Genomic DNA, 144,179 nt, shown 5'->3' with positions numbered 1-144,179 from the left:
TCACTTGCATTACTCACTCAGTCTGATGAAGTGATTTATTTATGGCATTAGCAGTTTGGCCACTTGAACTACATCAACATGATATGGTTATAGGGTTGCCTTCTATTCAATTTTCTAATGGATTTTGTCAAGGATGCATTCTTGGAAAGCATCCTAAAGAAAATTTTGATAAAGGCAAAGCATGGAGAGCTACACAACTTATGGAGCTCGTACATAGTGATTTGGAAAGACCATTTCCACATTCTTCTTTCAACAAAGCCAAATATCTTTTAACATTCATTAATGATATTTCCCAATACACATTCATATATTTTATCAAATAGAAGTCTAGATTATTTGATTATTTCCAAGAATTCAAAGCTTTTGTAGAGAAAAATATCGTGAAGTTCATTAAGGTCTTGCACATAGATAATAGGGTGAATATGTCAACAAAAGGTTTTAGAAATTGTGTATCTTAGAAGGAATTTATCTTCAACACACACTTCCCTATAGTCCACAATATAATGGAGTTATAGAAAGGAATAATAGGTCCTTAAAGGAAATAGCCAATAGTATGATCCACTCAAAATCATTAGCACCTCAATATTGGGCAGAGGCCATCAACTATGCATGTTACATTCAAAATCAAGTTCATCATTGAGTTGTAAAGAGGGTAACTCCATTTGAAGTTTTGACTAGTTCAAAAGCTATAGTCAAACACTTTTGATTCTTTGGGTTTCCTGCATGGGCCCATATTCCAATAGAGAAACACAAGTCAATGGATCCACAAAGAAGGCCATATATATATATATATATATATATATATATATATATATGTAGATTGGGTATCCAAATGGTTTCAAAGGTTATAGGATTATTTATCCCACTACACATAAGATTTTCATTTAGAGGAGTGTTCTCATTAAGGAAGATATCTCCATTTCTTCTTCTATCACTTCTTTGTCATTCATTCCTCATGGAGACATAACACCTACATGATGATAGTTCTTTAGAAGTTCTGGATCCTCATGATCTAGATGAGGATTATTCTTCTACTCCCAATGATGATGATGAGGATCCATCTTCCTCTAGTTAGCATTGAGAGAATGATTCTCCTTTGAATTCTCCATATGCTCCAAATATTGGGCCTTGTTGGGTTCAATAGACATCAAAATTACTAGGTAGTTAGGTTGGCGATCCTTCAAATGAGAGAAGAACAAGGTCTTAGTTCAATAAAGCTAAAAATACATTTATTTCTATAGCTTATTATCAAAAAATATTTTGAGAAGCTTCAAGTTTTCTTGAGTGGGATACTTCTATGCAAGAAGAGTTTAGTTCCTTAGAGAAGAATCATACTTGGGATTTAGTCCCACTTCCTAAGGGAAGAAAACTTGTTTTGTCCAAGTAGATCTATCAAAAAAAAATTGTAGAAGATGGGTTAATTAATATGTATAAGGCTTGCCTAGTTGCTGAAGGATACTCCCAAGTACCTGGAATTGATTTTTAAGAGACCTTTGTACTAGTTACAAACTTGAACTCTATTTGAATTATCCTTTCTATTGTTTTATCCCATTCTTGGGAAGTTCATCAGATGGATGTGAAAAGTGCATTTCTTCATGGTAACCTTTAGGAAGATATCTATATGGAGTAGTCACAAGGGTTCAATGAGGATCCTACACTTGTCTATCACCTTCAAAAGTCCTTATATGGCCTTAAACAAGCTCTACAAGCTTGGTATTCCAAGATGGACTCCTTCCTTCTATTAGTCAGGTTCACTCAATACCATTTTGTTCCAAATTTCCACATCTTAAAGAAATATGATACTCCTTGTCCTCTATGTTGATGATTTGTTGATCACATGGAGTCACTTGTCTTAAATCATGGCAGTCAAAACTACCCTTCCTAATTGATTCTTAATGTTTAACTCATGCATTATTCACTAATCCATCCTAATTTTTAAGGATTGAGATCACTCAATTACCTTTTTGTATATTTATAGGCCATCCTAATTATGCTCTTGATATCCTCTCTAAATTTCACATGGCTGATTGCAAGTCTACACTGAATCCATTTTTATCAGGGGTCAAACTTGAGGCTTCTCATTGTTCACCATTTGTTGATGCTACCTTGTATCATCAACTAGGTGGTAGTCTCATATACTTGACTCATATAAGGCTTGATATTGCTTATGTTTTGGGCATGGTTTCTATGTTTATGTAGGAAATACATGAGTTGCATTAGAAAGTAGCAAAGAGGACTCTTCATTACATATAATGTACTCACACTTATGGGATTTATTATGTAACAAGTGTGAATATTTACTTGAAGGGATATAAAAGATTTATATTGGGCAAGTGACTCTCAAGATCATAAGTCTATTTCTAGGTATTGCTTTTATGTTAGTTCTGGTCTATTTTCTTGGTTAGGCAAGAATCAATATGCTATTTCTCTTTCATCCACTGAAGTTGAGTATCAAGGAGAAATCAATGTAGCCACTAAGGCTATTTGGCTTCAACATATCCTTACTAAGTTTGGCATTACTTTACAAACCCAACTATCATCATCTATCATAATCAGAGTGATATTCAGAGTGTTATTTGAATTTCTCACAATCTTGTCTATCATTAAGGGACCAAGCACATTGAGATTCACATGCACTATATCTAAGAGCTTATTTATGAGAAGTTCCTTGACCTTCAATATTGCCAAGTATCTGATCAAACTACAAACATCTTCACTAAAACCTTCACTGAGAGAATTTTAATTCACTTATGTGTCTTGCTTAGGGTGTAGCAAGTGTCTTCTCCTAGAGATTTTTAACTTCATTTTTACTCTCTTTTGGTGAGGATTTATGTCCTAGTGGGTTTTCTCCCTTTTCTCTAGTTATGAGAAGATTATTTTTAGTTTTACATGGGTACCTAACATGTCTTTGATGCCAAGACCCATCAGCTATATATTTCATTATAGTAATCCCTAAGTTGCACTTAAGGGTGGTGTTAGATTTAGTAGATCTTTTATATTTCAATCTTATATTAAGTTTACTTAGGTGATCTCATAAATTAGGAAGGATTATATATTCTTGGATATTATTATTAGGAGGATATTGTGATTCATCCTTTTGTCTCCAACTACTCCTAAGATATCACATGTGTTTAATTCCAATTTGGACACCACCCTTCTAGATTGTACATTGATGGTAAATGGTTGATTCCATCAAGACTCTACTTCCTCCAAGTTGAAACACTTGTCTCAATCTTGTCCAAGTATCCTCCCAAATCTTGCCTATACAAATAGGCTAGCTCTTATATATTAAATATTAGGAAATATTGCTTTTATTATTCATTTGAGCATTTACATCATAGATTGTTCTTGTGTTGTTATTCTGAAAATTTTATTTCCTCTTGATTAATCTGTCTTTCATTAGATTCTAGTTTTTTATTTATTTTATACAAATTCTAACACAATTCACATTAATATAATTAGTATTTTATATATTAATCTTAGAACCTCAATTGGATCAAGAACCATCCTTAATCATTTAGTCTAATAGTTTTCTTGTTAAGAAGTTATATATTGGGGACCATCCTCAATCTTTTGGATATGTGTTTTCTTTGTTAAGAAGTCATATTCCCTCACATTTTGTAAGAGCTTTGTGAAGCTAGAAGCAATTATTTTTCCTATCATTTTGTAAGACCGATGTTAAGTTGGAACTATTTTATATGCACCCCCTTTATTCTGTAAGTTATTTTTTCATTAGCTTTTCCATTATTAGTTGAAGCCACTAATTTTTATTTATAATTTTCTAGAATTCATTTGCAATATTTTATTTGTAAAAGTAATTTTTAAATTTGAAATAAAAAACAAGAAGAAATCTTGAATGCCATGATTCATTTTCCTTCATCTTTATTTATTTTATTCTACTCTACATTCCTAGTGTCTTTGTCCTTGTTTCAATTAATTTTATTCTACTCTAAACTCCATGTGAATAGGAAACAAATTTGTAGTAATAGCCTATATTTCTACACTTTGTATTTTACCATTTTAAAGTTTTTATAGCCTTAATATTTTATACACTCATATATATCCTCTATAGATTGTCAAGTCTTCAAATTATATTTCTAAATCAATGTAACTAAACATTTCAATAGATAAAAAAACTACTTGTATAAGGGATATTCAACATGACTCGATTAATTTGTGAGTCAAGTTTTGTATGAACATTTTTGTTTCCAAGTTAAATTTTAGGATTGATATGGAGAGGTTATTCTTTTTTGGATTTAACTAGTTAAAGGATATAATTTGGTGTGGATAAAGGCCATGTAATCAAAAGAAAACATTTTTTTATGAGAAAAGATGTTGAAGCATTTAACTTGTCTTTATGTAGCATTAAGCATATTTCTTGTAAGTGTATATGTATGGTTGTAGGTTAGTAAGGTTCAATGCATTAGTATTGGACAAATCATCTTATAATACTTTCACCCTTCTTTAAATATTCTTTTTCAAATCACTTTGATTTCTCATTGAGATCTATTTCCAACTCAAGAGTGTCACTAAGTTTGCAACATAATCATTACTCACCATTAAGGAAAGGTACAATTACCTAGGTTTTGCAGAGCCTAAAGTGTGGAGGTTGAACAAGCAAGGTTCCATCCTTCTTGTTGAAAATAATTGATTAATTGTGTATTGCCTTTGATGTTACACAAAATGTCATGTCATTGGTAGTTAGTATATGTTGATCTCACTCAAGTGATGAAGATAATTTCTTGTGCCTACCAACCATTCCAGTGTTTGCCAAGTTTAGAAGACAATGTATACCAAGTTCACTCAAGGGTTAAAGGAAAGTTTTCAAAAGTTGAGTGTTAACTGAGCTCACTCGATTAATAAAATAAATGTTGGATGGAACTAGTGTTAACTGAGCTCACTTGGTTACCAAAGGAACTTTGTGAATATGCAATGTTAACCCAGTTCACTTGGTTAATACAGAAAAATCATTTTTAAGTTAGTGTCTACGAAACAGGGTTAGCTAATGAGGGATTTCCTTATTTTGGAATATTGAGTTCAATTTATTTCATTATTGGTTCTAACCGACTAAGAAGATTAACATTAATTATTCTAAGTTGTATTCAAGCTAACTTGGCAATATGTAAGTGTTGATCTCATATTGGTTTTGAAAAGTGAGAGTCAAAACCCTTAAGTTATTTACTTAGTTCATGTTGAGCACAACATGTTTATATTAGACCATGCTAAGTCATAGTGAGTGTTGACCCACTCATGTGTAGAGTCACTTGAGTGCCGAGCAGACAGTATATGCCTAGTGAAATATGAGCTAAGTAAATAGTAGATGAAAAGAAATACAAATGATGAGTCACAATAGAGAGATTAGTTTATGCCAAGTAAGATAGTTTTGACATATTTGTTTATAAAGGCACAAACAATTATGTAAACCATTTTTGAGTTGACTTAAGATTGAATTTCAATATTTTGGAGATAAGCATGAATCTTTAGTTGGATTCCCTATGAAATTACATGCAGCCAATCAGAAAATGGGAAGGACTAAGTGGAACAAAGGATGAGTCTCAACCATAGATTCATACCTAATCCTAAGTCTCAAAGTCTTCTAAAGGAGGAAAAACCCTAAAATCTCTATGAGAAAGTGTGTAAGGAATTAAATGAGTGAAGAGAGAAGTTTTCATGCACAAATAGACCATTTATGGTGGCTTAGAAATTATGAAGTGAAACAAAATTTAAGAATAAGTTAGAGAAGAATAGAGGAAAGGAAAAGGATACAACAAAGAGATAATTTATCAAGAAGGATCAAGAAGACATTAGTTTAGAGGTGATCTATTATGAAGCAAGAAAGTACTAACTATAGGATCAAAGTTGAGGCATTATAATAGGTGATTTCAGTCAAAATCTCTTTAAAAAGTAGTCCTAATAGGTTATATGAAATCTTTTAATAGGGTGCTTACTTAATTGCAATTTTAAGTCCTTTAACAAGGCACACTTCTAATAGGGTGTTGAAATCCACTAACAAGGTGAGACCAAATAGTCTTTGTAAGCCTTTAGCAAGGTAGACCTTTCATAAGGTAGATCATGTTTCATGGTCAAAACATTGTAACTTTCATTGGATACACTTTTATTACTACAGTAGTGAAGATTTTTTGGTGTCATCCCCACCCTAGTTTTACCTTCTCATTGGAGGGTTTCTAGGTAATCATATATGGTCTTATATGTGTATGATTACTTATGTGTTTACATGATTTAGATGTATATGCTTTACATGTTATTTCAATTTACTCATGGAATGTATGAGATGGATGTGTGGTGAAATTTTTTATGGGTCCAAGTTTAAAATACTAATTTAGTCCCCCTCTCAAAATTTTACCTTTCTTATTATAGTTCCAACAATTGGTTTCAGAGCTTTGTTCTCTAAAAGAGAAAATTTGAGGATTTGAGAAAAGATCTTGAAATGGAAATCTACAAGTTGAGAAAAACTATTGACAATCAAATATTTGAAATACAACTCATTCTACACCGACTGGATAGAGAAAGAGAAGAACTAAAGAAATATTTGAAGAGAAGGAAAGAAATTGCTATCGTAGAGAATGACACACAATACAAAGAGATAGACACTACTAAGTTATTTTTAGATGGAGACTCAAATGAATTTAATGTAGTAGTTGTGGATCTGATAGAAAAGAATAGAACCTAAGCTAAGGAAATCAGAAATCTCAAGTTAGAGAAAGAATCACAAGCTATACTATTATGTGAGGTGGGTGAATAGAGGAAGAAAGCTATGGATAACAAAGCTATGATTGAAGAAGATAAGAGTTTTGGCCATAAAATTGGAAGAAAAATCATCAAAACTAACCAAGATTTCCAACATGCAATTGGATACTCTAAGTCAAATGATAAATGCTAACTATGAATTGAATGTCAAGGACATTGAGATAAGTACATTGAAATTGTAGAATGAAGAATTGTAGAGTGGCCTAAAAGGAGAAAAGAATTTTTTTGAAACTTACAATAAGCCTTGGAATGAAGTCATCAAATTCTTTAAGCAACTATTAAGATTTCCTACATCCAATAATGATACATCTCAACTAGGATACACAAGCACTAAAGAAGGAGAGGCATCCAAATGTGTAGAAGAAAGGAACAAAAAAGTTAAGAACTCCAAATTTAGTTTGCATAATTGTGGTAAGAAAGGACATACTACTAATGTGTGCAAGGGAAAGACTATAAATTAGAATGTCAAGCCTAAGAGAATGGTTCGCATCCATAAGTGCAAGAAACAAGGTCATTAGGCACATGAATGTAGAACCAAGACCATGTAAACACAATGATTTGAAGGATATTGCTAAAGTTTCCATAAGTATGGGCATAGAGATTTTGAATGTAGATCAAAACCCATGTGGTCATTAAATAGGGAAACAAAGGTAAGGAACAATGGCAACTCTTATAATCGGGATTATAATACAAGATATAGTTGTCATTATTGTCAAGAATATGGACATGTTCCTAAGAATTGTATTAGGACACACTTTAGTGGTAGCTACAAAAGGTGGTTGAGCCAAATGACATGTTTTAGCTATTTTAAGATGGGTCACATCAATAGATATTGTCCAACTAGGTCAAAAGCACCAACTTTTAAGTTTGATAAAGGCAAAGGAAAGGTAGATGTTGAACACATTAGAGATGAAATGAATAAGACATGGAAGAGAAATGATGTTTGCACTACATTAAATGGAGAAGGGATCACTTCACCAATGGGTCATGTGATCACACCTCATCAAACTAGGAAATCAATAGGTATGTGGGACTAATACTTAAAGGTTATATCATACATTAGTTCGAAAATGACTTAGCACTAAAATAATTACATTAGCATGAACAAAGATGCAAAATGTTATTATAAATCCAAGATAAATTTTTATTTTTTTCATGTTGTTATCGAGCATGAAATATTTCCTATGTATCAAGTGAAATGCTAGAAGATGCTAGGCTCATAGTGGTTACCGAGTGATTGAAATGGTAATGAATGCTAAGTGAGCCTAAAATTGGTTGATGCCAAGCTTATAGCTATGTAAGAACTCAACATTAATTGCAAGGTTTTCAAAGGTTATTTGATCAATTTTATCTCATTTGTCATCATTTCAAATTTGAGAAAGAGTGAGTAGAGTAGAAGGCGATCTAGAAATCCATTCCAAGTAGTTACAGAAGATTTGAACAGTGATTCTACACTAGTTCATCAAATTTCATAAGGTATTTATCAAGAGTCGAGCTATGCAATTTAAATTTTGTAAACCCTAGTTTCACATTATGGCAACTAGTTTTAAGAATGTAGAGGGGAAAAAAGTTTTGAATGTTCAATTAGTGAGGAATGAGTTCAACCAACCCATTTGCAAATCTATTCCTAATATTGTATACAACCAAGACACTTCTAGTGCATTGTCCATGATTCCACCGAGTGTGGTAATGGTACAAGATGTAAGAAAATGTTATAAATGTAAAATTGGTAGTATTGATGATATGGAGATTATAGAAGCATACAAAAAACTTGATGATAATGGTGTTTTGAAGGAAGAGTTCAAAATTTTTGAGAGGAAGGGATTAACATGAGCCCAAGATTTTTTGAATGTATTCATGATAGAGTGGATAAGGATAGTGCTTAGCCAAATCCATGATGGTTCATTATGATTGGACCATGGATGTATCAAAATTACTAAGAGAATAATTTTGTCACTTAGGTTTTCGCCCTTGTCCAAAGTCTATGCATGAGGACAACCTAGTGAAATATGAAAACAGCCTCCAAGCTATGGGACCTAAACTATGAGGTTGAGTCTCTGGAGAAGGTTGGCTTCCTCTTACTATCAAGATGCACCTAACTACTCTTGGAGAGGAAAAGGGAGAAGGAGAGCATGAAAGAAAATATACCTAAACTAATCTAAAGAGGTGATGGACCAAAATAGAGTGTTCAGACCAACTTTGCCCATATATGCACTATTGAACCAAAATGAAACTAAGGATATACACATTCAGACTTGGTTTAATCTAATAATCACATGTAGATCAGAAGACCAAGATGAATAACACAAGGAGACAGAGATTCACTTATATTATCATTCATAGGACAAGGAGATGTAGTCATGCGGATCATAGATCTCTACAAAACACCAGTAAGAGGCAAAGAATTCTTGCACTTTCATACCAATGGCTGAAAGATATAAGACAAAAAATCATGTAGTTCAGAGGCACAGGGGAATTTACACTGAGAATCTGTAGAGCAATAATAGAGAAATTAGAGAAAGGTTGACCCTTACAAAATTCACAAAAATTGTCTTTATAGTTAAGGCATAACTAAGATTTTCCCTCCAAAACTATCCTGCAACCACTTCCATCAAGGCTGTACCAAGAACAATCATGGGGATCTGAAGAAATCTAATCTAAGTATAGCTTTAGGTACAAAAAAATTTGACTATTAACTAAAACAAAGCCTTGAGAAGATAGAGGCGGCACCATAACTATGCTCTGACCAAGTAGATAGATTAGATCGGGGTGGTAGAGTGTCTCTGCATGCTTCACATTCACTTCTGGTGGTTGGAATCGATCATAAGATTGGATGCATGTAAAACCTTGATTTCTTATCATTTTTGGTGCATGAATCAGCAGAGTCAGCAAGTCAGTCAAACACTATAAGTGAAATAGGCCATGTGGACCAATAACCTCCTTTTATCTTGCCACCTCGTAGGAGTCTTACATGGTTGACCATCTCTTTTCATTACTAACTGTGCCACCTTGCAACCTTGACCTCGACAGTCACATTAACTATTGACCGCTAATAGTTACTACCTCCATCAGACCCATTGGAACATGTGTCACTGAGGTGCTATGTCACTATGCGTATCCTTTGAGAAATTTACCATAGCGAGATAACAACAACTGCTGATCCAAACTGATTTGACAATCATGAAGACTCATCGTAGTACTATGCTCTGCCCTTAAAACTTCTGGTCCCACAAACCAACTCAACACACCTAGCATCTAACTCAGCCCAAACTAGTACCATCCCTATAGTTTCATAACACTCAACCCCACCTTGCTACATGTCGTTGAGGTGTTATTTTGCTATGGGTAATATTCTCACAGCTTTCCATAGTGAGATAGCACCCACCATTGATTTCTACGAGATCAACGATTGTGGAAGATCCTCATAATATTGTGCTTGCCTCCATAAAGTTTTTGGTCCATGAATCCACTTGGCAACCACCTAGCACAACCTAGTGTCCTCATCTTGGCGAGATCTGACCCCACTAATCCACATGGCACAATGGTGCTATGTCGCTATGGATAATATCCTCATAGCTTTCCATAGTGAGATAGCACCCATAGTTGAGTTTTTGAGATTTGGCGGCGAGCAAGATTGATCTGACCTATTAGTATGCCAACCAATAGAAACTAGCCATGTGCCACCTGTCTGAAAAATCCTTGTTAATGATATCCAACAGGGCATACTTGGGACCCACCTTCCTTCTAATGTTGTCGTAGTATCACTTTTCGTCTAGGCCCTATGTCACTAATGGCGAGGAACACAGATTTTTTGATAGTGCCATAGCACCCACTGTGGATCTAACAAAATGTAGTGCTAGAGAAACAATAAGGAAAGGGAGGACCCACCTGACATACAACTAAAAGGCACTAAGTTGCTATGGCAAAACAACGTGCAACTTCCCATAGCGAGATAGCGCCACCCATTGATTTAGATTGATCCAATGATGGGGACTTGCAGGCCCGTATAAAGCTAAGAAATAAGGAATATTATAAAGTTTGACCATTTAATTTTTTTGATATTCTTGGGATGTTTAAAATAACATTAAATTAGGAAGTGACCATTGGGCGAGCAAGTATTTAAAATTCAAATATTTGGTGGAGGGCTCAATATGTAACATTTCTAGAGACTCATAGGGGATGCTAGCCTGCTATGCATAAGACCAGTGGCTTGAAGAATCCATTAGACTATAGGATCATAAAAAATATGTAGATCCTATGTACACTGTGAAACCCTAACCCTACCTTTGAGAAGAAAAAACTTGAAACCCCTATCTCTGCAACCTTCAAAATTTCAAAACTTGCTACCTGATGGAGACAATCCTATGCTTATACACTTCTTGGAAAAGTAGGGAACAAACTGGAAATGAAACTAAGCTAACTATGTACATGAAATCTCAAACCCTCAAAAACATCGCTTGAGATGGATCTCATTGACTGGGATGGGAAAAATTTCACAACTAGGCCTACTTAACTGGAAAGCATTGGCCTTCTTGCAACTGACAATCAGATAGGGACCACTCCACAATGCATCCAACTTTGAGTGTCTTCTTGGTTTTGCCCTATCTGCATCCCATTTCAGAACCAAATCTCCCTCCCTGAAGATTTTGACCCTAGCCTTCCTGTCAAAACTCTTTTTTACTTGCTGTTGGTGTGTCTCTAGGGTCTACATGGCTTCACTTATCTTCTCTTCTAGCTCCATTAGCTCTGCCATTCTTACTATCATGGCATCATCTTCAATCAACTCCAACTAATGAGTTTGCTCTAGGGATGGGAACCCCAATGAAATTGGAAGCCTTGCTTCTCTGCCATAGACTAACACAAATGGTGAATTCCCTATTGAGCTTTTAGGTGTTATTCTGTTAGCCCATAGTGAAATCTTTAGTTTTTTATGCCAACACCTCTGGTTATCTTCTATTGTCCTTTCATGGTCCTGATCAAGTTCTTGTTGGAAGACTTAGCCAAACCATTACCCTGAGGATAGTAATTTGAGGATGTGTTGAAATAGATATTATGATACATTGCCCATGCACAAATATAAGCTCCTACAAATGAATTTGCATTATCTAAAATAATGGTTGAAGGGGCACCAAACCTAGTCATAATTCCATCAAGGAACTCAACAACTAAAGATTCAGTGGCATCATTCAATGCAACTGCCTCTGTCCATCTGGTGAAGTAATCTATAGTAGCTAAAATCCATTTGTAACCAAAACTAGAAGAAGGATTTATAGGGCCTATGAAATCCAATTCCCATTGAGAAAAAGGTTGGTCCACCTGAATAGGATGAAGGGGAAGAGCTACAAGTCTTTGTTTGCCAGAGAAGAAGGCACATTTTTCACACTTCCTCACATACTTATGACAATCATGAAATAGAGATGGCCAGTAATAACTAGCCCTCATGATCCTCATTGTAGTTTTCCTTGTTGAGAAATGACCACCATCAAGACCATCATGAATTTCTTTGATCATTCTTTCAGCTTGGTCTATATCAAGGCATCTTAATAGGGCTCCATTAAAATCTTTTCTAAAAGGGATACCATCAACTATGACATAAGGAATTGACTATAATCTATACTGTCTCCTTTTAGTTCTATCTAATCCTTGAGGGTATCCATTGCCTAATAAGAAATTTCTCATATCATCCATCCAACTCCTTGGGTCTCTATTTTTTACCTCTTGTTTCTTTGTCAGTATCATAGTAGCTTCCTCATCAAGTTCTTGAGATGATAACATCTGCTTGCACAACCCCTCCTCTTACCAGCTTGATAATCTGAATGTCAATATCATATTCCATCACTTTAGTAATCCAGCTAGCTCTTTTCTCACTAATATCTTTTCTCAAAAGGAAATCCTTCACATTGGCATGGGGTACTAACAAATGAATCTTATTATGAGATAGGAGGTGTCTAAATTTCTTTAAAGCTCTAATGACTGCAAGGGTTTGCTTCTCTACAGAGATGTATTTATCTTCATACTCTTTAAGCCCTTCACTAAAGAAACTTATGGGCTGCTCGTCACCTTTATCATTTCTTTGAGTCAGGATAGTAGAAATGCTTGACTCACCACCTAGGGTATAAAGGATGAAATATTTCTCAAAATTTGGATTCATGAGAGTAGGGGCTAAGGATATGGCTGTCTTGATCTCTTCAAAACTTTCCTTCCCTTCCTTGGTCCATGCAAAGACCATACCTTTCTTGAGCATAGTTGTAAGAGGTTTCACCATGGTAGCAAGATTAGGGATACATCTTCTCACAAAATTTATCCTACCTAAGAAACTTTGCAGCCCTTTCTTCTATTTAGGAAGAAGGAGGGCAAGTATTGCTTTTGTCCTCTCTAGATCAATGGTTAAGCCATCCTCAGATACAATATGTCCAAATAATTTTCCTTGGTTAGTAGTAAAGACACACTTGCTTGGGTTAAGGGAAACCCCAAACTCTCTGCATCTTAAGAATACCTATCTTAGATGATCAAAATGATCTTTTACATCCTCTGAATACACGGTGATATCATCAAGGTAAACTAAGACAAACTTATCAATCAATCCTTTGAAGGCCATCTCCATTGCCTTCTAAAATGTAGTACCTGCGTTGGTTAGCCCAAATGGCATCTTACAATAAGCATAGGTAACCCATTTAGTGTTAAATGCAATCTTGTACCTATCAGACTCTTTAACCAGCACTTGATTGTAGCCAAAAAATCCATCAAGAAATGAAAATCTCTTTGAACCATTGACCTTGGAAAAAATTTGCTGCATAGAAGGGAGAGGATGGTGATCTTTAAGGGAAGCTTGGTTAAGGTCCCTAAAGTCTAGACACAATCAAATTTCTTCATTCTTCTTCCTAATAGGGACAAGGTTTGCTACCCATGATGAGTGCTTGATAGGGAAAATTATATTGGCCTCAATCAATTTGGATAGCTCTTTTCTCATTAGGGGTTCAATCTTGGGATTCATTGGCCTTTATTTTTGTCTTACTAGTTTTACATCATTAATTAAATCTATGGTATGCTAAAACAACCTTGGGTCAAAGCCCTTTAAGTCATCATATGTCTAAGAAAATACATCATTAAATTCTTGAAATAGCTGAATAAAATTTTCTTGTTCAATTTCAGAACATACCTTCCCCATGTTCAAGGATTTTCCATTAGCAACCATGATTGGAGTGTAGTCACTTTCATCAGTAGCTATGTTCATGGCCCTACCCCTTGTTTGGTCATCAGGATTAAAAACACTCTCTAGAGTAATGAGAATTTAGGTAGCTTGTTAGAACTGAGATGAATGATTTGGTCACCATACTCATCCTGCAGTCTTGACTGATTTCTCGCTAAAAATTATGCCTCATTCTACAAGAAGCTCACAATTTTTTCATCAAACTCAAACACTTGCCAATGTATGTTGTTATTAGGGATGGAAAGCCTTACTAACACTCTAATTTGTTGCTTCCTCTCATCCTCAAGATTCCCTGGCACATCATAAGATGCACCTATTGCTGCAAGTCTATCAGCATGTCTGTTTTCATTTCTAGGGATGATTTGAATATTAAATACATTGAAACCTTCAAGAAAATCCCATACCCTATTTTTATAAGACTTGAGGAAACCATTATTGATGGTATTCTGATTTCTCACTTGATGAACCACCAACTCACTATCTCCATACACCCTTAAGGCTTGGATTCCTCTTTTTTGAGCAAGTAGGAGACCTTGAATCAAGGATTCATACTCGGCCACATTATTAGTGCAACTAAATTGGAGCCTAAAGGAGAAGTAGTACCTTACTTGTGTAGGAGAAATCAACATCACACCAGCTCCTATCCCATTCTTATTCCTTGAGCCATCAAAGTACATACTCCATATCCCACTCATATCTTTTTTAGTACCCACAAATTTGGGAACTAGAGCATCTTTCTCCAATATACAGTATTTACTGAGGCCTACCTCAAGAGTTTCTGATGTAGAATCAAATTGATATGCATCAGCCCATTCATCCAAGAAAAAATTAGGTATCTCTGCTAGGGGAGTGGTGGGCTCATTCACTATGTCACTCTCATTCATCTCTAGGATAGGGCAATTCATGTTGATGAAATTAGGGGTGTAAGATTCAGTATGATGGAGGGCTTGAGGCTCTACTCTAATTGAAGGATTGGCTCCATATCTCATCTTGAAAACATATATGACCAATGAAAAGATATGAAACCACCTATTTGGGTAGTGAAGTCTCTTGATAGACAGATGGAAAAATATGGCTTGACCTTAGCAACAGAGATATCTTGGGTTACAGTACAACCAGAGCATGTGTATAAGGCCATCTCCATATTCCTAAGGATCCCTACAATCTTGATAGTACTACCATCCAACTATAATACATCCCTAACAATGGTCTCATATTTCATCCCAAAGCATCAGCAACACACCTAGGCATCACTGAACTACTAACCCCTGAATCAATCATGAAACTATGGACTAGTTTGCCCCCTATAATTAGAGAAACATAGAATGGAGTAGGTCTAACCCTTTTACTTGTTTCTACCTCCCTTGATGGTTGCACTAGGCTTGTGGCACTTTCCATGTTGAGTGTTTGATCATTTGGTTCAATTCTTTCTAATTCTTGCTATAGCAACCTCTTTTGTGTGGGTATAGTAGCAACAACATCCCACATGGAGATATTCACATTTCTCTTCATTTTCTCTACCACACTGAATGGCATAGCAGGTATTTTGGTAGAACCTTTGGGAGTTGAAATTGTATGAGGTTGAGATGGAATAACCTGAGGATCACTTGCATCCTTTCTGCCATGATTTTTCCTTTGCTACTAAAAGGTACTTGATTGATTATTTGCTGCTTGCTCATGAGATATAACATTTGAAGTTGAGGCCTACTTGGGAGGAGGGATAGTGTCTTCCATAGTTCTTCTTTTTCTTCTAGTGTTATGAGCAATGTAATCCTAGTTTAAATTACAATGCTCCTCCATTTGATGATTCATAAAAGAGCAATCACCCTGTCTTTGCATATCTGAGGCATCTTTGAATTGGTCCTCCTTGTATGATTGTTTTGCTACAAGTTTTTGGACTGTCAAAGCCATAAAAGATTCAAGCTTCTGACACATACAATAGGCATATGAGTAGTTACAGGAGGGACAAAAATCTTGATCTTGAGCCATATTATTTTGAGGGACTATAGCCCTACTTTGGTTTACATTTGAGGTTGAAGCATGGCCATCCTACCTACTCTGATCAAAAGAATTGTTCCAATGATTAGGATTTGGAGGCCTACCACTACTTGGGGTTTGATATTGCAATTAATGAGGCTTACTACCTTGAGCTTTCTATCTTTCTAAAGTCATCACCTTGTTTCTTACTTTCTACATCATAGAGGAGTTATCCTCCAACTTCTTCCCATAATCTTGCAATCTTTTCTCTAGGTTCTTTTCTCTTTTATCCATGTTCTGCATCAAAGATTGCATCATCTCTTTGATTTCATCTATCCCACTTGAAGATGTGAAAGCTCGAGGGATTTGGACAAGGGATTGTGATGTAGAAGTTGTGATAAGAGGAGCCATTACTGGTTGATGATTTGGAACATCAGGGAAGAAAGGCATAGGAGGCCTTGGAGCTAGCTTACCTCCTTGTATTAGGATGTTCTTTGATTTTATTTCTATGTCATAAATATTAGGCAAGGTATCTCCTCCCATAGTTTGGATTATAGTGGCAATATCACTGTTAAAAGCTCTAAGGTAATGCAAAAAGTCATTCCTAGGGGTAGGCTTCACTGAAGTAGGTATTCTATCCCATGTCTTTTGAAATCTATAGTTAAAATTAGTCATATATTCATGAGGGGCTCTTTTTATAGTAGTTAACTACTCTAAAAGTGATAAATAGTCACTTTTATCCTCAAAATGTTTGCACAATCTTGCTCCTAATCCATCTCAATCTGTTATAGAACCATGAGCTAAACCTCTATACCATTTTAGTGCTTTTCCTTTCAAGGATGAGGCTAGGAGCCTAACTACAACATCATCCTCTATAATACCATGGATATTGCAGACATTTGCAACCTCTTGAATGTGTTCTAAGGGAGAGATAGAAGTTTCACCGGTAAACTTTGGTATACTTTTGAGGGTAGCTACTAGTATGTCATGTCTTTGGGCTAATAAGAGAGGGCTCCAGCATTAAAGGTGGCAAAATTATGAGCTCTAGGCAACGCCATATAGACAAGTGATCTATTGATATGTATTGATGGCCGTGTAGGCTAAGATCTAATAGCAGGAGGAGTAGAGATAGATCTTGTAGGTGTATTTAATACTATTGCACTCCTAATCGATGACAAAGATATTGTAATCTTCCTTCTTATAGGGTTTGAAAATGAAAGCTCTTGATACTAAAACTTACTTCTATAAGATGCCCTTGTTTCAGCTCTCAACATGAATTGCTGCAACTTTGGTCTAGAACTAGATATGTATTTGAAGCTCAAAGTCACCAAGTACTTTGAAGAATGAGCCTCTTAAAGGCTTAAACACTGAAGCCAATACTATCTCCTCAATATTGATCTTGAAATCTTTCTTTTTGACACCAGTAGGCTTGAAATTTTTTGAAAAAGTTGTCCCACCAGGCATGCCAAAAACTGTTGTCACTTAGGTTTGCACCCTTCTCCAAAGCCTATGCATGAGGAAAACCTAGTAAAACATGGAAACAACCTCCAAGCTATGGGACTTGAATTGTGAGGTTGAGTCTCAAGAGAAGGTCGGCTTCCTCTTACTATCAGGATGCACCTACCTACTCTTGAAGAGGAAAAGGGAGAAGGAGAGCATGAAAGAAAATCTACCTAATCTAATCTAAAGAGGTGATGCAACAAAATAGAGTGTTCAGACCAAACTCTACCCATATATGCACTATTAAACCAAAATAAAACTAAGGATATACACATTTAGACTTGCTTTAATCTAATAATCACATGTAGATCAGAAGACCAAGATGAATAACACGAGGAAAGAGAGATTCACTTATATTATCATTCATAGGCCAAGGAGATGTAGTCATGTAGATCATAGATCTCTACAAAACACCAGTAAGAGGCAAATAAATCATGCACTTTCATACCAATGGTTGAAAGAGATAAGATAGAAAATCATGTAGTTTAGAGGCATAGGGGAATTTACACTGAAAATTTGCAGAGCAGTAACAAAGAAATGAGAGAAAGGTTGACCCTTACAAAATTCACAAAAATTGCCTTTATAGTTCAAGCATAACTGAGATTTTCCCTCCAAAACTATCCTACAACCACTTCCATCAAGGCTCTGCCAAGAACAATCATGGGGATCTAAAGAAATCTGATCTAAGTATGGCTTTAGGTACCCTGAAATCTAATTGTTAACTAAAATAAGGCCTTGAGAAGATAGAGGCGACGCCATAACTATGCTCTGACCGAGTAGATTGATTAGATCAGGGTGGTAGAGTGTCTTTGCATGCTTCACATTCACTTCTGGTGGTTAGAATTGATCATAAGATTGGATACATGTAAAACCTTGATTTCTTATCATTTTTGGTGCATGAATCAGTAGAGTCAGTGAGTCAGTCGAACACTATAAGTGAAATAGGCCATGTGGACCAATAACCTCCTTTTATCTTGCCACCTTACAGGAGTCTTACATGGTTGACCATCTCTTTTCATTACTAACTATGCCACCTTGCAACCTTGACTGTGATAGTCACATTAACTATCAGTCGCTAACAGTTACTACCTCCATTGAACCCACTGGGACATGAGTCACTAAGGTGCTATGTCACTATGCATATCCTTTGAGAAATTTCCCATAGTGAGATAGCACCAACCTCTGACCCAAACTGATCTAACAATCGTGAAGACTCACCGTATTACTATGCTCTACCCTTAAAAATTTTGGGCCCACGAACCAACTCAACACACTTGGCATCCGACTCGTCCTGAACTGGTACTATCCCTACAATTTAATAACACTTGACCCCACCTTTCTACATGTCACTGAGGTGCTATGTCTCCATGGGTAATATTCTCATAGCTTTCCATAGCGAGATAGCACCCACCCTTGATCTCCACGAGATCAACGATCATGGAAGATCCTCATAATACTATGCTTGCCTCCATAAAGTTTTTGGTCCATGAATCCACTTGGCAACCACCTAGCACAACCTGGCATCCTCATCTTGGCAAGATCTGGCCCCACTGATCCACATGGAACAATGGCACTATGTTGCTATGGATAATATCCTCGCAGCTTTCCATAGCGAGATAACGCCGACCATTGATTTTCTGAGATCTAGTAGTGAGCAAGATGGATCTGACCTATTAGTATGCCAACCAATAGAAACTAGCCATGTGCCAACTTGTTTGATAAATCTTTGTTATTGATATCCGACGAGGCATACTTGGGACCCACCTTCCTTTTGATGTTGCTCCAGTATCACTTTTTGTCTAGGCGCTATGTCGCTAACGGTGAGGAACACAAATTTTTTGATAGTGCCCACTTTGGATCTAGCAAAATTTGGTGCCATAGAAACAATAAAGAAAGGGAGGACCCACCTAACATGTGGTTGAAAGGCACTATGTCACTATGGAAAAATAATGTGCAACTTCCCATAGCGAGATAACGCCAACCTTTGATTTAGATTGATCCAACAATGGGGACTTGCAGGCCCACATTAAACTAAGAAATAAGGAATATTATAAAGTTAGACCATTTAATTTTTTTGATATTCTTGGGATGTTTAAAAACATTAAATTGGGAAGTGGCCTTTGGGCAGGCAAGTATTTAAAATTCAACTATTTGGCGGGGGGCACAATATGTAACAAATAATCCATAGGGTTACTACTCGTCCAACCCTAGATCAGCCTAAGACACTAAGAAGTGATTTGAAGGAAGTGATTGAGAAAAATATTGGAGTTGTCTAGAATAAGATAGGCATGATAATTGACACAATCATAGATCCTCTAATAAACTTTGTTGTAAGGGTGATTTCACACAAGTTTTAACAATCTAGTAGATTTAATAGTGTGCCCTATATAGCTATTGATATTGGATACAAAATTGTAAAGAAAGATCACACATATGATATAGCAAAGCTACAATTCCAACAATTGATGGAGAACCTTTGAGCAATTAGAAAGATAGAGTGCATAATGTAAATTTGGTTCTGTATGAATTTTTATATTCTTTTATGTGCAAAATGCATTTCCCTCATTTGGCACTATGAGATCGAAAACCAATAGATCAATATCAATATAGATTGTTGAATACATTGATCAATTAGGAGAGAATTTTGAATCCTTGATGACAAGTTATTTTGAAGGCTTCAAGAAGTCAATGAAGGAAAGATTGAGAATACCAATATCCTTAGTTGAGAAACAATATGATGATGTATGTTTTCTTCTGGATGTTGATTATACATTTGTACAAGCTTCTACACCAAGGGTGAGATGGTTGAGACCCTTAGGTTATGAAATAAATGTGGATGAAGGCTCTATAGCTATAACAACTTCATTGGAAAAAGAGGTAGATAAAATTGCAAAGCTATTTGGAAATTATGCCTAAACTAACTAAGGCATAGATTACTAAGGGTGTAAAGAAATATGTAGTTTGGTTCACACCTAAATACAAAGCCTTTAGCATCCTGCAAAATAATATTGAGGATGTTGTTAAGAAGTCCACATAGATGTGGAAGCTCACTTATGGGTTAACTATAGTTAAGGAAAGAGAAAAAATAACCATTGAAGTGAAGGATGATGAAGAAGAAAATGAAAAAGCTAACACTATTGCAAGAGCAATAGAAATGGAAGTAGATGACAAGGCAAGAACTGAGCCAAAGTAGCTAGAACAACAGAGTGTGCAAGACACACAATTATCAAGTGTCAGTCCTCCACATGTCACAAGTGAGACTACTAAAATAGTAACTATCAAGGATGTTTCTAATCTATTAGCTCAAAACATCAATCCCCTTACTGAAGATGATTTGAATAAGATATTAGATCAGTCTACACTATAGGCCAAAATTTGCAATAATCCTATTTTGGTCAGTGTGGATGAGCTAGAAAAGTCAGTGACTAATGTTGCAAGGGAAAAGGTGAATTTGCAAGAACCACCTTCTATCATCCCTCCAGTCACTAATGTACAACCTTTGATCCAAATGCCAAAAGATACATCTAATAGGATTGTTACAATTACCAAGATTGATGTTGTAGAGAAGAGCACAATGGAAACACAAGTTACTATTGTAGAACAAAAATAAATAGATTAGATAGAGTTATTTGCACCTACAGCACAAGGATAAGGTGCAAGTCAAGTCATTGTGGAAGAATAGAGCAAGCCTAAAGAGAGTGAGATAACACCACAACTAAAGGAGGAAACTTCCATCCAAACCTTGTGATGGGGTCAAGCCCAAGAATAGAATGGACACAAAAGGAAAGGGAAAACTTTATTAACTATGAAAATATGACAATACACTTAGTGTAGAGAAAAAAAAATCAAAAACATGCCCTATGGGCTTATAATAGTATGAAACTAGAGATAATTTCTTCTCCCAGTACCTTCTCTCAAACTCCACTCTGAACTACCTTTTACAATGCCAAAAATGTTCTTAAATAGACCCTAAAGGGTTAAGGATTTGGAATACATTCTAGAAAGTGCCAGTTGGCATCCACTGCCAAAATAGAAGGCTCCAAAAATTTGCATTAGAATTCGGCGCAAAATTAGAAGAATTCAGAAATGGTAGCCGAACTTCTAAAAGGTATAACTTTTGAACCGTAGCTCCGATTGACGAACCATTTACATTTTTGGAAAGATATTAGAGTGCTCTATAGCCCTAAGGACTAGATTCATTCATCTCCTATTTTTCAGCCTTGTATGAGGTCATTTAATGCCCCTGACCTTACTTTGAAGCATTCTTAGGACATCTCTAGAAATCGAAAAACTGCCATAACATTCAAACCATGGGGCCTTTTGACCTGATTCTTTTTTTGAATGTTCTATATTAAAATTATAATCATCCCTCAAATTTACCCCTTCTAACTCACCATAACTATGGCTCAATTACATAGTCCTATGTTTTTGGCATTTACACATATCCCAAGGTGCTTAAAAACTCTAACCTAGAACACTAATGGTGGAACTCTGAGAGTTGGAACCTTTATTTGACCCAAATGGGTATCTAGAAATGAAAACACATGAAACAAAAATTATGTCTAGGTTCATTTTTTCGGGTGACATAGGATTTCCCTTATACCTCTGGATACTCCTGCATCACCTTAGTAAACTTACCAATATTGGGCACTCCATCAAGTTATACTCTTTAGAAGCTAAGCATAGATGCTACTCCATTGTAGATCTCAGAGTCAAGCCTACATTCATCAAAGGTAGAAGAAATGATCCAATATGGAGATATAAGCCTTGATGGAGAAATAATATTTCCTAAATATGATTATGATACCATGACTATAGAAAAAATGGGCATATTGCAGCAAGCCCTAGCTAGGAAAAAGCATCAAGAAATGTGTAGAAGAGAGCACGAGAAAAAGAAAGCACTGCAATATATTAAAGACATATTTTTAGATGCATTCAATTTGCCAACTCTAGATGAGATCAAGCCACTAATGGAACAACTAAAAAATATAGTGGAGAAGGTCAGTAATGAAGACCTATATACTAATGAAAAATTGTTAGAATGGTTAGAAAAGAAGCTCCAAAACAAATTGAATGAGAAAATATCAAGTGATATAGCACTAACATAAGGTGCATTGAAAACTAAGATTGAGGATGTGAGTATCATTGTACACTAAATTGTGCAATCCCTCACTTTTCATCCAAGAGAGTAGAAGCCACACTCTGAGTATAGAGAGCCAAATTATTGTATTAGGTGAAAAACTACCAATGAATCCAACTTAGAGTGAGAAGAATTTTAGGAAATTGCTTTGAACACAGAGTCAATTAGCTATTTTGATATCAGATGAAGCCAACATAAGGACCAAACTGACTAGCATCCAAGCAACTCTCACCCCCCATATGGAAATTTTGCATAAGTAGCTAGGATATGTTAAAACCTTAATGAAGAAAGACCCAAATCTTTCTACCTTAGATGGTCTAGACCACCTTGCTACTAAGCTAGTAATCCAAATCAAGTCATTGGATGTAGCATGTGAGAACTGGGATGCAACTCTTAAGATGATATTGGATATCCATAAATCTTTTCTACACAAACACACAATAAGTGTATAGCCCTATCACATAAGTGTCAAAAAGGGGGAGACATATTTTTAGGGAAGAAATAGAGCAAAGGAGGAGAATGAAATAAGAGAATGGGGGAGAATGAATTTGGGAGTAATAAAGAATAATAATTTTAGGAAGATACAAGAAGAGTAATAAATAAGAGGAACATAGAAAAGCTAGAATGAGCAAAGGGAGAGCAAGCATCAAAACATATCAAGAGTATCAAATGAAAAAGTATCAAAAAAATAGCATCAAGTTAAAGTGTATCAGTAGAGACACATTTACTTAGTAGGAGTATAGAATTTTGGATACAATATAGAGATATCAACTCAAGGGGAATTATCAAATTTTGAGTTATCTAATTGATTACAAAATTTTTACATTTTAAATTTTTGTATATAAGCTGAGTTAAGATATGTTATGCTCATGAGATCAAGGATATTAATGTATATTCAAGTATTTCTGAGACTCATGTCAAAGGGAGAGATTTTTTATCTCAAATTAGTTTTGACAAGTGAGTTTCAACACACTTAAGTTATTAACTTAGTTCATGCTAAACTAGTAGTACATGCCAAGAACAACATGTATAGATTAGACCACATTGGGTCATAGTTATTTCCAAGCCACTCATGTGCTAAGACCCTCAAGTGTCGAGTCACTCAAGTGCCAATCAAATAGTATATGCTAAGTGACATAGGAGTTGAGTAAATAGTGGATGTTGAGAAAAATAGGTGTTGAGTCACAGTAGAGAGATTAGTATATGCTGAGCATCATAGATTTCAAATGCCGAGTAAGATAGTTTTGACATTTGTTTTGTAAAGGCACAAACAACTATGTAATCCATTTTTGATCTACTTAATATTGAATTTTAATATTTTAGAGATAAGTACAAATCTCTAGTTGGATTCCTTATGCAATTATATGTAGCCAATCAAAAAATGTGAAGGATTAACTAGTAAAATGGATGAATCTTAGTTGTACATTCATACCTAACCCTAAGTCACAAACTTTTCTTAAGGAGGAAAAACCCTAAAATCTCTATGAGTGAGTGTGTAAGGAATTGAAGGAGTAAAGAGAGAATTTTTCATGCAAAAATAAAGCATTCATGGTGGCTTAGAAGTTATGAAGTGAAACAACATTGTAGAATAATTTAAAGTAGAACAAAGGAAAGGAAAAGGATACAAAAAAGAGACATATGATCAATAAGGATCAAGTTCAGACATTAGTTTAGAGGTGATTTGTTATCAAGCGAGCAAGTGCTAACCATAGGATCAAAGCTAAGACATTCTAATAGGTGGTTTTAGTCAAAATATTTTAACAGAGTAGTCCTAATAGGCTATATGAAATCCTTTAATAGGATACTTACTTAGTTGTGAGTTGAAGTCCTTTACCAAGGCACACTTCTAGCATGGTGTTGATATCCTCTATCAAGGTGAGACCTAATAGTCTATGTAAGCATTTAATAGGGCAAATCTTTTACAGGGTAGATCATGTTTCATGGTCAAAACGTTACAACCTTCATTGGATACACTTTATTACTATAGCAAACAAAATTTGTGGGTGTCATTCTAACCCCAGTTTTACCTTCTCATTGGAGGATTTTTGGATTATCATATCTGGTGTCATATGTGTATGATTTCTTATGTGTTTACATGTTATTTTAGTTTACTCATTGAATGAATGAGATGGATGTGTGGTGAAAGTTTTTATGGGTCCAAGTTTAAACTACTAATTCACCCCCCCTCTCCCCACCCCCCCCCCCCCCCCCCCCCCCCCACAAGAAGTTTACCCTTTCTATTGTAATTCCAATAGTAAGATATAAATATAAGGTCAAGTTAAGATTTGAATGTGTGGAAAATAATAGAAGATTTGAAGATGCCTAGAGGAAGAGAATTAAAAAGATAAGTAGAATATCCTTGTTGATCTACAAAGATACATTCAATCAAGAAGGATCAAGTATATAAGCTAGAATTGAGATCTATAATCAAAAATTTAGTTGCATTAGAAATTAGGTTATTTTATTATTACTCTCTAACTACTATAGTAGTGATCTAAATCTCTTAGTAGAGTTGGCTTAACAACTATTTCTAAATCCTCTAACAAGGTTGCATTTCTACTTGAAGTGTCTTAAAGACCTCTAAATATGTCACTCCTAATAGGGTGATGAAATCCTCTAATATAGTCCTACCTAACAGTGTTTTTTGTAATCTTTAATAGGGTTGACTCCTAATAGGGCTCACTTTAGACGAGTGAAAACCAGTAACTTGTTGCAATTGGTGGTTTTTCCCAAATTGGGTTTCCACATTAAATTTTGTTGTGACATGTGTTCATGTTATTTCTTTTATGTGAATACAACTAGGTTAAAATTAAGGTTAATCACATTAAGATCAGTATAATTAGTTATTTCCAAGTTAAATTTGATTCTCAATATTTGTTGAGTTACAACATTTTCTAGTGTAAATCAAGTACATATGTGTTCGCCGAGTAACAACAAAATATAGTTTAATCAAAGTTTATGTTTGATTTGTATTGACATCTAAGGGATCTAGGATTTTTTTGTATTAATTGATTCACCCCTTCCCTCTCAGTTACTCCTCTTATATTTCCAACACTTATTTGGTGACCAATATTGTGTGATTATCCCATGATCAAGCAGGAAGCTTCCCAAGAAGTCAACCAAAAATTTTGTGCGCCAATAGATTGGAGACTCTACTAAGGACAGTTGCTCACAATTCATATTATGCAATTACCCAATGTTTTTCATTTTTACAAACCATAAAATAGAGAAAGTGAGAATGTGATTTTGATGGATAAAGAACCCAATATATACATATTTTCTTCTTTTAAAAGGAAAATGATCGCACTATTAAGGAATTTTTAGACTATGGCTTCACCTCAAATAAAACCATTAATTCTTGATAACCTTCGAACATTAGATCTGAGGAGATTTTTATAGTAACCTTAAAAAAAATCCTCAACTTTGATAAATAACATTCCCAAGTTTTATGGATAGTGCTAGGAATTACTATTTGATCACTTAGAAAATATTTTATGATTATGTAAATGGTAACCAAATTTGTAAATAAGATAATGTAATGGTTCTCTTTGCAAAATCTCTCCAAGGAGATGTGAAAGACAAATATAGGTCAATTTCAGCAAGAATTATTTCATCATGGTATCAATTAGAAGAGTAGTTTCTATATGTATTTAAATAAGGATTTATTCAAAAATACATACTATTCTTGTGAGATACATTAAAAAAACAAATATGTCACTTCAGAAATATATGTTGTTGCAAAAACCTCATATGATATTTGATAGGGAAAGATAAATAATGGTCTACTCTTCCATGAGATAACTGGGATCTCTGTTAGAAATGTTTGGAATAACTAAGAGGGGGGTTGAATAAGTTACTCAAGTTCTATATGTACCACTTGAACAATTACATACTACACACTTCATTATTTTGCTTATCATGTTGTTTTTCAATCTCTACTGTAAAATTTTCATAAACATAACTTGCATTTCATAATGAAACCATTACCAAATGTAAACATTCATCATAGCTTGATAGTATGATTTTATGTGGAAACCCATTTTGGAAAAAAAGACCAGCAACATGTCACTATTTTTCACTCTTTTGAAGTAAGCTTTGTTAGGAACCAACCTTGTTAAAGGTTTAAAAGACATTATTAAATGTGACCTAGTTAAAGGATTTAATCACCCTATTAGGAGTGACCTTGTAAGAGGACATTCATTATTCCATTTAGAATGTCACCCAGTTAAAGGATCTACACATACTATTAAGTCTTGAAATGATTGATAGGTCAATCTCTATTAAAAGAATTTCAATACAAACTATTTACAATGATAAGAAAGAAAATAGTAGGTTTGATTTATGTGATTAAAAATCACTTTTTCTGGTTTAGATCTATGTTCAGTCCCTATGATGGCTTACTAGTAAGCCTTTCCCTTTCATCTCTAATCCTAATCTGCTTGGTCACCCTTCAAGCCATTAGTTCACTTTTCTTATCAACACATAAGCCTTTTTCTCTGATTATCTTATCAACAAAATCATCATATATGAAATCTTTCTCCTTTAGCTTCGCATTCACACACTTGTGTGATTCTGATCAACCTTTCTCTATATGTCTCTCAACATACAAACTCACTCATACACACACACTAGCTAGAGTTGGCTTGGCTTGATAGGAAAAAGTTGGACATCACACCAAATGATCAATTTTGTACCTCTTTAAATAGGAAATTTTCACTTTACCATTTTCTACATCCACTATAGATCTTAGGGTTTATGATAAGATTTAATTTGATTTTATCTATCTATCCATGTTCTTGATCATCCTCTAGAATCTATCTAATAGGTCTTTACTTAATCATCTCCTTGGATTTAATGATCCAACTCATCAATATTATCTTCAACATATTATACATCTCCCAAGGAACCAATTGAGTTGGCTTGATCTTACAATTACTTTGAATGTGTTCTCTTACTGTAACTTGGCAATCATTAATTTTTGATGCCTAGTCAATGTTGAAATACTCAATCATGGTAAATATTTTTTGGTTTGGCATCAAATAAATTTATCGATCAATGCTAATGCTCAATCAACACTTGATTTTCTTAGCACTAACTTTAACTCGATTGACACTAGTATTACTCAACACTCCTTAGTATTTTACTCTTTTTCAACTTAGCTTAAATTTCTTGACATAAACAATTACTTTTCTTTACCAAAGTCTATCTAATAAAATTCCAATTGTAGCTTCCTTTTCATAACTTTGACCTTTCCTTTAGGTGCTATAGTTATGAGTAACTTCTTAAATCATCTTCATCAATCAAATAGATATGACATTTATATTAGGCAAAAATATGTCTCATTTGACATTAATGACAAAACAATAATTGTCCCAATTGTAAGTTTCCAACAATCTCATCATGTCTAAACATGAGCCATGTGTCCCCATGAAGAGCCACTAATGGAACATATTAAAAAATTTCCTCTAAAAATCAAATTTTTAGTAATTTTAGAAAATCAGAAAGAAGGTACCAATGTACAATTTAGTCAAAATCCACTTTTCAATTTTGTGACTTCGAAATTATGAAAGAAGGAGCACCTCAATTTTTTGATTTCAACTATGCATTCAAAACATGAACACAAAGTTCCAAATATTTATGGTTCTAATAAATAATACAAGAGATGAGTTTGTTGATCTCAGATTGGTTTAGACAATTGAGTGTCAACACACTTTAGCTTTTTACTAAGTTCATGCCAACCTAGTAACCTATGCTGAGTATAATATACACAGATGTCAAGTAAATAGTAAATGTTGAGCAAGTTCAAGTTCTGAGCTAGATAAACTTATAGTATGTGTCAAGCATCAATACTAACAAGTGTCAAGTAACACAGAATTGACCAAGTTTTTTGTGATGGCACAAACAACCATGTAAACTATTTTTAAGCCAACATATGGATAGATCGTGAAGAGTTCAAGTTAAGATCAAATCTATTTGGATTCCCTATGCAAGTAACATGAAACCAATTAGACAAATAGAAGGAATTGAGTGAGAAAATGAATGAATCTAAATTGTAGATTCATACCTAACCCTAATTCACCAAAGTTTTTAGAAAGGGAGGTGAAGCCCCATTATTAATAATGTGTGTGTGTGTGTGTGTGTGTGTGTGTGTGTGTGTGTGTGAGAGAGAGAGAGAGAGAGAGAGAGAGAGAGAGAGAGAGTGAGAGCGAGAGAGCGAGAGAGAGAGAGAGAGAGAGAGAGAGAGAGAGAGAGAGAGAGAGAGAGAGAGAGAGAGAGAGAGCATTAGAGATTGCATGCAAGGAGGTGATACTAATGAAGATTTGGAGGAAGTTAAAAGGGGTGAATAGATCAATATACATTCAAGGTGAGTTAGAAGAAGGATAAAATTGTAGAATCAATTTGTAGAATAGAGGATAGAGGTTAAAAAAATTTCATATTAGATTAGAAAGGATCAAGATGGACTAAATTGAGATTTGAAATCAGCAATACATGATTGTGAGTGTATCAGATCAAACATTCTATTGTACTTTCTAACAACTATATTAGCAGGATGAAATCCTTTGTATTAAGGTTCACGTAATAGTCATTTTGAAATCCTTTAATAGGGTCACATTTCAAGTGAGTGTTTTAAATTCTTTTAGCTAGGCACACTTTTAATAGAGTCTTAAAAATCATTTAATAGGGTAGGATCTAACAATCCTTTGTGATCCTTTAATAGGGTAGATCATGAGAATGGTCAAATTATGCAACCTTAATAGCTGAACATTATTGCTGCAATAGTGAAGAATTGTGGGTGTCATCCCCACCCTAGTTTTACCTTCACATTGGAGAGTTTTTGGGTAATCATATCTAGAGTCAAGTGTTTATGTGGATGTATTTACTTTACATTACATTTCAATAAGTTTATGCATGCATTATTTTAAAGTTAAAAGTTTTATTGGTTAGAGATTAGCACTTCTGATTTACTCCCCCCCTTAAAAGTATACATTTCCCATTTGTATTTTAAACAATTGGTATTAGAACCTAGTTCTCATCAAGAGAAGGCTTACATATTGGAGAAAAGATGTTGAGATGGAAGCTTACAAGTTGGGAAAGACCATTGAGAATTAGGGGATTGAGATACATATCTTACTACAATAATTGAATGAAGCTAGAGATTCATTGAGAAGTTTGTTAAAGAGAAGGAAACAGATTACTATGCTAGAAAATGACACTCAGTACAAGGAGATTGACACCACAAAGTTATTTGTAAATGGTAACTCTTATAAATTTGATGTAACAATTGGAAATCTCATGGACAAGAATAGAGCATAGATTGAGGAGATCAAAAATCTCAAGTTGGAACAAGAATCAAGAGCAATATTTCTATCTGAGGTGACTAAACAAAAGAAGAAAGCTATAGAAGAAAAGGCCATGATTGAAGAAGAAAAGAGAATTTTGTCAAATAGATTGGAAGAAAAATTAGTAGAGCTGTCTAGGATCTCAAACATGTAATTAGATAATCTAAGCCAAATGACATTGAGATAACTAAATTGAAGCTACAAAATGAGCAATTACAAAATGACTTGAAAAGAGAAGAGGAGTTTGTTGAAAGTCTCAACAAGCCTAATGAAGCCACCAAGTATTTTGTGCTACTACTAAAATATCCTAGATCTAGTAAAGACACATCAAAATTAGGCTACACAAGCACTAAAGAAGAAGAATCATCCAAAGCTGTTGAGGAAAGAAATAATAAAGGTAAGAACTCTAAACCTACTTGTCATCCCTATGGAAATAAAGCACACATAGCTAATGTTTGTAGAAGCAAAAATACTAATCAAAATGCTAAGCCTAAGAACATGATACATTGTTACAAGTGCAACAAAAAAGGTTAGCAGGCACATGAATACAAAACCAAAACCATGCATGCACCAAAATTTGAAGAACACTACTACAATTGTCAAAAGTTTGGACACAAAGCCTTTGAATGCAGATCCAAGTCCACATGGTCATCAAACAAGGGAAGAAGCTATGAAAATTCCTATAACTAGGATTACAATACAAGATATAGCTATCATTATTGTCAAGATTATGGACACATCCTTGATAATTGCATAAGAACACACTTCATTGGTAGCTACAATGGGTGGTTGAGTCAAACTACATTCTTTAGTTATTTGAAGAATGGTCATATCAGTAAGCATTGCCCAACAAGGAAAAAGGAACCTAACTCAAAGTTCAATAAAGGAAAAGGCAAGGTAGATGTTGAATAGATTAGACGAGAGATGAACAAAACATGGAAGAAGAAAGATGGATACAACACATCAAATGAAGGGATCACTTCACGTTAAAGGTAAAGTGATCACATCTCAACAAACTAAGCAAAAAGGAGGTATGTGGGATTGATATTTAAATGCCTCATCATAAATTAGTACTGAAAAGGGTAAATTAGCATGAATAAAAATTCAATTCAATAATGAAAAACCAAGGTCAAATCTTTAAATCTTCATCTTACTGCTGAGTGTTAAAAGTTCTCTTCAATTGCCAAGTAAATTCTAGTGTGTGCTAAGTTCTCAGCCAAAGTAAGTTGAAGCCAAGTCAATAGTAGCTACTAAGTGAAGGAAATTCCTATTAGAGCTGAGTAAGGGTAATTCTTGAGTAATGGGAAAACAAATGGAAGCCAAGTGAAATAGAAATTGCATAGAAGCTAAGTTTATAGCTATATAAGTACCATGCATTAAATGTGATGTTTTCAAAGGGTATAAGGTAGATTTTCACTCTTTTTTTGTCATTATGAACATAGAGCAAGAGTGAGAAAAGTGAAGAAGAAATTTTAAATTGAGATTGAAGCATTTGCATGAATTCCAAAAAAGATCAAGCATCATTTCATTGATCTAAAGGTATTATTCATGTGTCGAGTTACGCAATTACATAGTTTTATATTTATCAAAACCCTAGTTTGTAAAATGGCCTCTAGCTCTAGGAATCCTAAGGAGAAGTAACCATTTGAAGTTAAGTTGGTTATTAATGATGTAAAACAACCATACTTTAGGGCTATTCTAGAGGTTGCCAAAAAGAATGACCCAATAGGTTACATTATCAGTTATTCCACCCAAGGTCATAATGGTTGAAGATGTAAGAAAGTGTTATAATTGCAAGGTTGAATAAATAGGAGACATGAAAATTTATTAAGTGTATGATAAATTATGTGAAAATGGAGTATTAAAAGAAGAATTCCAAATCATAGAGAGAAAGGGACTAACCTGTGCCCTAGATTTCCCCACTATCTTCAAAATAGAATGGATACAAATTGTCTTGAGAAGAATCTATGATGGATGTCTTTGGCTAGAAGGAGGACCCATCAAACTATCAAAGAGGTTTTTGCATAGGGTTATAGGATATCCAACCCTAGAATGACCCAAGACCCTAAGGGGTGACTCAAAAGAAGCAATTGAGAAAAATATAGGGGCAAAGTGGAACAAGAGGAATGATAATAGATATTATCAAGGTTCCACTTCTTGAATTTGTAGTGAGGGTCATATCAAACAAATTCTATAAGTCAAGATGAATGAATAGTGTTCCATGTATAATAGTAGATGTATGCTATAAGATTGTGAAGAAAGATCATAATTATGATCTAGCAGAGCTACAATTGCAGAAATTAATGGAAAACTTAGGAGAAATAAGGAGATCTAAAAGTGCTCAATGTAAATTTGGTTCCATATTGATATACATATTATTTTATGTTTTAAATGAGTTTCCCTCTTTTCATAAGGTAGGATGGAAGACCAATAGGTCTATGGTTGTACAAATAAATGAGTACATTGAACAAATGGGAGACAATTTTGAGTTAGTGATGACTAACTACTTTGAGGATTTCAAGCAATCAATGAAACAAAGGCTAAGAATTCCTATTTCCATGGTGGAGAAGTACTAAAATGACATTTTTTTCTTGGTAGACATTTATTACACCTTTATCCAAGCTATAGTACCCAAAGTGAGATGGCTAAGGCCTTTGGGTTATGAAATCAACATAGATGAAGCATCAACTACCATCACTGCACTACTTGTAGAGGAAGTTTATAGATTAGCAAAAATGTTTCATAATTATGATGTTGTGAAATATAAGTTTGAAATGGAGTTGAAAATAGCCTCAAATTTGAAGAAGATTGATAAAATGGTAAAGAAGCTTAAAGCCAAATTCGGTGAGGAAGCTGAAGGTAATGAAGATGAAGAAGAAGAAGAAGAGGAAGAATAAGAGTAGGGCCAAGAACCTCTTAACCTAACTGAAGGTATAGGTGAAGATGAAGAAGAAGAAGGTGCTAAGGAGGAATAAGTCAAGGAAGCACCAGAAAAACAAGAACTAAAGAAGAGAAAGGCTAAGAAACAAGCTACAAGTCAGCCAAAAGGCAAGAAAATTGCAAAACCAAGCACTGCAAAGCCTATTTCTCTAGCCACAAGAGCAACCAAAGCCACCACTCAAAAGGCTAAGGAGCAAGTAAAAGAGAAAAAGATGGATAATGAACAACAAGGTCCAATGTAGAAGAAACTAATGAGAAAATATGTTGCACAACTAAAATCTGATGATAAAAGGACTGAGTCAGAGGATACAAGCTAGTTTAGAGTGGTAAGTCATGCTCGCAAGTCTAATATTGAAAAAATTTGTGATAATATTAGGGATAATGCAAACTTAACTAGTTTGAAAAAATATTTATTTTAATAAATTAATTAGAGAAGATCAAAATAAGGTTGAAGAATCAGTGTATGCCATGATGGTAAAATTCAAGAATACCCCTCTTGAATTTGACACTACAATGCCTAAAGATTTATATTCAATTGTTGAGAATTAATTGCATTATTACCTTAATATGGAGAAGGAAATAAGAGAGTCTACATTGGCACATGTGATGCCAGAATTGTAAAAAGAGAAAATAACAAAGGTAAACAAGAAACATGGTAGCAAGTTTGCACCCAAGTATAGGGCATTCATCATACTTCAAAACAAGATTGAAGATTCTCTAAAGAAGTCCACTCAAATATGGAAGTTGATGTATGGCTTGACTACTATAAATGAAGGAGAGGAAGATCTCTTTGATGTAAGAAATAATGAAGAAGATAAGGATGATAAGGAAGGTGAAATTGAGAAAGGAAATATAGATAACACAGTGGAGGAGACACAACAAAAGGGAGATGAAATGACAATAAGTGAGGAGCAAAAAATAGAGCAAGGTGTACAAGACACATGACTTCCACCATTAAGCCCTCCACATGACACAAACACACCTGTATTCATACTAAAAGTAAAAAATTTTCCAAATGGCTAAGCTTGGAACATCAATTCATTAACTATAGAGGATCTAAAGAAGATTCTTGACCAATCCCCATTACAAGAAAAATTGTGTGATAATCCAGTCCTAGTTACTGTGGATGAGTTATAGACAATAGTGGCTAACATAACTAGGGATAAGACAAATAAACAAGATCCACCTTCAGCCATCCCTACAGCTACTAGTGGTCAATCTCAAGAGAAACCATCAGAGGATACATTGGTAAAGGTTGATACCATAGTCAAAGTTGTTATGACTGAACAACAAACTAAGACTAAAAAGGAGCTCACAAAGGAACAAGTAGGATAGACAAATTTATCTATACCTACTACAAAAAAATAAGGTGTACCACAAATAATTGTGATTGATCAAGGAGGATCAAAAGAAGACAAGGAAATTCCAAAGGAAAAGGAGTAGGAAGCTATTCAAACATTGGTTAATTTACCAAAAATGGGCACTTCTACTAATGTCCTTCAAAAATCAAGCACTAATGCATTGCCACTTCAAATTTGTGCACTAGGCTTAAGCTCAAAAAAGGTTTCAAGGGTACTTCACTATGGAGACAAAACATTAGATGAGGAAATATTCATACCAAAATATGACTATGTAACCATAAACGTTGAACAGATCAATGAGATGCAAGAGGCATTGGAAAGGAAGAATCAAGAAACACTCAAAAAAGAGTATATGAAAAGGCAAGCACTACATAAGACTAAAGACATCCTTTTAGATGCATTCAGGTTGCAAACATTGGATGAAACCAAGCCTATATTGAAACAATTATTAGAAATTGTTGAATAGGTGACAAATGAAGACTAGGAAACCAATGCAAAACTCATGGAATGGTCTAAAAAAGAAGTTTCAAGGAAAGGTAAATGAGAAGATATCTAGTAGAATAGAACAATCACAAGTGGAAGTGACTACAAATATTTAAAATGTGAAGAAGGTATTTGAGAACATATTCTCACTATACACCAAATTTTGTGATCCCACACTCTTCACACAAGAAACGAGCCAAAAGATTATGAGCCTAGAAAGAAACCTAAAAATATTTGGTATGCAGTTACAACAAAACCCAACTCAAATTGAGAAGTACTTTCATTCCATGCTTCAAATGCAAAAAGAACTAGTTGTATTAACAATAGAAGAGGCTAATACAAGAACCAGGCTAATCCAAATTCAAGCCTCCCTAACCCCTCACATGGAAATACTACAAAAAGAACTAGCCTATGTTGAGACGATACTCAACAAAAGATCCTAATCTTTCAACATTCAATAGCTTAGTTCACCTTGTAGTAGAGATAGCCATCCAAATCAAATCATTAGATGTTGCAATAGACAATTGGGATGTTTCTCTCAAGATTGTAATGGAAGTGAATAAAATCTTCCTGGATAAATACACAAAAGTGTATAGATCCTTTGACATAAGTGTCAAAAAGAGGGAGAGATATATGCAAGGGGGAGACATGTGAAAGGGGAGATAAAGTAAACAGAGAGAGGAACAAACAAACAAGGAGTAAATAGTAGAAAAGTAGAAACAGGGCATATCAGAACACATTAGATAGAGAGTATCAAAATGATTGAAGACAAATAGTAATAGTAGAGAAAAATCTACTTAGAGAGATTTTAGATATAGAAAAGACACATAAAATTAGGGGCAGTTGCAAAATTTTGAGGTATATAGTCTATTACAAAATTTTGAACAATTTTGAAGTTTTATATATATGTTGAAATAGATGTACATTATACTCAAGGAGATTAGATTCATCATGTATAGTTAAGTGTTTTTGCCACTCATGTCAAAGGGGGAGATTGTTGATCTCAAGTTCATTTGGACAATTGAGTGTCAACACACTTAAGCTTTTTACTAAGTTCACGCTAAGCTAGTAACATATGATAAGTATAATATGTATAGATGCCAAGTGAATAGTAAATGTTGAGCAAGTTCAAGTGCTAAGCTAGACAGTATTATAGTATGTGTCAAGCATTAGTATTAACAAGTGCCAAGTAACACAAAATTGACCTAATTGTTTGTGATGGTACAAACAACTATGTAAACCATTTTTGAGCTGACATATGGATAGATCTTGAAACTTTGAACATAAGATTGAATCTATTTGGATTCCCTATGTGATCAACATGAAACCAATCAGAAAAATGGAACGAATTGAGTGGGAAAATGAATGAATCTCAATCGTAGATTCATACCTAACCCTAAGTCACCAAAGTTTTTAAAAAGGGATATAGAGCCCCACAATTTAGAATGTGTGTGTGTGTGTGTGTGTGTGTGTGTGTGTGTGTGTGTGTGTGTGTGTGAGAGAGAGAGAGAGAGAGAGAGAGAGAGAGAGAGAGAGAGAGAGAGAGAGAGAGAGAGAGAGCACTATAGAATACATGTGAGGAGGTGAGACTAGGGAAGATTTGAAAGAAGTGAAAAGGGGTGAATTGATCAGTATACATTAAAGGTGACTTAGAAGAAGGACAAAATTGTAGAATCAATTTGCAAAATAGAGGATTGAGGTTAAAAAAATTTAGTATGAAATCAAAAAGGATTAAGATGGACTGAATTGAGATTTTAAATTAGCAATACCTAATTGTAAGTGTTTAAGATCAAGCATTCTACTATACTTTCTAACAACTGTATCAACATGATGAAATCCTTTGTATTAAGGTTGACTTAATAGTCATTGTGAAATCCTTTAACAGGGTGACATTCCAAGTGAGTGTTCTAAAGTCCTTTAGCTAGGCACACTTTTAATAAGGTGTTAAAAAACCTTTAATAGGGTAGGATCTAACAATCTTGTGTAAGCCTTTAACAGGGCAGGCCTTTCATAGGGTAGATCATGAGAATGGTCAAATTTTGTAACCTCAACAAGTGAACTTTATTGCTACAGTAGTGAATTGTGGGTGTCATCCCCACCCTAGTTTTACCTTCTCATTGGATGGTTTCTAGGAAATTGTATATGGTTTCAAGTGTTTATGTGGATGCATTTACATTATATTGTATTTCAATATGTTTATCCATGCATTATTTTAAAGTTAAAAGTTTTATTGGTTAGAGATTAGTACTTCTGATTCACCCCCCCCCCCCCCCCCCACTCTCAGAGGTATACATTTCCCATTTGTATTTTCAATAGAGTCTATAAAGGTAAAATTAATGTTAAAAGATATCCTAAGATTAAATTATTAATTGCTTCACTCATAGAGTACTCAATGATGTGACATATGGAGCAAATGATGAATTTAAAAATACACAAAAAATTCTGAGCATTAAATAAAGAATATTTTTTAGGATGATAAATTATTTAGGATGAATTATTTCACATAAACTAAAAGGGTGGAGTAAAGAAGAAGATGGTGGCACTAGAATTCACTTTTACAAACATCCAAATTTCAAATCACTCAGTTCTAATTCTCTCATGTTTAGTTGCAGTTTCCTCAAAATTCTGCTAAAAAAAAGATATTAGTAGTAAAGAACACAAAGAGGAATTAATTCAAAAACAATTGTTATAATTTTTTTCTAGTTCTTCCTCTGGTGGCCAAATGTCCATTTTTAGGATGAATTCAAATAATGTGGTGATTCCAAATTTCTTGTGCACGGTCATTCCTTGGTATTTCTTTACTAACAGTACTCAAAAAGAACCCAAGAATAATCCATGGAGACTTGACCTAAGGAAGGTAGTTTTTCCTAATGTCTTTCTAGATGTTGAGTTGATTAAAGTGTTAGGTAGAAATTATGAACCCTCCACCACAACTTTAAGAAATATATATGGCATGCCTCTATTGGTAATTACCAAATCATGTGTTGAGCAATTTTGACTAAGTACTTTGGCCCTTACCAAGATAAACATAGAAAATTTTAAGAGTGAGTATCAAAAGACTATGACACTTTGGAAGTTTAGGGAGATTTCCCATTTTATGTGTAGGGATCACAATAAAAAATTGATATATGTGGACAATATGGCACCCCATTCTATTGATTGCTTCATGAATTTCTTCAAAAATACCCTTTATGCATGGCTTCAACTTTTTGGAAAAGATGAAAAGCAAAAGATTCCTTTGGACTACATGTATTTTTGTGTGAATATCTAAAATCCACACACTTGGAATTTGATATTTCCAGTGAGATCGAAAAGAATATACATAATCAATTTATCAAATGGAAGACTTTGAAGTTCTTCAAAAACTATTCTTCATTGTGTCATTTGATATTGTATCAAACTATTGACCAATTCAGGGATTCTATGAAGTTTCAAACTATAAATAATGATGGAAACCCTATCCCTATTCAATTGTAGTGCCCTCTTTGGGATACTCATGCCAACGATGGTGATTTTACTATTTTAAGAGATGTATTTGTTCATTTGATAATCAACATTATTGGAGAACCCATAACAAGGAATCCTCAAGCAATGAAGGATATGTTGAGGCCTAAAGACTATCAACCTAGTAAGGGTTTTCTCTTCAACTTGGGAGATTGGATTATCAAACCCAAGTATAAATTTTTGAGAATATATGGATGGAGGCAACCTCCTCATAAATTTCCATTGTTTTTTCCAAAGAGAATTGGATTTCTAGAGTTTGTTTGGCAAATGATGTGGGTAGAAACAGACATAGACCAACTCATCAACTAAACTTAGAAGATTATGTTATTATAAATTGTGATGATCTAGCCAAATTTTATCAAAGACTGAACAAATGGCATGTAATTTCTAAAATTGAAGAAATAAGACTAAGTACCAACATGTCACAGTTTTATTCAAACATAGAATTTGAGGTGATAAGGCTTGAGAAATGTATTCAGAATTATATTGAGTTTTATCAGGAGTATACTGAGTAGGAGAAAGAAAAAAGTATTGAAAACATACCATCTTCCCCTTAGGAAAAAAGAAGAAACCTTGAATCTAACCCTAGTTCATATGTATCCTAATTACAAAAATAGGAGGAATTAACATATTACTTGTTTCATATGATGACTCTGATGTTAAAGCTTCAAAGGAAATTTCTTAGGTTCTTGAGAGCATGAAGGATGATAAGAGGCCTAGACTTTCAAGACCTTCTCTAAAATATTTAGAAGAAAGACATGGGTATTATGCCAAAATAATAGAGACCAATTCTCCAATTTATACCAAGGATGAGAGAGAGAGAGGCTATCTCCTTATGATTCATTGAACATGAAATATTTTTTTAGTTACAAGAATTTAAGGGATTTTGAATTAAGTATAAAATGAAATATTTTGATAAAAAGGCCAAAAGAATTGAAGGATTTTATGAGTCTTGAAATGCTACAACAATAAAATAGACATGATGAGTGAGTTAGGTTTAGATAACATCATATGTATAGAGGAAAAATCTAGAGAGATTGTGTAGAAAATCTATATCTTGATTCTTCTAGGTCTAACCCTCAAAGAGTTCTTTCTACTTGACAAAATAAGAAACCAAGAAGATTCCACCTTTGTATCATAATTTGGGCCACTAGATAAGGTGGAAGGCATAGGGTATGATCCAGGAATGGAGAAACTAACCACTTGGGTAACTCTCAAAGGAAACAAGCCAAAACTCATTGACATTTTAGAAGGCGAAGAACGAATGGTGCTAATCCAAAATATGGAAAATATAGACCCAAAACTTAGTATTGCAAGACTCACTCATGAGTCAATGTTCAATCAAGTTTAGATTAGGCATATGAAAAAAATTATCAAATAATTTCAAGAAAGATAAATGGATATGAACTCTATTATTAATAAGAAACATTTGAAGAATCAAAGACTAGAAAAGTAGTTGAGTGAGAATAGTTCCAGTGAGACTTGTAGTGCTATATTTGTGCAAAGAGCCCCTATTCTAACCAAAGATGAAGTTCCAAGTAGATAATTGGTCTATATAATTGATCATAATGCTTTTTCTTTTAATACATTGGAAGAAGTAATTTCATATAGAGTGAATGTTGTTATACATAAATGCAATGAATTTTTTGAGAGTTATAATAATGTGTCAAGTATATTGTATTCCTTTGCAAAAGGAAATCAAAATTTCTCTAAAATGGAGAGGAAGTGGAGCCCTTAAAAGTTTGAATTGAATAGATTATATGAAGTTACTAAAAGATATATAGATGCACATATTCAAATCAAGCATACCATTGATCTCCTTGATATATTGTCAAAGAACCTAGCATACCTAAACCAAGAAAAGTAGAAACTTGGAGATAAATAGAAGGCAATCATTATTGTAGAACATTCATGCATCCATTTGATTATTAATAGAAATGGGATGATTAAATCACTTGAATATTGGAAATAGGAATTCAAGATATTTCAAACATATGGTGATAGAAAAGTATAGAGGCGACAAACTTTTCACATGGACAAATTTCATAGATTGCTTAACAAATTAATTACCTTGGAAAAAATTTTTATCAAAGTCATCAAAAAGGCTAAAGTAGCCCAAGGTAACAGATGGATTATTTACAAGTCTTGAATCCTACAATTTCTACTTTCACATGGCCAACTCATGCCTAGATAGCCAACTAGAATGAAATCTACATTCAAAGGTACCTAAAGAAGTTGAAGATGTTGCTATAGAAGAAGAGGCTAATAAGCTTAATGATTATCTTATGCTTTATATTTTTTCTTTTCCATAATTAGTTAATTATTTATAGTTATATAAATTTTTAAATATTTTTATAACCTTTTCATTTTGAAATGAAAAGGTACCAAGACCTATATTTGTCATAAATTGAGAATGAACAAAAAATAGAGAGACATGAAAATGAACACTTAGTAGTTTTATGTATGTATTAAATACATTTATCTCTATGTATTTACTCAATGGCTCTTGATTTCAAACTCCTCTTCTATATTTCCTTATAAATAAATGAAATGAATGATAGTTCCTTAAATCTCTTTTGGCTCTATTGCCATGTTTTTAGTCCCCTATATTTTTTTAACTCCTAGGATTAAGGTTCAGTCAATATGATGTCATGTCTATGTCTAGATTACCCCTAGGGAACTTCTCTTCTCATCTATCCTTTTGTGTGCACCTATATGGGTATTCAAAATAAATATAATGAATTCATTTAGATTAGGTTAATAGGAAAGGGAGGGTAAATTTATATAGATGAGAGAGAGAGAGAGAGAGAGAGAGAGAGAGAGAGAGAGAGAGAGAGAGAGAGAGAGAGAGAGAGAGAGAGAGAGAGAATTAGTTGTATTCATAAGAAACCTTAACTCTATGATCAAAGTTTTCCATTGAAGGCATAATACAGGAGGAATGGAGATATCATAAGAATATTTAGAGAAAATGATAGAAAAGAACATCGAGGATTGATTCTTAACAATGATATTCAGATCATGAGAACAAATAAATTTGATACAAAGTGAGAATTGAAAGATGGAGGGATGGTGAAAGAACCAAGTCAAAGTTGGTATGAATCTTTTTGAAATGAAATTGATGGCTTATATTTAATCAATGAGTAAAAGTTGCAAAGTTGACAAGTCAAATGGCTCAAAGACTAAATCTAGATGGTCAGATGAAGACCAAATCAATAGATAATGTTTTGTGATGGAAATATAAGTATTCCACAATGTATCTCTCTAGATGTCAAATCTTAAAGATCTATGCTTTTCATTTTGTCACTTTCCAAAGTTGCTTGACTATTAATCTATGCAACATAATGAAAAAGAAACATGTGTCCTTCTGGGCCCATCATATTCCATTAGATACAATCATAACCAAGTCATGAAGTTCCACCTATATGCCATGATGTAAATAGCTACAAGATGGACCCATATTGCAGAGTAGAATAAATAGTTAAGATCTTCTATTCCTAGTCATTAGATCTTAAAGAGCAATGATCATCACATGGTCGCAAGGGGTTAAAGATGATCTAAGGTTAGTGTCATGACAAAGCAGAAAGCTAATGTTTGTAGAGTCATAGGAAGTTTAAGTCAACCTTGGGTTAACATGGAGAATAAGTGGAAATCAATGATTGCATGGCAAGTGGTTAGAAGAAACCTATGGTTAAGGTTGAGATGTAGTGAAAAGATAAAATTCACATGGTTTCTAGAAATTAAGGGTAACATGAATTTAAGATTGTGATAGTGTGAAAGATGGCAGTGGTTAAGGTAAAGAGTTTTCACAAGGTTTCCAATTAAGTAGCATTCAATAAATTTTAAGTTGTGACCTAAAAAAAGTGTTAATAGTTAAACCTTTAAAAAATTAGTTGCATTATCATGGGTAATTAGATAGTTAAAGGTTTTAGGCTATGAACCTATGAAAAGTAACCCAAGGCATTCAAATATTGAATAGTCACATTGTCATAGGAGGTTAGGAGTAACCTATGGTTAAGGTTGCACTACAACAAAATGTTTAATGTGGAAATATCATAGGTTAGAAGGTATTCAAGAAATGTTAAGTTGTGTCCTAGTAACTATAGTCTCAATCAATCTCAAATGGTCATCGCATGCTCCCAAGTTAGAAGTAATAGTTAAGTTTAATGTTGCAAAATCATGATCACAGTTAATGTAGGGTTGTTGCCAAGTTGTTGCAATTAGTAGAATAAAGATATGTTAAGTTGTGACCCAACAAAAATGATTAAAGTCAATATTATCATTGTATCAATTCGAGATCTATGGCCAAAATTCAAACATGTTGTGACCATTGAGATACAAATTATATGGTTTTGGCACCAAGGTGATTGTTGTAGATTAGAGAGGAATACAAACCATTTTGATGGTTTCTGACCATTTATGTTTTCTTTCTCTAATGCGTTAGATTGTATTCAATGACTATTAGGTTTCTGAGTGTTTCAGGTGCTTTGTTAATGTAATTAATTAATTTATAACTAGCCAAGAACCCTAAGAGGGGAACTATATATGTAATTTTCTAAGTTAATAGAAAGGATCAATAATTGTCTCCAACTTTTCCACCTGCATTTCCATATGTTGAGTGAGAATCAAAGAGCTAGATGGGATAAAGGATTTGTATGATATTTGTGGTTAGGTAATGTGATGTTTTGATTTCATTTAGGACTAGCATGCCTATGTTCATTTCATTATCTCCTTCAACCAAGCTAAGCTTGTATTTTAGAATATTTTCTATGGGATTATAGGACAGATGTATTTGAAGTTGATGATATCTTACTAGATTCCATTTTAGTAGAGGGTTATCAATCATGGTGGATTCCATTTCATCTTTCATATTCATCTCTTATCTCTCCCTAGATTAAATTTTAGTAGGATTAATCTGCATTAAGATTAGAGTAGGAGTAGTATTAAAAGGTTTTAAAGGTAGCTTGTGATATCCATTCCACTAGGTGTTATAATTTTCCCAAATCTATTTCTCCTAAGGTGTTTGTAGTTATGAGCATCCTAGTTTATCCTCTTTTGCTCTCAAGTTAAGAGTATACCCCCATCCCAATGATCTATTAAAAAACACAATTCATTGCAAATTTTTAATATAAGGGAGTTGTACCTTATAATTTAGAGGATAGTAATATGACACGTAAACCGACCCATGTGTGGGTGACATTCTTTTGTTTCCCTAGATTTTGGGCATCTAGAGTCAAGGTAAAGACAAGTTAGCAAGAGGGATAGATTGTTAACCAATAGGATCATGGTGTATTAAATGTCTCATTTCCTCATTATTTATCTTAGATTAGTACCATTGTATTGATGGATGAAGATATTCCATGAGTTTTTCTACATTATCTCTGTAAGTTGGGGTTAAATTCATCTATCCTTAGGATTATAATTATCTCTCCTTTTATTTGGTAGTTGATGGATTGCACATTGTCACTAATGGTTTAAATAATAAGATTGTGTGGGAGTAGAATCTATTTTCCCAAAGGATCAAGGATTGGTCATCCCATGTTTCTTGTAAGTGTATATTTAGGGTTGTAGGTTAGTAAGGTTTAATCCATTAGTATTGCACAAATCATCTTATAACAATTTCACCATTTGTTTAAAAAAGCTTTTTCAAAACACTTTGATTTCTCCTTGAGTTCTATTACCAACTCTAGAGTATCACTATGTCTACAATCATAATCATTATTCACCATTAAGAAAAGGTACAACCACCTAGGTCATGTAGATCCTAAAGTGTGGAGGTTGAACAAGAAAGGTTCCAACCTTCCTTGTTGACCAAAATTGTGTTGACTTTCCCAGCATCGATTAGGGAATCTTGTAGGAACTAAACCAACAATTTTGTGCACCAACAGGATTCTTTGATGAAAATTATTTCTTTTAGAAGGATTTTGAAGTAATAGGGATTCTTCAAGGGATTTTTTATGGCTATATTTAGGGCTTAATGGCTTAGCATTGATTTTTTTTTGGGACACCAAATCAAGGCTTTCTTTGCTATGGTTCAAATAAAAAGTGGGGTTTAGTTCCTCAATTTTTGTCATCGAGATAGTCCCAACCAACTTTTTCATATGGGTCAGGCACCTTCTTAAGATTGGGTGATGCAAGAATACATGAGGGACAAGTTGTCCCTATTTTAAATACTACCTTTTTAAAAGGAAACCATAAAGACTAAGATATTGATTTTCTCCCCATTATGAAGAAAATTTAGTAGGGAGAAGTAATAGGCATGGAAAGGGTTAAATTTCCCTTCACATGTAAAATATTTCATAATATAGAGACAAATAAAAGAAAAACGTGGAGGTAGAGAATGTCTATCATAGCCTCTATTCTAATTCTCTCATTCCATCTCCTCATCACCACTAAAGATTGTTTTCTTGTAGTTATTGTACTTTTCTTGGCTCTTTGTTTCCACCTAATGACCTATTAGAAAGTAAAGTCTATCTAGATAACTAAATGGAGGAGGGGTGAATATGTTATGCAATTAAAAATAATCTCAATGTCCTAATTATTTCAAAAACATGTAAACAGTTGATGTGACAACCATAAAAATATCACCATACCCAATTACACTAGATTTGTTAACTAGGGAAAGCCTTGATTAGATGGGAAACCCCAATGGGGATAGTATCCAACAAATGATGTACTGATACACAAGTGCGCACGCACACACACACACAGATATATATATATATCTCTGTGTGTGTGTGTGTGTGTGTGTGTGTGTGTGTGTGTGTGTGTGTGTGTGTGTGTGTGTGTGTGTGTGTTTGTGTGTCAATGAAACATATTCAATACATAGAAGTCCTTATTAGGATACTGTGAATCTATATTAGGATTTGTGCTAACCCTATTAGGAGTTGAATAGAAGAGAGAAGGCCCCACTGTCCAAATAATTTCATGGAAAGACCACTAAAATCATTGTCCAATTGGCCTTAGTAGTATCCTTCTTAGAATAATACAAGTATGCAACTATCCAACAACAAATTATTTACTAAATATAGTTTCTTTGTAAGTTCATTGTGCCTCGGCTGCACTAAATACTTCTCTAATCAAAAGATATTCATTATTACGTTTACTAGATCTCACTTATCTACTTTACCTTAAGGAAAACAACTTTACTTTATACCAATTTATAGAACCAATTTTTGAGTTGGCCTTAAGGCTTTCCCAATTTAAACAATAATAATATAGTACCATACTAAAATTTCATGTTACATTACTTTTCACAATTAAAACAAGTTTTCAGCTCACAATCTTTATAACTCTTCACTTGATGCTCATTAGGATGTGCATATTTGAAAACATCATCTTTGGCATCTCTTCTACCTTTGTTCAAGTCCCCATGAACATATTCCATCTTTTTTAGGAGATACAATAAAATAAAATAAATTGCTACACATAAACTCTATTTGATTATTATCATCATCAAATCTATCATAACTCTATAGTGACTTCATATTTTCATGTGCACTCATAACTATAGTATCAAAACACTATGTAGAACATTATTCCAACTCCACATAAGCTAATGTTCAATCCTTGAACCCCTCTAAGCTAAACTTTGGCTAGTTCTTTGCTAGGCTCAGAACAACTGGTACATTGACATCAATGACAAACTCTTTCATGAATGCAACAAAAAACCTCTGAATCATGTCTCTAGTAATGCTAGGATACTCTCTCATAGGAATACCATCAACACTCATGCCAAAAATCTCCCCCTTTAGCATTCATGGAAACATACATGAAAAAAATCTAAGTTCCAAGAATACCTAAAGTATTTGTTGCAACTCCTTCCCCATTCATGTTGTCCATGAATGTCATCTATACTGAAACCATCATGCATAAGGAAGGTGTTTATCTCCCCCAAACATCAACATCTCTTCAAATCATCTTCATCAATCAAATCTCTATTTCAAAAATATTACTCCCTCATTGACATCATTTGCTACATATCACTCCAATCAATATAAAATAATTTTTCATGTGTTACTCTCCCCTATTAATAAATACATAATTATTTTTTTCATGTATACCTTCTCTCCCACATTTACATGAATGAAAAAGGTATCATTATGTCAACACACTTCATAAGATCCAAAGACACTATTAAATACTAGTACCAAGAGGACTTCAAGACTTAGTGCAAACACAAATACTCCCCAATAGAGGAAATATCAAGCATCAAGTTGAGATAAAATGAATATTTCTCTATTACCACTAGGCTGATGCAATCTCTATGTCAACTATTAAAGACTAGACTAGGGCATGACCCAAAGTGTACTTTTTAACTATTCAAATGTTTCCTTCATGTAAGGTTTTGTAAATATATCTTCTATCTTCTCTTTCAAACTAACATATTCCAATGTTATCTCTTTCTCAATAACTTTCTATCTTTAAAAGTGATACAAGTATATATATATATATGCTTCATCTTTTTTAATGTAATGCATGATTCTTTGAGATACTTATTGTACTTGTGTTATGATAATGTATTATAATAGGCCATGTAAACTTAACCCCAATATCTTTCAACATTGTTTCATCCATATAATCTTATTACAATTATTTTGTATTTCTACGTACTCTACTTCTATCATGTTATATGAAATACCTTCTTGTTTATTTCTTAGCCAAGGAACCAATCTTCCTCCCAAGAAGAACTCTCCACCACTAGTACTTCTTATGTCATCTATAGTTGCTTCTCAATCCACATCATTCTATGAACATGAGGTAAAACCATTTTATCTATCATAGCATAATCCAAAATTAGGTCTACCCTTCAAATATCTAAAAATTAATTTTACTACTCCATAATGTGACTCTTTAGGATGAGCTTAAAATATTACTACAATACCAACTACACTAGATATATTAGGTATATTTTATCTCAAATATTTCAATCCTCCAATTATAGACCTATACATTCTCTACTCAATAATAGGGGTTGTGTCATTACTAGATAACTTACGACCAGTTATCATAGGTGTTCCAATAGGTTTACAACTTTCTAAACCAAATCTTTTCAAAAAGCCTTTCAAATACTTAGCTTGTGATATGAAGATGAAATTGTTATTCTAAACAATATTCAGTTCCCTAAGAAATACTTCATCTCACCAATCATACTCATCTCAAATTCTTTATTCATCTTGACTACAAATGCCTCACTTGCTTTATCATCACCTCCAAAGATTATGTCATCCACAAATACTTCAATAATTAGTAAGTCATTGTCAATCTCCTTAAAATATAAATTTCTATTAGTATTAAATTTTGAAAATCCCAAACTTATCAAATACTTATCCAATATTGCATACCAAGCTCTAGGTGCTTGTTTCAATCCATACAATTCTTTCTTCAACTTAAAGGCCATATCTCCTTGACCTATCAAAATAAAACCATCAAGTTTCTTAATCTATACCTCTTCTTCTAATTCACCATTTAGAAAATTTTATTTGACATCCAACTGATACACTTTCAAATTTTTATTAGTTGTATATGCCAAAAGAGTTCTAATTGCTTCTACTCAAGAAATATCTATGCAAATATTTTCTCAAAATCAATACCTTGTTGTTGTGAATAACCTTTATATACTAGTCTTTCTTTACTTATCACAACCTCACCTTGTTTATTCATATTGTTCCTAAACACCCAATTAGTTTGTATAAGGTTATAATATTTATTAGTTCTAGGACTCAATTCCCACATGTATTTTTATTTTCAAGCTCCTCTACTTCTTCTTTCTTATCTTTAATCAAAACTTATATTTACTAGCTCCATCAGCACTTTGAGGTTCAACTAGAAAATGAAACATAGTTCTTCTTGTACCTTATTTCTTGTCATGAATCCTTTATAATTTCTTACAATAATCTAATCAATGGAATGATTCTTTATCAGGTTTTTGTTAGGTATCATCACTTCAACTCTAGGTTTATATCTTAGTTCTTCTCTTTGTTCTTACACTTTTACTTCTTTCTAAACTTTATTCTACAAATCAATGTAAGTCGCATAAAATAGTTCTTGCTCAATATTATCTCTCTTAGGCCTTAGTTTGGTCTCTTCATTATAATTTTAATCAATTTTTCTTTCTTGAATTCTAAACATCTCATCAACTCTTACATTTGTGCTCTAAACAATAGTCTTAGTTCTCTGATTTAAACATCGATATACTTTACTTCTCAATCAATATCTAAGAAACATACCTTTATCACTCCTTGAATCAAACTTTCCAATATAATCATCTCTCTTAATGTAACACTTACTTCCAAATATTTTGAAATACTTATTTAAAGGTGCATGTCAAAACCATAGTTCATAAAGTGTCCTACCATGGTTTTGTTTGATTTATATTCTTTTTCATAGTGTACACTATTGTATTCATTGCTTCTCTCCAAAATATCTCAGATACATTATTATAAAGCATCATTTCTCTTCCTTCTTTTCTCACTATTTTGTTCCTCCTTTCTACTATCCCATTCCGTCTAGGTGTCTTAGGGGCTAAAATTTGTCTTTTAGTGTCATTTTCTTCACAAAAACTATTAAACTCATTTGAAGTAAACTATCCACCTTTATTAGATATCAAACATGTAATCTTGAAACAATATTCATTTTCAACTCTACTCTTATATATCTTAAACTTCTCAAAAGCTTTATATTTTTCTCTTTAGGAAATGCTACTCACGTCATTCTAGTGAAATCATTAACAATAATCATAAAATATCTTTCTCTATATATGTTTTTGTCTTAGTGGGACTACTCAAAGTTGTATTGACACAAGAGTATCCTAGTTGTAAGAAAATAATTATTTTCATCCCCTTCTTTCTACTCCACACCTTGGAGAGATTTTTTTATTATTATCTCAAATATATTACCCAAGGGAAGAAGCCAATGATCTTTCACCAGGGTCTCGTGTATTTCCTATATGAGTTCCATTGCACCCTGTGCCTACCCCTTGTCCCCTCAACTACCAATATGGTCTTAATTATCAAGAGAAAATGTACACTCCCCCCTCAACATCTTTCCATGAACTTATTTTTATTTTTTTGTATTCTAATGATAATAATATCTAGGAGACTCCAAGATCTAAAAATTGGAGGTAATGCAAGCCATTAACACCTACCTAGCAAGAAGGCCAAGAAAAATACCCTAAATATTGTTGATAAAAATAAGGATATTTATAGTTCCAAACATGTCACTCTATTAGGATATCCCAAGATAGGGGTGATAAATCTACTTGGTACCTTATTGATAATCAAGACTACTCAATGGATAAAATCCATGAGCACTAGATAGTGATAGTGACTTTGAGGATTCATCCACCAAATACACTCAGAGCCTAGTGAAGGACCCTTCACTGACCCCTACAACCAATTCCCCCTCATCATCTCATCTCCTACATATCACCCCCATCACCACCATGCTTATGCCTCTTCATCTCAATACTACAGTGGAAAAAAAAAGACATGGGAAACCATTTGGTAGTTTAGTTGGTTCCCTCAAACACAAAATCTGGTAGCTTGGAAAGTTTTATGGGTAGACTAAAAGAGGAGATGGGTAGTGTAAACAATCACTTAAATATTGTTAGAAAATTTACTTTGAAGATTATGCATGTAATGTGGGACAAGGTCTCTAGTGGTATCATCTCATAGGTGGAAGGAAGCTAATCAACTATTCAAATTCCTTAATGTGGAGTTGGTTGTTTTTTTACTATCCAAGAGGTTGGGTGTGAATTGATGTTTTCATTTATGTGGTTTTTCTACTATAAGATTACTAGCCATAGGGGCCATGCCACTTTTGATTTTGGTTTTAGTTTATGTTTAAGTTCAACTTTGGCTTTGCATGTAATGACATGTTTCATTTCTATATGTTGTTAAAATTTCATACTATTATGTTTTTTATGGGGGCATTTTTTTGTGAAAGTGTGGATACTTAGTAGTTTCCTTAAGATGGTTTTTTATTGAGGTAGGGTTTCTCTATGGATTCTAAACACCTACACTTTGATTATGTTTATATGTTGATCATTTGCTCCTAAAATTATTATTATACCATAGTTGAAAACCCTCTTTCTATTTGCTTCAAGACACATGGGAATATTCTACTTAACACAATTTAAAGTAACCCTTAGAACAAGTTTTTCTATCTAGCACATATTTTTATTAATGTTCTATATATATATATATATATATATATATATATATATATATATATATATATATATATATATATATATATATATATATATATATATATTTCATTTCTCAATTTAAATAAAGTGACTCAATGCAAACAATAATACTATTACTTTCATTAGAAGATGCAATGTTTAAGCTGATATGATTATATGATGTATGGTATTTTCAAGAATGTAATTTTTTTGCAATTGTTAGTGAAGATCGTTTAAACTTTATTTTTTGTCATGGTCACTGATAAATCCAAAAGAGTCATATATCAACGAAAACCACGAAAAATGTTGACATGCACGTCAAACATGTAACAATAAGTACATCATACAAAAAAAATGCTTAAAATAAATTTGGTCAAATAATCTAACAATTGTTTTCCATTGGAAAGTAGGAAAAAAAAAATCATTTTTTATTCCTACTCTTCCCTATTAACCCACATACAACACCCTTCCAAGTACAATCTTTCTCACAAAAAGGAAACAAATAATAATGAATATACAAGTTACCTCATATGAACAAATAAGCTTAATCATCATAGAATTCATAAGAAAATACTTCATAAGTACACGAATAACTCTTTTAGTTACAAAAAATAAATTGAAACCTACACTTTTAGTGATGTGAACTTTCACAATCTATGATAACTTAATTACTTTTCTCCTGAAGTAGATTTAAATAGAAAACTCTCTTCTTGAGTTTGGAATATGGATGAAATTGGATTACATTCACATGAAATTTATTTTAGTTTAGACCAATGTATCATATTCAAATACACTTTGAAATAGTAATCAATCAATACAAATTTTATATTTCCTCAATCATAATAAAGGGAAACTTCATTACAAATCCTCAATATATAGAAAAGTTATTTGCGTACACTCAAACCCTTATAATTTTATTAGCACAAGAATTTGGTCCCTGAGACAATAACATCATTCTAGAATAAGGTATTTTTGCAATTATCTTTATGTAGTCACTATAATATAATAAGGATCAAAGAGAAACAATCTTCAAAGAAAAATCCCTATAAAATTAATGGTACATAGATCTACTAGGTAAAGCATTACTCTAAAATTTCCATATGAAACAAGGAAGTCACATAATATTGTAATGCACAAGGAGTTTAACCATTTAATATAGGTAAAGTAACTATAATTGAAAGGATGTATGTTATAACATTTTTAAGATGTGTGTGGCTCAAAACTATGAGGCATATCATTAATATTTTCTTGTAGGATTGACATAAAATGAATGGGTAACAAACATTCATTAAAAGGCCATAAAATAATTCAAATCCACACACACCAATTTATAGATACATGTCTCTTTTATAGAAGGATATGAAACCTATTTTAGCCTCATTTACAACTTGAGAATGATAAAACGTTTCTATCATGAATTTCAAAGACCACACTAAAGAGTTGGAAGGATGCATCACAAGTTTTTTGGAAGAAGGTTTAATAACTTTCATTGTTCTCCCTATGAAATAAATCTACATATATTTAGCAATTCAAGTTGAAAAGTTTACTCAAGGACATTGTCATCATATTATACACTATTCTGACTATTGATAACATAAGTTAAGTAAATGTTGCCTAAGTTCTCCTATTATTTGAGCACTGTAAATAATGACAATATGTTTATTGGTTGCAACATTTTTTAACAAAAATATAAAACTAATATAGACTTAAATACATTTAAAGGAAATCTTTAAAGAACTAATGGTTCAAGCCTATTAGAGAAATATATTTTAAAAAGTAAATGTGAGCAACAACAAAATGTTGAAGTTGATGAAAGATCAACCCCACAACTCCCAAGAATCACTTGCATGCAAACACCTCTCATAGAAGAGAGAACCAAAAAGCTATGAAGGCTTGAATAGCCACATCCATAGATGAGACATTCTTGATGAGAAAAAAGAGAAATTTATATTATCAAAAATGAATTAATCTCAAGATCATCCTTATAAAGGAGATAAAAACCCTAAAAGGCTATAACCTAGGCTGCATAATAATAATTAATAAAAGAATTAATTATTATATGCCTAAAGTTAAGCTTAAGAAAACTAGAGTTAATTAAAATATATATAATTCAATCCCCCCTTAAGATAAACTTAGGGAGTAGCTGAAAACCTATAAAATACTATAGAAAGTAGAAATGGGTCCTAGCAACAAAGCCTGATGAGGTACCCAAGCACAACCAAATCTTTAAAAAGACGAGAAATAGAGAAAGCCACATTGGAAAAAACTCTACTGCAAAAAGAGATGAAAAGCATGCTGAAAGAAAACTTGTGAAGGACTGAAGAAACTTCCAAACTAGGGAATTTCTCAAAGGATAATAACAAAATATGATCATGAAGAACATCACTGAAGGATGTAGAAGCTCCAAAGCTCTATCAAAAGTAACTTCTAATTTGAAGAACCTCCATTGAAATAGAACCTAACTAGGTAGACAAGATTGTAATATGCATCGAATAAAGAGGTAGACAAAGGAAAATAACTAAACTTGATGATACAAATGGCATGAAACACCAAATCCTAAACATATAATCAATTGAACCAAGGAAGCATGAGAAACAATAGAAGAAACCCCCCTAATGTAGGCAAGGGTGAGACAACAAGCAACTAGAAAAGTGGGCCAAAACAATTGCTTGTCAAGGAACCATGATCAAGATGCATAAAAGAGTACATATGTGTGTACTAAGGTGATCAATCTGACACACAAAATGAGGCTATTGTCATAGAAGGGGCACTCAATGAATAAAGGAATATGAAAAAAAAAGGAAAAAAATCAACCCCCTATGACACTTTAACAAAATCATGTATGTACAATAAGGTACAATATATGGTGAATCCAAAAAATACAATAATTTGCATGAGTGTCCTTGGATAAAATTGTTTGAATTGTTAGATTATGGTGACTATTGGAAATGATTGAAGAGATCATAAATAAAAATTAATGGAATTGGTAAAGAATGTTCTCAATCATTGTTTTGTAATAGATGTCAAACTTTCTACTTGTAGGAATGACAATTTCTTTAGTGATCCAAATACTATCAATTGGTTGATTGACAAGGAGGAGGCAATCAATAAGATGTAACTAGAACACCTAGAGAAAGGTTGAAGTTATGATGTTGTAATGAAGTAGAAGGATTAGCTAAGCCATTGATGAAAAAGTGTATTGATGACATACTCTAAGACATAGAGAATGGGCACACTAAAACATATCAAAGATGTAAGGTTTTAGCTAGGTCATTTGTAGAGCAGATACAAGTGCTGAGCAGATACAAGTACCAAGCAGATACAAGTGCCAAGCAGAAACAAGTGCCGAGTAAGAAAAAAGTGCCGAGAAAATACAAGTGCTAAGTAACATAGAGGTGCTAAGCATCAGTAAACCAATAGTGCCAAGTTGCTGCATTATTTCAAAAATCAAAGATTTGTCAGATCTAAGCCAACAAGGTTGTTATCTTGAATTCTGTGAATTAAATAGAATATAAGAATAATGAGCTGGTGGAACAGAACACCATGTAGAACATTTTTGGAGAATACAACTGGACTCTAGATGAAGTTTCTAGATAAGAGCAAGATATGGGGTAGATACATTGTATCCTACCTAATCCATTTGAAACCCTAAAATTGGAGAGGGAGAATCGAGTGACAAAGACAATCCAAATTTCTACTTAAGGAGTTATAAGGTCACAAAAATAAAAAGAGAGAGGAGGTCAAGCATGAAAGCATAAAGTGCTGAAGGAGGTGCTAAGGAGTAAGAAATCACAGTTACTCTACTTCAACAGATGACCACAGATATGGTTGCATTGGTATAATGAGTAAGAAGACTCAAGGAGGTGAAGCTTGAGATGATAAGCTATTAGAGCTGAAGTGATCAAAGCCAAGCAAAAGGACTGAGATGAAGTGTGATCTAAAATCTGCAAAATATGTTGTAAGTTGTATCGGATCAACAAGCCATTATTTTTACTTTCTAGCAATCGTAACAGATAGTTTAAATCCTATGGACTTAGGTTGGTTTAATAGGCATGTTGTAAATCCTTTAATGGGGTGACATTCCAAGTGAATGTTCTAAAGTCCTTTGATCAGGCCCATTCCTAACAGTATGGTGAAATCCTCTAACAAGGTCACATTTAACAGTGTGTTGTAAGCCTTTAACACGGCAAGCTTTTAACAAAGCATCACTTTAGAAGAGTGAGAACTAAGTAGCATGTTACTAGTGGTTTTTCCCAAATTGGGTTTCCACATAAATCATTGTGTCATGTGTTGATCTTGCATGTTTTATCTCTGCATATTGATTTACTGTAATTTGCTAGGATGATTGATTTAAGCTTTGGATGGATGAAAAGTTTATGGATTCACTATAATTTGTGAAAAAGTGTTATTAGGGCATTTGGACCTTGGATAACTGATTCACACCCCCCCCCCCCCCTCTCAGCTATTCTAAAGAATTCTAACAATTGGTATCAGAGCCAAACTGTTGATTCAGTTTAAAGGGACTATAAGTAGAAAAGATCAAAATGCCTAAGAGAGAAGTTCCCAAGCTCAACAAAGACAACTTTGTTGCATGGCAAGGTTTGATGAAGCTACATCTTGGATCCATAGGATATTATGCTCAAAATTCAATTGTTACTGAACATGTTGATCCAACTAGTACTCTTACTGCAGAAGATTTGAAAAACAAATAGGAACATAATCAGACAATGTTGGAGATTGCTTCTGCACTCAACTATGCTGAATTTGATGATATCAAAGGATGTGATAGTGCATTCAAAATGTGGAAAGCCCTATCAAACATCTATGGAGGAGATCAAAATGTCTAAAGAGAAAAAAGAGAAAGCCTCAGAGGAAAGTTTGATGATATGAAAATGGAGGAAAGTGAGAATGCTGCTCAGTATGGTGCTAGAATAAAGGAAGTGGTAAGTGCAATAAGATTTTTGAGTGGTCAATTGGATGAAGATATTTTTAATAGTAAGTTCTTAAGAACCTTGCTCCCTATATATGCTATTAGAGTATCAGCAATACAAGAACTGAGATGTGTCCTAGGAAACAATCTAAGTTTTGAAGGTATAGTGGGAAGACTTACTACATTTGAGTTATCCCAATTTGATAACTACAGACCTGAGAATGTTGAGTCTACTTTTAAGGCCAAGCTATCACTGAAACATGTTGAACATGAAAAATCAAAGAAAGGAAGGAAAATGAAATATGTATCCACTGATAGTAGCACTAATGAGGAAGATGTGGAACAATTGGAAGCATTGCTAGCTAGAAGATTTCACAGAGGCAAAGGAAAATTCAAAGGTAAGATGCCTATCATTTGTTTCAATTGCAATAAAGTAGGACATATTTCTGCAAGGTGTACATAGAAAAAGGATTACAAGGAAGGCAAAAAGTACAAATATAGAAGAGAAGATAATAAGAAAGATTACAAAGACAAAGGCAAGAAGTTTTATATTGCTAAAGAGAATTCTGATGAGAATGATGATGAAGTTGTTTATGTAGGCATGAAGGATCAATTTGATGAAGAAGAACCTATAGCACTGGTAAAATGTATGAACAAAAATGACAAATGGATCATAGACAGTGGATGCTCACATCACATGACAGGAGACAAAAGTAAGTTTGTTAACTTTACTCAATATGATGGAGATAGTGTTAGATTTGGTAATGATACTCCATGTCAAATAAAAGGAAAAGGCTCCATTAAGCTCACAGAAAAAATTTCATGTGATAATGCATACTATATTGAAGTATTAAACTATAATTTGCTGAGTGTCTCACAGTTAGGCAATGTAGGATGCAAAGTAGAATTTGGAAACAAAACTGCAAAAATCTATGGTACTGATGGTAAATTGATAGGAAAAGGAGATCAAACAAGAAGTAATCTATATTATCTTGATATGGATGATGTTTCTTATTTTATTGCAAAATTTGATAATGAATGGTTATGGTGTAAAAGGCTATGTCATGTCAACTTTGACAATCTGGTCAATATCAGTAAAATGAAGAAAGTTAGAGGTTTACCAAAATTGAAGAAACCTGATAATATCATGTGCAAACAATGTCAGCTAGGAAAGATGGCAAAGTCAAGTTTCAAAAGAAAAAACTATACATCTAAAGAAGTACTTGAGTTAGTTCATACTGACTTATGTGGTCCAATGGAAGTACAAAGCTATAAAGAAGATAAATACATAATGGTGTTTGTTGATGACTATTTCAGGATGATGACTATTATGTTCTTAATGCAAAAATCGGATGCTTTTCAAATGTTTAAGTGGTGTGTGGCTAGAGTTGAAGAGGAAACAGGAAAAAGTTTGAAATGCTTGAGATCAAACAGAGGTGGTGAATTCACATCAAATGAATTCAAGATATTTTGTAATGACAAAAGAATCAAAAGATAAATGTCTGCTCCTAGAACTCCCCCATAGAATGGAATTGCTGAGAGAAGAAATAGATCTATGATTGACTATGCCAGAACATTAATGATGGAAAAAAATGTTGCTCTAAAATATTGGAGAGAAGTTGTAAGTGTATCTATTCATACACTGAACCAAGTACAAGTTAAGAAAGGTACTAATACAACACCTTTTAAATTATGGTATGGTCACTCACCCAATGTAAAACATTTCAAAGGATTTGGTTGCAAATGCTTTATCCTTAAAGATGCTAGAAATGGAAAATTTGATGCGAAAAGTGATGAAGGTATATTCTTTGGTTACTCCACTAGAAGTAAGGCATACAAGTGTTTGAATACTCTAACTAACAAAATTGTGGAAAGTGCAAATGTAAACTTTGATGATCATACAAAAGTCCAAGCTGAAGAACCAAAGAGAATGAATGAATATAGAACCTTTGTGTATTATTATGAAGGAATGCCTGTTGACAAGGATACTATCAATCAAATTGGGATTCAACAACAAATTTTAGTTTTAGCCGAGTCACAACCAGTGAATGCCAAGTTACATTCAGAAGCCGAGTTACAGAATGAAACAAATGAACAATCTGATCCTAAAGTCAGTACACATGAAAGAGATGAGGAACAACTTGAAAAATCAGTGTATAATGACCCTAAATTTGAAAGATCAGACATGGAAACAAGGATAGAACCAAGATTATCAAAATATGTAAAATGACATCACCTTGCTGAATAGATAATTGGTGACAAAGGTGCAAGACCAATGACAAGGAACAAACTAAGACATGAATCATGTCTGATTAGAAAATCTAAACCTAAGATAGTATATGGTGCATTACAAGATGATGACTGGTGATGCAGGAGCATCCAGAGGTATAAGGGCAATCCTATGTCACCCAAAAAAATGTACTTAGACTTAGTTTTTGCTTCATGTGTTTTTATTTTTGGACACCCATTTGGGTCAAATAAAGGTTCCAACTCTCAAAGTTCAACTATCAGTGTGCTAGAAAATCTCAAAAAATAGGAGCATGCAATTTGGCCACCATTTTGGTGACCTAGAAAATGTGAATTGGCCATATGAATGTAATTGTGATTTAGAGCATTCCAACAAAAGAATCAGGTCAAAAGGCCCCATGGTTTGAAAGTTATTGCAATTTTTTGGGTTTTGGAGACCTCCTAAGAATCCTTCAAAGTCAGGTTAGGGGCATTAAATGACCTTGAAAATGGCCAAAAAATGGGACGAGTGAAGCTTCCATAGGGCTATAGAGAACTTTGAGAGCTTTTCAAAAATGTAAACGGTTTGTCAATCGGAGCTACGGTTCAAAAGTTATGCCTCCTGAAAGTTCGGTTACCATTTCTGGATTCTTCTAGATTTGCACCAACTTCTAACATAGCTTCTGGAACCTTCTATTTGGTCTGTGGATGTCTACTAGCACTTTCTAGAATGTACTCCTAGTCCTTAACCCTATGGGGTCAATTTAAGGAGATTTCTGGCATTGTAAAAGGCAGTTCGGAGTGGAGTTTGAGAGGTGGTACTAAAAGGAGAAATTATCTCTAGATTTATGCTATTGTAAGCCCTTAGGGCATGTTTTGAAGTTTATTTTCTTGTACTATTTATACTAGCTTATTTTATCAGTTAATATAATTTTCCCTTTCTGTTGTGTCCATTTTGTTCTTGGGTTGTGTCCCCATCAAGTAGTATCAGAGCTGGTTTTCCTGAGTGTGTAGACAGAGCGCCGACTGTGAGGCAGTTTGCACCAGGACTGTGTGGTTGTGAGTTTGAGTTAAGAAGATGCCTCCACGAAGAGAGCATGGTGGAAGGGCCAGAGCTATTAATCTTCAGGAGGTTAGAGCCCTCCAAAGGCAGGTGCAGGCATTGCAAGAGGAGCTCCATAGAGGAGAAAATGTTGTCGCAGGTGACGACAGTGAGGATGACAATGAAGAAGAAGTAATGGAACTAGAAGGGGAATTTGAGAGGAAATTTTTGAATCATGTAGAGGAAAGGCTTTTTAGGGCCATTACTAAGTTTGGGAAAAGACCTACAATTGAAGTGGGTGTATTTTCAAGAAATCTGAAACTAGATGAGTTGATCGATTGGATCGATGAACTGGAAGAATACTTTGAGTATGAGGATATAAGGGAACCAGATAGGGTTAAGTTTGCAAAGACCAAACTAAAAGGCCATGCCAAAATCTGGTGGCAAGAGGTTCAATTGGAAAGAAACAGAAGAGGAAAGGAGAAGATCACAAGATGGGATCGCATGGTGGACAAATTAAAGAAGCAGTTCATTCCTGTGGACTATGAGCTTGATTTGTTTAAGAAAATGCATGGGTTAAAGCAAGCAGGAAGATCAGTCCAAGAATATATAGAGGAATTTTATCGACTCTTGATTAGAGTGTGGCATGTAGAAGCAAATAAGGAGAAGGTTGATCGTTATATCGGTGGGTTGCGACCTAGCAGCCAGGAGGAATTAAGTCTGGTAAGAATGATCAGCATTGAAGAGGCATACTAGTTTGCCCTACAAGTTGAAGAGAAGCTGAATAAAAGGTTTGAAGGAAGACAAAGAGGGTGCAGTCAAGGAGGAAGGGGAAGCGGTAGATCATCTGGAGGCTGCAATGAAACCCAAAAAAAAAATGAAGATGTGGGTACTAGCAAAAACCAGAGGAATAAGGGTTTCATCCGTTCCCATGATCAAGACTTTGGAAATTAGAGAGGAAGAGGTAGAGGACATGGACAAGGAAGAGGAGGCTTCTGTGCTACCTGTTTCCATTGCAATGAAGAAGGCCATCATGCCTTTGAATGCCCTCAACGACAAGGAAGGATAGATAGGAGAGCTGAGGGCCAAGCTAGGGTTGCTCATGTGGATGAGGATGCACAATCATCACATTTAGAGGATGCAGAAAGAGGAGAGACCTTGGTAAATGAAAGAGTCCTACTAAGTGGTGATATTTAACTAGGACAATGGAGGAGTTTGTTCCATACCAGATGCAAGTGTGAGGATAAATGTTGTGACATGATCATTGATGGTGGTAGCACTGATAACTTGGTATCAGAAGAGATGGTCTCTAAGCTAAAGCTCAAGAGGGAGAAACATCCCCAGCCCTATCGAATTGCATGGGTAAAAGATGATCATAAGGTCTTGGTAAGTGAACAATGTTTAGTGAAATTCAAAATTGGGAGTTACCATGATGAAGTTCTCTGTGATGTTATTTCAATGGATGTTTGCCATCTATTGTTGGGTAGACTGTGGCAGTTTGATAGACATGCAGTGCATGATGGACATGCAAACACATACTCTCTAACAAAGGATGGAGTTCGCCACAAATTGAAGCCCATGAAAAAGGAGGGTAAAAAGGTATGTAGCAGTGCTAGGATTTGTCTTGTTGATGGAAGGAAGTTTTTAGATGGCATGAAACATCAGCATATGTGCTATGCTTTGATTCCTAGGAAAGATAAAGAAGGTAGTAGTGAAATACCAGTTGAAGTTTCAGATTTACTAAGGGAGTTTGGAGATATTATCTCTGATAATGTTCCAGATGGATTGCCACTAATAAGGCAAATTAGTCATCAGATAGATCTAATTCTAGGAGCTAGTTTTCCTAACAAGGTTTCTCATAGGATGACTCCTACTGAAACAGAGGAGCTAAATATACAGGTTCAGGAGCTATTGAGGAAGGGCTTGATTCAAGAAAGCCTGAGTCCATGTGTAGTACCTACAGTACTTGCACCAAAGAAGGATGGAGAGTGGAGGATGTGTACAGATTCTTGAGCTATAAATAGGATAACCATCAAGTACCAGTTTCCTTTGCCAAGGATGGATGATCTTATGGACTGCTTGAGTGGAGCTCAATACTTCACAAAGATAGATCTGAAGAGCGGCTATCATTAGATATGGATTCGAGAAGGAGATGAGTGGAAAATAGCCTTCAAGACCAAGGAGGGTCTTTATGAGTGGTTAGTCATACCCTTTGGATTGACGAACGCCCCAAGGACCTTCATGCAGCTCATGAATGAGGTACTTAAGAAGTTCTTGGGAAAATTTGTTATTGTTTATTTGGATGATATTTTAATTTTCAGCAAGACTTTGGAAGAACATTTATTGCATATTCATAGTGTCCTTGAAAAGGTTAAGGGACGAGAAACTATTAATTAAGCTGAAGAAGTGTATCTTTTCAAAAAGGGAGTTAGTCTATTTGGGGTTTGTTATATCACCTGAAGGTCTCAAAATGGATCCAAAGAAGGTAGAAGCCATGTTGGAATGGCCTACTCCAAGGACTGCTACTGAGGTAAGATCATTTCATGGTCTTCTTAGTTTTTACAGGAAGTTTATTAAGAATTTTAGTGGCATATGTGCACCCCTAACTGATACAATAAGAGGGGATAGAAAAGAGTTCAAATGGACTACAATAGCTATGAGAAGTTTTAAATTGCTAAAGAAGAAGGTGACAGAACAACCTGTGTTGGCACTTCCAGATTTTAGAAAGGTTTTCCAAGTGGATTGTGATGCTAGTGGCAGCACTATTGGGGATGTAGTAAGCCAAGAAGGTAAGCCTATTGCATATATTAGTGAAAAATTGAATGATGCAAAAAAGAAGTATTATGTTTATGATCAAGAGTTCTATGCAATAGTTCAGGCCTTAAAGAAATGGAGGCATTATTTATTGCCAAAGGAATTTGTTTTGTATACTGATCATCAGGCATTACAATACCTAAATAACCAAGGTAAATTGAATTAGAGGCATATGAAGTGGGTAGAGTTCTTGCAGAGCTATACATTTGTGTTGAAGCATAGAAGTGGAAAATCTAACAGGGTTGCAGATGCACTAAGTAGGAGACAGTTGTTGCTTATAGTAATGCAAGTTGAAGTAGTTGGGTTTGATGAACTCAAGAATTTGCACCCCAAGGATCTTAATTTTGCTGAAGCATGGAAAGCTTGTAAAGAGCCCATTGCTGTAGATAGAACCAAGTGGTTAGACTATTTGATTCAGGATGGCATGTTGTTCAAAGGTAGTCAATTGTGCATTCCAAGGAGTTCCATGAGGGAAAATTTGATTAAGGAGAAACACAGTGGAGAGATGGAAGGACATTTTGTTCGAGATAAGACCATTTTCATTCTTAGAGAACATTATTTTTGGCCTCAAATTTTACAGGATGTGAAGAAGTTTGTACAGAGTTGCCAGGTTTGTCAAGTTGCCAAGGGGTTTAGTCACAATACTGGCCTATATCAGCCATTGCCTGTTCCATCAAGGCCATGGGAGGACATAAGTATGGATTTTGTTCTTAGATTGCCAAGGACACAAAGGGGTAATGACTCAGTATTCATGGTGATTGATAGGTTCTCCAAAATGGCACATTTCATTCCATGCCACAAAACTCATGATGCTGTCCATATTGCAAACTTGTTCTTCAGAGAAGTGGTAAGACTACATGGTCTTTCAAGGAGTATAGTTTCTAATAGAGATAGTAAATTTGTGGGGTATTTCTGGAAGAAATTGTGGAAAAAGTTGAGAACAGACTTGAAATTCAATTCCACGCATCACCCACAAATTGACGGCAAACAGAAGTGGTGAACAGAAGTCTGGGCAATTTTCTGAGATGTTTACTTGGATGGGATTTTATTCTACCACAAGTAGAGTTTTCTTACAATAACTCTATAAATAGGAGTACTGGAAAATCACCATTCCAAATTGTATATGGGAATAGCCCAAGGACTGCACCAGAATTGAGGAAGATAGAGCAAGGGGAGAGGACAAGTGCTAAAGGGAAAGAATTTGCTGAACATATCAAGTGTCTACATGAGGAGGTTCGAGCACACATTACCAAGATGAATCAAGAATATAAAACTAAGGCTGATCAAAGAGAAGACATAAGGAATTCCAAGTAGGAGATCTAGTCATGGTGCACTTACAAAAAGAAAGATTTCTAGCCGGTACTTACAACAAGCTGAAAATGAAGAAATTTAGCCCCTACAAAATTTTGAAGAAACATGACTCAGGAAATGCATATGAAGTGGAGCTGTCAGATGGTATTCACATTTCTCCCATTTTCAACATTGCAGATTTAACAGAGTATCATGATGATGGTGCAGATGAGGAGCTGGTGTTAGAGCCATGTCCAATTCTTGCTTCTAAGAAGGAGGAGATAGAAGACATTCTAGATCATTGTGTGGGTAGGAGTACCAAAAATAGGTAGTATGAAGAGTATTTGTTCAAATGGAAAGGACGACTGATCGAGGACTCAACTTGGATTTCAGCAGCTGAGGTTTCCCATTTGGGATTTCCTCTACCATTCATAAAGTGATAAGGTCACTTTTCAATCTACCCTGGGTGTCTGATGCAGGAGCATCCAGAGGTATAAGGGCAATCTTTTGTCACCCAAAAAAATGTACTTAGACTTAGTTTCTGTTTCATGTGTTTTCATTTTTGGACACCCATTTGGGTCAAATAAAGGTTCCAACTCTCACAGTTCAATTATTAGTGTGCTAGAAAATCTTGAAAAATAGGAGCATGCAATTTGGCAACCATTTTGGCAACCTAGAAAGTGTGAATCAGCCAGATGAATCTAATTGTGATTTAGAGAATTCCAAAAAAAAATTAGGTCAAAAGGCCCCACGGTTTGAAAGTTATTGCAGTTTTTCGGGTTTTGGAGACCTCCTAAGAATGCTTCAAAGTCAGGTTAGGGGCATTAAATGACCTTGAAAAGGGCCAAAAAATGGGGGATGAGCAGAGCTTTTCCATAGGGCTATAGAGCACTTCAAGAGCTTTCCAAAAATGTAAATGGTTCATCAATCGGAGCTACGGTTCAAAAGTTATGCCTCCCAGAAGTTCGGTTACCATTTCTGGATTCTTCTAGATTTGCACCAACTTCTAATGCAGCTTCTGGAACCTTCTATTTGGTCAGTGGATGGCTACTAGCACTTTTTAGAATGTACTCCTAGTCCTTAACCCTCTGGGGTCTATTTAAGAAGATTTCTAGCATTGTAAAAGGCAGTTCAGAGTGGAGTTTGAGAGGTGGTACTAAAAGGAGAAATTATCTCCAGATTTATGCTATTGTAAGCCCTTAGGGCATGTTTCGAAGTTTATTTTCCTGTACTATTTGTACTGTCTTATTTTTTCAGTTAATATAATTTTCCCTTTCTGTTGTGTCCATTTTGTTCTTGGGTTGTGTCCCCATCAACTGGTATAAAGCTATGGAAGAAGAGATTGATCAAATAAAGAAGAACAAAACTTGGACTTTGGTTCCCAGATCGGTTGACAAGAATGTAATTGGCGCTAAGTGGGTATTCAGAAACAAGTTAGATGAGAATGGCAAGATTACTAGAAACAAAGCTAGACTAGTATGCAAGGGTTATGCTCAAGAAGAAGGATTAGACTATGGGGAAAAATTTGCCCCTATTGCTAGAATGGAAGGAGTAAGAACTTTACTTGCATATGCTGCATATAAAAGTTTTAATGTCTATCAAATGGATGTAAAGTCTAATTTTTTAAATGGTATACTAGAAGAAGAAGTCTATATTGAACAAATAGAGGGATTTGTTGATGAGAACAATAGGAATATTGTTTGTAAATTACATAAAGCACTCTATGGTCTAAAACAAGCACCCAGAGCATGGTATGAGAGACTTCACAAGTATCTAGTGCAAATAGGATTTGAAAGAACTGATGATAATAGCAACATGTACATCAAATTAGAAGAAGGTAAGGATATTATTGTATCTAAAATCTTTGTGGATGACATAGTTTTTGGAGGAAAGGAAGTGCTTTGCAAAGGCTTTGCTAACAAAATGAAACATGAGTTTCAGATGTCTATGTTTGGAGAGATCAATTTTTTTGTTGGATTGCAAGTACATCAACTAAAATATGGTATATTTGTAACACAATCAAAGTACATCAAAGAGATACTTAAAATTTTTGGATTGGAGGAGTCCTAACTAGTCAGTACACCAATGACAACAAGAAATAAGCTATCCAAAAATTATGTATCAGCTGAAGTCAATCAAGCAATGTACAGATCCATGATTGGAAAACTACAATATGTTGTACATAGTAGACCAGACATAGCATTAGCAGTTAGAATAGTAGCTAGATTCTCTACTAATCTCAAAGAAAATCATATCATAGCAGTAAAAGGAATAATGAGGTATCTCAAAGGAACTGATAACTTTGGTCTATATTACAAAAAGAATGAGAAGTTTGAGCTCAATGCATATACAGATGCAGATTGGGCAGACAACAGTGATGACAGAAAAAGCACAAGTGGAGGTGCATTATTTTTAGGTAAAAGGCTAGTTACTTGGACTAGCAAGAAACAAACATGCACATCCCAGTCCACTGCAAAATCAAAATATGTGGCAGTAATAGTTAATTTCACAAACATTGTGTGGCTCACACATATATTGAAAGGAATGAAACAAGAGGTAACTAAACCTGTGATATTGTATTGTGATAACACAAGTGCTATAAACATATCCAAAAATCCAGTAATGCATGCAAAATCCAAGCATATTGCAATCAAGTATCATTATGTCAGAGAATTGGTAGAAGACAAACAAGTAAAGTTGGAGTACATTCACACAAAGGAACAAACTATTGATATCTTCACTAAACCATTACCCAAGGATGCTTATGAATATCTTAGAGGCAAGTTGGGGGTAATACCCATAACTCAAGTAGTATAAAATAACAAGGAAGCTACCCTGCATCAATAGGAATAAATTATTGAAATATCTGAAGAATGATGCAGAGGAATACAACAGGAGCAGAAACTCCAAATCAATCACAAGCATGGTGATAGAGGGAGAAGATATCATAGCCAAAGCTTATATTGTGTATATTAAAGATGCTACATCTTTGGCATTTATGTCAAAGAAGGAGAAATATTTAGAAAACTGATCAATACAAAGCAAGAGGGAGATATATAAGAAAGAGGGAGATATATGAGATCAGTAGTAAGGATGCAACAATCAAGAATGTAGCAGACAATATATACAATCTTGGTGGAAACTAAGTTGATCAATTGATCAATTTGCTTTGCCATCAATGCCAAAGAGGGAGATTGTTGGAAATGATTGAAAATATCATGACGGAGATTGTTAGAAATGACTGAAGAGATCATACATAAAAATTAATGGAACTGGTAAAAAATGTTCTCAATCATTGTTTTTTCATTGATGTCAAACTTGCTACTTGCAAGAATGACAATTGCTTTAGTGATCCAAATACTATCAATTGGTTGATTGACAAGGAGGAGGCAATCAGTAAGATGTAACTAGAACACCTAGAGAAAGGTTGAAGTTATGATGTTGTAATGAAGTAGAAGGATTAGCTAGGCCATTGATGAAAAAGTGTATTGATGACATACTCTAAGACACAGAGAATGGGCACATTGAAACATATCAAAGATGTAAGGTTTTAGCTAAGTCATTTGTAGAGTAGATACAAGTGCTGAGCAGATACAAGTGCCGAGCAGAAACAAGTGCTAAGGAGATACAAGTGCCAAGCAAAAACAAGTGCAGAGCAGAAACAAGTGTCGAGCAGATACAAGTGCTGAGCAGAAATAAGTGCTGAGCAAGAAACAAGTGCCAAGAAAATACAAGTGTCGAGTAACAAAAAGGTTCCAAGCATCAATAAACCAATAGTGTGAAGTTCCTACATTATTTCAAAAATCAAAGATTCATCAGATCTAAGCCGACAAGGTTGTTATCTTGAATTCTATGAATTAAATAGAAGATAAGAATGATGAGTTGGTGGCATAGAACACCATGTTGAATGTTTTTGGAGAATACAACTGGACTCTAGACAAAGTTTCTAAATAAGAGCAAGATATGGGGTAGATACATTATATCCTACCTAATCCATTTGAAACCCTAAAATTGGAGAGGGAGAATAGAGTAGCAAATATAATCCAAATTTTTATTTAAGGAGTCATAAGGTCACGAAAAAAAGAGAGAGAAGAGGTCAAGAATGAAAGCATAAAGTGTTGAAGGAGGTGCTAAGGAGTAAGAAAGCATAGTTACTCTGCTTCAACAGATGACCACAGATATGGTTGCATTAGTATAATGAGTAGGAAGACTCAAGGAGGTGAAGCTTGAGATGACAAGCTGTTAGAGTTGAAGTGATCAAAGCCATGCAAAAGGACTGAACTAAAGTGTGATCTAAAATCTACAAAATATGTTGTAAGTTGTAACTTTCTACCAATTGTAACAGATAGTTTAAATCCTATGGACTTAGGTTGGCTTAATAGGCATGTTGTAAATCCTTTAACAAGGTGACATTCCAAGTGAATGTTCTAAAGTCCTTTGATTAGGCCCATTCTTAACAGTATGGTGAAATCCTCTAACAAAGTCACATTTAATAGTGTGTTGTAAGCCTTTAATAGGGCAAGCTTTTAACAGGGCATCACTTAAGAAGAGTGAGAATTAAGTAGCATGTTACTGGTGGTTTTTTTCAAATTGAGTTTCCACATAAATCACTGTGTCATGTGTTGATCTTGCATGTTTTATCTCTGCATATTGATTTAGTATAATTTTCTAGGATGATTGATTTAAGCTTGGATGGATGAAAAGTTTATGGATTCACTATAATTTGTGAAAAAATATTATTAGGGCATTTGGACCTTGGGTAATTGATTCACCCCCCCCTCTCAGTTATTGTAAAGAATTCTAACAGTGACTGATCAGGAAAGTATTGTATATACTTTATAATTAGTGGGGTTCAGGTCATCGCCTCGAATTTTTTTTTTTGTACTATTTGTAGATTCACCATTTGTAGCTTCACCACTAAAGTTATGGCTAATTTATGGCCGACATGTTATAAACCTAAAGTGGTTTAATACTTGTATAAAAAGATTTAGGGTTGGGTATTTTCATTATGTTGTGATGTGAAATTACTTCTTGCGATAGTATTGAGCTATAAGGGATTACAGATTGTAATCAGGTTGTAATCACTGGATTGTAATAATATTGGACTTGCTATTTGGTGGACATAGGCTAGGGATTGGGTGAACCATGTTAAATCTTGGTGCCTTGTGTTCATTTTTGTGTGATCTATTATTTTCTGTTATTGGTTATATTTTCATGTAGTTTTTATTTTTGTCCATGGTTTATCCTAACAAGTGGTATCAGAGCAAGGTTATCTTTTAGTTATCCTCTATAGGAAAGTCTCATAGTTAAGTGGGAGTCTCATGATTGAGTGGGAGTGATGGTAGATGAGGGTAAGCTGAGGGTTGACAGGTTTAATGGGCAGAACTTCTAGCTATGGAAGATGAAAATAGAAGACTATCTATATTAGAAGGATTTATGGAAGCCATTGGAAGGCAAAGCCAAGAATTAGGGAACTATGTCAGATGCTAAATGGGATCTTTTGGACAGAAAGGCACTCAGAAGCATTCGATTATGCTTGGAACCATCTATGAAATTTAATATTACAAAAGCAAAGACGACAAAAGATTTGATGAAAACCCTAGTGGATTTGTATGAAAAGCCCTCCACTTAAAACAAGGTATTTCTCATGAAGTTTTTATTTAATATGAAAATGGAAAAAGGTGGATCTATTGCAGATCATTTAAATGAGTTTAATACTATTACCAGTGGTATCAATTTTGATGAAGAAATTAGGGCTCTCTTGATTTTTTGTTCCATTCCTAAAAGCTGGAATGGCTTGGTAATGGTGGTAAGTAATTTTGTTCCTAGATCTAGGACCCTAAAATATGATGATGTGATTGGTGTTATTTTGAGTGAGGAAACTCATCAGAAATCCTCAAGTCGATCTACATTAGGAAGTGCTTTGAATGCACAAAGTTGGGGTAGAATGACTAAGAGAGGAAGTAACTCTAGAAATTGTGGGAAATCAAGAGGAAAGTCAAAGGGGAAGAGGTCTCAATTGAGAGGACCAAATGATTGCTAGTACTATGGGAAACCAGGGCACAAAAACAAAGATTGTTAGAATTGAAAGAAAAATGAAGGAGATAAATCAGATTGAGACAAGTAGGCAAATGTGGTAAGTAAAAAATCCAAAGAGGATGCTTTGCTTCTGCCTTTAGATAGTGTAGATGATACATGGGTTTTAGATTCTGGTGCTTCATTTCGTGCTACACCTCATAGAGGTTATTTCATTGATTATGTCCAAGGGAATTTTGGGCTTGTTTATTTGGGAGATAATGAACCCTGTCAAATTTTTGAAAAGGGAAAAATTAAGATTAAGTTGCAGAATGGGAATCATTGGCTACTACATGAGGTAAGACATGTTCCAAGGCTGAGTAGGAATTTAATTTCAGCAGGGCAACTTGGTGATGAGGGTTGTGTAGTTACTTTTAATGATAAAAATTGGAAGGTTTCAAAAGGTTCACTCGTAGTAGCAAAAGGTGTGAAAGTAGGCACCTTATATCTTTGTACAAGTCATATTGTTCCTTCTACTTTGATTATTTCATAGAAAAATGAATGTTCAGGAATAATTGCCGCAATTGAGCAAGAAGAACAAATAGTTGTTGTAGATTATGATATAGCATTGTGGCACAACAAACTTGGGCACATAAGTGAGAAAGGTATGAAAGTAATTCATTCAAAGAAAGTTTTACCAGGTCTGAAATGTGTTAATATGGATTTATGTGAAAGTTGTGTGTATGGAAAACAAAAGAGAGTGAGTTTTGTAAAGACTGGGAAGGAAAACAAAAAGGAGAAATTAGAGCTTGTGCATGCAAATGTATGGGGACCAACTCAGGTGTCTTCCCTTGGTGGCTCTCATTATTATGTTACATTTATTGATGATGTAACTAGAAAAGTATGGGTTAATTTCCTTAGATAGCAATCTGATGTATTTCAAACTTCTAAGAAATGGAAATGCTTCGTTGAAAATGAGACTTGTAAGAAATTAAAATGTCTCAGATCTGATAATGATGGTGAGTATTGTAGTCATGAATTTGAAGATTATTGCTCCACTAATGGTATTCATAGATAAAAAAATGTTCCAAGGACTCCATAGGAAAATGGAGTGGCTAAATGCATTAACAAAACTATAATAGAGCGTGCAAGGAGCATGAGGTTACATGCTGGGTTGCCCTTACACATGTGGGTGGAGGCTGTCAATACTACAATATATTTGATTAATAGAGGTACCTCTACTCCTTTGGGCTATGGTATTCTAGAGGAGACATGGACTGGTAAGAAGGTGAGTTATTCATTTCTCAAGACCTTCGATTCTGTAGCTTTTGCTCATATAGACTCTAAAAATAGAACCAAGCTAGCAGCTAAATCAAAGAAATGTGTCTTTTGTGGATGTGGCATTAATGAATTTGGTTATAAGCTTTGGGATTTTAAAAATGATAAAATTGTTAGAAGTCGATATGTCATATTCAATAAGAAAGTGTTGTACAAAGATCTATTGTAGCAACATGAGTAGAAAGAAGATGATTATGTAGTGCTAGATGATACTCCAAAAGTCATTGTTCCAGCCATTCCTCATGATGTGCAACAATTGCAAAAACAAATACCACACATACCAGTGAATGTTAGATAGTCAACAAGGAAAATTAGACCTCCACAAAGATTTTCTCCCTCTTTGAATTCTATTTTATTTATTGATGTTGGTGAACCTGAAAGTTATGATGAAGCTGTGTAGGTGGATACTAAGATTCAATGCGAGTTTGCAATGAAAGATGAAATGGACTCTTTGCTAAAGAATAAGACATGAAATTTGTGCAAGTTGCCTACAGGTAAAAAGGCTTTATAGAATAAGTGGGTTTATAGGTTGAAAGAAGAGGAAGGAGGTAAGAAAATATTTAAAGCTAGGTTAGTTTTAAAAAGATTTGCATAGAAAAAGGGAATTGATTTTGATGAGATATTTTCTCTTGTTGTTAAAATGACTTCTATTCATACTATTTTAAGTCTTGTGGCTACTGAAGTTTTACATTTAGAGAAGTTGGATGTTAAAACAACCTTTCTTCATGGTGATTTGGATGAAGAAGTATATATGGCTCAGCCATAGGGATTTGAGGTCACAGGTAAGGAGAACTTAGTGTGCAAATTGAAGAAAAGTTTATATGGCTTGAAGCAAGCACATCAGCAATGGTATTTGAAATTTGACAGGTTTATGCATGAGCATGGCTATAATAGGTGTCATTCAAATTATTGTGTTTATTTTAAGAGGTTGGATGATGATAGCTACATTATTTTATGTTTATATGTTGATGGTATGCTTGTAGCTAGGTCTAACATGGATCATATTAAGGGGTTGAAAGGCTAGTTAGCACATGCATTTGCTATGAAGGATTTGGGGGAAGCAAAACAAATCCTTGGTATGAAGATTTGCAAAGATAGGAAGAACAGAACATTAACACTATCTCAGGCTGATTATGTTGAGAAGGTGTTGCAACGTTTCTCTATGGAGAATGCTACAGCTGTTAGCACACCTTTACCTGTTCATTTGAAGTTAACTAAGGAGATGTGTCCTAAGACATAGGAAGAGGAGGATAAGATGTCCAAGGTACCCTATGCTTCAGCTATAGGAAGCTTGATGTATGTTATGGTGTGCACTAGGCTAGATATTGCACATGTAGTGGGAGTCGTTAGTAGGTATATGAGTCATCTAGGATTTGAGCATTGGAATGCTATCAAGTGGATTCTCAAATATTTGAGAGGAACATCCAATAAGTGTTTACACTTTGGCAGCTCTACTACTGATCTGCAGGGCTATGTTGACTCAGATTTGGCAGGGGATATTGATACCAGGTGGAGTACTACAGGTTATGTCTTTACTATTGGTGGGGCAGCCATGAGCTGGGTTTCTAGGTTACAGAAGATTAATGCTCTATCCACTACAGAGGTAGAGTATGTTTCTGCTACAGAGGCAGCGAAGGAGATGATATGGCTTCAGTTCTTCTTGGAAGAATATGGACATCCTCAAAAGGATAATTATTTTTTCACAGATAGTCAGAGTCCCATTCATCTTGCAAAGAATTCAGCTTTGCATTCTAAGACTAAACACATACAGTTGCGGTATGATTTCATTCGGTCAGTTTTGGAGGATGGATAGTTCAAGCTGGAGAAGATACATACAAATGAAAATCTAGTAGATATGTTGACAAAGGTTGTAACAAGGGAGAAGATGAACTCCTCTTCAGCTTTGGTTGGTCTTCTAGACTGAACATGAATAAAAGAATAGTAGAGTCCAGGGTGGTTTGATCTAGTGGGAGCCCCATGTGGTAGTGGTATTGCTACAAGATTAGTCTCCAAGTGGGAGATTGTTTTTTAGTGTGGACCCTAATCAGCCCCCAAGTGGGAGATTGTTAGATTATAGTGATTGATCAGGAGAGTATTGTACATACTTCATAATTTTTTGGTACTATTTGTAGATTCGCTACTAAAGTTATGGCTAATTTATGGCCGACATGTTATAACCCTAAAGTGGTTTAATACTTGTATAAAAGGGTTTAGGGTTGGGTATTTTCATTATGTTGTGATGCAAAATTGCTTCTTGTGGTGGTATTTTTCTCTAAGAGATTACAGATTATAATCAGGTTATAATCACTGGATTGTAATAATATTGGACTTGTTGTTTGGTGGACGTAACCCAGGGATTGGGTGAACCACGTTAAATCTTGGTGCCTTGTGTTCATTTCTATGTAATCTATTATTTTTTGTTATTGGTTATATTTGCATGCAGTTTTTATTTATGTCCATGGTTTATCCTAACATGAATCAAAAGGCAAAACAAGGCTAAATAACTTAAATGAAAATACAAATGCAGTATGGCACTTTAACTCAATGCATTTGCACAAAATATCTAAATAGACTAGAAGAGACATAAGACTAATACAATAGACAATATATGTCATGATGAATCATCTAAAGCAAGGAAATCAATCTTCATACCTAAATTAACCAAGATATCTACTAAAATGAAAAAATACAAAAGACTTAATAAATAGTGTCTAGAGATGAATTTGGAAAAAAAATTTGCATCAGGAGAAAGAGCTTGCAAATGCCTTTCCAATGATATAAACATTTCCTAAACTGAAGATCAGATGCTCAAGATATGCCTCCAGAAGTATAAAATTGTACCCCTAACTTTGATAGAAGAAAAAACCATCAAAAAAGAATCAAAATTGAAAACCAACTATACCACTTTGATTGGCTCAAAACCAACTTTCTAGTGATGTCTCATTCATAGAAAATGAAGTATGCCCAAGATATGAGCAAAAAAGAAAAGGTAGGGCCAAACAGAGCCCAAGGATGTGATAAGAATGCTAATGTAATTCTAATGTGTCACTGATGTAAGCAAGTGATGATCCCAAATTTGATAGGAAAATGACCATCAAAGCAAAAGAAATTTACCAAAAAAAGACTCCTACTAGAGTAAAAATCCAATCAATGAAAACAAGAGTTGGATCAAAGGGTTGGTGATAGAAACAAATTCAGTGGACAAAGAAAGCATATTTAGTAAAAAAATCCCATGAGAAGGCCCAATCCCCATTCAAGAACCACCTTTAAAAGTGAAAAATCTATTGTTCATGGCCAAACTCACTAGGAGGAGCATGATCAAAACTAGTGACCAAACCAAAAATCTTCACAAAAAGAATAATTGCATCAATAGAAACAATGACATAGAGGTCTCCCATAAATGTGTGTGGTAGTGAAAATTTGAACTATTGGTGCACAATGCTATTGACATCAGTTCCCACATGGTTTTCATCTATATGGAATGCAAAATTCATGAATGTGTCAAACTCCACAGCCACAATTTGATTGGAGTTTCATTCATTAGGTGTCTGATTGAAGAGAGCAAGTCCTTATCTCCCACCATTTTATAGGTGGCTCTAACTCACAATGTCCTATGAAAAAAGTGAGTGCACCCCCTAATCTATTGGCAACATTTGGAGAGGTATTGAAGGAAAAAGTGGTAGAGAAATTGGTGAGAGAAAGAGAGTAGGCCCAAAGATTGTTGGATGAAGTCATCTGCAAAAAAAATATTTTTCATGTCTTTCAAAAAAAATGTTCTCAATTTCCACAAACCCACACTATTAACACCAAAACCATTGATTGTAAAATCTCTCCAGTCCACATTCAATGTCGCCATTATCGTGAAGAGGTATGAATCATCTTTAAAAAGCAATGGATGTGGAGGTGAGACACAAAAAAATGGAGAGAATTTCTTAAACTACCAAAAACAAAATTAGGCACATTAGTCTATTACCACACCTGAGGCCTTCTCTCCATCATCATAGAGAAAGGTTCCAAACATAGAGGAGATGAAACCACCATGAATCCACCAATCAAAAAAGAAAAGAATTAAAAATTATCACTCATAATGGCCAAACATGCATTGATGGAGTGTTGGAGAAATGTGTGTACCATATAAATAAAATTAATAGCCCAAAGTATATCTTTATGCTCAATAAAACATGAGCTCATGAGCAAACAAGAAAATCCCTTTTCCTATGGTCACCACAGGTGACTTGATCTACTGATATCTAATTAGATAACTCCAAACTACATAGACCACACAACACCTAATAATGCTTCCATTAAAGGTGTATAGACTTTGGCAGAATCAATGCCACCCTTCATATGAGCATGGAGGTATGGGAGTCTCCAACTCAAATGGCACTTGCATGGAGGGAAGTATTAATCTCATATTGGTTTTGACATATGAGCAACAATATACTTAAGTCATTTACTTAGTTCATCACAAACAAGTAATACATGTCAAGCATAAGTTGTCAAATAGTATATGTCAAGTGATAGATATTTAGTATGAGCCAAGTAACTAGTAAGTGCCTAGTCACTCAAATGTCAAGTAGATGGTATGTATTGAGCTATTCAAATGTCGAGTGATTAGTGGATGTTGAGTCATTCAGAGGTTGATTTATAGCATTAAAGTTGGAGTTCATGTCGAGCATTAGGGACTTTAACTACCAAGTTATATATTTTTGACATAAACATTTGTAATGGTACAAACCTCTATGTAAACCATTTTAGGGTTGACTTAAGGATTATTTTATGATTTTTTATGATAAGTACAAATCTTAATTGCGAATACCTATGTATTACATGCATCCAATTAGAAAAAAAGAAATTTTAAGTGGCAATATGGGTGGATCACTATTATTGATTCATACCTAACCCTAAGTCACCTAGGTCTTCTCAAGGAAGAAAAATCCTAAACTTTTTATGAATTCTTAAGGAGAACTGAAGAGATTTTTCATGGAAAAACAAAGCATTCATGGTGATTAAGGTGTTATATTTTGAATTACATTATAGAAACGATTAAAGGAGAACAAAGGAAAGGAATCAAAGGACAACACAGACACATTTGATTAGAAAGGATCATGTACACATCAATATAGAGGTGATCTGACATCAAGAAATAGACTTCTAATTGAAGCATCATTTTTGAAACATTCTAACAAGTGAATTAGTTAAATCTCTTAATAAAGTGGTCTTGAAAGGCTATTCTAAATCCTTTAACAGGGTGCTTACTTCATTGTAAGTTAAAGTCCTCTTACCAAGCACACCTTTCTTAGGGTGTTTAAATCCTTTACCAAGGTAAAATTTAACATCCTTGTAAGCCTTTAATAGGGTAGATCATGTTTCATGATCAAATATTGTAACCCTCATTAGATACACTTTATTATTGTAGTAGTGAAGATTTGTGGATGTCATCCCCACCATAGTTTTACCTTCTCCTTGCAAGGTTTCTAGGTAACCAAATATCTTGTGTCATACATGTGTTGAATATTTTACTTTCATGCTATGGATGTATATGTATAATTTGGACTTTTAGTTTATATGCATAGATTGTGAGATGGATGTGTGGTGAATGATTTTAAGTTTAAAAGTTTCAACTACTAATTCACCCCCCCACCACCCCCCCCCCCCCCCCCCCCCCAACAACACTCAAAGTTTACTTCCCTATTGTATTTCCAAAAATTGGTATTTCAGGAAGGTTCTCTAGAAAGTAAAGCTTTACATCTTAGAGGAAAGATCTTGGAGATGGAAGTCTACAAGTTGGGAAAGAGTATTGAGAACCAAAAGATTGAAATACAACTTTCCCTACATCAGTTGAATGAAGCAATAAATGATTTAAAGATATCAGTCAAGAGAAGGGAGGAAATAGCTATTGAAGAGAATGACACAAAATACCAAGAGATTGAAACTACTAAATTATTTGCAAATGGAAACACTAATGAATTTCATGCAGCTTTTGCAAATCTGATGTAAAAGAATGGAACTCGAACTGAAGTGGTCAAAAATCTCAATAGAGAATAAGAAGTCAAATCAATATTTCTATGTGAAGTGACTAAGCAAAAAATAAAATCTAAAGAAGACAAAGTCATTACTAAATATGACAAATGGATTTTTACCAATAGACTAGAAGAGAAAACATCAAAGCTAACTAGGATTGCTAACATACAATTGGAAACTTTGGGTCAAATGATTATTCCAAATCATGAACTAAATGCAAAGGATATTGAGATCGCAACACTAAAGTTGTAGAATGAACAAATAAGAAATGATCTAAAAAGAGAAAAGGACTCTAATGATAGTTGTAAGAAACCAAGTGAAGCCATCAAGTACTTTGAACAATTGATGGGATACCCTAGAGCCAATAGTGACACTTCTAGATTGCATTACACTAGTAGTGAAGAAAGAGAATCATCAAAAAGTGGTGAAGAAAGAAGTCAAAAAGGTAAGAACTCCAAACCTACTCATCATAATTGTGGTAAGATAGGTCATTCTACTAATGTTTGTAGAATCAAGAGTACAAATCAAAATCCTTAGCATAAGTTCATGGGTCATTGCCACAAATGCAATAAACAAGGACATTAAGAACATGAATGTAGAACCAAGACCATAAGCACACAAATATTTGAAGGATGTTGCTATAACTATTAGGAGTATGGACAAAGAGCATATGAGTGCACATCCAAGCCTAAATTGTCATCAAACATGCAAGAAAAGGTAAATCATAATGGAAACTCTTATAATTGGGATTATAATACTAGGTATAGTTGGCACTATTGTCAAGAATATGGACATGTTTCTGAAAATTGCATAAGAACACATTTCCAAAGTGACTACAAAAGATGGTTAAGTAAATCCACATGTTTTAGATATTTGAAGACTAGTCACATAAGTAGGAATTGTCCAACAAGGTCAAAGGCACTATGTAGTGAGTTCAACAAAGACAAAGGAAAGGTAGATGTTGAAAATGTTAGAATAAGATGAACAAGACATGGAAGAGAAAGGAAGATTATAGCACATCAAGTTTAGATGGGATCACTTCACCCAATGGGTTAGGTGATCACACCTCCTCCAATTAAGAAATTGAGAAGTATGTTGGGACTAATATTTAAAGGACATACCATACACCAATTCCAAGGATTTAGTTTTGAATAGATTACATATGAATGGATAGAGATGCAAGATGTTCATTATAACCTAGAATAAATCTTTAAGTTTTGTCAATTTTCACTATGGTTGTCAATTCAAATGTTAGTTGATGTTGAGCTATCACAAGGTGATAGCGTTGACCAAGCTCATATTGGTTTCCAAGCAAAAAGGGAAGTTCATCGAAGCTGAGTGAGTCAAAATCTCTATTGAAGCCAAGCTTATAGTTGTGTAAGCACTAAGCATTAAATATGAGGTTTTAAGGTCTATATGATTGATCTCTACTCATTTGAAATCATTTAAATTTGAAGGAGAGCACAAAGAGAGAAAGGAGAATTGAAAGAGATCATACTAGTATTTTCAAGCTAAATTCAATAGTTGCTTGAAACCATCACAACAGATTTGTAAAGGTATTTATCATGTGCCAAGCTACGCAATTTTAATTTTTGCAATACATAGTTTATAGAATGTCATCAAGTTATTTAGTTTCTAAGGTTAAAGATGGTAAATAAGTTTTGAATGTACAATTGATAAGCAATTAGATTAGGCAACCTAATTGTAGAGCCATAGCTAATATTGCTTATAAGAAAGATCCATCTAATGCATTGTCTATGATGCGACCTTAGATTTTAATGATTCAAGATGTAAGAATTTTCTACACATGCAAGGTGGGCAGAATAGGAGACATGAATATTAGGGAAACCTTTGGAAAATTGTGTGAAAAAAGAGTGTTAAGAGATTAATTCAAAAGTGTAGAATCAAAAGGGCTAACCCATGCCCTAGATTTCCCTAATGTTTTCAAGACTGAATGGATTAAGATAGTTTTGAGTAGAATTTGTAAGGAAACTCAGGTGGGGAAACAACTTCCTAAACTAATCTCATAAGGAAAGTATGGTGCAAATACTTTGTTTAAAATCTTCTACACTTACAGATTCAATAACATGTAAACAACATTATAGCAACCAGCCATGCATACAAAAAATAGATAGAGAAAGAAACACATAACACAAAGATTTTCCGATGGGGAAGAACCTTTCGGTAAAACAACCCCACCCCTCCAAAACCTGCACAATGTATTATCTTCAACACAAGATTACAATACACTTGCAATGCAAATTCAACATCAACGAAAGAAAAGTTCCAGCAGCACCTCATTACCTGCAAACTTCCATCTATCACTCAATTGCATTACAACATGCAATGAACATCTTAAGACCCAATAAAATGCCCACAAAGAAATTGGGCATTTTTCATGGCTCAACCACCAAGAAACATGCACAATGCCACATGTACATCCCATACCAAGAAAAGGGCATCCATCCCTTGAATAGGCAATGACAGCTTGTCATAGAATCCACCAAAAATAGCGATCACAAGAGAAGTGTAAGAGAATCTGTCATACCAACCTATTTTTGGCATATTCTCTTCCACACACCAACCACTCTTTCTTAGGCACCCAAATAGGCCTCATGTCATAAGATGCACTTACACCTGTCATAGCATATTCCTTAAATAGCTCTTACATGTCATAGGAATCTGTCATAACCATTTCAGCCATGATCTCCTTCACACACTTCAAGATGTCGACACATGTAAGTGATCAACATGCCAACTAGACATGTACACTCACATTTCATATTATTTGCAAAAATAAATTTTAAAAAACAAATAAGAATAAGAATAGGAATTATAAAAGGTTGAGACACCTTATTCCTAACATTCTCCCACTTGTTGAACACCTTGTAAGAGCAACAGGAACATAACATGAACTAACTGCTATAGGCCGAAAGGCCCATAGACTCCGAACACCATCTAAACTTCTCAGTGCCCACTGGTTTCGTTAATGCATCTGCAACATTCTCCACAGTATCTACCTTTTCCAAATTTGCCTTTCCATCTTCCACCATATCTCTCACAAAGTGAAACTGCACATCAATGTGCTTAGTTCTGGCATGGAAAGTTGGATTCTTCACAAGGCAAATAGCACTCTAACTGTCACACCAAATAGTAATCTGTTCTGCATAAACACCAACATTAGAACACAATCTCTTAAGCCAAATGGCTTCCTTACAAGCATGAGTAGTAGCCATGTACTCAGCTTTTGTAGTGGACAAAGCAACCACAGGTTGTCACTTACTCATCCAACTGATGGCACCACCAAACATAGTGAACACATAACCACTGGTGGATCTCTTGCGATCAATATCACTTGCCCAATCTGAATCCACAAACCCATGAATACAAATTGAATGCAGAGATCCAGAAGAGTTACCATGATAACATATGGAGTAATCTAATGTACCCCTCAAATATCTGAATACTCGCTTAACTGCATCCCAATGTATCCATCCAGGATTAGCCATAAATCGACTCAGGGCTCCCACTGCTTGGGCAATGTCTAGTCTAGTACAGACCATAGCATACATAAGACTACCAACTGCACTAGCATAAGGTACTCTACTCATGTCCTCCACCTCACTAGGAGATTTTGGACAGTTATCTATAGATAGCTTTGTTCCCACAGAAATAGGAACACATAGTGGTCTACAATCTGCCATGCTGAACCTGTCCAACACAGACTTCACATACTTACTCTGACTCAACCAAAGTTTTTTGTTAGACCTGTCTCTACTGATTTCCATACCCAAGATATACCTCACTGCCCCAAGATATTTCATCTCAAACTGTGCTGACAACTGAGATATAAAATTAGAAATCATACCCTTACCCTTCCCAAACAGCAACATATCATCAACATATAATGCAATAATAAGAAGGTGATCATTTTCACCTCTGAAATAAACACAATGATCTAATTTCGATCTTAAAAATCCAATTGACAACACAAAGGAATCAAACTTAAGGTACCACATCCTAGGAGATTGCTTCAAACCATATAGAGATTTCTTCAATCTGCAAACAAAGGATTCTTTACCTTTAACAATGTAGTGCTCAGGCTATGACATATAAATCTCTTCCTCCAAATCACCATGAAGGAAAGTTGTCTTCACATCCATCTGTTCTATCTCTAAATCATATGATGCAGCAAGAGATAACAGAAATCTAATGGATGTCAACTTTGCAATAGGAGAGAATATTTCACCATGATCTATTCCCTCTACCTATGAATACCCCTTTGCAACCAATCTAACTTTGTACCTTTCAACACTGCCATCTGCACATAATTTCTTCTTGAACACCCATTTACAACCAACAGGTTTTCTCCCTTTAGGAAAAGGTTAAAGGTCCCATGTTTTGTTTTTCTCTAATGAAGCCATCTCATCATCCATAGCCTCAATCCAGGAACTTGCATCTTCCATGCCCAAAGCCTCTTTCACAGATCTAGGCTCATCAGTGTTATTAATCAAAGAAAAAGAACAACTGGAATCTAACATAGAATAACCAATCCTTTCTAGTTTCTTTCTTTCTCTTGTGTATCTCCTCAAGGGCTAAGGTTGAGGTTTTTCTTCCTCTTCTTCTGAACTGTTAGAGCTGCTAGAGCTCTCCTCATCATTAGTCCCAACATGGTCTCTCTGTTTAGTCTTCTCAGGGGTAGGAGGCAACTGAACAACATCTTTTTTCTTTTCTTTTTCATCTGGTTGTAGCACAATAGGAGAAGATGTTAGCTCTCTAAAAATAACATTTCTGCTATACAACACCTTACTAGTCACAGGATCCCAAAGCTTGTATCCTTTCACACAAGTACTGTACTCAATGAAAATACATTTAACAGCTTTATTTTCCAACTTAGATCTTTTCTCCTTTGGAACATATGAATAAGCTTCACAACCAAAAACACGAAGATGTCTAATTGAAGGCTTCTTACCAGACCACACCTCCATGGGTGTCTTACCAACAAGAGCTGATGTAGGAGATCTGTTAACCAGATAGCAAGCAGTGGCCATAGCTTTGGCCCAAAACCTTTGTTCTAAACCAACTCCACTAAGCATACTCCTAGCCTTCTCCATCAGTGTCCTGTTCATTCTCTCTGCAACTCCATTCTACTCCGGGGTATAAGGAGTTGTCTTATGCCTCTCGATACATTGTTCTTTATAGAACTGTTCAAACTTTGCTGAGCAAAAATCACCACCATTGTCAGTTCTCACACACTTAATCTTCTTACTAGTCTGTTTCTCTACAAGGGCTTTAAATTCTTTGAATCGACTAAAGACTTGTGTCTTAATTTTAAGGAAATAAATCCATGTCCTTCTACTGTAATCATCTATGAAAGATACAAAAAATACAGACTTGGAGATCTAAGGAACTTTTACAAGACCAAATACATTAGAATGAATAAGATCCAAAACATCAGAAGATTTGTGAGAACTCAAGTAAAATTGAACACGATTTTGTTTACCATATACACAGTGTTCACAGAAGTCAAACTTGAGATTGCAATCATTTAACCCCTTAATGAGATTTTTGTTTTTCAGGGTTCTGAGACCCTTCTTACCAATGTGGCCAAGTCTCATATGCCACAACATTGTCTTTTCTGCAGGAAGCTTTCCTTCCAAAGTGTTTTCATTGCCATCAGAGCCTATAACCACAGAATTCTTCATTGCTCATTCAGATGGTGAGGATGAAGAACTGTTACATAGAGGAATACATGCATCTAGCTAAAAAAAAGTACCTCTCCTAGTACCCTTATCAAGCACCATCGATCCTCTAATCATCTTACATCCTTCTTTTGAAAAAACAACTTGCACACCTACATCGTTCAGCATACTTACAGATAATAGGTTTCGTGCTAGACCTAGAATGTGCATAACTCCATTGATTCCCTTTATTCATCCATCAAGAAATTTGATAGTGACCCTTCTGCGTCCAACTATCTTCAAGTGAGAATCATCACCCAAGTACACCTTTCCACCATCGAACTCTTCATATCTTGAGAACCAGTTTCGATGAGAGGTCATGTGAAAAGATGCACCCGAGTCAACCAACCACACATCATCAGATGCATGGGCTGCCAAAGCTATGATGAATGCATCGCCATCTTCTTGAGATTTTTCAGAACCAGAATCTGAGGCTTTCTTCTTCTTCTTAGGCTCTTTACAGTCTTTACGAAAGTGCCCAGTCTTTTCACAGTTCCAACATTTTGCCTTGGACTTATTGGAAGTCTTTGACTTCCCACGGGATTTGGATCTACCCTTATTGTTAGACTTATTGTCATTTTTCTTTCCTCTTTTCGTCGATCTCCCACGAATAGCAAGGGCTTCTTTTTCTAAAACAGAAGCCTTTCCCTGCATCTCTTCTGATAGTAGCGAAGAAACCACATCATCCATTTTGAAGGTGACTAATGTGCTTTCGAGAGCCATCACAAGATGGTCCCATGAATCCGGTAAAGAACACAAAAGTGTGTAGCAACGATCCTCCTCCTCTAACTTGACACCAGAAGATGTCAACTGTGCAGCCAGCAGATTAAATGCATTTAAATGATCCGTTAAGGATCCACCTTCCTCCATTCGCAGAGAATACAACTTCTTTCTCAAGAACAACTTGTTCACCAGAGATTTGGTCTGATACATGGCCCCAACTTTTTCCCACAAACTATATGCGGTTTTCTCATCTAGAACATTCAGAAGGACTGCATCAGTTAAATAGAGTCTTATGAGACCCTTAGCTTTATGATCTTTGATATCCCAATCTTCTTGAGTTATAGTTGATGGTCTTGTAGCAGTTGTAGTCGCTTCCCATAGGTCACGATCTATCAACATGTCTTCCATCTTGAGTTTCCACAACTCAAAATTAGTGCCATTAAATTTCTCCACCTCTATTCTTCCATATGATGAACTCGCCATCTCAATCTGCAAATAAGATTTAGGATGCTCTACACAAGACTCCCACTCAACTTGAGATTAGCTCAAAAAACCCTACCCAACAACTAGGATCAAAAGTTGATCAAGCTCTGATACCACTTGTAAGGAAACTCAGGTGCGAAAACAGCTTCCTACACTAATCTCATAAGGAATGTATGGTGCAAATCCTTTGTTTAAAATCTTCTACACTTACAAATTCAATAACATGTAAACAACATTATAGCAACCAGCCATGCATACAAAAAATAGATAGAGAAAGAAACACATAACACAAAGATTTGCCGGTGGGGAAAAACCTTTTGGTAAAACAACCCCACCCCTCCAGAACCTGCACAATGTATTATCTTCAACACAAGATTACAATACACTTGCAATGCAAGTTCAACATCAACGATAGAAAAATTCCAGCAGCACCTCAGTACCTATAAACTTCCATCTATCACTCTATTGCATTACAACATGCAATGAACATCTTAAGACCCAATAAAATGCCCACAAAGAAATTGGGCATTTTTCATGGCTCAACCATCAAGAAACATGCACAATGCCACATGTACATCCCATACCAAGAAAAGGGCATCCATCCCTTGAATAGGCAATGACAGCTTGTCATCGAATCTGCCAAAAATAGCGGTCACAAGAGAAGTGTAAGAGAATCTATCATACCAACCTATTTTTGGCATATTCTCTTACACACACCAACCACTCTTTCTTAGGCACCCAAATAGGCCTCATGTCATAAGATGCTCTTACACCTGTCATAGCATATTCCTTAAATAGCTCTTACGCATCATAGGAATCTGTCATAACCATTTTAGCCATGATCTCTTTCACACACTTCAAGATGCCGACACATGTAAGTGATCAACATGCCAACTAGACATGTACACTCACATTATATATTATTTGCAAAAATAAATTTTACAAAACAAATAATAATAAGAATAGGAATTATACAAGGTTGAGACACCTTATTCCTAATAGAATTCATTATAATTCTATATAGTTGGATAATGGACCAATGAAATTGACCAATAAAATTGTACATAGAGTAACTGGATATCCAACACTTGACCAACCTAAAACCATGAGGAGTGAATCTAAAGAGATAATTGAGAAGAATAGAAGGGCAAGGTGCAACAAATGAGGCATGACAATTGATACAATCATAGATACCCTAATTGCTTTTGTAGTGAGGATAATAGCACATAAATTCTACAAATCTAGCAGACTTAACAATGTACAATGTATTGATGTTGACATGGGCTATACGATAGTTAAGAAGGATCATACCCATGACCTTGTCAAGTTACAGATGAAACAATTGTTAGGAAATTTGGGAGCTATAAGAAAGACCAATAGTGCACAATGTAAGTTTGATTCAATTCTTGTATGTATAGAATAAATTCACCACATTTCATAAAGTTTCATGGAAAACAAATAGATCTATTATAGTGCATATCAATGAATTTTATTGAGCAACTAGGAAACAATTTTGAGTTAGCTATGACTAGCTACTTTGAAGACTTCAAACAATTAATGAAGGAAAGACTAAGGATACTAGTCTTACTAGTTGAAAAACATTTCAATGATGTTTGCTTTCTAGGTGACATTGATTTTACATATGTCCAAGCTACAATTCCAAGGTTAAGGTGGCTAAGGCCACTAAGCTATGAAATTAATGTTGATGAAACCTCTGCAGCAATGAAAACACTAATTGCAAAAGATGTATATGCTAAGATGACAGCCTTTGGAAACTATGACATGGCTAAATCAAAGATAACTATAGATTTAAAAAATGCCTCAGTCATGAGGAAGAAGACCAAAATTGTCAAGAAACTTATGTAGAAATTTGGTGAAGGAGTAAATAAAGAAGAAGAAGAAGAAGAAGAAGATGACGATGATGATGATGATGAAGAAGAAATATATATACTTGCTTCAAAACCATTGGCCTTAACTCAAGTTCAAGGAGAAGACCATGTAAAAGAATTAGAAATAGGTGCTAAGGAAGAAGAATTTGGTTAAGCACATGAGGAAAAGAAAAGGGAATCTAAGACACCATATGCTATTAAACCAAGGAAGATTGCAAAACCTAAGCCTATAGTTCCCTCCACAAGAGAAAGCACAAGGGCTACTACCAAGAAGGCTCATGAAGTAGTTAAGCCAAAATAGAAGAGAGCTAGACCAGCTAGTAGTGAAGAGGAGCTTGAGAAGAGATCAAGGATAAAATACATTGCTCCAACTAAATTTGATGAAGAGGGTAGAATATAATGACAACAACTATCCATCATATTTAGACAATATATGTGAGAACATAAGGAATAATGTTGATTTATCTAGTCTCACATATATTAAATTTGACACAATTGGAAAAGTTGAGATGAACCAAGTAGAGGAGTCAATTTATGCCATGATGGAAACATTTAAACAAACTCCAATTGAGATTGTGAACCCTCTACCAAAGGAATTATCTAATAGAGTTGATAAAAAATGGGAGTATATTCTAAAAATAGAAAGACAAATTAGAGAGACTACACTTGGTAGAGTGATGCCAGAACTAGATAGGGAAGCAATGGCCAAGGTATTAAAGAAACATACTAGAAAATTTGCACTAAGGTACATGGGATTCAACATATTGTACAACAAGGTTGAGGATGTTGTACAAAAGACAACTTTCATGTAGAAATCATTATATAGTTTGACAACACCCAAGGCAATAATACAGGCACCTATCAAGGTAGGTGAGGACAAAGAGGAGAAACAAAAGGTAATTGAGGTAATCATAGTTGACACTAAGATAGTTACACAAGAGGAAGGTACTAAAGAAAATGAAGATAAACAAGCCCCAGGTGAGGATGATTAGCAAATGAACATAGTGTACCAAATTAACTAGTGCTAAGTGTTAATCTTCAACATGAGGTGAATATAGAAAGTGATATATCAAAGATTAAGGATGTTTCTAATACTATCACTTAGAAAATCAATCGCCTCACAAAGGATGACTTTAAGAAGATACTAGTAGAATCCACTACCCAGACTAAACTTTGTCAACATCATGTACTAGTGAGTTTTGATGAGATTAAGAAGGAATACAAGGTATCTGCAAGGGAGGAAGTATAAAAACAAGTGACATCTATAGCACCTCCTCAATTTACATTTGTACAACTTACATTACCCATTGTGGTATATCAAAGCAAAGAGATAACTACTTCCACCATTAGTACATTGGCACAAAGTACTCCAGTCTCAATTAGTATAAAGGAAACCAAAAATGACAAGGGTTAGTTAGTCAAAAAGTAGAAAAATAAGACAAAAAAGATTGAAAGAATACAAGTTCAAATAGGTTAGGTAGGTACTCTTGCACATATAACACAAGATCAAGGTGCCTCTATAATGTAGAGAATTTAAAAGATAAGACTGAAGAGCTAGGTATGACTACCAAACCTAAGGAGAAAATTGCAATACAAACACTAGTAACTTTACCAAAAACTACTACCCCTCCTAGTCAAGCTCTTCATAGGATGAGTATAAAAACAAAACCCCTACAATCATCAAGGCCAATTCTAAGCACATCAAAGGTAGATAAAGTTATATAATTTATTGATGTGAACTTGGATGAAGTAATTGAGTTTTCCACGTTTGATTTTGCAACCATCCCCACTAAGCAAATGAGCATACTCCAGGATGCCCTTGCAAGGAAGAAACAATGAGAGCTACTAAGACAACAACAAAGGAAGAAGAAAGATTTGATAGATATCAAGGACATTTCAAGAAACTAAATGATTTAGACCTAGATACGAATGTCAAAATCCCTAGCTCAGAGTGAGAAACATTTCAAGAATCTCCTCAACTCCCAAAGTTAGTTAGTAGTGTTACATACAAATGAAGAAAACATCAAGGCTAAACCAATCAACATCTAGTCCATTTTGACTTCACATATGGAGATATTGCACAAGGAATTAGCCTTTGCTAAAATACTCATTAGGAAAGATCTACATAATTCTACTCATGAAGGCTTAGTTCACCTTGTTTTCAAGATGGCCATCCAGATCAAGGGTAAAAGCACAAAACTATGTCACCCTTTTGTAAAGAGAAAAGCTAACAAAATTATAACTATTCATCTTCAATGACATAAAACTGGTAGTATTATTTAGAATTTGAAAATGAAGTGAAATAATGGAATGTTTAGAAATGGTTGAAGTTTAAGATTATGATTTTTAATAATTATTTGGAATAAGAAATGATATATTTTCATAATTTTTATAGATAATTATTTAGTTTTTGAAAAATGTTGAAAATTACAGGTTTAGTTCCCACCATAAAACTATATGGAAATAAACATATTTTCATTTAAACTCAAACTATGTTATAGATAACACATATAGCTAGAACAATCAAAAATAAAAGTTGACTTTAGAATATATTTTCTCTTTTATGTTGATTCAAATTTCAACTCAACTAAAATCAATATTTTTCATCTCCCACCACATTTTTCAAAACAAAGCTATTCTAACAAGAAGAAAAATTATACATTCTAAAAGAGGACTCTGTCCTCTAGAACATCATATAATTTTAATATTTTTATATGATTTTAAAAAATAAATTGTTTCTTAAAATCAGCATCTCTACAAGTGTTAAAATAAGTGCTTGTAGAATTTTTTAATTACAATATACTATATCTAATTAAAAAAATTAAAACTCTATATCAAAATATTCTTAACTTTGAGATCTATTAAATGGTTTTTATATTTTACTAAAAAAATATCATAAAAAATAGTAAGAGTTATTAAAATACCAATTTTATGAAATAATTTTATTTCATTAGTAATTCGATACAAACTAGTATAAAACATGCATGTAATAGACATTTCCAGTTGAAAAAGTGTGAGACCATATATAACTTAGCTAGAATTAATTTATCTAGATCATATTTTTAAGAAAAAATTATTTTTGGATAGAAATGCTCAAATTCAGTCATTCTAATAAGTCAGGTTGAAAGGTGACACAACTTTTTAATTTTACCCTCAAGTCATTGGAGGTAGCTTGTGATAACAGGGATGTAGCTTTAAAACTCATGCTTGAGGTCCACAAATAATTTTTGGAAAAATAAACTATTAGTGTATAACCCTTTGACATCAGTGTCAAAATGGGGGAGAAATAAATATGGGAGAAACATGAAGTACGGGAGAGATACAAGTTTTGAAGTAGATGATAGAAATAGAGTACACAAATTAGTCAATAAAAATCTACTCAATAGGAGGAATGATTTTGACTCAGATATAGAACAAAACAATTAACTTAGGGGGAGTTATTGAATTTTGAGGTATTACTTATAGGGCACATGCTTTTACAAAAAAAATTGAAGTTTTGTATGTAAGTGGATATTATCTGAGTTATGCTTGAAAGGCTAAAGGTTATTCATGCATGACCAAGTATTTTTCCACTTGGGTCAAAGGGGGGGACTATTAATCTTAGTTTGGTTTTGACATATAAACTTAACAATATATGTAAGTTATTTACTTAGTTCATGTTGAATAAGTAATACATGTTGAGCATAAGTTGTTAGATAGTATATGTCAAGCGACAGATCTTTAGTATGAGCCGAGTAACTAATATGTGCCAAGTCACTCTAGTGCTGAGTAGATGGTATGTGTCGAGCTATTCAAATGACAAGTGATCAATGGATGCTAAGTCATTCAGAGGCCAAGTTACAACTCTAAAGTTGCAGTTGATCTCGAGCATCAGGGACTTCAAGTACCGAGTTATACAATTTTGACATAGATTTTTGCAATGGCACAAAATTATATGTAAACAATTTTTGTGTGGACTTAAGGATTGTTTTACAATCTTTGATGATAATGATTAATCTTAATTCTGAATCCCTATATATTACATGTATCCAATTAGAAAAAGGGGAGGTTTAAGCAGCTATATAGGTGAATCACTACCATTGATTCATGCCTAACCTTAAGTCACCTAGGTCTTTTGAACGAGAACAAACCCTAAAAATTTTATGAATGCTTAATGAAAATTGAAGAGAGTTTGCATGCAAAAATAGAGCATTTGTGGTAATTAAGGTGTTATGCTTTGAGTTACATTGTAGAATCAGTTAAAGGAGAAAAAAGGAAAGGAATCAAAGGACAATAGAGATACATCTAATTGGAAAGCATCAAGTACACAATAGTATAGAGGTGATCTAACATCAAGAAAAAATGTGCTAATAGAAGGATCATTACTGAGATATTCTAACATGGGAATTAGTTAAATCTCTTAATAGGGTAGTCTTGATAAGCCATTGTAGATTTTTTGATAAGGTGCTTAATTCATTGTAATTTAAAGTTCTTTACTAGAAACACTTTTAGCAAGGTGTTTAAATCCTTTAACAAGGTAAGATCTAACAATCTTGTAAGCCTTTAGCAAGGCAGGCCTTTCATAGGGTAGATCATGTTTAATGATCAAACATTGTAACCTTCATTGGATAATATTTATTACTATAGTAGTGAAGATTTGTGGGTGTCATCCCTACATCAATTTTACCTTCTCCTTGGAGGGTTTCTAGGTAACCAAATAGCTTGTGTCATAAATGTGTTGAATATTTTAATTTCATGCTATGGATGTATATGTCTAATTTGGTATTTCAGTTTATATGAATAGATTGTGAGATGGATGTGCGGTGAATGATTTTAAGGTTGAAATTTTTAACTATTGATTCACCCCCTCCCCCCTAGAGTTTACTTCCCTATTGTAGTTTTAAGAGGAAGTAGGAGGAATCTACTCTAGAAGTGATGATTAACAAGGCAAGTTATTAACTAGATCTCTAAAACCTCTGAAGTTGAAACTAAGTCTAGACATGAGTCTTCAAAGATTCCAACAGCATCACAACTAGCTCAGAAAACATCTTCAAGATTGCATTTCCAGAAGACCCTAGCCTATGTGTGAGGATGAAACTGCATGGAGAGGCACACTGTACTATCACCTAAATCTTAGGTTTGTAAAAAAGGAGGTACAAAAAACTAAGCTTAGGCTAGAAAATTTACCAAGGATGGATAAGTTCAAGCCCTAAAGATAATTAGATTTGTTGGGCTTACATCATCACAATCATGCACAAAAATAATGCCAATGAAATAAGCATGTTTTTGTCTCAATAGGATAACAAATACCCTATGCTCTCTTCAATTGTGAGAATAATATTTAGTGTATATTCAAAGGCAAAAATGTGTTTCCCAACACTAAAATTCTAGTGTAGGTTGTAAATTGCCTCTAGAAATATCATCCTCTTGTTTTGTATGCCCAAGTCAAAATGGCCTAGGTAAAAAATATTTTCCTCTCATTTCAACAATGTCCAAATTGGATGTATTTTATATAGGAATCAGGGTTTTTGAGCACTCTGAGCTATTATTTGGGCTCCCAATGCTTTGAAAATAGGTCCCCACCAAAATCAATACAAAACTCTTTTGAAAACTAAAACCCTCTAAAAGAGAAAACTTAGATCTAAAAGCTGATGTCAAATCTATCAAAAACATAATAGGGGCATGAAGATCTTGATCTCTGATACCATGTTGAAGTTGATCAAAGATCAACCCGATAGCTCCCAAGAATCAACTACATGAAAACACTAGTCATAGAAGAGAGAAGCAAAATGGTATGGAGGCTAGAATAACCAAATCCATAGATGAGACATTCTTGATGAGAAAAAAGAGAAATTTCTATTATCAACAATGAATTAATCTCAATGAGAGATCATCCTTATAAAAGAGATTGAAACCCTAAAAAGGTCTAACATAGGTTGCATAATAATAATTAATAAAATAATTAATTAGTGTATTCCTAAAGTTTAGCTTAAGAAAACTAGAGTTAATTAGAAAATATCTAATTACTCTAACACAAAAATGATGTCATTTCAAACTAAAATGAGTGCTTCAACAATTTTCTTTGGAAAGAGATTTCTGAAAAAAAAATGCATAGCCAACTCCATATTTGAGGATTTCTTACAAATTTGTTGCACTACCATTATATCAAGAACATTACCATTGCCATGACTCAAAATAGAGGTTTTTGCATGGCCTTCATGTATTCATGTTAGAAAATATAGTCCACCAAGATAACTAAGAAGGGGGGTGAATTAGTTATCAAACAATTAAAACATTTATGTTCTTTAAACAAACTTAACCATTCAACCAAAGTAAATAGCAGCCATAATAAGATGCACATAAACAATTACACCAAATATTTTGACTAGGCAAACCCTTGATCAAAGGGAAAACCCCAGTGGGAATGATGCCCACAAAGTGATGTACTATATATATATATATATATATATATGTTCTGTTTTAGAGGATGGACCTTGTTAATAGTCTATTACAACATTTAGTACATAGAGTCCCTATTAGGAGACTTTGAATCCCTCTTAGGAGATTCCAACCTTGTTAGGAGTTGTGTCAACCCTGTTAGGAGTTTTAGTACAATGTATGCAAGAAGTGCCCATTGCCCAAACATGCAATTTCAACTCCAAGAAGAGCTCACTACTCAAACATGCAATTTATTGTAATGTTCTTATTTACTTTGTTCTATTAACTAAACCAATCACTGTCAGACCTTGTAGAATAGGTCACAAACCTTGGATCCAAATATCAAAGCTTGGATCACTTAGCAAAACCTTGGTAATGAAGTTGCCTTCACTTCTGCTTTGTTATGCTCAACTTCACATTTTGCTCTCTACTACTTACAAAAATTTCTCATTAATTCATTCCCATACCATGATAAAGGAAAATTTCCTTCCTTTATACCAATTCCATAAAAAAATTCCTTGCATTAGCTATTACACCTTCTCAACTAATCATTATAGGACCACATTAAGAACATGTTACACTTTAGTCATAACATTAATCTTCCACCTTGCAACTTGAATAACTTTCCATAAACACAATATTATGACAAGAAATCTGAGCTATCTCATCACCAACATGTCTTCTACATGTCCTTAACATCAATTCTCAAAATAACAATTGTACTAAGAGATATAACAAGTTTACTAGAACATGCCTCTGTAAACGATATCTTAGAACAAGCATCACCAAAACTTACATAACTTCTTTTGAACTTATCATTTCTTCTTTTTACATTAACTACATATACTAGATACTTAGAAGTATCTCCCATAACCTCAAATAGTTGAAATACTCAACTAGCCATTCGTATCAACTTGATGTTTATGTTGTTCTTCTGTCAGATACCACAAAAAATTGCTATCTTGACATCAATGACAAACTCAACCATGAATGAAACATCTCATCATAGTACCATATCTACAATACTCCTCCATAGGAATATCATCATCATTCATGCTTCAAAAAATCTTGCAACAATCTCGTCCTTTGGCATTGATGGCAACATAGATGAAAAACATCTAGTTTGAAGAATACCAACAAAAGACTATTCATCTTAGTTTTCAAATCCTCTTCATCAATCTTTCTCCCCATTGATATACCTCAATGCAATTTATATGAAAATTTCATTCCATGTTTGTGCTTCTATTTTTCTTCTCCAACATGATTTCCTCATGATGTTTTTCATCCTAAACTTCTTCCCCATTGGCATTAATGTCAAAGGTTTCAACAACCAACTTCACTACAACAAACTCTGCAACAATTGAATCTTACTCGCTCAAGTGTCCAAAGATAGTATTCAAAAATAACATCCAACAAGAGTCATGGATGACTTTGCCCATCACATATACTCCCCCATACAAGAAACATCAACATTTAGTCTAGACAACAATGGTGCTTTGTTACACTAGACTGATGCACTCTTGCATCTTCTACTCCTATGTAGGAAGGGGCATAACCCCAAGCATACCACACAAATACTAAAAAGTATCTTTGGGAAGAGGCTTAGTGAATATATTTGCAATCTTCTCTTTAGTGCAAGTACATGCTCCAATCTAATTTCCTCATCTATAACTTTCTCTCTCAACATGTGATACTTAATAGAAATGTGCTTAGCTTTAAATGCAATGCTGGATTATTAGACATATTTATCATGCTTATGTTGTCACAATATATGACAATAGGTTCATTGATTTCTATCCTTGTATCCTTTAGCATCTACTTCATCCAAAAAACTTGATTGCAATTGTTTGCTGCTGCAACATATTTTGCTTCCATTGTACTCTATGATGTATAATCCTACTTCTTGCTTGGCCAAGAAACCAATTTTCCTCCATGAAAGAAGGCTCCACCACTAGTGCTCTTTCTATCATCCATATTGCTTTCCCAATCAAAATCATTATAAGCAATTAAAGTAAAATCATTAGATCTATCATACCATAATCCAAACTCAGATGTTCCCTTTAGAAATTTGAATATCCTTTTAACTCTTGCATAATGTACTTCTCTAGGATTAGTTTGGAATCTTGCAACAATTCCAAATGCATTTGCTATATCCAGCGTTGTGTGAGTCGAATATTGTAATCCTTCAAAAGTAGATCTATACTTCTTCTACTCAACAATAGGTGTCTCATCTTTTGTATATAACTTGTGTCCAGTTACCATAGGTATCCCAACAAGTTTACATGTTTCCAAACCAACCCTTTTTAGTAAATCCTTCAAGTACTTAGTGTGAGAAATAAATCTTCCTTCTTTATTCTATACAATCTACAATCCTAGAAAATGTTTCATTTCTCCTATCATACTCATATCAAATTCTTTTTTCATTCATTCTACAAACTTCTCACTTTTTTCATCATTTCCTCCAAATATGATATCATCAACAAATATTACCAATATTATCAAACCATCATCAATTTCTTTCCAATATAGATTACTATCTACCATGCCTTTGCTAAATACAAGCTTTGTCAAATGCTTGTCCAACTTTGCATACCAAGTTCTTGGTGCTTGTTTCAATCCATACAATACTTTCTTCAATCTACATACTATGTCCTTCTCATCTATCAAAGGATAACCTTTAGGTTGCTCAATGTACACTTCTTCAAGTTCTCCATTTAGAAATTTTAGCTTGACATCCATCTGATAGACTTTGAATTTCTTTTGTGTTGCATAGGCTAAGAATACTCTTACTACTTCTATTCTAGCCACTGGAGCATAAGTTTCACCATAGTCTATTCCTTCTTGTTGTGAGTAACTTTTACATACTAATCTTGTCTTGTTCCTTACAACTTTTCCTTGCTCATTCATCTTGCTTTTGAATACCCATTTAGTTCCTATCACATTCCTGTCTGCTGGTCTAGAGACCAATTCCCATGTCTCATTCGTTACTACCTGATCCAATTAATCTTCCATAGCTTGTTTCCAATAATCATCTTTAAATGCTTCATCTACATTCTTAGTTTCAACTTGAGATATCAAACATAGTTCTTCATTGACTCTAATTCTTTTCATCACATCTTTATCTTTTTTTCTGATGATCTTCTCAGATGGGTGATTCTTTATCATATTCTTTGTTGAAGTAGGAGTTTCTATCTCAACTCTTGGCTCTATTGAAGGTTTTTAGCTTTGTTCCTACCTTGGCTCCCCTTCCTTCTACAAATCATTGTTAGTCTCAAGAAATACTTCATCATTCCCTGACTTAGTAACAACATCATTATTTGAATTGTAATCAAGTATTCTTTCTTATATCCTAAATTTCTCATCAATTCTCACATTTGCACTTTCCATAATAGTCTCCAAAGTTGTCTCTTCTATTACTTCCTTTTCATTAATCAATCTAGCCTCATTATCATAGTCTTTCAAGGATCTTTCCATACTTTCTTTAAATTCTTCAACTTAATTAGAAAGTATACTCTTTGTAGTTTTCCTTAATCTCTTAGGACATCTAGATGAAAAATGACCAAATACTTTACATGTCCAACAAACAAAAAAATCGCCCCTATTTTTCTTTGTGTAAGTACATCAATACCTTCCTCTATCTTTAAGTCTTCTTTAGATCTTGATCTATCTTTTCTTAGGCTTCTATTCTTTTATATATAGTAGAAGGACTTTGGATCTGAACACTCAATACTCTACTCTTTACACAAATTTGAGTTTCAAAATTTCCTCTACCAGATTTAGGACTATCTTTCCTAAACATGCTCGCCATGGATCTCCCAAAGTTGTTAAACTTTATCTTCAAGGACCTAAAGCTCTAATACCAATTGTTAGAAACAATATTCCACCAAGATAATTGAGAAGTGGGGGTGAATCGGTTATCAAATAATTAAAACATTTATCTTCTTTAAACAAACTTAACCATTCAACCAAAGTAAATAGTAACAATAATAAGATGCGCGTAAGAAATTACACTAGATATGTTGACTAGGGAAACCCTTGATCTGAGAGAAAACCCTAGTGGAAATGATGCCCACAAAATCATGTACTAATATAAATATTCCTTGTTAGAGGATGGACACTATTAGGAGTCTATTAAAAAATTTAGTACATAGAGTCCCTATTAGGGGATGTTGAATCCATAGTAGGAGATTCCAACCCTATTAGGAGTTGTAGTGCAATGTATGTGGGTAAAAGTACAAACCTATGTCACCCTTTTATAAAGGAAAAGGCTAACAAAAGTGTAACTATTTACATTCATGACATAAAATCAGTATTATTATTTTGACTTTGAAAATGAAGTAAACTAATGAAATGTATAGAAATGGATGAAGTTTAGGATTATAATTTTTAATAATTATTTGGAGTAAAAATTTATATATTTTTCTAATTTTTATAGGTAGTTCTTTAGGTACTGAAAAATGCTGAAAATTAGGGGTCTAGTTCCCACTACAAAACCATATGGAAATAAAATTATTTCCCTTTGATCTCAAACTATGTTATAGATAACATATATATCTAGAACAATCAAAAACAAAAACCAGCTTTAGACCTATATTTTCTCTTTTATGAGGATTGAAATCTCAACTCTCCTTAAATTGATAGTTTTCATCTCCCACCACATTCTTTAAAACAAATCTATTCTAACTAGGAGAAAAATTATACATTCTAGAAAAGAACTCTCTCCTCTAGAATGTCATATAATTTTAAGAATTTTTTGATATGATCTAATTTATTTTTCTTTCTCAAAATTGACATCTTTTCAAGTGTTAAAATACATGGTTGTAGAATTTTTTAATTACAATATGCTATATCTAATTAAAACACTATATATTCTATATGAGATTATTCTTGACTCTCAACATTATAAAATGGTGTTTACATATTATTAAAAAAATATCATAAAAAATAGTTAGAGTTATTGAAACTTTACTTTTCTAAAATAATTTTATTTCTTTAGTCGTTGGATACAAACTAGTATAAAACATGCATTTAATAGACATTTCCAATTGAAAAAGTGTGAGACCATATATAACTTAGCTAGAATGTATTTATCTAGATCATAGGTTTAAAAAAATAGAATTTTAGAAATAAATACTTAAAAATTTAATCATTCTGATAAGTTTTCCTAAAAGGTGACACAACTTTGTACTTTTACCCATGGAAGAACAACCCACTACCCAAACATGCAATTTCAACTACAAGAAGAGCTCATTGCTCAAACATGCAATTTAGTATTATGTCATTCTTTCCTTTGTTATGTCAACCAAACCAATCACTGTCAAACCTTGTAGACCAAGTAAAAAACCTTAGATCCAAATATCAAACCTCGAAAATGAATTTTAATTCACTTCCACTCTACTCTACTCAACTTCACATTCCACTCTCTCTACTGCTTACAAACATTTCCCATCAATTCATATCCATACCATGATAAAGGAAAATGTCCTTCCTTTATACCAAGTTCATAAAATAATTCCTTGAGTTGGATGTGAGACCTTCTCAATTAATTATTATAGGACCACATTAAGAACACATTGCACTTTAGCGATAATATTAATCTCCCACCTTGCAACTTGAATAACTTTTTGTACATGCAATATTGTGACAAGTGATCTTAGCCACATCATCACCAACATGTCTTCTACACATCCTTAACCTTGATTCTCAAAATAAAAATTCTTCTAAGAGATATAACAAGTTTACCAAAACATGCCTTTGTAAACTCTATCTCATAATAGACATCACCAAAACTTTCATAACTTCTTCTAACGCTAACTGCATATACTAGATACTTAGAAGTATCTCCCATAACCTCAGATATTTAGAATACTCAACTAGTCATCTGTACCAACTTAATCTTTCCACTATTCTTTTGCTAGATACCACAGAAAATTGCTATATTGACATCAATGATAAACTCATTTGTGAATGTAACATATCATCATAGCAACATATCTACAATACTCCCTTGTAGGAATATCATCAGGATTCATGCTTTCAATAATCTTGCAACAATTCAACCATAAAAGATATAAAGAAAAATTAACAAAAAATATTGATAAGAAATACGTTGGAACTTGTCCTCTATTTAATAGGATGAAAACATTTAAAGTTTCAATAGATTTAGTGGAATTAATGATACACTTACAATCACTAACCATCCTCTCATATATAATTGATTTTTATTAGACTCTTAACAGTTTCTCATAAAATCTTTTTGAAAATTTAAACATATATGTGTATAGTCACACAGATTTAACATATTGATTCATATTGGCATAGTAATCTAAATCTGAAATAATATTGTTCATTCATAGAAAAGTAAATTGTGGGCTCATGAAATTTAATTTAAATAGAATTATGTTGGAACTTGTCCTCTATTTAATAGGATGAAAGCATTTAAAGTTTCAATAGATTCAGTGGAATTAATGATACCCTTACAATCACTAACCATTCTCTCATATATAATTGATTTTTATTAGACTCTTTTGAAATACATACACTTGCTAGTAAAAGCCTTTTGAAAATTTAAACATGTATGTGTACATTCACATGGATTTAACATATCGATTCATATTGGCATAGTAATCTAAATCTAAAACAATAGTGTTCATCCACCAAAAAGTAACTTATGGGCTCATGGAATCTAATTTAAATAGAACAACTAATGGTATCATTTCAAGAGCAGCTCTAAATCAAAGAGTGATAACAACGAATACTTCTACAAAAAAATTAATAACATCAAAGAATGAAATGATTGACACGTATTAAGGAAAATAAAATAAACTCCTAGTGATTTAATTACTAACTTGGCAATGGTTGAAATCAAAGAACATATATAAATAGAACCCCATCATCTAAATTGTGCTTTTTTTTTAAATTCCAACATAGAGGAAAGACAAACCAAATCTTGTAAAATGAAAGCATATGTTGGCTATGTATATATAGTGGAATTGATGAAAAGACACTAAGTTCTACCTATTTCTAATGTCAAATTCTACTATAGTCCTTCCAGTCTCAAATTCCAAGGGAATAAAGTAACTTAGAGCTACACTTTTAACAGTAGGAAATAACTTTCGAAGAATTTATATCCAACCACTTATACAAACTACAGTTAGTAAACATGAATTGACAAGAAGGATTTGTCCAAAGTCTATGTTGGTTATTCTTGGCTCGAACCAAAATAGAAATGCATCTCTAAAGAAAATGATTCTAGTATTGAAAAATGTGTAGCTACAACATACATCTCTTTTCACAACAAGATAATGCAAATACACAAACTTTCCATGTATTTATAAAAGTAATTATCTATTTTGAGGATACGATTGAAGAAAATGTTATCATTGTAAATCAAAGAAAGAGACTTAAGAAGAAAAGCTCGACAAAAGAAGAGCACAATTGACTTCTTTATAATAGAGAGCAATGAAAGAAAGTTTCTTTTCCAAAAGGAATTTCTCTTTAGCTATTAGTTTGTCACTAGATTCTATTAGTTCTTCTAATGTCAGAAATAAAACAAACACCAAATTAAACTAAAAAAGAGAACCTATAACAAAGACAACATGAATCTCCTCTATTGTTCTACCAACATCTCATGAACAACAGGTTTCATTCTCCACGTCATTTTTGAAGTGGATTCACTTGCTTGTTTCAACCCACTACCTCCTAATAATGGTTCATCCTTATTGCCAAGTTGTTAAGTGACAATTTTCTAACATTCAACATTCAACACTTTTCTGATATATGACAATTGTTTAGCCATTGTGTACCACAATAAATAAGCTCATCAACTTAACTAATTAAATTTAAGAAATTTTTATAAACATAAATTAAAATAATAAGAATTTTCTTTTTAAAAAATTAACAATTTCATTTAAATACTGTGCACATCACTTGTATTAGTAGACAAAAATAACGAAGATAAAGACACTCTTATACTCCAGCCATATAGAAAATATAAAGTGGAATTTATATAAAACATTTTATGTGATGCAAAGAAAACGGTTGTATTTGTTTGGGAGCATTGACCAAACAAAAAATTAAAGAATGTACCTGTCTTTCTTTAATTTCTCACGTTGTTTTTTAAATTCAATATTTGTGCCATTATGCAGCGCCATAGAGGGGATAAATAATAATTAATACAAAATTTCATCGGGAATTTTTTTAATAAAACACAAAATGTTATCGTATTTATAACTTTCACATGATAAGCCTTGGAATCTCTCATGATTTCCCATTAATACAGCATACCGTTGACCCCGAGTAGGATAATAAAATCATAAAATCTACGCCAGAATATTTATTAATATTTGATACCCTACAGATAAGAAGACGAGGTTTTAAATACTTGTAGGTGTGTAATGAGGAATTAAATAAATTATTTTAAACTTTATGAAAATTTGAAATATTGTTAATAATTATTTGTTGTCTCTTGATGAAATTGAAAGGGTATTATTAAGATTAAGATCAATAATAAGTATGGCTTTTTAAAATAGTTTTTGGATAATTTTAATCTATTTAATTAAATTTTAATAGTTTTTAAATTATGAATGTGGTTCACTCTATTATATTCTAAATTTTGTATTAATCTGTGAAGTATCACATAAGAATGTTATTCTAGAAAAATTATATAGCAAATTTGTCCTTAAAATCTTTTATAATTATTTTTTTAATTAATTAATTTTTTATTTATTATAAATTATTTAATTTTATATGAGTAACTTAGTTTTTCCAAAGAATATAATTATAATCAATATATTTATCATAAACATTTTTTTTTTTTTTGATGAATAGTCCTTTTCAATTAATAAAATTTACTAAGATTACAATTCACAAAAAAGGGGCCGGGGGATACAGGATCACCTCGCGAATGAGTTCAAATGGCCGAAGCCGGAATAAACAACATGGCCTCAGCCAGAAACTATAAACTATTCATTAAAAAAAAAACATTTTTAACAACCTCAGGCTGCCAAGGCAGTACCAGCAGAGGGAGCAGGATCATCTTTATCAGGAAATCCCCACGCATCAATGGGATTGTGAGGCGGACTGGGAACAGTCCAGCCGTCAGCAACATTAGCAGGATTTGGGGTAGTCGTAGTCTCCGCATCCTTCTTGTCTAGCCGCAGAAGAGAAATTGCCAAGGCCAACCAAGGAGACTTTCCAGAGTGCGCCTGTCTAGGGGGAGGAGCTAGAGACTGGCTAGAAGCCTGCCTAGGGGGGGAGCCGGGGACCAGCTAGAACCACCACGCAGTAGGGAAGCAGAGCGACACCTCCAACTGCCATGACCACCGCTGGGAGAGTGGTGGCGGGGACCTTGGGAGCACAGCGCGTGTGAATGGCAACCAGAGGACTGGCGTCGGGAACGGTGATCGCGAGAGGAGGAGGCATCAGCCAAGGCATCCGAAGGCACTCTGGCAATGGTGCAAGGAGCATTGCCCCAATGATTTAACAATTCCTATAAGTGTGCAACCTCCAAGGCAACTTTATTAGCTTGCACCTATATCTGCATAATGACATTGTTACAAATGCATGCCTTAGTGTACATTGCAATGTTAACATCTAAAAAATTGTGAGTGAATAAAACTGCATTCCTATCTTTCCATAGAGAAAACAAAATTTCCATCCTGAAAGTATGCCAAATATGGGAGAACTTCTGAGGAAATCTGGGGGAATCACCCAGCAAGATCATGTGCCATGAAAAAGGTTCGGTCTTGAAAGGCTTGAAAAAATCATGAGTCCAGTGCCAATAATTCTGAGCACGCTTGCAAAACCAAAAAATATGCAAAAAAGACTCAAGTTGGCCACAGAAGGGGCATCTAGGATCAGGAACCCCAATGTGCTTGAGCCGAAGCCCCAAGGGAAGACCTTGGAAGGCAAGGCACCAAGCAAAGTGTGCAATCTTAGGTTCTGTAATGGCACTCCAAATGGTGTCGAACCGTTTTCTCCATTGAGAAAGTGAAGAATGCAAATGCCACCATTGATTAAGCGTGTCCACCATCGAAAGGTGGGGCGAAAGCCATCTGTATCTCATATTGGGCTTATAATTGGTAAATGGAGTGGCAGGAAACCACTTCCAATCATACCACCAAGGACGAATAGACTAAATCCCCACTTTATGAAGTAAGTGCACAGGGATGGAAGACAACAGAAGGTCATAAGTCTGGCGATCAGCATGAACAAGGTGGTATTGAACTTGCATATCCTCCCATGACCTAAAATTCATGGTGACTCTTGAAAAAATGTCCTTGGTAGTGCCAATGCCACGTTTAAAGAAACGCAGAGCACTGGCACCTTGAGTCTTGGCAAGAGGAGTACCTTGGAAGGCAAATAGGGGAGACCACCAAATGTTCTATTGATTTAAGGACAACCCATTTTGAAACTCATCACCATCCCAACGAAGCCAAGGTTTAATAGCTTCCCAAGCTTTTCAAATGATCTTTATAACAAAAGAGCCCTGTATGACCATTGGTTCACGCATAGTGAGAAGGGTCTGAAAACCAATCCCCTTCCACGTCGGTCTGTTAGCAGGGAAGCCTGAAGAGATGCAATGCCTAACAAGAATTTTTCAGGCTTCATCTCCAGAAATAGCTCTAATAATCCATTTAGCACAGAGGGCAAGGCCTTGCTTCTGAGTGGAAAGCAGGTTGAGACCCCTAGATTCCCTTGGGAGACAACAGAAATTCCAAGCAACTCTGTAAAAACCATGATGGTCAGAACCAAAGGCCCAAAGAAAATCTCTGAGAAAACATTCTAATTTGAGATAGGAAGCTTTGGAGGGAGCTCAACAAGAAGAATAATACACATGGGTGGCAGCCAAAATCTTAGAACAAATCTAGAATTTACCAGCAAGAGAAAGTGGTTTAGTGATCCAATAATCAAGCTTTTTGCTAATCTTTGTAAGCACAGCATTCCAAAGTTCCACAGGGGAAGCCTAGAAAGCAAAGGGAATGTCAAGAAAGCAGAAGATTTCTCCATGAGTAACCCATTTCCATTGGAATTGGCTGAGCCAAGGTGGAGCTGGCAAAAAAGATTATTGGTAGCAAAGCGTTTTATGCCATTAAATGGCAGAGCCAGAGGCTTGACAAAAAGTGTCTAGATAATTTAAAGCATTTTTTATGTTTTCTTCATCTTCAATAAGAGTAAGAAAAGAATCATTAGCAAAATGACCATTGACTAACTGGGAGGAAGAATTAGGCAAGAAAATGCCACAGACCAGTCCTGAAGACACAGAGTGAGCAAGTAAATAACCAAAACCTTCAGCAGAAAGGACATAAAGCACTGGAGCTAGCTGACAACCTTGTCTGATGGAACGAAAAAGTCCAAAAGCTTCAGATTGCAAATTATTGATGGTGATGCAAGCATTAGCGTCACCAAAGAGCATCTCCATGGACTGAAGGAAATTGGGACCAAAACCCAGAGCCTGAAGCATAGCCAAAATGAAAGGCCATTCAATGCAATCATAGGCTTTAGCAAAATCTATCTTTAAAAAGATAGCCTACTACTTGGACTTACAGGCCCATTCCATACCTTCCCAGACAACAATGATGTTGTTAAGAATATACCTGGATTTGATGAAGCCAGTTTGTTCAGGCCGCACAATTAGAGGAAGCATATGGCGGATTTTGAGAGAGAGTGCCTTAGCAATGATCTTATAAGACACATTTAGGAGGGTGATGGGCCTCTAGTTGCAGATGTCCTCAGGATCACCAACTTTAGGTATGAATTTAATATTGCCTTAATTTATGATTGCTCCTAAGCTTTTAGAATGGTATGCTTCAAGATAGACTTTGTGCAGATCAGGACCAATTTGCTCCCAAAGATGTTTGTAAAATTCACAGGGAAATCCATCACACCTAAGCGATTTGTCATCTACCATGGAGTAAACTACCTCTTTAAGGTCTCGGAGGGAAAGAAGTTGCTCACAAAAAGCACGTTGCTCAACCGCGAGGCGGTTTGGAGTAACAGTAATACACTTTCTAAGAGCCTCCTCCTGAGTAACCAAATGGCCCTGCAAAGCAAAGACATTCTCATAGTGAAGAACAAAAGCTTGCAGGATGTCAGACAGACTGGAAAGAACATCAGTTCCAAGTTTTATCTTTTTAATCCCAACATTGGTATGACGGGCTCGGAGAGCCTAGAAGAACTCCTTTGAGGCTTTGTCACCAACCTCCAACCAATGGAGACGAGCTTTGATTTGAGCTCCTTGGGCAGCATAGTTATCAGTAATTTTCTTTTCATGGTGAAGCTTGGCAAGCTGAATTTGGAGATCCATATCAAAGGGGTTGAAGGTGAGTGCTTCAGAGGCTTTTTTGAGGGCAAGGGTGTTGGCTTCATAAGACCATTTTCTAAAAATTGCTAGCTAACGCCCGTAGATGCACAAAAATTGAGTCGTTTTGGTAATGGCATCATTCCACCATTGAATCCAACCTCGATGGGAATGTGGACATGGTTCCAAATTCCAAACACGTTGAATTTGGGAGATGGTGGAAGCATGCAACAGCACAGACGTGTTGAGGAAGAATTGAGATTTGGCCACTTTGGGGACAGCTGTTTGCCAAAAAATGCCAAAATAAATGGGATAGTGGTCTGACAATGTCACATCTATCAGGGGAATGACAGGTAGATCACGATCTTCAAAAAAGGAAAAAAAAAAAATTGCGCCGAGATCATAGCACGATCAAGACGTTTCAATATGCGATCAGGACCAGCTCAAAAATTGGACCAAGTGTGCCAGGCCCCACTATCATGGCAGCGGTTAGTATTGGGATCAAAAAGGCCCAATTTATGATGCATGTAAAACCAGGCTTCTCTTTCCCCAGCTGTCCAACAGAAAGGCAGAATGCCATCTTTGTCAGAGGCCACTTCAACCATATTGAAGTCCCCACACAAGACCCAAGTAGCTGGCGGCAAGTTGTTAGCAAGCCAAACCCACATTTGTGCCCTTTCCATAGCATCATTGGAGGCATAAACATTAATGAATCCAAAGGAATGATTGTTAATGGAAAGCAAAAGCCAAATAATACGGTGTGTGGGGTCAGAACCGTGCGAGATAATGGCAGAATGAAGGCGAGGTGATAGGAGAGTAACTACACCACCTCTGCCAGCTTCATGCTAAGAAGAAAACATGACGCTATCCTACCAAATGACGTGGCATGTAGCAGAAAGCATGAAACCATAAATCTTAACTTCTTGCAGGCAAAGAAAATCTAAATTCCCAAGTCTATGACGGGTATCCCTGACATAGAACTTTCTGGGGAGGTCTATAAGACCTCGAACATTTTAAGAGAGGAAGTTCGTGAGAACTCTTCCATATCATCCTCGTCCTCCAGAGAGGAGTAACTATTCTGCAAAAAGGTAGAAATTGGGTGGAAGTCAGACAAGAAATCCTGTGGACTTACAACCTTCCATTTAACCCCTGATATCTTCGCACATCCAGGAGTACTACAAGAACGCCTTGTTGCTAGTGGTACTATGGAAGAGACTACAAGAGGAGAATGAGCCCCAGCTAAGGATGAGGCCCTGGGCTGCCTTAATCCCCTACGAACTAGTAGGTTTTGAAACCTGCGAAATTGGAACAAGTGCAATGGAAGCCGCTAGCATCTCCACGCTAGTAGGTGCTAACATTCGGTGGAAGCAGGAGGAATCGCGATAACTACCGCATAGGATGGCTTGGGGGCCAAAGGATTCAAGGTAGGATTGCCCTTGTGCCCAACAGTAACCCATTCTTCTTTTTTTCCTTCGACCTATTTGACAAGTGTCGCTTTAGGCTGGGGTTTGACCCTAGGTGTAGCCAAAGGGAAATCCCTAATCTTGTGTTTCATAGACTGGCACCTATAACTGGTGTTAGGTAGGTTCAAGTAAAGCACCTTCTGTGAGAAGGTTTGAGCACCAATCTGGATTTCCACAGAATCCTTGAGATTTTTAGAAAGATCAACTTCAATGCAAACACGCCGCTGAGGGCGAGCATTAAAAAATTTCTCTGGCTCCTTGGTAACAACTTTGCTAAGGGCTTGGGCAATAGACTCAATAAAAGGCCAGCAGGGCAAGGGTAGACCTGGAAATTTGACCCAAATAGGAACCCTAAGCTTTTAATCATCTGAGACAGAGAAGTCTCGGGACCATTTCTGAAAAACAAGTAGAGAGGAATGCACAGACTAAGGGCCGTTGGTAAAAATTGCATCTGCTTGCAACGAGTTAGCAAAGCAAAATAAATAAAAAACCTTTGGTAAGGTTTTGCACAGCGTCAAGGTGGACTCCATGAGGAGTCTAGCTTTTGTTGACCCATTCTCTGAGCATAGCTTCAGGGAGAGTCCTACCAACAAAATACCCTATCAAGGTATGTTTTTCTAACTAGTCACATGTAGCATCAAATTCTTGCAAAGGAAGGACAATATCAGGATTACCTCGTGGAAAACCTTCGGGACAAACTTGCACGGGCGTTTGTTTGGTGGTAGCGCCATGGCAGTCCGAAGCAGCAACGTGAACACCAGAAACAACTGGTTCACCACTGGCCAGAGCCATTATATCCTAACCTAAAGCTCCCATAGTAAATGCGGTATGACAAGTGCTGACAGAAGGGGAGTGCAGGCGAAGGGCCGTACGCAAAAAAAACTGAAAGTTTGCATGAAGCAAGAAAACCCTAGCAGAGCTTGTTTTTTCCATAAACACATTTTAAAATTTAATAATTATTTAAGAAATATTTTTATTTTGTATAATAATATTATTTTATTTTATTTTTAAAATTATTGTATTTAGCATGATGTGTCTTCCATTTCTACATAAGTCACTTTTGAGAACCATATGCTAGCTAGGCTACAAGTGGAAGACCTCAAACATCACTTGTTCCTAGATCTTAAACTAAGACACTATATGTCCTAAGAGGTAATTACATATATTAGTTGAAAATGAAGAAATAATATAGGAAAATTTAAAACAATTATTTAGAAACAAAAAAAATCATGAGGTAAATATAAGAATAATGAAAAAATTCAAGGGAATAAAGGAATAAGGATCTAGACTTTGGTATTTAAAAATGATAACATATATCTTTGTGTTAGTGCAAGAAAAGAAACATTATAGCAATATATTTTTGGTAAAGAGATCATTAGATGCATAAAGACGACCCAAAACTTCAATGTATCAAGAAATAATCAACACTTCTTGCAAAAAAGATTCCTCAAGTGAATGGAATACATAATTAGTTAAAATATTAATTCAACTTATCTAGACTCTTGCAACATGAAATATCCTTAGATATTGGATGAAATTTAAACTACATATATCTAATATTCCATTAAGTTACATGCATACACACTTCTATTTATTTATTTTATTTTTATTTTTTCAAATTAGACTATGCTATGGTTACTTATAGTTAAATTTACTCAATTTCATCTTGAGCTGTAGTCATGTAGAAAAAGGGATATAATGTATATTCAAAGGTTGATAATTTCATAGTGTTTCTAGTAGATACATTTTTAAGTGTAAGGGAAGTTGAAATCTAATCAAAAGATGTAGAAGAAGATGTGCAAACAACATCCCATTAAGAATTTCTAACCTACATGTATTCCATGTCTATGCTTCATCAAAAGGAAGAGTTGGTAACTATACTTTGTGACTTTTTTCAATGCAACGAGATCAACATATGTTTCAACATTTAAGGAGAAATTATGGATCTAGACTTTTTTAGTTAAATATGATAAGATATCTTTGTGCTTTTGCAGGAAAATTAACACTAAAGAAATATTTTAAGGGCAAAGAGATCATGTTAGATGTGTAGAGACCACGAAATACTTCAATATTTTATGACACAATCAAAGCTTCTTGAAAAAATGATGCAAATAAGTGGAACAGTTTACTTGATAAAACATTATCTCAATTTCTCTCTATGATTTACAACATGAGATATATCCTAAGATATAGGATGACACTCAAACAACATATATTTGACATTTGCACAAGTTACATTCTTGAACACTTCTTCTATTATTTTTCCTTCATTCAAATTGGAATACGGATATGGTTACATACATCTAAACTTACTCAATTTCTTTGTCACATGTACTCATAACTAAAAGGAAATAATGTACATTCAAAGCTTGATAAATTTGTGTAGTTTTTCTAGCAGATACATTTTGGGGTGCAAGGAAAGATAAAATCCAATCAAGAGTGGTACAAGAAGACATGTGATCAATATTACATTAATAATTAGTTTTAAATGGGAACAAGGTTTGGTCAAATGTGTGAAAATTATAGAGTTCAAGGACTTGTGATGAAAAGGATCTATTGTGTGAAAATAATGTTATAGTAAACATTGTTAATAAGCATAATTTCAAATTAATTTTCCATCATGAGCATTAAAGAGTATTTGATAGTTAATTCAAAATAGTAGATGTATTCCACGCATATTATTTAGATGAAAAAGAATAGTTGTTTACCTCTTCAAGAATAGGATATGTCATAGTTCTCCAAAATAATTAGAAACTAACAATGAGGGTTTTAAGAAAAATTGTCATTCAGGTTGAAATAATTACTTCTAACCAAGTTGAATGATGCACTAAAGAAAATGTTTGGAATAAAATTTCATCTCCTATTAGTTTCTAAAGTTTTTAAAACATAGTGCCTCTTGATTACAAAAAAATGAGATGAAATTAGTTTAGGAGAGAAATTATTCTTCTTTGATGCCATGTATAAGAGAAAATATAATGCTTTGATGCTATGTAGGAGTTGATAACATGATATCAAGTCACAAACTGCTAAAAAACCTGAAGGCGTGTAACTTATTGGAGAGATGAGGTCAAAGAAAGATAAATCATATACTATAAATTATTTATATTGATTGGATAATGATAAATTACAATTGAGTGACATGGTTAAAATTAATGAAATCAATTACTTTAATATAAAAACAATAGCCCCAAGAATTGAAAATAAATAAAAGATAACTCTATTGAAAAATAAAACTAAATTTAGACTACACTCAACTAAGTGAACTTGAGTAAGGCATCCATGTGCAATGATGTGCATAATTATGCATAAGAATATGTATGAAAATATTAGTGAGCATGTGAAAAATTAAATAGATATGAAAATTTGCATGACACGACAAATATGGATGACCTAACAAATAGATCATTTTTTAGATCAAATATTTGAAAATTGAATAATTAAAATACTACTTTTCAAATTTAATTTCGAATAAGGTGTCCATTTTATCATTTATAGATAATAAAATATTTATGTGTAGAGTTACTGAATAGTTGGGATACTCTAATGCATCTTGCATAATAATGCGTAGTTTTCAACACACATATAAAGAAGTATGATTTTCATTTTATTAAAAAATAACCTCTTCTCATAGAAAAATGAAAACATCATATGCTCTAGTGCATAAATCAGATTGTGGCACTAGTATTTATCATGATGACTTGTAATAAACCTATTAGAAAAATCACCCCTAGTAAGAAAAACAATGATGATAGTCTAAAGGCAAACTAGATTGTGAAGGGTTTTGACTATTTGGTTTTGTTCATTGGTGTTTGTGTGTTTGAGCACAAAAGATGTATGAAAGATCCTATATTAACAAGCTTTTATGGTGAAATGGTTTACAAGTTTAGCATTTTATTTTACATAATACATGAAATTTCTACTTTGTGACCTGATTGGTTGATAACAATAAAGAGGAATTTGCATTCCTTTTGCAAGATTTATATCCTTATTTATAGTTTATTTTAGTTGAAATCATTTCTATGACCATTATCATTTATATTATTATTAATATTTTATGTTTCATTGATCTTTATGAATGGAAAAATAAATTTTAGTTCAACATTCATTAAAAAAAACATTATTTAAGGATTGTTTGTAGGAAGTCAAATGCAGAGAACATTTTGTTGATGAATTATTTGAGAGTAACTCAATTTTTGGATCCCATGGTTGTGTGTATGACTTCTATAGTGCCTCTCATGTTTTCATTTTATACCTTGATCTATTTTGTTCGGTGATACTTTATGATATTCATGTTTATGTGCATTTTAGATGCTTTGATGATTTGACATTATTTTGATTGCCAGTATCATAGATAATAGATGTTTAGATACTACATTTTTCAATTTAATCATATCTATATGATGGTGTTAGTAATGTGACATGATTCCTTCTGATGATACTTGATTATTTTGTATTCAAATATAGTTTTGTTTATGGATATATTATGGACTTATCAAGTTATGGTTGATGCATTTTTGCTACGAATATTTATAAAGTTCTTGCAGTAAAATTTTATCATGGTGCAAATGAATCATTTAAATAGGTTATTTTAATGAAATTAATTAAATGATTATTTACACAATTTCATGCACTATTTCTTCAGCTATATTATTATTGTGCATCTATACTTGATCACGTTATTTATTCTGTGGGACTTATATCCCTGACAGTGGCACATGGAGCTAGTGGTTTGGCCATTCATACCTAGCTAATGTCACCCATGTATGGGTGACATATCATGTTTAATTAAATAATTAAACCCTCCAATAATTTGGTAAGTCTGAATTTATTATGCATTTGTGACTAAACTAGCAAAGTGTTTGTGTATTTAGGAGTTCATAGTGGTCACATAAATTATTAAGTTGATTTATTATAATGTTTAAGGGAATTTTGTAGGAAATTTGGTTAGGTTAGGGTATTTGATGTTTTCATTTATGAAAAAATATTATTTGTATGAAGAGGAAAAATCATGAAGATTGAGTTATGACAGTTGTACTTAGAAAATTGTCTATGTATCACTTAATTTATCTGGTAGAATAGTTAGAGTTTAAATTAGCATGGTTTATAGAGGCAACACTGACATGTGGAAAGTTAGGTACAAATACTTGAGATAGTCATGACAACGTGTTTAATTCTGCAAGTCAGTACAGACAATACCAATAAAGTTATGGATAGATTACCAATTACAACAACCTACAAGCAAAATAGAGCAAGACAGAGAAATGCGTATTTTGGGGTAAGGAATTATTTTGTTTATAAAATAATTTCTTAACTAATTAGTGATGGCATCGTAGATGTTAACCTTAAGTTAGTGAAATTTAATTTAATATTTTGTAAAGTGTATAAATACGTGTAAGGTATAAAAGAAAAATTGTTATATGTGAAGTAGTGTGAAGTATGTGAAATGCTTGATATGAAAATTATGATATATGATTGAAGGAATGAAAACTAAGATCTAAAAAATTGTGATGAGCAACAAAGGTAATATCATATATTCAAGATATCGACAATGGTGTAAAGAGGTTTTTGTATCTATCTCTTTGTATTGAACAAACTATATTGTATATTGCATCTTTGGCAAGTGCACTCATCTTGCATACATTTTTTATTTGTATATAGAAAATCATAACATGGTTGAGGCTTCTAACAAGGCCTAGTCCTCTAATAAGGATCATGACACTATATAGATGTAATAGACTCTTAACCAGGTCAATATATTTCACAAGATACTTTTTGATTACTGGATCATTTTGTGGGTACCATCTCCAATGGAATTTTCCCTTGGCCAGGGTCTGCCTAGTTAACAAAATATGGTGTTATGAGTTCACTTGTTGCATGGTTTTGTTTATTGTTCAACATAGTTAGTTTTCTTTCATATCCAAGTTATAAGATTGTTAATAATATCATTTTTTTGGGTTAAAGTTTATAAATTCTATCACCCTACATTGATGTAAAGTGTTGTATTGGACCTATTGGAAGACCTGCTTGGCCAAACAATGAGAATTTCTTCACTTGTCTAGTATGTTTTGGAAGATTATTTCAATACCCTTTTTCAAGTTCTTGCTCCGTATGCCTTGACTATTCAGTTTGGGATGTATAAAATATATCATTAAGTAGAAGTGGCATACTCTTCTTTCTTATACTTAAATATATTTTATATATGCAAAAACTTATTCGAGATAGATTCCAATCCTCTAGGGGTTAAGGTAAAGATTCTAGATTTCTTAGGTTGACCATATTTAAGACCTAGCCTAATTTTAGGGTTCTGGGGTTTTAGACATAGCCAAATTTCAAGGTTTAGCATTTGTCTTTTAGCATGGTTTCCATTAGATGAGTGGGAAACTTGAGCCCTTGTCTTGTGCATGATTGTTTGAGGGTCTCTTCTTACTATTCTTGATTATGTTATGGTTAGTTAGAAATGGACTTGTATGTTTAACCATGTTAGGAACTCTTACTTTGGGCTTAAAAGGAACATTTTTTTGGGATTAATAGTTCAATATTTCCCTCTTGGGATCCATGGATGTTATGAGAATCTCCTTTAGGTATTCTCATGATTCCTGTGATCTTGGACACTAAGTTGGTAAGTAGTAATGCTTGGAGATCTTTGGCATTTGGTTTTTTTATCCTTGTTCCAAGGATCTGTGAGTAGGGCATTACAACTTGGTTCAAATTATTTCAATGAATTCTCTTGGGTTGATACTTAGATTTGCCATCATGTTAGAATTTTCTATATTCTGTGAAACTTTCCTAATCAATTGACAATAACTATATAATAATATTAATTTACTAAGTTGAGAAGAAATTGTAAACCCATATAAACTTTTTGGACTTTGAGTTACTTGTAAGAAAAAATTTAAAATTTAGATAATTTAGACAACTTATCTAGCCACAAATGATTCATATTACATATTCCTAATCAATTGACAATAACTATATAATAATATAAATATACTAAGTTGAGAAGAAATTGTAAACCAATATAAACTATTTGGATTTTGAGTTACTTGTAAGAAAAAATTTAAAATTTAGATCCTTTAGACAACTTATCTAACCAAAAATGATTCATATTACATATTATAATGTCACCTAAACATCTTATAGTAAATTTGATACATAAGATTTATCTAAACCTCTTATTACTTCTATACACCAACCTTTAAATTGTGACTTCTTTCATTCTTATTAGTAGAAATCTTATTCAATAGTAGAAAGCTTATTCAATATATGTATTGAAATTAAAGAGTTGTGTTTCTTTGTATTTTAGAAAAGACTTCACCTCTTTTATCCTCTCTCAAATCAATGTCTCTATTTTTTCTCTCAGCAATCCATTGTGTATTTAGATATTAAGACCTTTTCTCCTTCCTAGCCTAATTTGTGATTGTGGAACTAGAGTGTGATTTGGAGAAACCTTGTTGTGGCTGAACTCACCTTTATGTCCTTAGGCCAAAGAATTAGGGTTTAAGGAAGGGAAGCTATGAATATACAAGGGATTTAAAAAACGATTCCATCATCAACTTTTCTCACAGTCGTTGACTAATCCCGTCTATTCACAGTCATTATCTACATGAACGGTTGCTAATGGTTTTTTTAAAATTGGTAGGATGTGCTCGCAACTTTCCCTGAGCCATTTTTCTGTAGGTCTGCAAACAAATGCGTGGGGCGTTAAAAGGTTAGCTGTATGAGACTTCCAAAGCAATTCAGTGACATTTCACTGTTCTAATGTACAAAAATTGGGGGAAAAAATATGTTAATCTCAGTATACCAATGCTTAAATAATATAAAATAATTTGAAAGGGACTGTACTCAATTCAATAGAGAAAAGGGCTCACAAACCAAATGTCTAATTTGTTAAATTTCGACAATAAGTTAATGGAACTTCATGGATATGAAACTTAGAAAAACACTCTTTGGAAAAGCATTACAAAAACTAAAAACAAAAGCTAGATTTAAATATTTGAAGTGTTGTAAATGGTGGAGTCTAATGGTTGTGACTTTTCAATTGTTTGGGCTGTCCATTTCATTGGTGTCTCTTCGAGTTTGAAGAGTTGAAATATTCGAAGAGCTGAACAAATTTGTGTGTAGGCTGTCCATTTCATTTGTATCTCTTCCAGTTTGAAGAGTTGAAATATTCGAAGAGCTGAACAAGCAAATCTGTGTGTAAATTATATGTATATAATTTAAACGAGTAATAATAGGATATTCTCCTGCTTGTAGAATAGACAAATCTATTGTCTTTTCAAATCTCTTTTATAGTTTTAAGAATCTTCTATCAATTCATAATTACCATGAAGCCTGACAAATTTGCAAAGATAAGAGTACCAAAACATAAAAAACAATCCGACAAACTGAAATTGAAGATTCATATTTTCATTTTTCCGAAGATACAATATCCTCCAAAATGTTTATATTTACCCAAACGGATCAAGAACTAAAACACAATAGCCTTTCAGTAATCTATAAGAAAAAAGAACTCAATCGTAGTGATTTTGCAATGCTCTAAAATAAAATATAGTACCCACTTGTGGAAAAGGATCTTACTCAAGCTCTGATTCAGGTAATCTGCAACCATCATTTCGCTCATAGATGTTACAGAATGGAGAATTATTCTTCACTAAAGGGATCCCAGTGACTGATCCCCTATGAAAAAGCATACCCAAGTTGTTGAATCCTTGAGAGAAACCAGCAAAGCTTGGATTTTTAGGCTTCTCTTCACAAATTTCAATACATGATTCCTCTTTCTCCTCTGTAGATTTCCCTGTGAGCTTTTGAACCAAAGACTTGAAGTTTTCAGGATCTATCTTGATTATCTCTGGTTCATAAACATGCACAACTCTAATGGATGGAGATCTGATGTTTCTATTGCCCTTCTTTTCTGAACTTTTGCTTGTTCCTTCACCGCAACAAGACTTGGAGATTGTATGAGAAGATTCACTTGTACCAAGCATGCTAGAAACTGAAATTTTGTTGCTGAATTCTTTAACAATCTTCATCTGTTTCATATGAGTTTCCTAAATCTGCTTCATTCAAGTATTGAATTCAGATGATTTGTGTTGGTGAGGAAGGAATCCATTGAAGGATAGGTAAGAGATTGAGGGAGTTTCTTGCCATTGAATCTTCTCATATAAAACTAGGATGAAATTCTGTTGCTGAATTCATTTAGCCTTCTTCATCTGCTTCACATGGGTTTCCCAAATCTCTCTCTCTTTCATGTTCAAGTACTTAATTCGGATGATTGACATTTTAGGGTTGGTGGGGAAGTCATCCATTGAAAGAGAGGCAGAGCTTCTTTGTCAAACGCTATTGTGCTCATATACAACTAGGATGAAATCATCTGTAAGAATTTCAATATGCTCTTGTAAGTTTTACTGGGTCTCTTCCTATATAATTTTTAATAGAATTGACTGGCCCTTCTAGATATTTTATACATGTGCGTATCTATTGCCAGATAAGATCCCTTTGATGAGAATTTCAAAAGAACATGAATATTACACTATTTCAGATGCTGACTTATGACAGAGAGCAATTGGCACACAACTCTGGACAGCTCTGCTTAGACTTTAAAAATAAAAATGAAGAAATTGATAATACTTTGTGAAGTCAACGTTTGTTTTCCATTGGTTTTTCAAAAAAGATTGTGGTACGTTGCATTTGCACATTACATTGTATGGTACATGGGTTATGACAAAAGTAGTTAAGTAGCTACAACTACCACCTACAGCTAGCCTTAAGCTGCCCAAATTGTGTACCTTTTGGAGATCATTTTCTACTAACTATCATTGTCTACTTCAATTTTTGTGTATCGAATAGTGAAATTGCCTCTTTTATTTAACCATTCAACTTTTTAATCACATATGTGTTGTAAAGCTTAATTTGTCAGTTCTTCATGCAGTCAAATGACATGTTTTTTGGGGTGATGAATTTGTATGCCATACAACATTCAAGCAGAGCCATTTTCAGAGTTCTAAAGTCAATTAACACGTTTCTTATATATATTTTTAATGGCGAAAAAGGTTAATACATGATGGATGACTCTGTCACATCTTAAGATCAAAGTCTATGCAATAGATGTGTTTTTAGGTAAAAAATTGTGTGCTTCACAATTTGAATTATATATTCTATTTCGAGTGTTTACATTATATAATTAAAAAAATGTTTTTTTTGGAAGTTTAATTATTGTAATGTTTTCTCATATAATATGGTTCTATATAAATGGTTTGATTAGAAATTCTAGTGATTTTTTTACATAATTGAATTAATCATAAATATTTTCTTTTAAATGAGAGCAAAGTTTCATGTGTATTGTCTACAAGCATGTACATGTGGGTGGTTGGGCATCATAGCTTGTGTGGAGTTAATCAAATTCTAAATTTTCAATACCTTTTTCAATACTTTAAAGATGGCTTTCACCACATTGGTGTTTAGTTAGACATAAGTTTTTGAGAAACCAAAATAGTACAAGGGTTCAAGCTAGATTAATTTAGTCTTTCTCCTCTATGTAGATTCAAGATCAATTCTCAAAAAGGAACATCATATAAGTTGAGACCCTTAGTCCTCCATAAATATTTTCTAGTGTCATTGCTAGCATTAGTCCTATTATTGTACTAGCAAGGAGTGTGCTAATGCTAGACAAGAAATGTGTGTGTGTGTCTATATATATATATATATATATATATATATATATATATATATATATACATACATACATACACACACACATATATATACACACACATATATACACACACATATATATACACATGTATATATACATATATATACATGTGTATATATATGTGTGTGTATATATACATATATACATATATATGTGTATATATATGTATGTATATATATAGATATATATACATATATACATACATATATGTATATATATACATATATACATGTATGTATGTATATATGTATGTATATATGTATATATATACATACATATATATATATGTATGTATATATATACATACATATATATATGTATGTATATATATACATACATATATATATGTATGTATATATATACATATATACATACATACATACATATATGTATATATATACATATACGTATATGTATATATATACATATATGTATGTATATATGTATATATATACATAAATACATATGTGTGTGTGTGTGTGTGTGTGTGTATAATTGAGTAATCATCACATATTACTAAGACAGTTAGCTTTTATAAAAAAAAATTAAATGAGTTGTAAGTAGTAATGAGAGAAATAGATACTAGAAGTAGCTATAACACCTTGGTGTGTACAATAGATACTTAGATAATGATTACACTAGTTGAGTTCATCATGTTTTTAGAATGTAATTTTAAATCATCTAAAAAAGGTAGAGAAGACATACCATCTAATGGTTGACCATGCTTTATTTATAGTGTATTTGTCAAAAAAATTCTATTATTCTAAGGTTTTAATAAAATGATATTAGTAACCACTAAATAATTTTATCATGTAGGATAATTATTATGCATATAACACTAACTCATTCTTTTGCAAATGATGAAATACATTATATTAATGGAAATAGAAAGTGGGCATTGACGGGTGAAGTAGACACAATAATAATGAACATAGAAAATTCAACATCCACATAACATTGCAAGGTTTTCTAGACATTTAATTTCTTTGAAAACATTAATTTTTTAGTTGTGGTACATATAAGCTCAAGATCTATATTGATATGATTTTATGATGATAGAAATGAACTATTATTTATGACTATATGGAAAATTCATAAACTTTTTGCAAGATAATTTTGTTCTCTCAATAGATATATATTAAAATAATGATTATCTATTTAGAAAATGTAAGACTTGGATGTGTTAGAAATTTAAATAGATTAGACATTAGAAGAGAGTAGATATCACACAATAAATGATACTCACTTCAAAAAGTGTGCAATATAGAATTTTCTTGATCACTTGCACTATATAGGTTATTGCAAGAAATTGGGTCTTAGTTTTGGCCAAAAAGTGGAAGTCATTTTCCTGTTTTTGAAATATCTTGTCAATTGATGCCAAAATTTGAGGTATTTAGAGATTAAATATTTTAAAATTTTAGAAATTAAAATTGTTGTGCCTGGAATCTCCATTTTGAATTTTTAATTTATTTGTATAACCATATGACAGATTATTATTTTTGGTATGGATCTTTAAAAATCACTTTTTCAAAATGGTTATTTTAGGACCATACCATAGTCATGTATGGGCACCATAATTTGACACAACTAAATGAATTTTTGTGAATCCTTTTGAATGAAGTTACCTAACACACCAAAAATTGATGAGAATAATTTTCTTTAATTTTTTAGTGAATTTTTTGTTTTTTAAATTGATGATTAAGTTAATTTCTAAAACCTCTCATATATGGACACAATAATTTAATCAAAATTTAAATTTTTTATATATATTTTTAACTTCAAAAAAATTTTGAAGATTGATGACATGTAAATTAATTTAAGAAATATGAAATTTTTTTAAGAAGTTATTAAAGTTTTAGTAAATCTCACTATTTTATGTTTAAGAGACACTTTTGATCAATAAATAATGTAAAAATAGAAAATGAACTCATAACACTATAAAATTTACATTTTTGAAATTAGAACAATAAGACCTATAATGGGTTTTTTTTTGTCAAAAAAATTCAATGGGGACGACCACATAAAATTACAACAATCACTGAAATTGTCGATTAAATGTCTTACTCAAAATTTGGTTCATAAAGGCATAGGCTTGGTCCCACCATGCCTATGCCATGCCTTTCCCCAAGGAAAAATCTAGTGCAAATTATTGCCCATGGTATTAGAATTGGGCACCTGATTTGCAATTCAAAAATTGGGTGTTTTATTATATTTCAATTGTTATCAGAAACCAAGACTCGAAATTAAAACAATTGGGTACCCAAATTAAAATCAAGTACCTAATTTTTTAAATATAGGTGTTTGATTTAAAATCAAGTACCCAATTCTAAAGTACCTGTTCGACCCCAAAAGCTACCCTGCGAAGCACTTATCAATCATTGCTCATTACGTCAACAAGAGAGAAGATAAAGAATCAAAGAGTTGAGCAATGTCTCAAAAGAGAAAGAAATTGAGGATACCATGACAGATGAAGAGGTTGTAGAAGAGAACCAAACACAAGGACATTCAAGTTCACATTCTAATCAAACATTCAATACACATATGTCTCCAAATCGTCAATCTTTTTCTCATGATGAAATTGGAGATTTTGTAGAAGCAGGTTACAATTTAAATTATTTAGTTTTTCTTCATGATAATAGATTGCCAAATGATTATGCAAAACAAATTCCAATGGAAATGCAAGCCCTGAAAGAAATACCAAGAAAAATTGAAAATGAGATTCAAAATCCAAATAACATTAAAAATGAAATGCCAATTGAAAATAAAAATGGTATGAATGTAGAGATGGAAACACGAAGTACTGAACAAACATGTCTAAATGATACTAAAGTGCATGAACATAATTTTCATTTTTCTAATGATGTGCTAAATAATCTTCATGGATTGGTTTTGTGAAGATAGATTAGGACACATGCCAATAGATTATATAGACATTTTTTTATAGTAAAAAATTTTGGTTTCAAGGTTAGTTGATGTTGCAACTTATTAAAATGTCTAAAATATGAAAAGTAATGAAAAAGTTAGGAGTGTATGCAAAACACAAGAATAAAAATGAGTCTTTAAAACAAGTTGTATTCACTATTGCTAGTGCCTTTGATGTTATCAGAAAGATAAGTTTCTCTAAAGATAAGAATGAAGTACATCAAGCAACAACAACATCTCTAGTAAACAAATCAACCACTAACAAAAGATTGATTAGTAACATAAGTGGATATCTTAATGTGAATCATAACTTTGAATGTGATTCAACAAGTAGTTTGTGGACTTCTAGTGGTAGACTCCCAAGATGTGATAGGAAACTTACTAGTGAAGTCAAAGTTTGGTTAAAAAAATTTGGCATGATAATACAAGAGTATTTCCTAATTTAATAGATGTTCATAAATTGAGAGTTGTCTCAAAAATATGTGATCCACATCCTAAACACCTTTTGGACATGACTCAAATTGAATTGTTTAGAAAAAATTTATATGATAAGGTGTTAACTATTACCATTAGTCAAAGATCTTTCAAATGAAAAGTGTTAACCATGGTATGTAAGGATTAACAAGGAAAGAATCAAATGTTGTTTTAAAACTCATGTTCAATTTCATGACCATTATAATGTATTTTGATCTAGACATGGTACCATGCATAGTAAAGAAATTGTTGCAAGAATGTGGTTTAAAAATACCACCTCAAACTACAAATGATTTCATATAAATTTTGTTTTGTAAGCCACCTAATGACCAATATTTTCTTTTCAATGCATGTCTTTATAATACATGTGATATGTGTGACAAATTTTTTTTTTAGATGAATGTTTCTATTTAAATTCTTTGACTACTTCTGGACAAAAATTAGTTGATATTAAATGAATCAAAACTTTTGAATATTCATTGAAGGATGGCAAGATTGGAAGAACGTGTGATCTAGTTATAGATAAAGTCATTTGTCATGTGTTTATGGATTAGTTTAAGAGTATGATCATAAAAAAATATGTTAAACACTCTCAAAATGCTAGATAGCATGATGGAAAAATTTTCATATGTAAGAGTACATTTCTAATTGGTCTTATACTTTCAGTTTTTGACTTTCCATCTAGAACTGCACACATGCACCATAAGATGAGGTGCAACCACAATATTACAATTCAGTGCAAGTAACAATTTATGTTCATATAGTTTATAGGCATGCACTTGATAGTATAGAGGAGGATACAAAAATATTGAGAGTACCATTTCTATATGAGTGATAATAAACTTCATTCATATGAGTTTGTCCAATATTGTTTCATGCTCTTTTATGATTTTTTAAAAGAGAGACAAATTCAAATGACACAACATTGGATATGGTTAGATAATTATATAGGAAAATTCAAGAATGCTAGAATGTTCTATTGGTTGAGTAGGACACATGGGAAAACTAATATCCAAAATGTATAGAGTCTTTCTAAGGTTGGAGATGGTACAGGAGAACATGATGGTGTTGGTGCATGCATGAAGAGAGCCCTTTACAAAGAGCAATTAAAATTTGAGGAAAAAGCCAAATTCAAAAATACACATGATATTGTGGAATGGTGTAGCAAATATTTATGCATAAGATCAAGTCATAACTCTATAATTTCTTCTACCTAGTTGAAGAGAAGAATATCCTTTCAACTATGACTATGACACAATTAGGAGGCTAGCTAAATGGCATTCATTTAGGAGTTCAGATTCTAACACTTGGACTATATGGACTAGGGAGCTTTCTTTCTTTTATCAATTTTGTATTGCAAGTGAATCGGAAGAATGCAAGAATACAAAATGGGTTAAAGATTCGCAACAAAAATCATGAGCACCTACAAACACACATTTTCAAGATGATATAGTAAATGAAATCCAGAATGTTACTTTTGCATTAGAAGACTATGGTCATATTTCAAACCTCATATAACCTAGAATGCACAATTTAATTTATTTTTTTTGTAATCATACTTCAATTTATATTATTTATTTATGTACATGTCATTAATATAATTCAAGTACATGTAGTTAATATATCATTTATTTATAGGTACACATGTCATTAAAGTGTTTATGTACTTTACCTTATCTTGTAGGACATGTTTATGTTGTTATTGCACCTAATGATAATAATGAATAGATTGAGTATTGGCTAGCTAGATGTGTAGAACCTAAGAAAAATTTGATATGTCATTAAGTAGATGATGATGGTTTTGAGTATCCAATTGGGTCTATCATTGTAGCTAGCACTAATCTATGTACATATGTAATAAGAAGAAATGGTTTACTGGCATTTAAAGACTACCAATCAGAAAAGAAGATTTTTCACTATTCTCATTTTGTTGTGGCAACAAATATCAAATTAGAAAGATACAAAGGGAGACCTGCCAATAAGGTATTATGGACAATTTCAATGGATGAGCACGAGACAATCATAGATACATTGTAGGAGAGAGAGGATGTAGATGGTACAATGGGATGACTACATTTAAATCAAACACATTTAAGTTTTTTCTTTATTGTGCTCTTTGTATATATGTATTTATATAATTTAACATATGTATGCATTGCCAATAGCAATTTAGAGAAAATATATATAATTCTTATTTAGGTCTCAATTATAATTTATGCAAATTTAAATGCTTAAGGTGGATCAAACATCAGCATCTTGTGCAATTACACATAGTGAGTACATACATTACACATATTTACATAATATATATAGCTCTTATTACACTCATACTTTTATTAACACATGTTTTTGTTTTAAAATTTTATTTAGCACGACCTCATTTCAAGAAATGTGTTGAACCAATTACTTATTTTGAAACTAAAACATGTTGTAAACTTTTTTAAATAGGAGTGCACTTCTATTTATGTCTTACACATTGTGTTACATATATATGACTTCACTTGTTTTAAATTTATATGATTTTAGTTTTCTAAAATAAAGAAGTTCACTTCTATTTGAAATTTAAATGTGTGCACTTGATATTAAATTTTCTTTGTCAATTAAAGTAATGACCTATATTGTTTGATTACTTTTACATTCAAACATGTTCAAATTAATGTTCCTATATCTAATTAAAATTACAAAAATCATTTTTCATCTAACATATACTAACAAAATGTGTCATAACATGAATAAAATATGTCACAATAAAGAAAATGGTTTATACATACAACATGGTAACATAAAAATCTATATTGCATACACTACCATAATAAGAAGTTGTAAAATATATATAAAACATAATAGATATAATATAGTTAATTGTCATAATACAAAGTGTATTAGAATAAACAATATGTGTCATAAAAACACAATCTAAAGGTGCCAAAAGACCTAATCTATCTAATCTACAATCCACTTTACTCCACACGAAGAGGACTCAAATGGATCATACTATGTAACATGATGTGTCACATCATGTGGGACATCCCATGGGGCACCATGTGTCACATCCTAAAAAGACAATATGTACATGCTTAATTGAAATGGGTTTCAAAATCTAGCTTGCAAACAAATTAAATATTTAGTACTTATTAAAAATAATACCATGTGAGATAGGTGTCCCTCTACAATAGGAGGAGGTGCACTGTCAAAGTTACCAAATTGTTAATTTTAGATTGTTTTTGACATATGAGTGAGAATATACTTAAATCATTTACATCATTCATACCGAACAAGTAATACATGTCAAGCATAAGTTGTCAAATAGTATATGTTGAGTGATAGGTATTTATTATGTGTTGAATAACTAGTAAGTATTGACTCACTCAAGTGCTAAGTAGGTAGCATGTGTTGAGCTATTTAGATGTCAAGTGATCAATGGATGTCGAGTAATTCAAAGGTTGAGTTATAGCATTCAAGTTGAAATAGATGTCGAGCATTAGGGACTTCAAGTGTCAAGTTATATAGTCTAGGCATAGCTATTTGTAATGGCACAAACTTTTGTGTCAATCATTTTTGGGTGGACTTGAGGATTTTTTATGATCTTGGATGATAAAGATGAATTTTTTAGTTGTTAATACCTATGCATTACATGCATCCAATTAGAAAAAAAGGGACAGATTAAGTGGCAATATGGGTGAATCAAAATCATTAATTCATACCTAACCCTAAGTCACCTGGGTCTTCTTAAGGATGACAAACCTTGGTAAAAGGACATTAACTTACAATGAAGTAAGTACCCCTATTAAAGGATTTACAAAAACCTGTCAAGACTACTCTATTAAGAGATTTAACTAAATCATCTATTAGAATGTCTTAGCAATGATCTTTTGGTCAGCACGCTTAGAGTTTACTTCCCTATTGTATTTTCAAAAATTGGTATTAGAGCATAGTTCTCTGTAAGAAAAGCTTTAGCAACTTTAAGGAAAGATCTTGGAGATGGAAGTTTACAAGTTGGGAAATACTATTGAGAACCAAAAGATTGAAATACAACTTTCCCTACATCAAATGAATAAAGTAGGAAATGGGTTAAAGAAATCATAAGAAAGAAGGAAATAGATATTGAAGAGAATGACACACAATACCAAGAGATTGACACTACCGAATCGCTTGTAGATCAAAACATCGATGAATCTAATGCAGTAGTTGCAAATATGATGAAAAATAATGGAACACTAACTGAAGAGGTCAAAAATCTCAAGAGAGAACCAGAAGTCCAATCAATATTACTATGTGAAGTGACCAAACAAAAAAAGAAAGATGAAGATGATAAAGTCATGATTGAAGATGAAAAACAATTTTGACCAATAGACTAGAAGAGAAAACATCAGAGGTGAATAGGATTGTTAACATGTAATTGGAAACTTTGAGTCAAATGATGATTTCAAATCATGAATTGAATGCAAAGGATATTGAGATCTCAACACTGAAGTTACAAAATGAAAAATTGAGAAATGATCTAAAAAGAGAAAAAGAGTTTGCTGACAATTTTAACAAATGTAGTGAACCCATCAAGTACTTTGAACAATTGATGAGATCCCCTAGATCCAACAATTATACTTCTAGATTGGGTTACACTAGTACTAAAGAAGGAGAATCATCCAAAAGTGGTGAAGAAAGAATTAACAAAGGTAAGAACTCCAAACCTACTTGTCATAATTGTGGTAAGATAGGTCATACTACTAATGTTTGCAGGAGCAAGACTGCAAATCATAATCCTAAGAAGAAATTCATGGGTGCAACAAACAAGGACATCAAGCACATGAATATAGAACCAAGACCATAAGCACACCAAGATTTGAAGAATATTTCTATAATTGTTAGAAGTATGGACATAGAGCATGTGAGTGTAGATCCAAGCCTACATGGTCATCAAACAAGTAGACAAAGGTAAAGAACAATGGAAATTCTTATAATTAGGATTATAATACTAGGTATAGTTGTCAATATTGTCAAGAATATGGACATGTTTCTAAAAATTACATAAGAACACATTTCAGAAGTGACTACAAAAGATGGTCAAGTCAAACCACATGTTTTAGCTATTTGAAGACTAATCACATAAGAAAGAATTGTCCAACAAGGTCAAAGGCACTCAGCAATGAGTTCAAAAAATAAAAAGAGAAGGTACACATTGAGAATGTAAGAGATGAGATGAACAAGACATGGAAGAGAAAGGAATATTGCAGCACATCAATTTTAGATGGGATCACTTCACCCAATGGGTCAAGTGATCACACCACTTCCAATTAAGAAATCAAGAGGTATTTGTGGGACTAATATTTAAAAGATATACTATACAATAGATCCAAGGATTTAGTTTTGAAAATATTTTATTTGCATAAAGAAAGATGAAAGTGTTGTTTAAAATCTAGAAGAAGCCTTTATCAATTTTCATGTTATTGTTGAGCATGAAAATTTTTTCCATGGTTGCGAAGTGAAATGTTAGTTGATGTTCAGCTATCAAATGTGATAGTGTTGACCAAGCTTGTAGCAGTTTCCAAGTGTAAAGGAAACTTCATGGAAGCTGAGTGAGTTATAATGTTTATTGAAGTTGAGCTTACAGCTATGTAAGCACTAAGCATTAAATGTGAGGTTTTGAGGTCTACGTTATCAATTTATACTCATTTGACATAATTCAAATTTGAAGAAGATCATGAAGAGATAAGGGTGAATTGAAGAATTCATTCCAAGTGTCTATAAATAGGATGCAACAGTTCCTCAACATCATCTCAATAGATTTAAAAAGGTAGTTTTGCAAACCCTAATTTTTGTAATGGCATCTAGTTCTTCAGTTCCTAAGGTTAAAGAGGGTAAGGAAGTTTTGAATTTAAAATTGGTAAGAAATGAGATTAGACAATAAAATTTTAGAGACATTCATGATATTGCTTACAAGAAAGATCCATCTGGTGTGTTATCGATGAAACCACCTCAAGTTTTGATGATTCAAAATGTGAGATGTTGTTGCACATCCAAGGTGGGTAGCATAGGTGAAATGGAGATTAGGAAAACCTATGGGAAATTGTGTGAAAATGGAGCATTGAAAGATGAATTCAAAATTATATAGAGAACAGGGCTAATCTATGTCCTATATTTCCCCAATGTTTTCAAAACTAAATGGAAAAGATAGTTCTAAGTGAAATTCATGATAATTCTATATGGTTAGATAATGGACCAATGAAAATCACAAAGAAAACTATACATAGAGTAATAGGGTATCCAACACTTGACTAACCTAAAACCATAATGAGTGAATCTAAAGAGGTTATTGAGAGGAATATAGGGGCAATGTAGAATAAATGAGGAATGACAATTGATACTATCTCAGATCCTCTAATTTATTTTGTAGTGAGTATTATAGAAAATAAATTCTATCAATCTAGCAAGCTCAACAGTGTACTTTGTATTGCTATTGACATAGGCTATAAGATATTTAAGAAGGATCATACCTATGACCTTGTCGAGTTGCAAAAACAATAGTTGTCAATAAAATTTGGGAGCAATATGGAAGAACAAGAGTGCACAGTGTAAATTTGGTTAAATTCTTATATGTATATTATTTTATGTACATAATGCATTCCCTACTTTTGGTAAAGTTGCATGGAAAAAAAACAAATCTATTGTAATGCAAATAGGTGAATTTATTGAGCAACTTGGAAATAATTTTGAGTCTATTATGACAAGCTACATTGAATATTTCAAGCAATCAATGAAGAAGAGATGAGGATACTAGTTTCACTAGTTGAGAAACATTTTAATGATGTTTTCTTTCTAGTTAACACTGATTTTACATATGTTCAAGCTGATATTCCAAGGGTAAGGTGGCTAAGGCCACTAGGGTATGAAATCAATTTGGATGAAGCCTTTGCAGAAAAAATAGCATTACTTGTAGAAGATGTAGATGCTAAGGCTACTACCTTTGGGAAATGTGGCTAAATCTAAGATAACAATGGACATAAAGATTGCCTCAATCTTAAGAAAGAAAAACAATATTGTCAAGAAACTTAAGGAGAAATTTGGTAAAGGAGCATATGATGATTATGAAGAAGAAGATGATGATGATGATGATGACGATATACCTATTCAAGAACCACTAGCCTTAACTCAAGGTCAGGGAGAAGATCAAGTCAAAGAGGTAGAAATTGAAGAAGGTGTCAAAGAAGAAGAAGCCAGTGAAGCACCTAAGAAAAAGAAGAGAAAAGCTAAAGCCCTAGTAGGTAGAAAAAAAAGCAAGGTTGCAAAATGTAAACCTACTATTGAAACCACTACAGAAAGCACAAGAGCTACTATCAAAAAGGCTCAACAAGAAGATTAGCCTAAAGAGAAGAGGGCTAGATTAGCTAGGAAAGAAGAGGAGCCTAAGAAAAGACCAAAGAAAAAGCATAAAACTCCATCTAAATTTTATGAAGAGAGGAAAAAATCTAATGACAATAGCCAATTCAAAGTGGTAAGTCACTATCCTTCCTCAGATTTAGAAGATATATGTGATAACATAAAGAATAATGTTGATTTATCTGGTCTCACACATATTGAATTTTTTTATCTTGGAAAAGTTGAGATGAACCAAGTAGATGAGTCAATATATGCCATGATGGAAACATTCAAACAAACTCCAATAGAGATTGCCAACTCTCTACCAAAGGAATTATCTAACAGAGTTGAGCAAAAGTGGCAATATAGTCTTAATATAGAGAGACAAATCAGAGAGACCACACTGGCACAAGTAATGCCAAAATTGGATAGGGAAACAATGGCTAAGGTAATAAAGAAGTATACTCAAAAATTTGTACCTAAATACAAGGCATTCAGCATATTACTAGACACTATTGAGGATGTTCTATAGAAGGCCACTCTAATTTGGAAATCATTAAATGGTTTGACAACACCCAAGGTAATAATGTAGACACCTATTGAGGTAGGTGAGGACAAAGATGAGAAACAACAAGTAACTGAGGTTGCCAGAGTTCATACTGAGATAGTTGCACATGAGGAGGGCACTAAAACACATGAAGATACATAGACACCACCTAAAGATGAGTAGTAGATAGAACAAAGTGTACTAGATACACTAGTATTGAGTGCTAGTCCTCTACATGAGGTGAACATAGACAATGATACTATAAAGATTAAGGATGTTTATGATATTGCCACTCAGAACATCAATCCCCTTAGAGAGAAATACTTGAAGAAGATGTTGGTAGAATCCACTACCTAGGCTAAACTTTTTGAAAATCTTGTACTGGTAAGTGTTTATGAGATTGAGAAGGAAGCTAAGGCATCTGTAGGGGAGGAAGTACAAAAAAAAGTGACATCTACAACCCCTCCTCAATTCACCTTGATACAACCTACATTACCCCTTATGTTATATCAAAGGAAGGAGACAACAACTTCTACTATCAATACATTGGTACAAAGTACTCCAATCTTAGGAAATGAAAAGGTCAAAGGAAATGAAAATGGTGAGGTAGTTGGAGAGCACAAAGATGAAATAGAAGAGCATGAAGGAACTCAAGCACAAATAGGTCAGGATGTGACTCTTGAACCAATAGCACAAGATCAAGGTGCATCTTTGAATGAAGAGAAAGTAAAGGATAAGACTGAAGAGTTAGGTATGACTACAAAACCTAAGGAGGAACTAGCAATACAAACATTGGTGACTTTGCGAGCATCTGCTATTCCTCCAAGTCAAGTTCTTCATAGGCAAAGTATAGAAGCTATATCCCTGCAATCAACAAGGTCAAGTCCAAGTACATCCAAGGTAAATAAAGTTACATCATTTGTTGATGTGAACTTGGATGAAGTGATTGAGTTTTCCAAGTTTGATTTTGGAACCGTCACCATTGAATAGATGAGCATACTCTAGGATGCTCTTGTAAAGAAGAAAAACCAAGAACTGCTCAGGCATGAGCATAGGAAAAAGAAAGCCTTGTTATATATCAAGGACATTTTTCTTGATGCATTTATCCTACCAACACCAAAAAAAACAAAGCCTATCATAGAGAAATTAACCAGCATAGTTGAGAAGGTTAATGACACAGACCTAGATTCAAATGTGAAATTACTTGAATGGTCTAAAAGGAAGTTTTAAAATAAGGTTGTTGAAAAGATATTAAGTGTTATTGCACTATCACAAGTTGAGTTAGCAACCAAATTTGATAGTGTGAAGAAGGTACTAGAGGAAATTTTCTCTTTGTACACCAAAATTGTGCAATCCCACAATATTCACACAAGAAATTAGGAGTCACATTCTGAGTTTGGAGAGCCATATGTAGACATCTAGCATAACTTTACCAAGGTCTCTAGCCCACAGTGAGAAACAACTCCCAGAGTCAATTAACAATACTACATGTAGATGAAGCAAACATAAGGGATGAAATTATCAACATCTAGTCTATTCTTGCTCCACATATGGAGATATTGCACAAGGAACTAGCCTTTTCTAAAACACTCATAAACAAAGATCTACATCTTTCTACTCATGAAGGCTTGGTACACCTTGTTTTTGAGCTAGCCATCCAAATTAAATCATTGGAGGTAGCTTGTGAAAATTGGGATGCTACTTTGAAAATAATGCTTGAGGTCCACAAATATTTTTTGGACAAATATACTCTAAGTGTACAACCCTTTGACATAAGTGTCAAAATGGGGGAGAAATAAGAAGAATTGAAGAAGTATGGGCAAAATAATATTTTTGGGGGAGCTACTATTTTTGAGAAAGGGGGAGTAAATGAAAAAAATAGAGTACACAGATCAACTTATGCAAATCTACTTAGTAAGAGAAATGATTTTGGTTTAGATACAAAACAAAACAATCAACTCAGGGGGAGTTATTGAATTTTGAGGTATTACTGATGAGTCATAAGTTTTTGCAAAATTTTGAAGTTTTGAAATTTTGCATGTGAATGGATATTATTTGAGTTATGCTTAAAAGGCTAAAGGTTATTCATGCATGACCACGTATTTTGCTAGTCATGTCAAAGTAGGAGACTGTCAATCTCATATTGGTTTTGACATATGAGAGACAATATACTAAAGTCATTTACTTAATTCATGACGAACAAGTAATACATGTCGAGCATAAGCTGTCAAATAGTATATGTTGAGCAAAAAATATTTAGTATGTACCAAGTAACTAGTAAGTGCTGAGTCACTCAAGTGCCAAGCTATTTAGATGCCAAGTGATCAATGGATGTCAAGTCATTCAGAGGCAGCGTTATAGCATTGAAGTTGTAGTTGATGTCGAGCATCAAGGACTTCAAATGTCTAGTTATAAAGTTTTAACATAATTGTTTATAATGGAAAAAACTTCTATATAAACCATTGTTAGGCCAACTTAAGGATTGTTTTACAATCTTAGATGATAAGGAAAAATCTTAATTATGAATCCCTATGCATTACATGCATCCAATCAGAAAAATGGAAGGATGAAGTGACAATATGGGTGAATCACAATCATTGATTCATACTTAACTCTAAGTCATCTATGTCTTCTTAAGGAGGGAAAACCCCAAACTTTTTATGAATGCTTAAGGAGAATTGAAGGAAGTTTACATGCAAAAATGGAGCATTCATGGTGACTAAGGAGTTATAATTTGAGTTTCATTATAGAATCAATTAGAGGAGAATAGAGGAAATGAAGTAGAAGATAGAAAAGATACATCTGATCAGAAAGGATCAAGTATACATTAGGATAGAGATGATCTCACATCAAGAAATAGAGTGTTTGAAAGCCAAAGGTTTGACCCACATTCCTCACATGCCTCAAGGTTTTCAAATCAAATAGATTAGATACATTCTAAGCTAGGTGCATAATGGTTAGCTATGGCTTGAGAAACCTATTGTGATTACAAAGAAAATGATTCATCGCATCACCGAACTCCCCATGCTCACCAAAGCTAAAACCACCAAAACCCCAGGTCAGGCTAAGTTAGAAAAGAAAACCCTAGTCTAGTGTGATGAAAAAGGCATGAAAATTAGTGGTGTGACTAATGCAAAACTAAAATTTGGGATACATCTGATAGCTCACAAGATATATAGTTCAAGCCACCTCAATAGTGTATTATGTAAAGTTGTAGATTTAGCTTACAAAGTTGTGAAGAACAATCTAACTTATGACTTGGCAAATCTATTGTTGAAGCAATTCAACAAGAACATGGAAAGTATTCAAACTTCCAAAAATGATGCCTAAAAGTTTGGCTCTCTAATGACTTGTTTGTTCTTCTATGTTCAGAAGTTCTTCCCTTCCAAAGGCATGGTAGTATGGAGAAAAGATGTGCATGTACTATACCAGATTAATGAATACATTATAGAAATGGCAGAGAACTTTATTAGCATGACGGACAACTAGTTAGAAGTTTTCAAATAGAAAATGAACAATAGGTTTAGAATACCTAAGAAATTAGTTGAAGATTACAGAGATGATATATGCTTTATGGTTGATTAAGACAAAGTTTGTATTCAAGCAGTGAAGCCCAGAATTGTATGGGTAAAACCTCTTCCTTATGAGGTAAATATTGATGAAGGAAAGGATATAATTGAGGCTCTTCATAATGAACCTATTGATCCAAAGGCATCATACTTTGGAACCTATGATGAGGCCAAGGCAAGAATAGAACTGGAGATAAAACTCCCTCAAGCAGTTAACAAGGGAAAGAGGAGGATAGCTAAACTAAAATCTAGCACACCCCTCATGTTAATTGAAGGAAAAGGAGAAGATGTAGAAGAGGCAGAGGATGAAGAGGAATTGAAAAAGGAAGAATAACCTATGAAGAAGAAAGACAAGGTGATCATCACCAAGCCACCTAAGCCATCCACTACAATTTTTACAAGGAGTTCTAGGCTGGAAGAAAGGTAGTGATATTGTCTTTAGCAAACTTCCTCCCACCTTCTAGGAAAAATTGAAATAAATGGAAGAAGGTGCAATCATAAAAAAACTTTAAATCTTTAAAGTATGAAACTAGGACATAGGCAGAGAAGAAACAGGTGGAAGAATTGGTGTTGACCAAAATGAGAAAATGTAAGTATTCTGTAGTGCCTCCCCCTTGGTCGCGACTCTGTTATCTTTGCCAAACTCTTCTTGGTGTATTTTTCTATTAATTAAGTCTAATGAAAAGATTTAATTAAGGATTTAATTTAATAGAAAATTAAAAGGATATTTTAATATTGGTATTTATTTAATTAATTGGAAAATTAATTAAATAAAAGAGAATTAAATAAAAATAATTTATTTGAAAATGAAAGTTATAAGTCTAATGAACAAGATGATATTTATTTATTATTAATTTATATAGTGTTCATTTCTAAATAAATTACTAAATATTATTATTATTTAAGTTAATAAATAATTACCAATTAAGTTTCAAAAATAAATGTAAAAGTGGAAAAGAAATTATAAATTAAATTTAAAGGGGTCAAGTGAATATTTATAAAATTAATGCATATTATTTTAATAATATTTACCTAGGAGTATGTGCACCTCTATTATGCACGAGTTGTCTCCATCATGGGAATTAGCATGCCAATTGAGCACATGGTGTCTACAACCATATCCTTGTCAGCACTCAAGGTTGGGATAAGGCGAAGGTTGGGATAAGGCTTACGCTTAGTTGGCAATGCTTATCTTATCTCCTAGTTGCTTCTAGAGGATTCTAGGTGCTCCTTGAGAGGTCTTTATATCCAGGCATTCTTAGTCACTTGGGGAGAGAGCGGGGAGAAAGTTGTAACAACACCATCAATGCATAAGGAGAAAACTTGGAGAATTTTGATAGTGCTTCTGCCTTGGTAGAGTCAGGTTGGATCATGCGGCAAGTGCCCATGATACAGATTTGATGACCATATATGTGCTTCATGCTTAATGAGTAGTCAAAACATCCAGAAGCATGGGGTGACATCACAATTGCGCTCAATTACGTTGTCTTTGGTTGCAAATTGGTATGCTCTTCTATCAGCAAGTCACAAAATTGGGGTTGAAGACTGCAAGTAGCTTGATCTCGATTCTTGGAGGGGCCATTTTAGTATGAAGAAGCACAGCCTCCTGAGGGTGCCTAGTGAGTTCAGCTTCTTTCTCTCAATTTCAATTTGTTTGTTCATAAAGTGCATAGTTGTGTTGGTTAGAAATAAACACATGAGATATGTTACTATTGCTCTATTATTTAAATCAGCAATTAGTATGTGTTGTTCATGTTCTTTTCTTTTGGACTTCTTAGCTATGGTAAATTGTTTTCCATTTTCGTCCGATAAATCCCACCATGATATATGTGCCCAGATGGAAGATTACAAACCCTGTATTTGTTATCAACTTGCGTCTTGTAATATACCTATGGTATGGGGAGCCGCACGGTCTAATAATAATAATCAATGACTGTATAAAACCATGTGCATATGAAACTAAGGATAGATTAGAGTCAGTGACTTCTAGACTCTATTAAAGATGTAGTTGCCACAACGTTCGTGTCAATCCTCCCTCTGATGTTGTCTTTCTAGAATGAGCTTGTTTGCCAAGTAAATAATTTATCTGAGAAAAGAATTCCTCAAGAGAGCCATAAATCGGTGATACATCTCTTGTCGGTGGGTGTAACCATGATAGAGACATTACTATTACCATCAAAATTGTCCTCATATCTCAGAACTTGCCCGAGTACTTTTCTTCCTTGCTAGGGATTCACTTGGCCATCACCAGTGTAAGGAATGAAATCCATATTTGGTGCCCCAAACATATTTGTGACTTCTCCATAAATGGAATCTATTAAATTCAATCACCACTGGGTAATATCTCTATAGACGTAACTCTGCATGATCTGCACAATATTGTTTGGGGATCATGGGCAAAACAACAGCACTCATAAATACCAGTTAGTTTTTCCTGGCACTATGCATATAAATTGGCACATGAATTTGTAATGATAACCAGACCCAGTTCAATTTGTCATGTAAATATGAACCCTAAAAGTAGCCCATTCATAGAGGGCACATCAAAATGCGTCAACAATGGTATATGTGTAGATGAGAAGTATATAGAATAATATTTATTTATTAGTTCTTATAAGTCTAATTTTCTGATTATTCCTTTCTCATATAATGTACAAAGTTCTTAACAAAATTAAAATCTTCTTTCCATTCTTCGATATCTCCTTATATCTTTATTTTCTTGCTTTTATACGAAACATTCTACACACTTCTAGTACTTTTCTTAGCTGTCTTTAGTTGTGTATAAAAAAATCTTGGCGTTGGCAAATAATTTGTTATCTCCCGATGCCCCTGCATCAATATGTTTTGTCCAACCTTCAAATCTCCTCCATATGGGCTTCCATTATAGTCCTTGGGTAGTGGTTAGAGTCACACACTAGCTTTAGTATCCTCATGTCTATGCTCAACAGCTTTCTCCACTTGATCATCTCTCTTCGCAACGCAGAACTGATCATCTTCTTTTCCATCAGCAAGAAACTGAGTCCACTTCTCCTTGTCATCAAAGTTTGAATAAATAGACAAAGGCTCATTTATCAACAAGCTCTCAGAGTTATAGGCCATGGAATTATTCCAAACCAATAGTTCGAAGCTTTGGAATGGGGATTGGTCATTGATTTGGGAATTCTAAGAAACAGTATCCCAGTTCTCCATGATCTCGTAAGGAAAAGATGAAACTCTTGCTTGTCGATTTACCTCTATTGATGAGTGTGTGAGTGAAGGGAATAAGATTCTCAATTAGTTGTCAGTCATGTTGGGATTGGAAAAAAAAAAAAACAAAAATCCCTCATCTTTTATGCAATGTTTATTACATTGCAATAAAGCAACGTCTAATCATAGTTAGTGCCAATATGAGTTAGTTTTAAGGTAGATCCATTTGGAAATTGATTTTATTAATGGAAAAGTTTAATAAAGGTTGTTATGAGTGGTAGTTTTTGTTTATTTTAAATTAATTCAATTTATTATAAACAATAGCTAAATAGGACATTTATCTTTTATTGTTTGACTTAGTAGTACTACAAATATTTTATTGGGGATTTATTTAATTATTCACAATCCTAATTTTCTTTAACAATAAGTTGTGAAATTATTCATAATAATAGAATAGTTGAAGAGTAAGGAATGGTAAATTATATTAAGGTAATTAATAAAATAATTTTGAAAGAATCATATCGGGTTGTATGGAATGATATGATTGAACAAATCATTGGATAATGACATTGAGTCATTGTTTTAGTAATTTAAACAATAGTTCTTTCTATGCCATTTGGAGTATTAATGCATCAAAATATAGTGGATTGTTAGTTGTGAAGTGGAATTATAAAGTCATGTAATTGTTAAATTAATTAAATCTAATTGAAAAGTAGGTTATGCAATGGGTTTTAACTAAAATGATCACCAATAGTATCGAGGTTAATGAAATGTAAATTAGTTAATTGAAGATTGATAATTCCTTTTCCAACAATTGAATAATGGGAGATGCTTTTTGAAGTTAACAGAGTATTATTTAATTATTAGTAATGTTGATTATTGATTGGTTTCCAGTTCCTTGTGTGAAGCTGAGGCACCTTGAGTGATTCATTCTTGGTAATGCCATATTGTGATATGTTTGGGTTGATCTTGTTGGAATCCTTAAATAGTATTACTTTGAGATACTTTCAGAATTCTTGCTAAGAGTCGATGGATATTTACTACCTTTCAGTCGTTCATTGTGAACATTAGGGTTATCTTTTGTTGCTACCAATCGCTTATATATGACTGAGGTGCTTTTATATGATTCTTTGGTTTAATCAGCGTATACCAGAGGTATTTGTGAGATATCTTTATGTATGTCATGTGATTTATATTGGAAATTATAGTTGTGAGGTTTACCTTGCAAAGGATTTATTCTTACTTGGGTAGAAGTACCCGCTTATTTTCAAGTTGCCTTCTAAGGAACTGAGTTTGATTATTGTGAAGGTTGTGGTATGGGACACAACTGTGTATTATGTTCCCAAGAGAGGATGTCTAGGTACATGTCATTGGGAGTGGCTTGCAGAAGGGGTCTAGGGCCCAAAGTGGTCAGTACCAGGGTAACCTGATGCAAGTTATTTAATAAGTGATAATCTAGTAAATAAAATTTATGGGGGGAAAACACATGAAAAAGATAAGTTAGAGATATTTGATCCACCCATGCCTTGAGTGCTTGTATAGACTAAGGATGGGAATGAAATGATTGCCTCGTCTTCATGAGAGGGCTTTCTGGTTCCACATGTGCCATGTTGAGGGTTTGGGGTTCAGATTAACTAGTCCAGGGTAACTCAACGCTTGAGGGTTCGGGGTCTATTGAGAGACCAGTCCAGGGTAACTCAAGCAGCCATGTGATGAAACTCCCTAGAATGTAGCCTAAGTCTCCTCTATAGAGTTTGTGTGTACCTCTAATGGTGTACTTATTGTTGAATGTGCTTATTATGACTATCGATTTACATTGATGATGATTGGCGATTTTTGGATGATGTACTCTTGACAATTGGATTTTTGACTTGAGTTTATCTCTTTCAGCACATTTCTTGTTGGCATTTACCTTCCTTGTATTTTTGGATCATTATGATGGATTTTATATCTTATTTTTTATTTTGTATGATTAGATTTCTCATGCATATGTTGTAACATGTTAGATTTCTTTCTGCGTATGATGTAGTATGTTTTAGGAGTGACATTCCTACTTTGATAATACCGATGATCTCTTCGATGACTTGGGATTTTACTCACGGAGGGATGGCTAGGGCCCATGATGGTCTAATGATGCTATTGAAGATTGGGGAGGAACCACGCACTTAGATTAATTGTGTATTATGATAGATGGTTAGATTTTACAATGCTAGTTATATCTTTAGTGATGAATGGATGTATCATGTATGTTATTAGTTTCATTACTTGAATATACTTGTAGCATGGATTTAATAAGATTGATGAATCATTATCTTTGTATTTTTATATCCTTTTGAGCCAATCATACCATGTGACATGTTCAATAGATGATTGAGCATTTAGAATTGATTTACCAAGATGCATTTATGATGCAGGAGCATCTTGCATGGAAAAATTATTGGCAAAAAAAAAAAAATTTGAAAAAAATAATAATTTGGAAAAAAAAAAAAAAAAATTGTGGAGGAGAGAGAAAGTGACGAAAATTAGAGGAAAAATAATTTTAAAAAAAAGGGGGGAAAAGGAGAAAAGAAAGAAAAAGAGGATTTCTATTTTTGAGGTGCATAGGTGGCATAATAGAAAAAAATAAAAAATAAATGGTTGTCATTCCATTTATCGAGGTGTGTGGGAAGAATTCTAGAAATTTATGAATATTGTAGAAGGTTGTGGAAGTTGTAGAAGGTTGTGGAGGAATTCTAGAAGGTTGTGGATAAGTCATGCATAGGTAGGTAAGTGCTTATTTAAGCAAGGCATATGAGCATTTCTAAATCAAGCTCAAGAAGAAGGTGAAAGCTCGAGGAGTAGAAGCTCAAGGAGAAGCTTGAGAAGTGGAAGCTTGAGAAGGAGAAGCTCGAGAAGGAGAAGCATTGGAAGGAAAGTTGGAAGGTGTGAAGTTTTCAAGGTGTGAAAGAGAAGGAGGAAGTGAAGAGTGAGTTTTCCTGAGTTTGTGAACAGAGCACCGAATGTGAGGCAGTTTACAGCAGGATTGTGATGGAGTTGTGAGTGTGTAGACAGAGCGCCGAATGTGAGGCAGTTTACACTTGGATCTTGGATTAGAGTTTGTGAGAAGAGCTAGTGACTGCGGTTTAGAAACAAGGAGGTTGCTTGGTGGCTTGTGAGCACAAGTTGAGATCTTAGAGGTTTCGACCAGAGTGTGGATCTGGGCTAGCTTGGGTTTGGATTGGATCTTGAGAGATCTTTTTGCATTCTTTGTCATGAGTTGGTAAGGGTGGTGTGGTCCTTTGTTAGTGGTATCAGAGCGTACCTTTGTCAGTGGTATCAGAGTGTATCGTCATCAAGTGGTATCAGAGCTGTATCTACATTAGTGGTATCAGAGCCGTATCATCATCAATTTAGAACAAAAGAATATTATCAATCTTAGAATTTCTATAATTTATATGAATGTGGAAGTAGATGTTGTTAAACTTAGTTTGATTAAATTAAATGTGACTCAACATTTTGGGATCCTTAAGGAATGTAACCTATTAGGTATGCTTTACATGATTAAATGTTAATGCTTCTGCTATCATGATTTGATGTGAATGGTTGATCTCTCATGTATTAGGAAAAAAAAAATGTTTGGAAAAGTTTGTAAAACTTTAGGTTTATTCTTTTGGGATCCCTTGGCGGGGCATTACATATTCTCTAGATCAAATAGCCTCTCAAATCTCTAATGAATTATTAGAGAAAATAAAGCCAAGATGGGACTTTGCAATTCAAACAACAAAAGATATCTATGCACAAACCCTAAGGTAGTTGCTACTAAGCATGATAGATGCTGAGGTAAAAGTGTCTTTGAAGAAAAATGAAGATAAAATGACTATTAGATTTAGTAGATGTTTAATTTTGATCAAGGATATAGAGCATGCGGTTAAGAATTCCACAAGCATGTGGAAGAATGTTTATCATTTGCATAAACAAAGTGACTTCCCAATAGATGTTAAGGATAATGATGATGATAGTGATGATGATGAAGAAGAAACTTACACTGAGCCCACTCATTTTGACAATGAGGAAGTTGAAGAAGATAAAGAGGAGGAAGCTACTGAGGAAGGAAAAGAAGATTATGAAGAGACTGACCCAATGAAGATAGTAGCCACAGTCATTGCCTCACCTCCTCACTCCCAAGTAAACTAGTAGCCATATCAAGCTCAAAGATAGCTTTAGCAAGTTTGGTTGTGACAACCACAAAAACTTCAAATGTCCAATAACTCTTTGGCCCCATTCAGCTCAATGTAGCTATAGAAAAAGTGACTTCCACTTCATCTACCGAGCTACAACCTCTCACTTCTTTAGCTACCAAGTCATCAGGTATGGATATAGTGGTTTCTACAATTTTCAGCTCTTCAATAGTAAGTACTTCAGTTTTGAATATTACAATTATGTCCACTTCAATTTTGGATTTAATAAGCATTTCTATTAGTATTCCTTCTGTAAGTACTTTATCAATTTTCACTACAAGTCCTAGCATATCTACAATTGTTTCCATCCTAGATTCAAAGGCATTAAGTACAAGGATAGTTGAACCTAAGGTTCAACTGAGTACAAGATTTTTGGGTAGAGGAAAGGAGATAGATGAGGACATAAACCTAGATGAGAAAATATAAATTCCCAAATGAGACATTGATAATCTTACTATGGATCAAATACACATAGTTGGTGAACTCCTTTAGAAGAGGGAAAAGTAGTAGAAATTTAGAGAATAAAGAGATAGAGAATATAAGATAATTGATGATGCTAAAAACATTTTGTCTAAGGCAATAAGTATTGAGGTAAATTCTTCTCAACCTATTTTGTTGCAATTAGTAGAAATTGTTTAAAATTTCAATGAGGACACTAGTGGATAGGATAAGCTAATTGAGAAAGCTGAAAAGAAATTTGATAATAAAGTGCTTGAGCACATTTCTCAGTAAATTTCTATTCAACAAGTTGAGCTTTCATCAATTTTGACCAATCTTGAATCATCTTGCTCCAATGTGACATCACTTTTTGTGAAGTTATGTGATGTTTCTAAATTCACAAAGGAAATAAAGAGAAAATTGTCAAAAATTAATGAGGATCTCAAAGCTAGTGCTTAGTAGTTGCAACTTGACCATAGTTCAAGTTATGCACATCATATGAAGATCAGATTTTTAACAAACATGTAGGTAGAATTGTTAAGAGAAGAAGCAAGGATCTGGTCATCACTTATTGATATTTAGAATATGATCCTACCTAACATGGATACACTACAAAAACATATTATTTACTCAAAAACCTTGATCCATGACAACAACTTCTCTATTGTAGATCACATGATAGAACTCTTCACAAAAGTGAAAATTGCTCTACATACATGTAATATTTTGTAAGAAAATTGGGATAAAACCATGGTACTTATTCTTAAGGTACATTCTAAATTTTTTAATCTCATATTGGTATCTCTATGTAAATAAGTTTTGAATAATTCTTTGGCATTATTGTCAAAAAGGGGGAGATTATTATTGTTGAGTCATGGTATGTTGTATATAAAGAGACATTATATGGGGAAGAAACATGCTATGAGGAGAATGTATATAACAGATGATGTACAATATATCTTACAAAGATAAATTTTGAAAAATCTCAAAATAGTATATTCTACCGAGCTAGTATTACATGGTGATGTGTATAAGATTTTGGCTAAAAAGTGTTCTTGTCACTAATGCCAAAGGGGGAGATTTTTGACATATTATTCAAGTTTTTTATTAGTGACACACACTTATTTAGATTTTGAATGGCTACCAAGAATTTCAATGGTTACTAAGTATATTTAGTTAGTATGAAGCCCAATAGTTCAAATCAAGCAAATTCAGTTTGGTAGTTCAACCCAAGCAATTTAGTAGTTACAGAGCATTACAATTTCTACCAATTTTACAATTCATGGAATGTAAAGCTAGTGTTAACCGAGTTGTATGATGATTAGAGTTTGTTGAGTGATTCAATTTATGTCAAGTTATATAGTATCTACCGAGTCACCAATGCAGACCAAGTTCAAGACTACCTTGAAGTGATTATTATGGATCGAGCTTCTGCTTCTACTAAGTGCATGATGATGTTGAGTAATGATAGTGGAGACCAAGTATCAGAACTTCACCAAATTAGTCTTTAGAACTCGAGTGTCTTCATTTAGACCGAATTTATATTTTTTTTAATTGGATTAGTATGTATATGTAATGCATTGTATCATATCCAAGTAGTATGCAAGATAATGAACATGTAAGAATGTGAATGTAAGAAAAAGATAAAGAATTGTGAAGGCCATATCAGCATAAGGAGCAGCAATGATAAATCTATCAAAATAAGGTGATCAGTGCAATCAAGGAATCTCTATTAGCAATCTAGTTGTAAGTTAGAGATCTACTATTTCATTCTAGTAGGTGAATCAATCAAAATCCTTTCACAAGGTAGACTTAACAGTCTTTCAGAAATCTCTTAATAGAGTGCATACTTTATTGTGTGTTTATAAAACCTCTAACAAGGTGGACCTAGCAGTCCTAATTGCTCTTAATAGGGTAGATCATCAGAAGTGATTATTGTAAGCCTTAACAGGCCAACTATATGTTGCAGTTATGAAGTTGTGTGGGTCTCATCCCCACCCCAATTTTACTTTCTATTTGGAAGATTTCTAGGTAACCAAATCATTGTGTTCAAGCGTTGTGGATGCTTTTATATTTTCAGTTTTACATGCATGCAATTAGATCTGATGTGATAAATTAATTTTCAAATCATTTATTGGATTTAGAATTGAAATTGGTATAGAAATTTTAGAAGTTACTGATTCACCCCTCCGCTCTTAATAACTTAGCATAGTCTTGAATATTTCCAACACTAGACTATATAATAGATGATAACCCCTACAAAATAAGATAAAAATAAAATAAGATCACATGTTATTAAATTTGAGTTCCACTGTACATTATTTATAGTGTAATTCAAGGTGTATACTGTATGAGGGATGGCAACTTCTAAAGGTCTCAAAAGAAGACTACACTACCTCCTGGGAGGAACAATATCATCCATCCTCTATTAATTGAGAATCAACATACATTAATATGGTTAATTATAAAATTATGCATATATGTAGAAAGTAAACAATCATGTACTTTATAAATTTTAAAATTAAATTTTTACATTTTGTTCCTAACTCTCTCCCTTTCGACAAAGAAGGTCAACAAATGACTCAACATCAATCTCATCACTCCCACCACCATAAGCATTGTATGTCCAATCATCAAAACTAGTGCCCTTGGCATCATGATCATCATGTGCTTCATCATCATCACCCTGGGGACCTCTACATATACCTCCACAATTGGTACAAACATCTCCAAGTGGATGAATATGTCTTACCTACATCCACTGCTCTACTAAATTGCCCAAAAGGGCACTCAAAGAAGTAAGCATAGATGAAAATGCTCAATGATGGAGAGGCACTAGGACAACTAGTGCAATAAGTGGTACAAGAGGCTTAGGATATTTGTGATTCCATGTATTATCGCTAAGCTTTTCCCTAGACCTATCCTAAGGCATCCCTCCACAAACCCCCTGAAATGCTCTAATATCAAAATAATTCAATTTCAAACCCAATTCAAACTTAGTCCAAAGTTTCTTAAAGAAGTACATGGGCACCTCATGATTAGTGTGTGGTGGATGGTCAAATACCATCCACCACTACTCCCAAAAGTGTGTTGATATACGCGGATGTGTACACCATCTAATAGAAATGTGAGGCTTCTTTTTGCTAATCTCAAGACCAATCTTAGGTTTTACAAAATATCTTTTAAAATTCCCTTTATTTAATTTAAGTTGATGGACCTCTCTATAAGATAGGCCATAAGAACAAACGACATGTATGTTTTAACTCCATAGTGCAAAACTATCAATGTCACTATCCAAATGCTCAATAGAGTGTACAACAACTTCCATTCTATCTATAAGGTGAAGTAGGTGAGGGGGCTAGGCCTCACACCTAATAGTCTAAATATCTTGCACATGAGGTTGAAAAGGTTGTGTCTCATGCTCTCCCTTAGATCCTCTATGGTAGGTGGTGGAGGAGGACTAAGTAGTTGTGGAGGTGGGAGTGGAGGTGGAGGTGGAGATAGAGGGGGTGGGGTGGGTCCATCAAATATAATTTGCATACATGTAAATAATAGAAAAATTCACAAAATTACTATTTGATAAAATAAATCTAAAATGCAAATTATATAAATGTACATCTTTAAAACCATATCAATTTACATCTAATACATCTTTAACTACTTGAATATAACAAAAAGAGGAGCTCATATATTTGGATTAAGGAAACATTATGGACATCATAAACATACAAAATTGTATATAGTAAACAAAACCTACTTTAACAAATTATATGAAATTAAATATCATCTTAAATAATAGTGAAAATGAAGAATAAATAAAAGTTTATGCTTAATTTCCTTTCTTGGAATCTAATTTAATCCAAAAAATAATAATCTAAAAAACTTTAATAATAAATTTAATTTAATCTTAATCTACACCAAATAGAACCATAACACTAAAACTAAAATAAAATTAAACACTTAAGTAAACTTTAATCTTAAGGCTAATTGAACATTATACCAAATTTAAGCCTAATCATAAAATAATACTCCAAAAAACTATTAATAAATCAAATTAAATGTGAATTCTAAAAATAACTTGATAAATAAATTGAATCATTACTACAAATGAAACTAAAATCTATGACAATATGAATGATGACTTTAAACCAAATAAAATAATGATCCAAAAAGATAAATAATAATGAAGAGGTGAAAGTGGGTAGAAACGAAAATGAGGGATTGTGTGTGTGTGTGTGTGTGTGAGAGAGAGAGAGAGAGGGGGAGGATTAGAGTTACATCCATGAATCAATATTTTACAACTTCAATTGTATTGATTTTATTTTTTATTAATTAATATTTTTATCAAATATATTAAATTAAAAATTTTAATTAATTTTTATTTATGATAAAGATTTTTATTTTTTATTTTTATTTAGTAGATATTTATATCAAAATTAGATTTTGATTTTGATTTTAATTAATTATATATTTAAAATTATATTTATTACAATATCACTTTTTTCAAATATATATTTCAAATTTATATATTTAATTTCACATTTGATTTGGAAGGGAAACATGACTTATTGAAAATAACATTTAATAGAATTTAAAAGAGAGTCTAGGTTTATGTCATAATTAGGACTAAGATTGTGTTAAGGATTTGGTTATGATTTTTTAGGATTAGGTTTTAGTTAATGTTAGGATTAGAGTTGGGCTTAGGATTAGAGTTACATTCATGAATCTAGGGTTTAGAGTTAAAATTTTGCATTCATGAATCAATATTTTAGAATTGGGCTTAGGATTAGAATTACATCCATGAGTCAATATTTCACAATTTCAATTGTATTAATTTTATTTTTATTAATTAATATTTATATCAGATATATTGAATTTTAAATTTTAATTAATTTGTATTTATGATAAAAGTTTTAAATTTTTTATTTTATTTAGTAGATATTTATATCAAAATTAGATTTTAATTTTAATCTTAACTAATTATATTTTTAAAAGTCTATTTATTACAATATCACCTTTTTTCAAATATAAATATCAAATTTATATATTTAATTTTATATTTCATTTAGAAGGGAAACATGACTTATTAAAAATAACATTTAATAGAATTTAAGATTCAATCTAAGTTTATGTCATAATTAGGACTAAGGTTGTGTTGAGAATTTGGTTATGATTGTTTAGGATTAGGGTTTTAGTTAATGTGAGGATTAGAGTTGGGCTTAAGATTATAGTTACATTCATGAATCTAGGGCTTAGAGTTAAAATTTTACATTCATGAATCAATATTTTAGAGTTGGACTTAGGATTAAGTTACATTCATGAATCAATCTTTTACAATTTTAATTGTATTTATTTTATTTTTTATTAATTAATATTTATATTGAATATATTGAATTTTAAATTTTAATTAATTTGTATTTATGCTAATGGGTTTATATTTTTATTTTTATTTAGTAGATATTTATATCAAAATTAGATTTAAATTTAAATTTAAATTATATATTTATTGCAATATCATTTTTTGTCAAATTTATAAATATCAAATTTATATTTAATTTTACATTTGATTTGGAAGGGAAACATAACTTAATGAAAATCACAAATATAATTTAAGATCTAGTCTAGGTTTATGTCATAATTAGGGCTAAGGTTGTGT

This window comes from Cupressus sempervirens, chromosome 4 (genome assembly GCF_028749045.1).
Source record: "Cupressus sempervirens isolate cs-2001-9-10 chromosome 4, ASM2874904v1, whole genome shotgun sequence".
Taxonomy (NCBI): domain Eukaryota; kingdom Viridiplantae; phylum Streptophyta; class Pinopsida; order Cupressales; family Cupressaceae; genus Cupressus; species Cupressus sempervirens.
Note: the sequence above shows the minus strand (reverse complement) of the source record.